General features: G+C 63.5%; 2 protein-coding genes and 1 long non-coding RNA gene across 6 annotated transcripts; 1 reads left to right on the forward strand and 2 right to left on the reverse strand.

Annotated features, from left to right (window-relative positions):
- Positions 1–2,630: 2,630 nt before the first annotated feature.
- Positions 2,631–12,140, reverse strand: LOC118530119 (uncharacterized). Of its 2 annotated transcripts, XR_004914464.2 has the most exons (6): positions 11,794–12,140; positions 10,699–10,772; positions 10,088–10,183; positions 8,255–9,959; positions 4,062–8,012; positions 2,631–3,944 (listed from the first exon to the last, which is right to left on the reverse strand). It is a non-coding gene; the product is annotated as an uncharacterized LOC118530119 (long non-coding RNA). The 2 variants fall into 2 exon arrangements; XR_004914465.2 differs by lacking the exon at positions 10,088–10,183.
- Positions 12,141–17,676: 5,536 nt separating this feature from the next.
- LOC118530117 (tryptase-like) lies at positions 17,677–19,384 on the forward strand. Of its 2 annotated transcripts, none has more exons than XM_036083384.2 (5): positions 17,677–17,953; positions 18,117–18,288; positions 18,399–18,694; positions 18,827–18,990; positions 19,065–19,384. In XM_036083384.2, the coding sequence occupies exons 1-5, from the start codon at positions 17,833–17,835 to the stop codon at positions 19,227–19,229; spliced, it is 918 nt and encodes a 305-aa protein (XP_035939277.1). In that variant the 5' UTR covers positions 17,677–17,832; the 3' UTR covers positions 19,230–19,384. The 2 variants fall into 2 exon arrangements, with proteins under 2 accessions (XP_035939277.1, XP_035939278.1); XM_036083385.2 differs by having other exon boundaries at positions 18,399–18,664.
- A 4,210-nt stretch (positions 19,385–23,594) lies between these two features.
- CACNA1H (calcium voltage-gated channel subunit alpha1 H) lies at positions 23,595–83,646 on the reverse strand. Of its 2 annotated transcripts, XM_078075008.1 has the most exons (34): positions 83,221–83,646; positions 48,294–48,405; positions 48,054–48,187; positions 47,512–47,609; positions 45,353–45,512; positions 44,364–44,682; positions 44,115–44,207; positions 42,270–43,050; positions 40,763–41,205; positions 39,178–39,329; positions 38,302–38,487; positions 37,604–37,721; positions 37,242–37,397; positions 36,933–37,023; positions 36,624–36,832; positions 35,044–35,454; positions 34,468–34,568; positions 34,240–34,363; positions 34,088–34,156; positions 33,801–33,985; positions 33,574–33,700; positions 33,293–33,418; positions 33,017–33,106; positions 32,628–32,820; positions 32,052–32,069; positions 30,530–30,681; positions 29,713–29,822; positions 29,427–29,560; positions 29,131–29,205; positions 27,883–27,957; positions 26,769–26,890; positions 26,248–26,659; positions 25,999–26,162; positions 23,595–25,414 (listed from the first exon to the last, which is right to left on the reverse strand). In XM_078075008.1, exons 1-34 carry the CDS (start codon positions 83,520–83,522, stop codon positions 24,407–24,409), a joined length of 7,050 nt encoding a protein of 2,349 aa, XP_077931134.1. In that variant the 5' UTR covers positions 83,523–83,646; the 3' UTR covers positions 23,595–24,406. The 2 variants fall into 2 exon arrangements, with proteins under 2 accessions (XP_077931134.1, XP_077931135.1); XM_078075009.1 differs by lacking the exon at positions 32,052–32,069.
- Positions 83,647–108,949: the final 25,303 nt, after the last annotated feature.

Raw genomic sequence — 108,949 nt, forward strand, 5'->3', positions numbered from 1 at the left:
GGATGGAGGGATGGGTGGAAGGATGGATAGAGGGATGGATGGATGGATAGATGGATGGAGGGATGGGTAGCTGGCAAGAGGAGGGATGGATGGATGGAGGGATGGATGGGTGGGTGGATGGATGATGGATGGATGGAGAGATGGATGGAGGGATGGATGGATAGATGGATGGAGGGATGGGTAGCTGGCAGGAGGAGGGATGGATGGATGGAGGAATGGATGGGTGGATGGATGGATGGATGATGGATAGATGGAGGGACGGATGGAGGGATGGATGGATGAGGGATGGAGGGAGGGATGGATGGATGATGGATGGATGGATGGAGGGATGGATGGAGGGATGGAGGGAGGGATGGAGGGGTGGATGGAGGGATTGGATGGACAGATCACAATGGCTCAGTGGTCTCAGCTTGAGTATCATTTTGGATTCAGCCACACTTGACTGAGTGTGTTGATAATTAGGTGGGATGAGTAATGTGCAGAATGTTACCCCACTGTTGTTTTCACAGCAAATAACTGGAAACCACCTAAATGTCTGTCCATGGGGAATTGGTTAAATAATTTACTCTAGATCCATACAACTGAGTACAGTGCATCACTAACAATGATGTATTTCTCTACGGAGGGGTGGTGGTGAAGGGAATGTGTGCTCACAGTGGCATCATGGCCTGGCTCCTCGTACAAACTGTGAGTGTGGGAGTGATCGTGGGTGGCCACGGTGGCTACTGCTGGCAGAAGATTAATGAGAATTTCAACTTTCTAATTTTTTTTTGTAGCCTGAGTTACATTATTTTCATAATTAAAAAAAAGTATTTTCATGTTGGAGGAAAAGAGTTTTCTGGTTTTTAAAAGCCACATCGAAGTGGATTTTAAGTTTCTCCCCAAACATCTGCTTATAACTGGTAACATCTCAATGCCTCCATCAAAATGGCCCTGGGAAACCCTCTTCTTATCCAGGAAGTGCAGTAGTCCTCGTCATGAGAGATGCCGGGCATTCGCTGTGTGATGTGGAGATTTGACCCCCCCTGCAAAAGAGAGATTCTTTGTGAGGACTCCCTAAAACACGTGGGAGGACCTTCCAGGTCTTTCCAGAGAGTTCTGCCAAAGCCAGGGCACTCGTGTTCATTGATATTGTGTTTCTGTTTGTGCCCAAAGACTGGGTCACCACTGGGGCCATGGAGGAAATGTGGTGATGGACGCTCCTCCCTCCAGGTTCCCGTGACCCCTCCGAGACACCACTGTCCATGCTAGGATCCCTTGCCCAGTCTTTTGCCCAACCAAGAGCTTTTGCAACCAGCCTGGGGAAGCCACATCCTTTACCTAATGGTATCCCTGAACCAGGCATCCTGGCCACAGTCCTGGACTTGACCTATCATCGGCCAGTTCCTTCTGGCCCCAGTCCTGACGGTTGCAAGCCCCCCACTTCACAGCCCCCAAGCCTTCCTCTGATCCTATCGCTGAGCCTTCTCTTGGTGGTCTGGTCCTGAGCCTATCAAGGCAAGCAGGTATCCTGCCCCCTGGGCCCGGTTGCTTAACAGCTAAAGCCAGGACGACCAGGGACTGATGGTCTGAGGTTGATCTCCTTAGATAAGGGACCCAGTTCTCACGATTGGCACAGAAAGTGGGACCCTGGGTGTTTCATGCAGCTGGTGCTCATTCATGCCCCTGGGGTCACTCCCCACGCTGTGGCGGCTGTCCCAGGTGTGGGCACCAGGCCAGAGGCAGGAGGGTGTGAGGAGCTGCCCTCTGGGGCAGCTGTCCATCCATCCCTCCATCAGAGCCTGGCTCTGAGTTGGGAAGAGGCCAGAGCACCAGTGCCCCCTCCTTCCATGCCTCTCTAGAAGGCCATTTTCCCTCAGTGACCCACATCCTCCCTCTTCTCTCTTCCCGGATGCTGGATGCAAAGCTTTCTCTGATGGGCCGTAGGTCTCAGCCATGCTTGGAACAGCCCAAGCCTCACCTCAAAGGCTGGGGTGCAGTGCTTAGACTCCTGTTCACCAATTCCAGAAGTATCCTTGCCCACTCCGCCTGCCCACATGCTGCCATGTTTAGCATGGGGCTCTCCAAGACTAGGGACCCAGGCTTCTCCACCCAAGCATGCCTCTTGGGGTCCCCTGGGCTCACTCTGTCCACTCCATTGCCCTGTGCCCATGTGCCCTGGACAAACAGGGCTGGGCTGGGCTACCTGGCACGGGGACCCTATCGTGGCCCTCTGTCCTTCTGTCCCCACTGGAGGTGGCTCTAGGTCAAGGTGTGCCGTCTCCCTGGTCACCTTCCCTCGGGTTCCTGAGGCCCAGTGGCTCTGAGCCACTCCGAATCACTGTCACCACTGACCACAGAGGCTGTTCTGAGCTTGGAGCTCAGGGGACAGGAAGCTCTGAATGGGGCTCAGGCATCATCTTCCTGAGTCACCCTTGGAGAAGCTGAGACACAGCTTGCTCCTGACACAGGAGAGAGGGCCCAGCAGGGCAGGGGGTGTGCAGGCCACTCAGGATGGGGGCACAGGGGTGGAGGCTGTCCCCAGGTGGGGACGCCCCTGTAGGACATTGCACCTGCCCCGACGGGCCAGGCCAACATGGGGGAAGAGCATGAGTCTGCACTGGTCGAAAAGTGGGGCAGGTGGGGGGAGAAGCACCCGGGGCTGGGCCTGCCATGGGTTCTGGGGCTTCTGCTGCTCAGATGTGTCATGAGGAAGCATCAGAGTGAGCTGGGGGTGGGCCACAGGCCCTGGGCTGGGTGTGGGGGTGCAGGGCTCCCCGGGCCTCAATCTCCAGGTGTGTGATGAGGAATCGGCCTCAGGTTAATCTGGTCTCCAGCTTTGCTGATTCTCTGTGGCCCTCTCTACGGAAGCAAAGACCCCCCTCCTTTTGGAGACCACATGAACTGGGAACGGTGTATGTGAGGTGCCCTGGGATCTGGGAGTCCGCCGACCGTGGGGTAGAAGCTCTGCCCGATACGTTGCCACCTGCCTGAGGCCTGTGGAACGTGGCAACCTGTGCTCAGAGCTGGGGGTGAGGAAGGGTGCCTCCCTGGCCCCTGGTTCAAGCGTTAGCTCATGGGGGTGCAGGAGGCTGCCTTGGGGCGAGTGGGCACAGCTGTGGGCACCGCCCCCTCTCCCGCCCCAACCCTCCCAGCGGCTCTGCTCTGTTGGAGATATCGGCGGGACGGCCACTCCACATGGCTCAGGATGAGCCTCAGCTTGGGGAAGGGCCGGGGGACGGCGTACCCAGGCGGGCAGCCACCAATGGGTTCAACCTGGCACCCGACTGCCCTTCTTCCCCAACCTCCCCTCCAAGTGGAGGGCTGACCAAGCTGCCTGCCTACTTCCTGTGGCCAAGAGACAAAGGGGCGCAGGAGGCCCCCAGCGCAGAGGCCCATGGAGTCCAGGCAAGGTAGGGGTGCTGGCCCCTCCCAGACACCTGCAGAGGCTCTGGGCCCTCTCTATCCCTGAGCCCGGGGCCTGAGTCCCAGCCGTCCCTCCACACCCTCTCCCCCTGCACATGCCGCCGGTGTTGCTTCTGGCCCTCTTCCTCCTGGGGAGCTCCACTGCTGGGACCCCAGGGGAGTCCTGACCCCACGGGACCCCTCCCTTCTCCAGAGGCTCCTGTAACCTTGTCTCTAGTTCCAGCCGCTGGGAGGCCTTGTGGCAGCTCATCTGCACACAGCTCCTCCGGCCACTCCAGGAGGGCCTAAGTGGGGGCAGCCGGGCTCAGCACCGTCTCCTGTTGCTTCCTCAGCGTCCAGCCCTGATCAGGAGCTGGTGGGCATCATCGGTGGCCACAATGCCCCCCAGGGGAAGTGGAGTGGCAGGTCAGCCTGAGAATCTACGCTTACCACTGGGCCTCCTGGGTGCACATCTGCGGGGGCTCCCTCATCCGCCCCTGGTGGGTGCTGACCGCCGCCCACTGCATTTTCCGGTGAGTCCCACGTGCTGCTGTCCAGCTCTGGGTGGGACGTGGGGGGAATCAGGAGGTGGGAAACCTGGGTTCACGGTAGGATTCTGCCTGGAATTGCCACTCCCCTCCCCGCGGTGCCCAGGGGGCTGCCCTAGGAGGACCCACCTCTGTGGCTTCTTTTTGACCCCAGGAAGGACACCGACCCCTCAGCCTACAGCATCCATGCCGGGGACGTGTATCTCTATGGGGGCAGGAGGCTGCTGAATGTGAGCCGCGTCATCATCCACCCCAACTGCAACTACGCCAATGTGGGCGCGGATGTCGCCCTGCTCCAGCTGTCAGACTGTGGAGGGCACCGCTAACGTCAAGCCGGTCAGGCTCTCGTCAGCCCAGCTTGAGGTCACCCCAGAGGACTGGTGCTGGGTGACTGGCTGGGGCACCATCAGGATGCACCGTGTGTGGGGGGCGGGGGTCGGGCGGGGCCTTTCCCAAGCCTGTCATCCCCGGGAACTCCTGGCGGGCAGGGGGTTGCAGGTTCCAGAAAGGAAAGAGAAGGGGCTGCTCGCACATCAGTGCCCCCACCCCCGCGCCATGCACTCCACTCGGGAGGGAGATCCGGCCCCCCCAGGCGGGATGGTTCTGTGACTGGCTGACAGGCAGACTGAGCTCAGGGCTCAGTCTTGGGATGGGGAAATGCAAATGCTTATTTATTTCCACTTTAAAAGGAGATATTTTGGGGAGAAAACCAGAAAAACTCACCCTTCTGTTTTCTTTCTGGTCGTTCTGTCGGCAGAGTCTTAGGAATTCAGAGGTGGGCAGGGCCTCCTGCGCCCCGGGGGGCCCCACAGCGGCCTGCCAGGGGGAGGCTGCGCCCCGCGGGGCCCCAGGTGGCCGGGCAGGACGTGCTGCCAACCTCTGGTCGCCTCTCCCAGAGTCACAGCCCCCCCCTTAACGCCTGCAGCAGGTGAGGGTGCAGGTGGTGGAGAATGCCGTCCGTGACCAGCTGTACCACAACGCCTCTGGACAGGGCCAGCAGGGGAAGATCATCCAGGACGACATGCTGTGCACGGGGACTGAGGGCCCGGACTCCTGCTACGTGAGTCCCACCCCATCTCCGCCCCCTGTCCCGCCCCGGCTGCTGGCGGCCACTCAGCCCTCCCTCTCCTCCCACAGGGCAACTCTGGAGGCCCTCTGGTCTGCAAGGCGAAGGGCACTTGGTACTTGGTAGGAGTGGTCAGCTGGGGCTACGGCTGTGCCCTGCGCGACATTCCCGGGGTCTACGCGCGCATCCAGACCTACGTGCCCTGGATCACGCGGCAGATCTGGAGGTGCCCCTGACCCAGCTGGGAGCAGCGGCTCCTGCCTTCTCCCAAGGCCTGCTGTTTCAGCCTCAGCCCCACTCGCCCTGGTCTGGGCTCCACCTTCTCAGTGTCCCCGGCCTCCCCGACTGGTGGCGGATAGAGCAGGAGGATGCTGGGGAGCGGGGCTGGAGGCCTCTGGGGCAGAGGGTGCCTCACTGCGCTGTCTTTCAGATTAAAGAGCTTGAGGAATGACCCGGGTGTGGCCAGAGTCTTTGTGGGATGGGCTGACCACGGGCAACGTGGCTTTCCGTGGGAGTGTGTCCCCCAGCCCTGATGTGCAGAGGGCTGCGCGCAGGGGCCGGTGTCCTTCCAGGCCTGGGAAGGGCAAGCGAGGATCTGTGTCGGCTCCACTCTGGGGCCGCAGCCCTGGGGCTGGGGAGGGGACGGCTGAGTGGCCCTTGGTGGGGGCAAAACATCCTGGAGCCCGATGGCGGGTGGGCAGGCAGCAGTGGGAATGGGCTAAATGGCATTGAGCTGTGTACTTCCACTGGTAACGGGGGTGGAATTATGTTTGTGTACGTGAACATGATCAAACACCCAAAGTCCCCAGCACACATTCCTGCATTTACGGGGGGCCCAGCGAGCGACGGAGGGCTGCCCGCCCAGCACGGTCCGGCCGCTCTGTGAAGTAACAGACCTCTCGCCCCGTGGCTGCCCCTCGGCCTCTGTTGGTCCCTCCTTCCACCTCCCACCAGCTCCCTGGAAGGATGGTGTTTGCAGGGAGCCCTTGGGCAGGGGCAGGAAGGGAGTGACTGCCCGAGATAAGACAGGCTTCGGTGTCTCTGGCTTCGCCAGAATCAATAGAGCCGTGGCTCCCGGAACCTCCTGGTCCTTCCTGCTCCGTGTTTGTTCTGCACCTGGACCAGGCAGATGCTGAAGGTCACTCTGCCTGGGCTTCTTACCTCAAATCCCACCCCGTTGCCTGAAGCCTGATCCCTGACCACCTGTGTGGCCTTGCCTCACTGGGGCGGCCGGGTCCCGGAGCTTGGGGCTGGGCCGGGGGGCCAGGGAGGGACCAGGCCCTCTTCCCCGCATGCAGGGCAGAAGGGAACAGAGCTGAGAGCAGGACTGCAGGCGTCAGAACCGCCAGGGACAGGGAAGAGGTGGGAGGCCAAGGGGGAGGGGCTGGGTGTAGCTCCAGGCCATGGTGACATCATGCCAGAGTCAGACGCCACCAAGGCTCACGGAGAACCTGGAGTCTCCGCTGGGCCCTGGTACACGTCTGTCCAGATAAGGAGAGGGTCTTCGGAGAGCAGGAGGGGCAGGCTTTACCTCTCCAGCCCCAGCCCCCGTCTCTTCCTGTGGTCATTCCCGGGACTGGGGTGGTGTGACCCCCACAAGGCCAGGGTCACAGGGATGATGCTGGCAGAGGACACGCTAGGGGCCACCTGGTTCGTCCTCTCTGGAGCCCTTGGTCTTTGCAGTGGGGAGACCTGCGGGGAGGCTGGTCCTGCAGCCCCCAGTGCTGGCCGGGGCTCCAACACTCTCCATCCTGCCTCTGTCTACAGATGTGGCTCCTTCCGGTGCTCCTTGTGCTCCCCTTCCTGGGAGAAAGGGGTGAGTCCCACAGCCAGAGCGCCCATCTGCCTGGAACCCGGACCTCTGACCGTGGGGACCCAGTCCACGCCTCCTCCGAGCCGGGGCCTTCTCCAGCCACATGCACACTCCATGGTCCCTCCTGGGCTCCTTGCTTCCCAGCTCCCTGGGAGATGGGGTGGGGGTGGGGGGCACATATTCGATCCAAACTGTCCTACGGGCTGCACAGCTTGTACCCCGCTGGTCTGTGTGCGAGAATCGTCACGCACACATGCCCTTCGGTAACCTTCAGCTCTCAGAGTCCTTTCCCTTGGAGCAGCTCCTCTGCGTGGGACTCAGGAGGAAGTCGAGGCAGAGAATGGTAAATCGAGGCTTCCTGGTGCCCTGCCCGCCGCCACCGCATGCCAGAACCACATGCAGGGCTTTCCCCTGACTTGTGTCATTTAAGCTTCAAAATCACAGCGGTGGAAATGCCGTCCAGGGGCAGGGAGACTGGAGGTCTGCCTCCTTCTCCAACCTGGTGCCACCAGCCACCCACGGGGGCTGCTGACGTCTAGATTACTTACAATTACGATGAAAAATTCAGCTCCTCAGTCCCAGGGCACACTTCCTTCCCGTGGCCAGGGGCCTGGACCGCACTGGACTGCACTGGACCACGGTACAGAGCATGCCCATCGCTGTAGAAAGTTCCACTGGGCAGTGCCGTTTGCAACTCAGAAAGCTGAGTGTGGGCTATCGAATCTGCGGTGGAGGTGGGAGGAGGGTCCAGCTCTCCGGCCCCCCACCGGGCCCTGTTTCCCCAGAGGAGGCCAGCCGGTGACCCTGTCTCTCCACCAGGGAGGAGCTTCAGCCCGGAGGCCCGTATCGTTGGGGGTATGGCGGCAGCGCCCCGGCAGTGGCCCTGGCAGGTCAGCCTCCGAGACCAGGGGCAGCACATCTGTGGAGGCGGTCTTATCAGCCACCGGTGGGTGCTGACCGCCGCCCACTGCGTCTCCAGGTGAGTCCTGCCTCCCCACACCGGGCAGCCCGGGCCGTGAGATGCCCTGGGGCAGCTGTGCGGGGAAGAGAACTGTGGGTCTGGAGCAGCACCCGGGCCCACGGGGCTCCCCGGCCTTTTCTGCCACTGGCAGGCGGCTCGGAGCCCCGCAGGCAGGCCTGGTGCCTGCACCTGGCTCTCCCCTCCAGGACTGTGCCTCAGACGCTGGCCATTCCCTTCAAACTAGGAAAGAAAACAAACTTTAATTATTTGACAATACTTGGAAGTCAGGAACTTTTTTCCAATTTTTGGAACTCTGGTTAAATGCACAACATAAAATTGATCATCTCGATCCCTTCTCAGCCCACAGTTCACACTGTTGAGTAACCACCTCCTCCCCCTCCCCAGGAACTCCTCCGTCTTCCCAAACTGAAGCTCTGTCCCCACTAAGCACTCACGCCCACCCTCCCCGGCCCGTCACCCACCCTCCACTTCCCATCTCCATGGTTCTGACGATCGCAGGGACCTCATCGAAGCCGAATCCTGCAATGCATATTCTCCGGAATCGGGCCAGTTGCACCGAGCAGGTCTTCAAGGGTCACCCATGTTGTTATAGCAAGTGTCAGAAATTCTCTCTTTTCTATCGCTGGATGTTATCCCGCTGTGCGGATGGGCAGTGTTTTGTACATTCATTCCTCTGTCCGTGGACACCTGCATTGCTCCCCGTTTCAGCGATTGTTATCATGCTGCTCAGCACAGGTGTACGAGAAAGTAGAGAGTATTTCAAGAGCTAGATGCCCTCTGACGATACTTGAAAACGAAAAAAGCAGAATCAAACTATCATAAAACAATCGGGTACTGAATTCTATATAAAGAGAATTCACAATCAAGGTTGGTCCCTCCTGAAGCTGAGCTATGGTGTCAACTTAACCTTAGCAGATGCAATAATTAAAGTATAATCGGCTGGTCCCAGGTGTCATCTTGGGGTAAATAAGCCTTTCACAATTCTGTTGGTGCTGGGGCTGTTCCTGGGATGTCCTCAGTAGACGTCCAGTCCTGGAAATCATGGCCGACGGTTACTGGGGGCTTCCTGCCGCAGGGCACCGTCCCAAGCACACTCAGGACAACCGCCTTAGGTAGATACTTTTACCCCCATGTTCCAGGATGGGAAACTGAGGCACAGAGAGGTGAGTAATTTGCTTAAGACCAAATGATACGCAAGAGGCAGATGCGGGATGTGGACCCTGAGAAAAGGGACACTGGGGTTAGGGGCAGTCCTGCTGGGACAATGTAGCCCTCCATCGGTCATAGGCATCAGGCCCAGAGAGAGCAGCTCCCTGAGGAACTCAAAACACTTTCATCAACAAGTTCCTGCCTCCTTTGTGCTTTCAAATGGCCCCTCCCAGGTCACTGCCCACCTGCTGTCCTCAGATGCCAGGGAGGTGGCCTGCTGACGTGCTCCATGAGTTCCGCAGCCCCCCAAATGCAGCTCCCCCAACTTGTACCCCTGCCCCTGCCGAGAACGTTGTCTCCCTGCCCACCACTCCAGTGCAGCCCAACCTGCCCCCCCAGCCCCCCCCCGGCCATCTCAGCACTGTGCCCGGCTGTCTGGCCCAGGAAGAGCAGGGCTGTGTCCACTCCGTCCCCACCAGTATAGGCCCTGCTGCATGGAGGACTCTCCACAGTCAAAGGCTGAACCACCTGTCACCTGGAGCTGGAGTTTACATGGGAGTCTTTCCCTGCCAGACGGGGTTTCCTGGGGACAAGTGCCCAGAGGATGTGCCCTGTGTTCCTCATGCCTGGATCTGACTCAGAGGGCCAGGGTAGAGCAGATGGTCCTTCAGTGCCATGCCCTCTCCCCAGGAGAGCTAGCTGGGTGAAGCCGGAGCCACTGGACCACCGCCCTCAGAGCCCACCATGTCCTTTCTGCTTCCTGCCCAGCTTCACGAATCTGCAGGACCTGAGCATCCAGCTGGGAGAGGCTGTGCTGTATCCCAGTCCCCGGGACTCCGTCTCTGTGGCTGCCGTCCGCGTCATCCAGCACCCCTCCAATGGGGACGCCCTTCAGGGTGGCGACATGACTCTGCTGAAGCTGGCCCGCCCTGTGCCCTTCTCCAGCGCCATCAGACCCATCCCTCTGGCTCCACCGGGCTCCGACTTTCCCACAGGCACCCTCTGCTGGGTGACCGGCTGGGGGGACATCCGGCAGAATGGTGAGTGAGGGGCAAGGGGCTGGGGGCTGGGGCACAGGGAGCTGCCCTGAGCTGAAGGCATGCAAGGGTGCAGTGAGTCACCCCAGTCTTCTCTCTGCCCCTCACCTCAACGTAGAGGCCGGCCCAGGCCTCATCCTGCACTGCTCAGCCCTGCTGTGGCCTGGCATCTTCCTCCCGGCCCAGATGATAGGAATGTGGGCCCTGGGGAGAGAACCGTGGAGCCGCTACTCTTAGCTCTTCACAGAGAGCGGCACACCACCTCGCGGTCCCTGAGGGCCCCTCAGCCGCTGTCCCCTGTGTCCCACAGTGGCCCTGCCTGAGCCCCATAGGCTGTGGGAGGTAGATGTGCGCATCGTTGGCCTACCACCTGGAGCCCATCACCAAGGAGATGCTCTGTGCTGGCTACGTCCAGGGCCAAAAGGGATTCTGCGAGGTCAGTCCCCTCTGGCCTATGTTCCTGCCCCTGATTCACTGTGGGGTCCTGGAGAGTCACTGGACACCTGTAGGCCTCAGTTTCCCCGTAAATGCAGTGGGAGTGAGGGTGCAGAGCCCCCTTTCACAGGGAAGCAGTGACACACCTCCTCCGTGCTTAGCAAAAGGCTCTCCCAGGTCCCCTCTCTAATCCTAAGTGACCCTGGGAAGCAGGCTGGATCCTGGACTTGGGGCAGGGGTGGCATCTTACGATCTAGCTCCACGAGGTTGGGGACTTTTCTCACCCAAGGTGGAACAGCGTCTGGCTTGGAGCTGGAACTTGACAAAGATTTCTTGTAAGAACGAGTCCAGAGCCATCCTGACAATAAAAAGCAGAAAGTGTGGGCTCCAGCTGTCACAGGGAGGTGAGCAGCTCCTGCAGGGGCTAGAGGGACAGGGGTCCAGACCCAGAGACGCCATGCATCTTGTAAGGGAGGCAGTGTGCATCGGAACAAGCAGGCAGGCTTTGGATAATAACAACAACAATAATAATAATAACAAAGTGACTACATCTCAGCACTGCTTTTACTAGCTGTGCGACCTTCAGCAAATTGCTTGACCTCTCTGAACCTCAGGGTCCTCAGCTGTTACAAACAAAAAAAAGAGGCAGCTAGAGCTGATATGCAGATTGCAAGGAGGAACCTCTTCAAGATGGAAACTCGGGGCTACCACACCTGCTACCTGGAGCCCCAAGGGAGCTTGCCCTGTGTGTCCTCCCCTTGCCTTAGCATCCGGCCCCCTCTGACAAGCTCCCTGATGTTAGCCTCAGTCTGAGAGCTCCCACCCCTGCTGCACAGACCCGAGTCCCACTGGACCTGTTTGTTATTCTTGCTTCTTTCAGGGCGACTCCGGGGGCCCCCTGGTCTGTCAGCTCAGAGACAGGCGCTGGGTGCAGGCGGCAGTGGTGAGCTTCAGCAGGGGATGCGCTGAGCCCAGACTCCCGGGGGTGTATGCCAGGGTGTCTGCCTACCGGGCGTGGATCCAGCGCCACCTGCTCCGAGGGAGGAACTTTCGCAGGGGCTGACCCCTCCCCTCCCCTCTAATCGGTCTGCATTCTTACATCTTTCTCCCATGTTCTTGTGCACCACTTCTCCCTTCTGTCCTGTTGACCCTGCCTCTCGCACTCATCCTCCCTCCCCCCGACCCTGCTCCGTGCTCCCTGTTCCCACCCGCCCCCATGTGGCCAGCTGACCACTGGAGCCCAAGTCCTGGCTTTAGCGGAGAGAACGGGAAAGGGAGGCTGGCAGTTTGCCTTGCACCTGTTTAAGGCAAAGAGCTGGGGCCAGGATGGAAGCACGAGTTGCGGGGGTGGGGGATGCCTGGGGGCCGCCAGCACCCACCTGCAAGGAATAAATGGTTGGTATCTTCTGGCCAGTTTTTCCAAAACGTCGCGGAGAGGGGCAGCACCCGCACTTGTCCCAGGCAGAGGCCCCGAGGGGTGCTCTGCGTGCTGGTAGTCGTCCGGGCGGCAGGTGTGGGCGGGGCCAGCCCTCAAAGGAGAGGCCTAGGGCTCCCCCTAGGCAGCGGCGGCTACAAATTTGGAAGATAACGCCTGGCTCCCCGGGGCACGGGGACACCCGCCGAGTGAGCGCAGACCCCAGCAGCGCGGGGCGCAGCCGGAGAAGGCTGGAAGCGCCTCGCTCCTTGACCCGCCGCCCGCACGCCCTGCGTCGGCCCTCGCAGCTCTCCGCAGCCCCTCCTCCCCGCAGCGCCCCGCCCCTCTGCGCAGCCCCGCCCCTCGTGGCGTCCCGCTCCCGCCCCCGCAGCCCCCCGCAGCCCCCCTCCCCCCACGCCGCCGGCTCTCCGCAGGGGGGGCGGGGGGGGGCGCCGTGGAGGGACCGCGGCCTCGCGGGGGGCACGCAGGCCACTCCTGATTGGTCTGCGGGGCTGCGCGTCCGCGCCCTCCCATTGGTGTCTGGAAGGGAGGGCGGCCTCTATTGGCTGCCACCTTTCTCTCCTTCTCTCCCTCTCTCAAATAAATAAATAAAAAAAATATATATATTTTAAAGATTTTATTTATTTATTAGAAAGAGTGAGCGACAGAGCACAAGCAGGGAGAGCAGCAGAGGGAGAGGGAGAAGCAGACTCCCCGCTGAGCAGGGAGCCCCACTAGATCCCAGAACCCTGAGATCATGACCTGAGCCAAAGGCGGACACCGAGCAGACTGAGCCACCCAGGCGCCCCAAATAAAATCTTTAAAAAAATGCAAATGTCAGGCGCCTGGGTGGCTCAGTTGGTTAAGCGACTGCCTTCGGCTCAGGTCATGATCCTGGAGTCCCTGAATCCAGTCCCGCATCGGACTCCCTGCTTGGCGGGGAGTCTGCTTCTCCCTCTGAGCCTACCCCCTCTCATGTGCTCACTCTCTCTCATTCTCTCTCTCTCAAATAAATAAATAAAATCTTAAAAAAAAATGCAAATGTCCAAATCAATGAGTCGCACAAATGTATACAATCAAGTAGCCGCTATCACAATCAAGTTTAGACAACGTTCCCTCTCTCCCCTCCTGTCCTCGACACCCCCAGCTGGGGAGGAGGCTGGACCGTCCCACAGCGGGGGAGGATGGAGGAGGGGCTGAGGGGGCCCCACCTGCTCCTTCTGCGCACCCCGAAGCCCTGGACCTCCTCTCCCTTTGTCCCCCCCATGCATCCTGTCACCTGGTGATAAGTGGCCGGCTCAGGGACACACAGACCACAGCAGGACCAGGTCAGATCCAAGGTGCCCTGTGGACAAACCCACGTTTTCTCCTCACCCGGGCAGGGGTGGGGATCAGGGCACCCCACTTCCAGGAAGCCATCCCCAGACTCCCTGTCCCCACACCCAGCCTGTGTTCCTGTGGTCTCCACCACAGATCAGATGGGCACAGTGCCCAGCTGTCCGGCTCAGGTCAGGCCCTTCCTAACCGTCCTCTGTGTGGCCGGGGCCTCATGACTGAGCCGATTAGGGGCCCTGGGAGGGGCTGGACTTGCCTGCACCCGCCCCGGCTTCAGAAAGAAACTCCAAAGACCATCTGTGTGGCCCCTCCACATCTCTAACACCGTGCCCCTTGTCTCCTTTGACAGGAGAGCAAACTGAGGCACAGGGAGGGGTGTTCTGTCCCCGCATGCCTCCCTGCTCTGGCCCCCGGATGCCCTCCTGGCTGGATGGGGTCTCCTGTCGCCCAGTGGATGTGGCTTCTGTGGGCCTGTGTGGAGGCCCCTCAGGAGGACCCCTCCTCCTTGCTCCCACCTTCACAGTAGCTGCTCACTTGGCTCAGGCTGCCCTTCGGCCCTGACCCTTCCTGGTCTGAGCTGGGCTTACCTGTATCTGTGAACAGGAGCTGGGCTGTGTGGGTATGGTTTTCAGGGATACGGGGACACCCCAGGTATATGCTCACCCCCTGCCCTGCTCCCCTCCCTGGCCCCAGGCCTGCTCTGGTCTGCAGCTCTGGGCTTGAAGGAGCCTAATCCTGTCTTTCCACCCCCCACCCTGTCCCCACTGAGCCTTTCTTCCTGAAATGCCCCTCCCTCCACACTTCATCCAGCCCAGGGCCTAAACAGGCCTAAGAAAATTCTAGAAGTCATCATCCCCACTATGGACAATGATTACCCCTGGGTGAGATGGGGGAAGGAGGAAGGAAGACGGATTTCTTGTCTTAACACATCTGTATCCATCAAGAGTTTGCAGTGGGCATGTACTACATTTGTAATTAAAAATAACTTCTAGATTAAGAGGGAAAAGGAGCAGCCTGTGTGCCTCCCCTATAAGAGGTTTCCTATCAGTGGGCAGTCGAGAGGAGAGTCTGACTGTGCAGAGCCAGGGCCCTGGGTCTCCCGTGCTTTGGGAGGTGGACTCCCGGCACTCCTCTGTCCCCATCCCTTGGTGGGCTGCAGGGACAGCAGGAGCCGGGACTGAGGAGGGGTTTGGAGTTTGGAGGTGCAAAGATGAAGAAGGCTCCTGCCCTGGTGGTCCTAGAGCCTCACTTGACGTGGAGATCAGTTCTAGAAGGATTAAAGGCAAAGCTTGTGTGTATACGTGAATGAATAATAATTAAATCTGCAGTCTATAAACACAAACACCTTCAACTTCAAAAAGCAAACAAAACCGTTTTCAGCAACTGTGAAAAACTAAGTGTAAATGCATCCATTTAATTGAAAATCTCCAAATGATGAAAAGAAGCCTAGAACTCGAATTGACAAAGGAGGGGCAGAGCTGCCAGAGGAGACAAGCCACTGAGCGACACAGGGAAGCTCCTAGCTCCCCCAGAAATGAGACAGACACAACTCTCAAATGGAAACAGTAGAAGCATGCTATTTGTTACCAAAAAACTTCAAAAATTGAGCATCTAGGGGTGCCTGGCTGGCTCAGTGGGTGGAGCGTGCGACTCTTAATCTCAGTGTTGTTGAGTCCGAGTCCCATGTTGGGCGTGGAGCCTACTTAAAAATTTAAAAAAATAAAAAATACATTAAAAATTGAGTATCTCGGGGCGCCTGGGTGGCTCAGTCGGTTAAGCGGCTGCCTTCGGCTCGGGTCATGATCCTGGGGTCCTGGGATCGAGCCCCACGTCCGGCTCCCTGCTCAGCGGAGAGCCTGCTTCTCCCTCTCCCTCTGCCTGCCACTCTGCCTACTTGTGCTCTCTCTCTATCTCTCTGTCAAATAAATAAATAAAATCTTAAAAAAAAAAAATTGAGTATCTCCTGTGCTTTTTCCCCATAATGTAGCAAGTAATACCTCTATTGTATTCTGTCTTCCCGATCATATGTATTATGTTACCTATCACTTATCATGGTTTACCCTTGGCTCATGATACATTATGTCTCACATTTGTATCCAGTGTTGGATTCAGAGTTACAGTGGAGAGAGCACATTTTCTGTAGGGCCATGGCAACAAGGGTAGGACTGGACTCCATTCTGAGTAAAGCAGAGACAAGTAGGGACCTATAGCCAAGGTGCAGGGGTTTCTGAATGGGAACTTAGTAAGAGGAGACATCTGGGGAATTCTGGCTGAACCAACCGATGGGGGCTCCTGCACGCCATCGAGTACCAGGGTGGGGAGTGAAGAATTGTCATCAGATATGGAGGGTGATCAGGTGCCAAAGGCAGGGGCTCTTGCTAAACTGGATTTTGCAAGGAAGTGCGCAGATGGGCCCAGGAGAAGTTTTGGTCGAGCAAAGATTGCTGGTCGTTGGCCATTGATGGAGGGAGCACTGGGGTCCAGGACTGTGGGGAGGAGAAACTGGAGTGGTCTTTCTAGAAATAATGTGGCATAGCCACCAGGGGTTATCTGGGAATCTGGTCTAGAGAGCCATCTCAGACAGACACAGCCCTAGGAACCCAGAGGGCGGTCTTCTGTGTATGGACACGAGGGAGGACCACAAAGTTCTGCGATTGGCCTGTATGGGATACGGGGGCGTCCCTAAGATGAAATGGGACGGTTGTGGGGAACGCAGCCCTCTGGAGACTGAAGTCTGAGAACAGAAGTGGATGGTTTCCTCGGTCAGGGGGTGTGTTCTCTACAGCAGCAGGGGCTCCGCCCCATTAATAATCACAGAAAACCTAACGTGGCACTACCCACAGGTGAGAATATCAGATGGTGGCCAGGATGAGGCGTGACAGACATTCTCCTGAGTTGCTGGAGGGAGTTCGAGGGGACAACCCCTCTGGAGAAGGGTGTGGCCTCGTCTAGAGAGTGCAGACCGCAGCAGCCCCCCGCCCGCACATGCTGCAGACATTGGGGAGTGGGCACAGGAATGACCACAGCCACCTGGTCCTAAGACCCCGAACACAGACAGCCCGAGCAGGCACGGCAGGAGTGGGCGTGGCCGTGACACATGACCGTGTGCGGGGAAAGCAAGGCTCCAGGGGGCGTCAATGCTCCATGACACTCAGCCAAAGGTGAGCATGAGCCCCAATGCCCCACCTTCCCCGTGGATGCGCGGTGTCAGCGGGGGGATGACGGTGCGCGGGAGGAGGGGGGACGGGGTGTCAGGGTGGTGCCCACTCTCAACCCCATCGCAGTGCCTGGGTGTCCCTAGAAACATCTTTTCAATGGTCAGAGAATCAGAGAACTGAGGTCACAAGACAGACAACTAACCCTAAATCTGGAGAGGACTGGGACTGAGCACTGGCCACCTGGAGAGATGCCGCTGGGGCCACCCAGAGCCAGGCTGCTGTCCAGGCAGGGTGGGGGCAGGGCAAGGCCCCCCTAGGGGAGGGGCCACCCCGATGGCAGCGTGGGGGCTGCAGGGGGCCCGGGGGCCGTGAGGTGGGGAGGTGGGCAGGAGGCCCCGGTGACCAGTAGGCCCAGGGGAGAGGGAGGAGGTGGGCAGGTGGACAGGTGGGGCGGGAGCCGGCCCTGGCTGTGGAGTCTGGTGGGGGCAGCGTCCAGGGGGTGGTTATCTCCTTGTCACTTCCATCTGCCCCCCCACCGCTGATGGCACTGAGATGGCCACCCTACTAAGAGCTGTTCAGTAACAGCCAGGGGCGGGTGTTGTGGGGTCCCCAAGGAATCGGGCCTGCCATCCCGGGTGGGGACAGCAGGGCCCTTTCCTGTGTGGAGGCACTTGGCTTGGTCCTGCCCAAGGCAGTTTCCTCGTGTGATTTGGGGGGTGCATGTCAGCCCCGCCCTGGAAGGGAAGATGCAGAGGACATGCAGAGATGTGGGGAGGGGGACACTGTCCCTGGGTGCCTCCCTGCTCCTCTGAGGGTAGCCCACGGACATGAACTTCCCTGGGGGAAACAGGTCACATAGTGAGGACAGCACCACTGTCCCTGGGTGCAGCCATACCTGAAGGCCTCCTGAGGGCATCCTCGTTCTACATCTGGGCAGAGGAGAGGCGTACCTGGAAGGAGAGCTGCCTCAGGGCCAGGGATCAGCCTGCCGAGAAAGGGAGGGACACTCAAACACCCCGTTCCCAGTCTAGGCAAGACGTGGGAGCCCCGATCCACAGAGGGGAGCCGGCAGCCACTGCATGCAGACTGGTAGGCATCTAATCATCCAGAGCCTAGGAAGCCACGCCCCCCTCGGAGCGGGGGCTGACTCGTCCTCTGCTTGGCTGTATGCCCACCCTTGGGGCCTGTGGACACCCAGATGGGTGTCTGGGTGGTGGGGACACATGTCGTACGACGACCTTCATCTGAATCATCCACTTCCTTCACTCTGGATTGGAGGACGCAAGGCCCCTCCTCTGACCGCCTCCTGGCCAGGAAGGATAAATGGGCAGGGGAGAGTGGGCTGGGTTCATAGCAGCAGTGGTCGGCCAAGATAAGCCCCACACCCCGAGAACCCAACATCTGGGTGTTGCTGTGGAGCAGAGCAGAGGAGCCCCAGATCCAGGGCATCGAAACCCAGACCCCCAGGCCTTGACTGACCCCCTGATCCTGGGGGGCCCCACTCCATCTGCATGCTGTACCCTGCAGACCCCCAGCCTGGCCCTGCTGCCCCCCCACGTTGCTCCTTTCAGATGCTGAGTCTGCCGGTGCTGGTGCTGCCCCTCCTGGGGAGCCTGGTCCTCGCGTCCCCTGGTGAGTCCTGACCGTGGTCCAGCCCTGTCCCTGCCCCCTCACCCTACATGCCCCGTGATGATTGGGTGGACGGGTGCCGAGAAGCCCGGGGTCGTGGGGGCACAGGGAACAGCTGAGCCCGGGGCCAGGCTGTGCCCTGTGCTAAAGGCGCTTCTGACCCCAGCTTCAGGCCAGGCGCTGGAGCGAATGGGCATCGTAGGGGGCCAGGAAGCCCCTGGGAACAGGTGGCCCTGGCAGGTGAGCCTGAGAGTCCACCACGGGTACTGGAAGCACATCTGTGGGGGCTCCCTCATCCACCGACAGTGGGTGCTGACCGCAGCGCACTGCGTGGGACCGTGAGTGGCCCTGGGGCCTGGTGGGGCCGGGTGGGGCTGGGGCTCCACCCACATGTCCGGGGGGCCAGCAGCCTGCTCAGGCCCCCTGAGTGGCCGCCTGCTCTCCCCAGGACCGTCACGTATCCTTCAGAAATCAGGGTGCAGCTGAGGGAGCAGCACCTCTACTACCAGGACAGGTTGCTGCCCGTCAACCGGGTCATCATGCACCCCGACTACTACATAATCGGGAACGGGGCAGATATTGCCCTGCTGGAGCTTGAGGACCCCGTCAACATCTCCCCCCACGTCCAGCTGGTCACCCTGCCCTCTGCGTCGGAGACCTTCCCCACGGGGACGCCATGCTGGGTGACAGGCTGGGGGGATGTGAAGAGTGGAAGTGAGCATCAGGGCCAGCAGGAGGGCTGGGGTGAGCAGGGGTGGGTCACATCCCTGACCCAGCCTCTGGGACCCCCCCCGGGGCGGGTCAGGGTCCCCAGCGGCCCGCTCAGGGCACGAGTGGCTTTCCCTCCTGACGTCGTGTGCTCGCCTCTCTCCCCAGCGCCCCTCCCACCGCCGTTCCCCTTGAAGCAGGTGAAGGTGCCCATTGTGGAAAACAGCATTTGTGACATGCAGTACCATCTTGGCCTCAACACGGGGGACAAGATACAGATCATCCGTGAGGACATGCTGTGCGCTGGGAACAGGAAGAAGGACTCCTGCCAGGTGGGCCTGCACCTACCCCCTCAGCCCCCGCCCACCCCGCCTCCTGTGCCCCCACTGACCTGTCCCCTCTCCAGGGCGACTCCGGAGGGCCCCTGGTCTGCAAGGTGAGGGGCACCTGGCTGCAGGCAGGCGTGGTCAGCTGGGGCGACGGCTGTGCTCAGCCCAACAGGCCCGGCATCTACACCCGGGTCACCTACTACCTGGACTGGATCCGCCAGTATGTTCCCGAAGAGCCCTGAGCCCAGGCCCTGGAGCTGCCACCTGGATTGGCGGGGAAGAAAGCCCACTACTGTCCCACAACACTGGCAGGCGGTGTCCTTCTGCCCACCTTCCCCATGCCCTGTCCGGGGAGCCCCGGTGGCCGCGGATCCTCATTAAAGCGCATGGAAGCAGACATGGTTGTCACTGCGGCTCTGGCTGTGCGGGTCACCGAGGGACAGGGAAGGGGTCCAGGGTACAGCCTGGTGTAGCTGCCGTCACCGTGGGGCCTGAGCACGGGGTGGGGGGTTGCTGTGAGATGCCCCCTGCCCAGCCCCTCAGACAAGAGCCCATTCTCAGCTCATGGCTTCCTTCTCCTGGGGAGTGACATCACGCATTTGGGACGGGGAGAGCAGTGCGGACCATTGAAAAGATGTTTCTAGGGACACCCAGGCACTGCGATGGGGTTTAGAGTGGGCACCGCCCCAACACCCCGTCCCCCCTCCTCCCGCGCACCGTCATCCCCCCGCTGACACCGCGCATCCACGGGGAAGGTGGGGCGTTGGGGCTCATGCTCACCTTTGGCTGAGTGTCATCGAGCGTGATGCCCCCTGGAGCCTCGCTTTCCCCTCACACGGTCATGTGTCACGGTCCCGCCCACTCCTGCCGTGCCCGCTCGGGCTCTGTTCGGGGTCTTAGGACCAGGTGGCTGTGGTCATTCCTGTGCCCACCCCTCAGTGTCTGCGGCGTGTGCGGGTTGGTGGCTGCTGCGGTCTGGGGCCTGCGCGTCCTCCACTCTCTAGACGAGGCCACGGGCTTTCACACACACACCCCCCCGCCCCCCCACAGTGGAGGGGAGAGCGCCCGTTCCACCCCACCCTGCAGACCTCCACGCTGGACTGGGTGGTGGCGTCTCATTCAATGTGTAGTTTGTATTTTCATGAGTTCGGGTGACGGGAGTCCCTTCGACAGATGGAGCCCTTGCCCTCGGCGGGGGAGGGGAAGGCTGTCCACGTGCAGCACAGGGACATCTGAGCCCCTCCCCCTCCCCCGGCACACAATCCCCCATCTATGGATGTTCTAGGGTGACACGCAGGCGTGTTTCCTATGTTGAGCTGCCTCCCACTCAGGATTGCTTCTTAGCACGCAGGACTGCGTGGCGGCAGCTCCTCAGGCTCCTGGCAGCCACGCAGCCTGTTTCCCGGAAGCCAGGTCTGCCCGACGGGGACTGCCACTGGCCGGCCCGCCCCAGGCGGAGTGCTGCCCTCCAGACCCACCGGGAATTGACAGCCGCTTGTGCAAACTGTCCTTCGCCAACTGAGTAATTCTGAGTTGCAGGCTCTTCGTTCATTTTTGGGTCCTCCTATAAAGTAGGGTGCTAACCTTTGTCTTTGGAAGTCCGTGTTCTCCCGGCCCTCAGCTTTTCTGTTTAGACACAATTACGCACATGAATGTACGGAGAACTAAATCAACACCAACTTTTTGGGAGTTTTCTGGGCTCTTCAGGCCAGAACTTTCTAGATCAACATTCGCCTCTCTCCTCCCACTTGTCAGATGCAAAGATACACATTTAATCTACGGAGTCTCTAGAAATGACCCCTGTCCTTAGCAGGGGAGATTCTGAAATGATCCAGCAGCTTCCTTCTCCAGCCCTCACTTCTGTTCCTGCAGCCTGCTCCGGGTGCGGGACACAGAGGTGCAGGGGATGGGGGTGCCGGGGGACAAAGGGGCACCGGGAGCCATCCCAGGACACGGAGAGGCAGTGGGGCCTGGTCTGCGTGGTCTGACACCCACAGAGCCCTCACTCTGATGTAACCACCATGACAGACGACGTGCTCAACCTCTTCGTTTTCCCTTTTTAGCTTTGATTTCTTTAATGACAGCTGTTATACATGCCCATCCTAAGACCATGAAAGGTAAAAACCTGGAAACCTCCCTCCTTCTCCCCCCTCCCTGCCACCTCACCCCCTTGGGGTCACACTCCCTCGATGCCAGCCTCATATACGTACACTCAAGCCTTTTTTTTTTTAAGACTTATTTATTTGAGAGAGAGAGAGAGAGAGAGAGAAAGAGAGAGAGAATGAGTGGGGGAAGGGCAGAGGGAGAGGGAGGCGCTCCAGCAGACTCCCCGCTGAGTGCGGAGCTGTCCTGGAGCTCAATCTCACCACCCTGAGATCACAACTTGAGCCGAAACCAAGGGTCGGGGGCTCACCTCCTGCACCCCCAGGCGCCCCTACACTTAGACTTTAAGAGCATGTCGTGCAGGGGAGAGACCAAGGGACGAGATCTGGAAGCCCCTGGATTCCTTGAGATGTGGGTGAAGGTCCCAACCTGGGGAGTGGGGAGGGGGCCTCAGACCCCCCGGCTTCCCCTATCTGGCCCAGGGAGCTGAGGAACTCAGCCCCACTCAAGCAGGGGAAGGCGAGAGACCTTGTATCAGGTAAGCCAGGCCGCCCTCCGCGGGGGCAGGCTGAGACCGAGCAGACCTGGGGGGTCGACCCTCCCACTACCTTCACTGGGCAATAGGAGACCCCGCCGGAATGGGAGGGTATCTCCAGGGCCAGGGGAGGAGGGCACCTTGGCACAGGACACCCCTCGGGAGCTGAGTGAGGGGGTACAGGTGGGGAGAAGGGTCCCCACTAGGGGAGGCGAACTGAGCCAGGACAGGTGAGGGCCCTGACCTCGAGATGACATTAGGAGTTCAGGAGTCAGGGGCTGGGCTTCTCCAGACCTGCCCTGCTCCCCGACACTGGGTGACATCAGGGCCCCTGGGCTCCAAGAGGGGCGGCTTGGGCCCAACACTGCTGCCACCCCAACCAGGCTGACAGGGGCAGGTCCCCCTTCCCCGAGGCCCACCCTCCAGGTGTGGGGCCGTTGTAGGCTCAGCACAGACCCTGCGCACGGAGACCACGCCACTGTTGTCCTTCATCAGGACAAACGCTCAACACGCCTTTTGAGCCTCAGCTCCCGGCAGGAGGGAGACATCCGAGAAGCCACATCCTGGAAGATCGTCACACAACCACCCCGTGCCCCAGTTTCCCCACCTCTAAGAGGGGATCGCTGACCTGGAGGGTCTCAGAGGGACCTTCCCACCTGGCCTGTGACCTGGAGCTGGGCAGGGAGCTGGGGATGGGTGCAGGCAAGTCCAGCCCCTCCCAGGGCCCCTAATCGGCTCGGTCATGAGGCCCCGGCCACACAGACGACGGTTAGGAAGGGCCTGACCTGAGCCGGACAGCTGGGCGCTGTGCCCATCTGATCTGTGGTGGAGACCACAGGAACACAGGCTGGGTGTGGGGACGGGGAGTCTGGGGATGGCTTCCTGGAAGTGGGGTGCACTGATCCCCACCCCTGCCCGGGTGAGGAGAAAACGTGGGTTTGTCCACAGGGCACCTTGGATCTGACCTGGTCCTGCTGTGGTCTGTGTCCCTGAGCCGGCCACTTATCACCAGATGACAGGATGCATGGGGGGGGACAAAGGGAGGTAAGGCCCATCTTCGGGGTGCGCAGAAGCAGGTGGGGCCTGCCCCTCAGCACCCCCTCCATCCTGCGCCCTCCTGCCCTGTGCAGCAGGTGTACGGCCCTCCCTGACCCACCTCAGACCAAGCACATGCAGGGCTCAGGGCAGCCCCCCAACCCTGCAGGATACACACATCATGGACCTGGGACACTGGTCTGCTCAGCTGGCTGTGCCTGGTGGGGGACCCAGTGAGCGGCTGGGGGGAGGGCAGGGGGCATCTGCAAATTCTGTGGACCTCCAGCTAGGGTCACTTTTCCAATCAATCATGGAGCTGAGCCCCTCAGCTGGACACCCCGGCCCCAGGGAAGCTGTGGGCCGAGAGAGATTGGGGTGAACCTGGGGGCTGAGATGAGAGAGAGACCCTGGAGGCCTTGGTGTTTGCCCTGCCCACCGGGGTCAGAGCAGAGGGGCTCTGGCCTCAGCCAGGTGGGGCTTCCTACAACTCAGACCACCCCTGAGGAGGCTATGGTAGGCCACGGCGGGCTCCTGCTTTGCTACGTGGCTGGAAGGGAAGGGCCTGGACCCCAACCTGGAGCTGGTCTGCATTGGGCTTGACCACCAGCCAGCATGGTCACAGCCATCGCCGGTGGGACTCTCAAGGGATTCCAAGTTCTACCCTGTCCGGGCCCATCTGTACCTGCTCTCATGCCTCGCACGAGCCCTGGGCCCCGAGAGGGCAGCAGGGCGCCCGGCCGGTCAAAGGTCAGGGCTGTGAACTTGGCTCCTCCCTCGGCCACCAGAGGGGACAGGCCGAGCCTCTGCAGGGACCCCGGGGCTAGTGCCGGAGCTGGCCGCAGGCCCGCATCACCCAGCCCTGCTCTTGGCAAGGCAACAGGCTGGCCATGCTCCCATGCGGGGATACGGATCCTGCCGGTGGTAATCCAACACATTTCTTAAATAAGTTAGTATTTATTCCGCTTTCCTTGGCCCCCCACCCCTGCTGCCCCTTCCCTTAAGAAGCCAAATTTCCTGTATCAGATTATTGCAACGTTTAACCTGAATTTATAAAAGAAAGGTCCATGAAACGCAGGGGCATCGGTGGGCACCGCTCTGCCCGGGCGCAGGCGGGGCCGCCGGCAGCGGCGGGGGACTTTATTGCACAGACCCCACGCCCCTGCGACGCGGGCGCGTCTGGAATACCCGAGGGCAGAATGGTGGGGCGTGGGCCCAGAAGGGAGCTGGGGAGACAGTGACAAGGAGTGGGGACGGACAGGTGAGAACTCAGACTGAGGGACAGTGAGCGTGGCTGTGGCGGCCTCCGGGACCAAGCTGCCACCCAGGAGGGCACAGGTGGCCCCAAGCACGTGTTCCCTAGAAAAGTAAGTGGGCGTGAGAACAGGGCTCTGCTGGGTAGCCTCGGACTGCCTCCTTCTGGTCGTTTCCTGATCCCTGTTGTGGGGACACAGCGGCTGTCAGGGGACCCCTGACCGGGCGCTGGCACGGCCTCAGACCACGGTGACGAAACTCAGAAAAACCCAAACCTGAATCCACCAGATAGAGGCTCGTAGGCTGAGGGGCTCCTCCCTGTTCTGCTTTGCCCAGACCCAGTGTCCGCCTCCCTCCCTGGGCGGACAGCCTCGCGGGCCTCTCTGCCGCGGCAGGGCCCGCGCTGGGGTCTACGCACAGCCCTGCCCGGGGCTGCCACCCCGCTGGGTGCACCCCAACCCCACTGCTAAAACCTGTGTGGCACCATGCCCTGAGCTACACGGGCCTGTTTACACTGTTACCCGGGGTGGGGGTGGCTGGGGGAGACCCTGCTTTCTTTGGGGGGCTCTGGAGAACTTTGAGGTGCAGCCCCCGCCCCTTCTCTGGGGGGTCGCTGGAGGGCACAGGAGGCTCTGTTTTGTGGGGTTCAGGAGGCACCGTGGCCCCTGAGAAGGAAGCCCTGGGTTCTGGGGCCACACTATGGCCACCGTCTGAAAACGGGTCTCCACCAGGGCCCCCCGCATCCAGCGGCTCAAAGGCAAAGTTGGGGACGGTCAGGTGTTCTGCACGGCAGGGGGCCTGGGCCCGACGCTCCCCCCTGGCGGCAGGGTCCACCCCTGCCCCCTCCACGGGCTCCAGGGAGTCCCTGTGTGGCATGGCCTCACAGGACGGGGTCCGCCGCCGCAGAGTGGTGCTGCTGCCCTCGGCCACTGGGGCCCGGGCTGTGCCCTCGTCCTCCACGGGGGGGTCTACGGAGATGCAGGGCGGGCTCATCTTCTTCTTCCTGCGTGCCCCCAAGGCTGGCTCGGCCTCCGGGGCCCGAGCCTTTGCCTCCCTGGCCTCCAGGTGGCCATCCCCGCCCCCCTGCTCCCCGGAGGACCGCCTCTGCTCATCTGCCTGGCCGGGCTTGTCCAGGAAGCCCTGGGTGTCCACGCTGTAGAACCTCCGCAGGTCCGGGTCACTGCCTCCCCCTCCTCGGGCAGCGGGCGAGGCTGCGGGGCTCAGGGCCGAGCTGGTGATATGGCTGACCTCCTCGTCGGCAGGATCCGGGGTCTCAGCCTCCTCCCCTCCTGGGGCCGGTGGCCTGCCAGAGACACAGCGCTGCCCGAAAGTGTGCTTGCGGGTGCGGATACTGCTGGGCCGCGGGGACCGGGGTGGGGACCGTATGGAGGCCCCCAGGGACGCTTGCCTCACAGGGGTCTTCCTGCCAGGCTCGCCCCAGCCCGGGCCGCTGTTCCTGGGGCCATCAACATGCCCTTCCTGCGAGTCGGTGCGCATGGCCTCCTGCAAGGAAGGACCCAGGATCCGATGAGGAACGAGGCCAGGCAGAACCCAGTCGGTAGCCAGGGATGCAGGAACGGCGCTCCCCAGAGAAGCCCCAGATTGGACTTATGACCCCCGAGCCTAGGGATCAGGTTGAGATGTGGCTGGGAGCCACTGGGCGGGATGCTCTGTGCCCCAGCCCCGCCTGTGCCGAATACACCGCTCAGGACCAGCCTGCCAGGTGCTCACTACCAGCGCTGGTCGTGCTGTGGGACGGTGAGGACAGAGGGCCTGAACTCCTGTGGGCAGAGCCTCACCCTGCCCACCACCACCCCAAGGACAGGGGTCGGGGGGAGGGAGAGGGTCCGAGGCTGTGGGGCTGGAGGGAGGTCTGTGGGTGCAGGCAAGGCTCAGGGTGCTGCAAGGCACTGAGGCTGCCGCCTGAGGAGGTGTGGTCCCCAGGGCCCTGCACTTTGTCTCAGGCTCCAGGGACATGTTCCTACTCTCCTCTCTGGTGTCCCTGTCCCTCACCCTTCACATGGTCGGGGGGGAACAACAGAAGAACCCCCAGACCTGGGCTGCAGGACTGGGGCAGCTTCTCCTACCTGTCTGCAAAGCAGCCGGCTGAGGCTGGGGGAGCGGGCTGCGCCCCGAGGGGACAGGGCATGGAGGGTGTCACCGTCCCTGGCTGGGGAGAGCATGGCCGCCGAGGGGACCTGGAGAGAGGTGCAGGGCTCCACGGGCGGGGAGTGTGCGGAGGTCGCTGGGCCTGGGGCAGGAAAGCAGGTGCCCTCAGCGGCCACTACCCTACCTGAGGCCTGCCCCAGTCCCCGGGCCACCTGGAGGGGCCGTACCTGTGGCGGCCGCGCCCGAGCACGTCTCCACGTCCACTTCCCGCAGCGGGCGGGGGTGTGGGGCCGAGGCAGGCGCCACAGGCCGGAACATGTAACTGTCATTGGGCAGGGACAGCATCCTGGACACCGACACCTTGCGCACCACCAGCAGGCCGGGGGCGTCTGGGCTGTGCTGGGCCGCGGGCCGGGGGCAGGCGGGCGGCCCCTGCGCCACCTCCAGCTCGGCGTCCAGCTCGGCGTCTTCGCGGGCCTCCTTGTTGCTCTCCTCCAGGTGCTTCATGAGCACGGCCACCACCACGTTGACCAGCACGAACTGGGCCACCAGCACGAAGGTGACGAAGTAGATGGGGGAGATAGCGGGCAGGTAGCTGAGACAGTGCTTGTCCTCGCGGGCACACTCCCGCAGCGTGTCCTGAGGGCAGGGCGGGCGGCTGAAGGGCGGCGCTGGGCGCCCCGCCTCCCTGCCCACCCGTGTGGGGTGCCCGCTGGTGGGGGGGCCGCCGCCGGGCTTGGGCTGGTACCTTCATGATCCCGTTCCAGTTGTCCCCCGTGGACACGCGGAACAGCGTGAGAAACGCCATGCCGAAGTTGGAGAAGGTGGCGTGCCGGCTCAGGCCCTCACAGGGGTTGTCCTCACTGCACTCTGCCGGGGAGACCCTCGCCCAGTCAGCCCGCGGGCGCGGCAGAGGCGGTGCACTCCCCGGGCCCCGGGGACCACGCTGACCCACTGTGGGCCCTGCCCTACCCCGGGGAGAAGGTTCTGCTCTCCTGGGGTAAAGGGCCCTGGCCTCTGTCAGGACCGTGTCCTTTCGAAGTGGGTGTGGGGTGGGGACAGGACTGCTCCTCTCGCAGCCACGGAGGCTGCCTCTGGGCCTGGCCTGGAGCCCTGGCCTCAGACCTGGGGCTTTCCAGATGGACACGGTCTCTGTGGGTACACAGGCCAAGCCCACCGTGGCAGCCGGTTCTGGCTCAGCCCCAGCAGATAGCACCCATGCTCCCCAGGCCTGCCTGTGGGGTCAGCACGCCCTCAGACCTCAACAGCAGGACAGGGCTGCCTTGGAGTAGGAGGCACGGTGAATGACGGGCCAGGCCAGGATTCGTTGGGCCTGGGGTCTGGGGCACCAGCTGCTGAGCTCTGGGCAGACCTGAGCTGGGAGAGCCTCGTCAGCCACCTCATGGGCAGGCCCGCCCTGGGGGCTGCTCAGTTAGACCAGGTGCTCAGGAGATCCCGCAGGGGCCGGGTGGTCACAGAAGCCCCACCGGCTCCCTGCCCAGAGCCTTAGGCCTGAGGGATGAGGGACACCCTTAGTAACAATTAGGACAATTAGGAGGCGGGGGAGCACATGAAGCTTAGGGAGACTCGTGCACGGGTTTGTGGGTGCATATGGCCGGTGCGTACTTCTCGTGCTCAGGTGCGGCTCTGTGCCCCCAGCTGGGGCGTGAGCCCGTGTGTGTGTGCGTGCGTGCACATGTGCAGATGCTCCCGCGTGTGTCTGCCATCCATGCTGCTCTTGGGCAGTGAAGGGCTGATGGGGGCTGGGCCAGGGGAGGATGTGGCAGGAGGCCCACGCCCCGCGTCTGCCTGGCCGGCGCCCCAAGGGCCTCATGCGCGTGGGCGAGGCTGTGCACACTCACCGAGCCTCCCAAACAGCTCCACCCCCAGGGCAGCATAGATAAAAAACAGGAGCATGAAAAGTAGGCCGAGGTTCCCTACCTACACAAGGAAAGAAGCAGAATGAGATCAGGGGCCGCCTCAGCCCCCACCCGCTGGGCACTTGGCGCCTGGCACCCCACCTCGCTGCCCTCACCCACATTCCCCATGGGCTCCCAGACACTGCCTTGGAGCCCTGTTCTGGACACATCCCTCCAGGCGCTGGAGCTGTGACCCCCAGGGGCTCCTGTCCCGTCCGACACCCAAAGCCCCCCTGCACCCCCACCTCTGTCCCTGCTCTCCTCACACCCCCCCTGCACCCTGGGCCGCAGACCCCACTGCCGGCAGCTACTCTGCTCTTCAGAGCCCCAGGGGTGTCCCAGGGGCCCCGGTGGACTCTGCACGGGGCCTGCCTCCAGCCTTGGGGACCCCATGGGTGCAGACGAAGCGGGGACCCTGCCCCCTGCTTGCTCATGGCTCTTCCAGCCTGTCCTCTTGCTGCACTCGGCGGGGCACCCCATCCTCATGTGCCTCCCGTGACCCTGCCTCTCCAGCACCTGTCCCCTGACTCCTCCCCGCCTGCCGCTCCCACAGACCTGGGCTGAGGGGGCTGCTGAGGGGACCGGTGAGGGCCAACTGAAGGGGGGAGGGTGTGAGGTGTGTGGGCGTGAGCGAGTGGCTGGACAGGGAACAGACGACCGGCTAGCAGGGCTGGATGCACGGACAGATGGATACAAGGGTAGATGGATGGACAGATGGCTGGGCGGGTTGGCAGAGGAACTGGGTACAGCATAAATGGGACCATGGGTCTCTTTCAGCTGAAGAGGCCACAGAGGATTAGGATCGGGGCCATAAGTGCAAGAAGTGAGGACGCAGGGCCTGAGTTGGCTCCAAAGAGGAGTGGGACCCGTGGCCAACACGTGGTCCCCTGAACTCCGACAAGCCCATCGAGGCCAAGTCCTCTGCCCACCACATCCAGAACTGGATGGGGGAGGGGGCACTGGTTTCCAGCCTTCCCCACAGAGGCCAAGACCCAGAAAGCGCCCGGCCCTTCTCTGCCCGCGCAACTGAGTTACTCCCCGCACATGCGGGCTGATTACCGCAGTTTTCACAAGACCGAGGACTATGTGAGCGAACGACCCAGTGAGGCCCTCCCGCGCCTTGTGCTCCTAGGGGCATCTGTAATGTGCGCCCTCGGGGCAATGACGCTGGACCGGGGCGGGGCTGCTGACCTACCTGGGGCAGGGCTTGAACCACCGTGTCCAGCAGAGCCCGCATGCCTGTGGCCATCTTGAGCAGCTTCAGCACTAGGGCCAGAAGCCAAGCATCAGTAGGGGGCGTGGGGCCTGGGCCGGTCCAACCCTTCTTTGCTGGGGGAGACCGTGGGCCACCCCCATCCCTTACACTCCCCATCCCCCACACGGTCCCCAGGCAGCGGAAGAAGGATGCCGGGCCTGGGCCGTGAAGCCCAGCAGCAGGGCCCTCCACCAGCCTCGGGGCAGCGGGGAAGGACAGGCGGGCCGCCTACCGCGGGCGATGCGGAGCACGCGCATGATGCGGATGATGGTGGGGTTGATGGGCAGAGCTGCGTTCATCTCGATCTCCTCCAGTGTGATGCCCATGATGGACAGCAGCACGATGGCCAGGTCCAGCTGATTCCACCTGGGGCAGGTGGTGGGTGGGCTGAGCACCTCCATCCTGTGCCCTGGGCGCATCCCTCGCCACGACTCCGGCCGGCCAGGGGGAGGAGGGTTGTGGCTCTCAGGAGGCCCCGCCCCGAGGGTTCTCCAGGCCCTGGCGCCCGCCCCACACACCTGTCCTTGAAGAACCTCCGGAACCCGAAAGCCACGAGCTTCAGCACGGCCTCAAAGACGAAGACGATGGTGAACACGTAGTTGCAGTACTTGAGAGCCTCGTCCAGCGACTGCGAGCAGAGTGTCAGGGCTGCGGACGGAGACTCCTGGCCTGCAGCGCCTGTGTCCTGGTCAGCCCACCCCACCTCCCCTCTGCATGTGGGGCTGGGCCAGGCCTCTGAGGTGCGGCCTAGAGGTACCCTTGTGGTGTTCTGAGCCCTCACGTGGGGGACACCTACTGCTCCCAGCGCAGACCCCCCGCCCCACCTTGACCGGGCCCCCACCCACAACCTGGGGCGGGGCCACGCCAGACCCAGCAGAGACCACTCCCTTCCTCTGCTGGGGGAGAGGGGCGTCCCTTTTTCAAAACACGATGGGGACACAGATACAACGGGGGGAAAATAAAAAGCTGACCACCTTACACCTGACCGCCCCCTGCCCAGCTTGCTCCTGGGCAGCTGGACTCACAGATGTTCCCACAGCCAGTGTTTCCAGACTGAACCACTGTGGGGAGGGTGCTCCAGGGTAGGGGGCCCTCGGAGTTTCAACCGGTTTTAAAAAAAGGACGCTTTGCTCAAACCACAGTTTCACGTACCCTGTAAACCCCAGGGAGGGCTCGGACCAAGCTGCAGACCCAGTACACCCCAGCTCTGATCCAGGCCACCCCACTGAGCGCCAAACCCCACCTAGGCCCACCCCCTCCCTGCCCCAGGGCTTGTGTCCCCGTGGCCCGTCCTGGAGGCAGGCTGGGCGGGCATCTCCAGGGGCCGAGCCCCACCTTGGGCTGGTTGTAGTGTTCCATGGACATGGTGATGACGTTGACCCCGATGATGAAGGTGATAAAGAGGTCAAGATAGTGGCTGGTGCACAGCGAGTGGATGGAGCGGCGGGTGGGCGAGTAGTCGGCGTAGTAGGGCCGGCGCTGGGCCTCTGCAGGGAGAGGGTGTCCGTGAGCTGGGGTGGGGGCTGCCTGCGCCCTGGTGGCACTGGGATGTCCCTGCTTGTCTGCCGGGAGGCTGCAGTGCGGGGACTGCTGGGGGAGGGCCCTGGGCTCAGACACGGGGCGTTCACCTGAGCCTGGAGGAAAAAATTTCTCCCAGGAAGGGGGACCCCTTCTACGAAGGAAGCAGCTCCCAGGGAGTCCAGCTCCTGTTGCTGGCTGGGACCACAGGCTGGGGGGCGGGGCAGGAGTGGGTCTCAGGAGCAGGTCGCCATCTGATCTCCTGGGGGCCCTGGCCCCAGGGCAGGTGCTAGGCACGGGCCAGGCAGCTGAGACCCCACCTGGGCCCTGCTCGGTCCCCACCCTGCCAGGGGCTCCCGAGCTGGCCCTTGTGGTCCACTCTCCTGGGCTCACGGCAGGGCGCAGACACGTTGAGGATGAAGACTGAGCAGATGGGGGCCTTCCTGGAGGCAGGGCCAGTCCTGTCCCCAGCCCCAGTGGTCGCAGGGCAGGGGGCCCGCCCCCGGCTCCATCTCAGTCTGGACATGAGCCACCCCTGGTCACCAGGCCCACAGTGTCTCCCCTCCTTGTCCTCCAAGAGACCAGTGGCCACTGCCTGTTGTCTAGGCTCTGCCGGACCTCTGGTCCATCTGACGACGATGGCCATGACCTGGAGAGGTCCTGCACCCCCCAACAGTTCTGCCTGCACTAAACATTCTGTCTGCAGTAACTCCTTTAGGGCTTGTCAAAGTCCATTGAGCACTGGGTGAGGGCACAGCTGCCACCACTGGACACGGGAACACGCCTGGGCCACAGAACCCCACACAGGCAGTGCCCAGGGTGGCAAGAGCTAGGGCTGCCCTGGCTGGCTGGCCCAGGGCCTGGGAGGACAGGGGCTGATGGGGACCGACCCCTCCCTGGGACCCTCATGCCCCTTGGGCTGGCGTGCATCACTGAAGAACTTGGCTCAGCTCGTAAAGCCGGCGGCTGGCAGCCCGTCAGGTCAGGCCAGTGCCGAGGATGCAGAGCAGCTGCAACTGGGCAGGTGTCCCAGAATGCAGCGGATCAGCCATGCGCGCAGCCAGGCAGAGGGGCAGGCCCGAGCTTGGAGGCAGCAGCACTGACACCGGGCAGGTGAGCCAGCAAATCCTCTCCCCTCCCACTGAAGCCTGGTGCCCACCCCCAGCCATCCCGTGGCCCACCCGGCAAGGGACCCCAGCAGGCCTGGCACCAGCCTGCAAGGTCCACCCCTCCCCACGCAGCCACGGAAGAACCGAGGCCAGGCCAGCCCACAGCCCCATGCGCTGGGTGGCAGAAGCAGGAGGGCTGAGACATGCAAGGCGGGGGTGGGGGCAGATACCTGGGCTGGGGAAAGTGCCTGGAAAGACAAGGAGATGGTCTGAGCTGGCCTCGGGGGGGTGGGGCGAGAACACTCCACGCGGGGCAGGCTGGGTGGGGACACTTAGCAGGCCCCCCCCACCCCCCCCCGTCAGATGCCCTCCTTGCCCCCAAGCCAGCTGGGACTTCTCTAAGACCCTGTCTAACTCTGACGGCTTTACTTGCTCTTCCCGCGGTGTGAGAACCCTCACAGGCGTGAATCTGCCCCATAGCCACAGGCAGTGAAAACTGGGGGTCTCGTTCGCGTCCTGTGCTGTTTGGCAGGAGACCCCTGCGCCTCCTGCCGTGTGGCCCTCCCCTGCCCCGGCCCCCCCTCCGAACACCCCAGTGCAGGCCATCTGGGAGGGGACTCTAGGCCTGCCATGCACACACAGGTGCTGCCTGGGTGCCCACCACACCCGTGGGCGAGGGAGGCCGGGGCCAGGCTTGGGGCCGGGAGCCCGCCTCTCTGCTGGACCCAGGTCCCACAGGCACGGGGCTCGCGCAGGTGGAAGGGACGACTCCCCCCACCCCCACCACCGCCCCGAGAGCGCCTTACTCCTGCGTTTTCGCTCCAGCCGCCGCTGCCGCTTCTCCTCGCGCCGCCGGGCCTCCTCGGCCTCCTGGTGCTGCCGGCACTTGTGGAAATTCTCCACCACGACGCCCACGAACATGTTGAGCACAAAAAAGCTGACGATGAGCAGGAAGGAAATGAAGTACAGCAGCATCCAGGGGTTGTGGTTGGGCACGGGCTGCGACATACAAATGACACGTGGGTGCCCGTCCCCCCGGCCCCTCTTCCCAAGGGTGGCGCATGCACTCTGGGGTTAGAGATGGGGCCCCGAGAGAGACGGCTGGAAATTCTGAGGCTGCAAACAAGCCTCCTGGGGAGAGGCTCCTTGAGACGTCCCAGAAAACAGACCAGTGGGTCCCCACCACCCCCTGTACCTGCTGGTCTATGCCCACGGCGTCCAGCCCGTCGTACATGATGTTCACCCAGCCGTCCTTGGAGGACAGCACAAACAGGGACATCAGCGCCTGTGGGGTCAGAACAAGGCTGGTCACCGCAGCTCTGCCTCCACCCAAAGACATGGAGAGACCACACCACCCCCGCTGATGACCCCCACCGATGCCCGTGGTTCCGGCTCCCCAGAGGAGGGGGGCATGCTGGCCCGCCTGCGCCCCTCCCCCACCCGCCCCTCCCCCACCCCCGGCCCCGCCCACCTGGCCCAGGTTGTCGAAGTTGTACTTGCGCCGCACCCAGCGGTAGCGTGCGGCCTGGCACTCAGCCTTGGTGGAGATGTTCCTGGTGTCAGCGCCTTCGCAGTAGTAAAACTTCCCTTTGAAGAGCTGACCAGGGTACGGAGGTCACCCCGCGGGCCCGGTCCTGTGCCCCCTTCCCACCAGACCCACCCCCGCACGACCGTCTCCGGGTTGCTGGGCTGCTGTGGACCACAGACCACCGGGCCACGGCCAGGCCACCCGTGGGCAAGCGGGGCACGCACCTGCACCCCCAGGATGCCAAAAATGATGAAAAAGGCGCAGCAGATGAGCACGATGTTCCCGATGGGCCTGAGTGACGATATCAGAGTCTCCACCACCAACTTGAGGCCCGGAGCACGGCTGATGACCCTGGACGCAGAGCAGAGGCCCGTCCCTGATCGCAGCCCCCAGCCCCCCCAGCCCCCCCCCCGCCCCCGGCCTCCCGGAACCGCAGCCCCGTCCCGCCTACCTCAGGGGCCGCAGCGTCCGCAGCAGACGCAGCACACGCAGGATGCCCAGGATCTTGGCGCCACCGGCTGAGGCCATGGCTACGACGATGTCGACCAGGGACACCAGGACCAGCAGCCCGTCCAGCACATTCCAGCTGCTCTGCAGGTAGGCGTGCTCCCCGGAGACCAGGCCCAGGGCCACCACCTGGGAGGCGCAGAGGAGGGGGAGCCCAGGTGTGTAGGGGGAATGAGCACAGACGGCGAGGGCTGCTGGGCGGGACGGGGTTCCTCCCGGGCCTGCTGGTACCTTCACCATCATCTCGGCCACGAAAATCGCCGTGAAAATGTAGTTGGAAACGCTGAGGAAGACGCGCTCCTGCAAGCACAGAGCGGTGGGCGGGGCTGCCTCCCCCCGCGGCCCCGCCCCCCCCAGGCCCCTGGGCCGCAAGGGCGCCTCACAGTGCTGCCCGGGTCGATGTCGGGCCTCTCTAGGGCGATGGTGACGCAGTTGAGGAAGATGAAGACCAGGACCACATGATCGAACATCTTGTGAGCGATGATCTTCTGGCAGGAGACCCGGAACCTGGACGGTGGGGCGGGGCGAGTGAGACGCGGGGGGCGGGGACACTGACCCAGGAGGCAGAGTCGGCTCCAGGCAGGCCCGCCCCCACCCGCTGTGCCCCTCACCTGTTCTGCGGAGAGAAGAGGTACAGCGCCCAGGGCTCCCGGCTGCGACACCACGCAGGCTTGTAGGGTTCCAGCACCTTGTGCAGGCGCAGGCAACAACTCTAGAGAAGAGGGGTGTAGGTCCTCAGGGCCCCTCCGGGCCAGGCCAGCCACCATCCAGCTGCCTCTGGGGTCCAAGCTGTCCCAGCCTCATCCTCCCCAGCTGGGCACTGAGAGAGACCCACAGGGGGAATCCACGGAGACCACCCCCCAAGCCGACCCCCATCCTGCAGAGCTGCCCTGGGCAAGGGGAGTGCCTCTCTGAGGGAGCCCTGCCCTGCCCTCCTCTGCATCTGGGGAGCTCCCTTGGGCGAGAGGCTGGGTCCACCCTGGGGTGAATCTGCTCTAGAGCTCCCCGTGGATGAGCTAAGGCCACGTGGCCTGTAACAAGTGCCGCTCAGCCTGTCCTGCTCCCCCGCCCCTGACCTGGGGTGCATGAGACCCCACGCAGGGCATGTCCCCAGTCCCTGCCTCTGGTTCTGCTTTGGGGAACGAGTCCACAACAGGAAGGAGGCATGGGGATGGGCCTCTACTCACATCCTCCATGTCATCGTCAAACTCGGCCGGATCCTCCTTGTGGCTGTCGATGCGCAGGAAGAACTCACTGGGCAGGGCCAGCACCTGCCCGTTGCAGTCGTGGAACTTGGGGGGCAGCAGTGCGGCTGGCCGTGGGGGCCGCAGGTCCAGGGTGCTGCGGTGGTCCAGGGACTCGGCGCGCCGCAGCGGGGTGGGGCATGTCCCCGGAGAGGCCCCTGCCCCGGGCCTGCCATCCTCCGCTTCCTCGTCCGTGCTACCCTTGCCCTCCCCAGACAGCAGAGACTCACGCTCCCCGCACTGGCTCCGCCGCTTGAGGCTGGGTGCGCGGCCCAGGCTGTTCCAGCTTGAGCGCCGGCTGCTCCGGGCACTGTTGGGGCCCCAGTGGGCACAGGGCGAGCTTCGGAGGCTGGACTGTGTGGGGGGTGAGGAGTGAGCAGGGCCAGCCCCCCAAGTCCCCTCACACATCCCGGGCCATGGCCAAAAAGGCCTCTCCTGACCAATGGCATTACTATTAACACCGTGGGTGGCACCTACACGGGGGTCACCTCCTTTACTGCGCAGATGACCCTACCACTGAGCAGCCAGCAAGGCGGCATTTCCACGGCACGCCTGCGGCCCAAAGCCCGTCCCCAGTGAGTTAGAGACGTAGGCAGCGAGTGTCCGAGGGCCGAGCCGGGCTGCGGCTGGACACCTGCAGCCGTCGTGGGCTGGAGGGCCGGCGCAGGTGCTTATCCACGAGCCTGGGACCAGCCTCGGGCCACGCGTCCTCAGACACCGCCCCAGCGGCTGGGGTGCGGGGACCCAAATCTGCTCCTAACAGGCAGCGCCTGGGACTTGTAAAGACAAACTGAGCTGCTGTCTGAGAAGAGACAGGGATTGATCTCTGCTGCCTCATCCTCCCTGCTGTCACTCACTTCCCCTCCCGGGGCCAGCACGGGCTGGGCTTTCCCCTGCTACACTGCCCGTCCCCCACCTCGGTCCCCAGCAGCCGGGCTGGATGCATCTACGCTGCTCAGCCCGGGGGCTTCTCCGTTACAGACACGCAACGTCCTATCTCCGTGTCCACACCCCCCACCCCCAGCTTCCCCTGGGCGGTGAGCTTCTCCCCCACAACCCCCCGGCCCACCCTCCCCGCCTTAGAAGCCGCAGTGGGCCGGGTGCTGGGCGGAATCTCCTGGGTCCTCGCGGAAAGCCCCGTGGTGCCGGCTCTGTGGGACGCCCGCCCAGCTTCTATCACGGGCCGCCTTTCCACCGTCCCTTTCATTGCTCCTTTGATGCACGCTCTGTGCTCTGCCGGCTTTTATCTTTTATTCCCATCTAGAAGAGAAACTCCCTGCCTGGCATTCTGCTGGAAAGGGGTGCCGCGTGTTCCCACATCTGCTCTGCTTACACTCCTTCCGCAAGAGCGGCGGCTCCCGGCTCCATTTATAGAAAAACAGAGCGCCGGCCTCCTCCACTCGGGGACAGGGATTTGTGCGGTGTGACCGGGGGGTGTGTGGGACCCACGCTCATCTGTGGGAGAGGCCATGAGGACCGGGCGAGTGGGGTGCACTGAGGCCGGGGCAGGGTAGGGTCCCTACCAGCGACTTCTGGTCGCCCAGCTGCGGGTCCACAGAGCTGCTGCTGCCACACCGCGAGTCCAGGAGGCTGGGGGCCGGGTCCAGGTGTGGGGAGCTCTTGGGGGTGGGCATGGGCGTGGCCGCTGTGCGCATGATGAGGGGAGGGGGCAGGCTGCCGCGGCCCTCCAGGTGCCCATTGGGGGTCACGGCCAGCGAGTACATCTTCATCTCTGGAGAGAGAAGAGGGAGGCTGGTACCTGCGTGGCTTCCAGGAAGGGACTCTGCCAGCCCAGAGCCTGCCCACGGGAGTCCCAGCACCACCACGCTCACCCGTGGCCCGGAGATCCCGGAACTTGTCAAAATCTTCCTCCAAGTGGGTGGATGTCTTGTCTTCATCCGTGTCGGACCTGTTGGCGTCCCCCTGCGCCCCGCAGAGCGGGAGGCACACCTCCCTCAGGTGGGAGCCATCTGTACCCAGCACCCACGGGCGGACTCCCTGGGGAGGGCTGGGCCAGCCTGGAGGCAGGCGTGGCCGGGAGGGCTGGGCCCTGAAGTGACCGCCAGGGCCAGGTGTGGTGGCTGCAGGATGGAGGAACCCACCCTCCCTGTGGAAGTCTGGGCGGGACTCCCACCCCTCACCTCTGCCTGGAAGCCCTCCACCAGGATGGCCACCAGCAGGTTGAAGAGCACGTAGTTGCCGAAGGTCATCAGCGCCACGAAGTAGAGGGCGGCCCAGGAGGAGGTGGAAGCCATGCCGTTGTAGAGGACGACGTTCCAGTCCTCCTGGGTGAGGATCTGGGGGGAGGGGCCGTGAGGCAGGGAGAGCCCCAGACCAGGGGAGAGGGGGCGCCGGCAAGCCCAGGGGTGGCAGGGGTTCTGCAGGGCATCCCCCCATGCCGGCCTCAGAAAGGCCAAGGCACACACTCGGGGGCTGCTTGGAGCAGGACGGTGGTTCTCCTGGGGACCCCCATTCCCACCGGTGGTGCCCGCCCAGGCTTTACCTGGAACACAGTGACAATGGCCCACAGCAGGGAATCAAAGTTCTTCCTGTCGGGGACCGTGTCTCCGGTGTCTGTCGTCAGGCTGAACTTGCAGCCAAAGAGGTGCATGCCCAGGATGCTGAAGGCAGAGCAGGGGTGTGTGATTTTGGGGACGGGTGCAGGGAGGCGGACAGCAGGTGAAGCACCGCGTGGTCACCTCCACACCCAGGGACTGCTCTGCCATGCCTTCCCCACTGGCCTGGCCCCAGCCTTCCGGTTTACAGGGCCTCCCTCCTGGTGCCCAGGGCCCAGCTGTTTCCAAATGGTTGGTGGGGAGACTGAGGCTGGGGTGGGAGGGACCCGGGGTGCTGGTCTCACTCAGCCTCCTGGGCCGTCCTCTGCCCCAGCCCATCCTTGGGGCTTGACCCCAGGCCAGGCTGGCCAACAGCAGGCGCTCAGCACATACCAGCTGAGAGCTATGGACTTGGGCCTGGCTGCCCCCACCCCTTCTCTGCTCTCTTTGGGGCACAGTCCCTGACCCATTCATCTGGGGGCCTGTCCCGTCCCCCCATTCAGCTATGAGCACATGGAGAGTGCTAGTGAGTGACTCCATGGGGCCATCCACCTGTGACGATACTTGGGGGCTCCTGCCCCCCAGCCCCAGGAGCATGGGGCGGTGCGGCGGGGAGGGGTCTGCCCCTCTCGGTGGGGCAGCCCACCTGAAAATGAATATGAAGAGCATGAGCAGCATGCAGAAGGTGGCCACGTTATCCATGGTCTTCATGAGCACCACCAGTTGACGCCGCAGCGCGGGCATGAAACGCACCAGCTTCAGCACACGCAGCAGCCGGAAGGTCCGCAACACCGACAGACCACCGTCTGCCTGCCCGATGATCTCCCAGACGCTGCGGGCCGGGGCGGGGGTCAGCAGGGTCCTGTCCTCCGGCCACAGGTCCCTGCGCGTCCCCTTCCCAAAGCAGGGATGCCGGCCGGAGCCACGGCGGCCCGCCTTGACCCCGTGGCCGAGAAGAGGTGTGGCTGTGTCCAGGCACCCAGGAGACTGAGGGGCTGTGGCGGTGTCGCTGAAGCCCACTAGTTAACTGTCGTCCCTGGTGGCTGCCGACCCCCCGAAGCTGCCGGAACTCGGGCTCTGGCCTTCCCCATCCTGTGCCTTTCACGGCTAGCTGTGCCTAGCCTCCTCCCTGCTGGGGGAACCCCTGCACTCCGAGGGCCCTGCTTCCTCCTGGGGGACAGTTACCCCAGATTCTCCCACTCCTTTGTGTTGACTTGGCCGCAGCAGACGCCCCATAGGCGAGCTCGCCTGCCTTGCAGGGGCTGAGACCTACGTGACCTCCAGCTGGGTGGCTGAGCGCCTACTCTGTTCCTGCAGGGAACAGCTCCCCTATGTTCTAGAAACATCTATCTGCGATGCAGCGGACTATGTGTAAGTGGCAGTGGGGAAGAACTTGGCCCCAGGGAGAGGACTCTGCTGGTGATAGCCTGTCTCTGACTGGGGCTCAGCCCCCTCGGGGCGTATTCGCCTGACCCTGGAGCTTCCCGGGCCCCTGCGGCCCAGGCGGGAGATGAGGGACCACCTGATGACCACGATGATGCCGTCAAAGATGTTGTAGGGGTTCCGGATGTAGCCCAGCGGGCCGCAAGCCAGCAGCTTCAGCAGCATCTCCAGGGCAAACATGCTGGTGAACACGATGTTGCTGATCTCCAGGGCACTGGTCAGCTCATCGGGCTGTGGGTGGCGGGGAGGCCGTCAGTGCCCCCCCACGGCTCCCACCCCGCCGTGAACGAGGCTCACTGCTCCCAGGAATCCAGGAGCAGGTAAGGCTCCACGGAGGCGGCCGCTCAGAAGCAACCTAACCGGATGCTACCTGGACCGCCGCCCGCCCGGCGCGCCCACCCCGGCTGTCCCGGCTGCCCGGACCCTGCTGGACTTGCCCAGCGGCGCGGCTGAGCACCGGAGCAAGTGCGGGCCATGGGAACTGGGCCAGGAGCACTTGCTCCCGGGTTCCAGGGTGGGCGGGGGGGAGCCCAGGGTACAGACGGCACGGGCGCCGCCTCTGATCTGCTGCCCTGGTCCCTGCTGGCCTCACACGCCCCTTCCTGGTGGTACACACTCCAGGAGCCTTTCTTACTGAGGCATGCTGCCTCACCTGTGTGTCTGTGCGTGTGTGTGCATGTACACACCGTGCTAGTGTAAATATTTCCACGCATGTGTGCACGCCTGAGCATTTACCAACACGTGACCTGCTGTGTGCACCCACGTGTGCCTGTCCATGTGCACGCATACCAGCACACGCGCACCTGCACCGGTAAGACTTGCACGTACACACACGTATATGACAGAATACACACAAATGTGTGCATACGTGCAGAGGCTCTTCCTTACCAGGGACTCCCCTGAAGCCTCCCGATGTCCCTGCCTCGGCTCCCCCCACCCAGAAAGAGCCTCCCCACACACAGCCTGCTGAAGTTTACCACTGCTTGCGTTTTCCCCAGATTGTTCCAGAGTGAAAAAAATCGTTTAAGTGGCCAGAAAAATCCAAGAGTGGGACACTTGGTCACCAAAGTGGTCCCCAGAAAGGACCCCCTCTCTCTGTCAAATCTGGCCACTGCCCTCCCTGCTGGGCCCTGGTCCAGGGCAGGGGTCGAGGAGGGCCAGCATGCATGGTTGACAGCTTCCACAGCTGCGGGGGGGCCACACATGACCCCCCCGCCTCCTCCTAGGGGCCTCTCCACACTCCGGCCTTTTGTGACCGCCAAGGAGCACCATAGTGGGCATGGCCAGTGGCCCTGGCTCTTGTAAGGGGAGCCCCTCTATGAGAGCTAAGCTGGGGGTGTCCCATCCTCAGAAGCACCACTGGGTGCATGTCCTTAGCCCCTGGTGCCTCTAAGTCCGTGTGGCCTCCTTGGACCCCAGGTGGGGCTAGAACCTCCACACGGAAACCATGCCGTGTGTGTCTGTGTTCACTACTTGACAGAGACCCAACCCACGAAGGAGCCGTGAGTATCTGTCGAGCAACAGACAAAAACCTCCTGTGACAGACCACACCCAGCTCCAACCCGTCCCTGGCCCCTGACCCCCGTGAGCCCATCCACGGGGTCCCACAGGAGGACGTGCTCCCCAGGGTCATGAGAACCATCCTGACCCGCCCCCACCCTCACCTGCTCATGGTACTCAACGCCCATGCTCAGCGTGTTGGTGAGGATGGCCACCATGATGCCGCGGTTGAAGTACTTGCTGTCCACGATTCGGCACAGCTTGCCACTGAAGGTGGCCCAGACGTGGCCAAGCCCGCCCTGCTCGCCTGGGGCCACCCGCCGCTGCGCCCGTGGCCGTGCACTGCCCTGGCTTGGCACGTCTGCTGCCGGGGGGAACTGCATGGGGTCGCGGTGGTCACCGTGCCGCACATCCTGTGTGAACTCATACACTGTGTTGCCTTCCGAGCCTCCGCTCTCAGAGTCGCTGAGCTCGAAGTCGGGGTCGTCCAGGGCGCTGGTGCAATACGGACAGTTCTTCAGCTCACAGGTCAGCGTGCCCGCCTGGGGGCTGGGCAGGGGGCAGGGCACACTCAGGCCCGACAGGCGGCTGGGGGTCCGGCCCAGTCCTGCAGGGAGAAGGGCACAGGCAGGGTCAGGCCACAGCCCAGCGAGGCTTCCATGGGGTAAGCGGTACACGCGTGTGCACCCGCAGCAGAGACGCTTAATCTGCCTGCAGACGCACCATCCGCGCCATCCATAGAAACAAGACGCGAGCCCTTTTCTCGTACCAACATTCGACAGGTGTAATTAACTTCAACGTTCTACCCGACCCAACGTATCTGAACCATCGTGGCTGATAGGAGAGAGACGCAAAAACTACCCAGGAACCACCATACACGGTTTTCTTGTGCGGAGTCTCCGGAACCGGAGGTGTGTCTCACGCCAATGGCATGCCGTGGCCTCAACGCGCCACAGCTTCCGAGCCCTACGGAGCAGGCCGGACTGGAAGCACACGTGCCACGGCAGGCCGGCCACACACACCCCTGCCTGCTCCAGATGCACTGTGGCCCGCGCTCCTGCACACACCATCTGGGAAGGCCTCAAAGTCTGATAGGACCCAGCGTCCCTCCGACTGCCTGTCCAAGGGGGGTGCAGCTGAGCCCCAGCTGGGGGGGACCATGAGTATATTGGGGCCCACCCTGGCCCCTTCCCAGCCCCTCGGGAGCTCTGTGACCCCAGTTTTACCTTCTGCTCCCTGTGCCCCAGCATCCCCACCCAGAAAGGGGGCCAGCCACAGACATGGGCGTGTGGTCTCTCCCGGGGCCAGGTGGGCCAACGGGACACAAGCCTGGGGCTCTGATGGGGTGAGTCAGTCTTGGAATTCTCCTACCCTCGTTGGCAAAGGCTGTGTCTTGCTCACATTGGGGCTGCTTGGGGCTGGCTGTAGGGTGGAAGGAGACCCGGTGCCCTCTCTCCGGGCTGGGGGTGTCAGAGTCCAAGATACCCGGGCCCCCCCAGCTCCCTTCTTACAGAGCTCAAAAGGAAAAAGGAAAAAGCTAGGCTCATCGAGGTACTCAGGGCCTCCCTGGAGAGCACGCGAGTGGCAAAGACATCCCAGAAGTCCCGTTTCCTCACGGCTCACCCAGCCCAGGTCCCATCTCCTCTCCACAAGCGGGGGGTGGGTCCTTACCGTGTTCCCCGACCAAATGCTGGATCTTCTCATAGGGGTCGGCGCCCCTCAGGCTCAGGGGGCTGTGCTCTCCGGCACCTGGAGGCCCGCTGACCCGCTTCCCCTTGGGCCCGGGGCCGGTACCACCTTTGCCACCCCCTACGGACGAGGGCAGGATGGTGGGGTAGTTCATGGCACCCAGCCCCGTGGCCACCTTGAGGCTGGCGGCTGCCGTGGCTGTGGTGTGTGCCACCCGGGCCCTCTCTTGTGGCCCCTCCACGTGGCAGTCTGCGTGGTACACACTGTGCACCGACTCGGCGTCAGGGGGCCCACGGCCCGGCGAGGGCGGTGAGGGCAAGGCCCCGGCCCGCACTAGCCTGGTATCCCCGGGGCCGGGCCGGCGTGGGCTGCCATGGCTGAAGTGGTAGTGGTGGTGGTGGTGGTGGTGGTGGTGGTAGACCAGGTGGTGCACGGAGGCCGTGTGCCTCCCCGCCCGCCTTGGCCGGCGCCCGGGGCCCTGGCCATGCGGGGCGCTGCTAGGGTCCACCTTCTTGCACCAGCGGCTCTGCCAGCGAGCGTAGAGGCGCAGCGTGCGTCTCTTGACCTTGCGGCAGATGTGGCCCACGTACTTGAGCAGCTCCTCGTAGCAGCTACCCGGCTCCGAGAAGCTGGCCAGCGTACTGTCATCAGACAGGTACCGTGCACGCTGCTCCCGCATGAGCTGGTTCTCCCGCTGCTTGGTCTCCGAGAACTGCGTGGCGATCACCACCAGGCACAGGTTGATCATGAAGAAGGAGCCCACCTGCAGCAGGCGGGCAGTGGTGAGCCTCCCGTGACCCAGCCGCGACTCACTCGCTGGGCTGCTAACCCAGGGAGCTAGGGAAGAGGGTCACGGGGTGTCAGGGGCGGGAGGAGCGGGCAGTGGGGGCGGGGGCTGCTTCTAACATGGCAGTGACCGAATCCTCGAGGGAACACTGAGCCCTACTACATGCTGCCTGTTCTCAGGGCCAGGGCGGACACCCTAGAATGGTGGGGTCCCTGCTGATGCGAAGCCAAATGTCAGCACCTGCCATGGGCAGCTTTGGAGTAAGTGCCGCTTGCCTATCTAGACAGCCCACGTGTGGACAATGGGGGACACGCAGGCCGGGGGTGGCGGGGAGACCCTCCTTCCCATCATCTGTACGGCTCGCCCCCTCCCCCCAGAGCAGACCTTTCCAAGCCCCTTGACTTCCCCTCCTTCATGCAGGGTCACCCTCCAACACTCTCTGCTCGTGGTCAGAAACAAGGAGGCAGGACGCCTGTCTCTGTTCACAGCGGGGTCCTCGCAGACCCTGCCTGTGACACCTCCGTGTCTGGAGGACCACGTACACTGTGGAGGGCCGTGCCTGGCAGGGAAACCCACACTAGAGAGACCCATGCCTTTGGGGTGACCTGTTCTGTGCAGTGCTGTGTCTGCAGGCCCATAAACAGGGGGAAGGCTGGGACCCCAAGACACGGTCCTGCGTCTTCTGCAGCCTCCAAACAGGACCCAGCCGTGGGAGGGCCTGGGGTGCTGCCTGAGGCCTCCTGGAGGTGGGCTTCACCCCCCAACTACCTCCCGCTGGGGGCCGGGCAGAAGTCCCTTGCCACCCCGTGGGCAGCCCTGGCTCTCTGCTGCCCTGCCCTGCAGCTCAGCCGGTGCGGCAACACTGAGAGTCAGGGGAGGCTGGGAGGGCATGGCGTCGGGGACACGACAACGCCCACCGACAGGGGACTTCTGGGGTCTGCGGCCGGCTGTCCCGCTGTCAGGGCACCTCCACCCACAGACACTGGTGGCCGTGAACACCCCACCCAGCCCCCGGGACTCGCCCCGTCGCCCGCACTCACAATGATGAGCAAAATGAAGTAGATGAAGTTGTAGAAGGAATGGGCATCCATGACGTAGTACATTATGTCCACCCAGCCCTCCAGCGTGATCACCTGGGGGGGCAGGCGGCTGCACACACGGACGGCCCTGGGAGGGTGGCAGGGTCCTCCTCGCCTGCGTCCCCCCGTGGCCCCGCACACGCAGTGCCCTCCCACCCCTACTGATGGGGAAACTGAGGCCCAGGCCCTCAGCCGAGAGCGGGGACCCACCTGGAAGATGGCGATCCAGGCATAGCCGATGTTGTCAAAGTTGATGGCGCCGTTGTGGGGGTTGGCACCGCCGGAGCGGCACACGTTGTAATACTGGTTCCAGTTGATGCACGCGTTGCGGGCGGTGCCTGCTGCCCCCTCGGCCTGCGGCTGCCCGTAAGCCTCCCAGCCCAGCGTGCACTCCACGCGCAGCTCCCGGCGGCTGGGGATGTGCGAGCACTTCTGCATGCCGTTGTCTCGGCGCGAGGAGCAGATGAAGGGGTTCTCCTCGCCCTCCTCCGTCTGGTAGTACGGCCGCAGGAAGCTGAGGTTGTTGTTTCTGCAGGCAGGCGGGAGGCACACACCCGGAGAGAGATGCACAGACGAGAGAGAGAAGCAGAGATACAGAGAGAGATGCAGACACAGAAAAACAAAGAGAAACAGTGTGAGATAGAGTTGGAAGAGATAGAAACAAGAGATAAGCGGACAGAAACGGTGAAATGGACAAATTAGCAGGAAAAGAGACAAAAGCACACATAAAAACAAACATAAAAACAGGAATAGATCCAAAAAACAAAACCCCACTTAAAAATACTCTTGAGAAGAGCGTGTCCCTAGAGGTGGAGCTGAAAGGGAGGAGCCTGGTAGGGACAGAGCCTGCTGAGGGTGGAGCTGGAGGGGAGGAGCCTGCTGAGGGCAGAGCCTGCTGAGGGCGGAGCTGGAGGGGAGAAGCTTGCTGAGGGCGGAGCATCTGGAGCGGACCTGGAGGGGAGGAGCCTGCTGGGGGCGGAGCCTGCTGGGGTGTGGCTGGAAGAGTAGGAGCCTGCTGGGGGCGGAGCACCTGGGGCTGGAGGAGGGGAGCACCAGGGGGTTGGGCTGGAAGAGCCTACTGGGGGCGGGATATCTGGGGTGGACTTGGAGGGGAGGAGCCTGCTGGGGGTGGGGGTGGGGCTGGAGGGGAGGAGCCTGCTGGTGGCACACAAGCCAGAAGAGCCCTTAAGCCCCCGCACCTGGCAAAGGTGCTGTCCAGGAAGCAGCGGTTCCGAAGCAGGCCGGCCCACAGCTGTACGCCGACAATGCCAAAAATGAAGAAGACGAAGAAGCAGAGCAGAAGGACATTCCCGAGCATGGGCAGAGTGTCCAGCAGCAGCGTGACCAAGATCCGCATGCCTGCAGGGTCAGGGAAAGAAGTCAGCACAGCAGAGCCCTCCCGGACTCCTTCTAGCCCCCGGCCCCTCTAGTGGGCCCTGAGCCCTCCCGCTGTTCACAAATGGGTATTAGCAACTCCGGGGGGGACTTGTACTGAGTCCCCACACATTCGGCAGGCCCTGAGGGAGTCCAACAGCCCCAGCCTCAGGGCCCCCCAGGAGCTCAGGCTTTGGGCTGCCTCCAACACTCAGGAGCCTGGGGTCTTACAAGGAGAATTTCTTCCCATGTCCTGTGCAAATCGCACTGGAGGAGAGCCCTGCACTGGAGGGAGGGACCCCCAGGGCAGGTGGCGGGTTTCTGAGAGGCATTTTGAAGCCCTTGTGCCTGGGCGCTGGATGAATGCAAATTAATCTGGGAGTGGGCCAGCCAAGCCCTATGTGCCCCCCACTTACCTGGGCCTATCCCTTCCCAGACCTCAGCAAGGATGACTCCTTTCCCCAAATGAGCAAGGGCAGGGCCAAAGCAGCACACTGCACCCTGGGCCAGGGGGTGGGGAGGGGGCAGGTACAAGGCCTCAGGGAGCAGCGCTCCGGGGAGGGGGGCTGCACAGCACATGGCAGAACAGGCCCCTGGGGTCACGGGGGGCGAGCCACAGCCAGGAGTGGCACTAAAGTGTCAGAAACGGCTGAGAGGAAGATTCACGAGGGACGCACGGGATCAGGAGGCACGTGCCCTGGGCAGACATCAGCTGGCTCAAAGGGTCACAGATACGATCCAGGGGTCAGAGGGAACCCCAGGCACCCAGGGAGATGCAACCCTTAGTGTGACCTTTTGGGGCTCATTATAAGGAGCATCCGATCCTGTCCAGGGCAGGCTCCCTATTTGGGACGGGGGGTGTCCCCAGAGGAGGCCAGACTGCTGGTGTGCAATGCTGGGTGCAGACAGGCTGAAAAGGACACATCTGCGGGGATGGGTCTCGTTGCCACTTTACTGCGCTCACAGGTGGGCCCAGGTGGGCAGACCGTCTGTGTGGTGGGCACCAGGCACAGCTGGGAGCCGCACACATCACCTCACCTCACACAGCCTCTCTGGGTACCACTAACATCTGGCTGTTACAGTGGGAAAACGGAGGCTCAGAGAGGCTAACTTCCCCGGACTCACAAGGCATCTGAGCGCCGTCTGACCCCTGAGCATAGAGCCAGGTGGGCAGGTGGAAAAAAGGCCCAGGGGTCCCACAGCACAGCACACCTCCATGACCCCAGCCCTTTGGTGGAGCGGACAGGCCCGGGGAAGGACGTACCTGTCCCTAAGGGTGTGCAACTTCTTAGGGGAAGCTGTGGGACCTGCCCTGACTGCCCAGGCCTGGGTGCTGAGGACACCAGGACTCGGGCCCAGTGGCTGGAAAAGCTGTGTACATGGTATTGACCGTGGTACGTGCAGACCCGTGCACACATGTGTATGCACCCCTTACACGGTGTACCACGGACACTGCCCTCCTGCCTGGGAGAAGTAACAGCAGTGAATACTCGTAAGATGGAAAAAATCCCAAACCATCCCCTTGTGTGAGAACAGGCCGCTTTCCAAACAAGCAGCCACTTGACTTTCCGGAAGCTTCTCTAGGCTTCCCGGAAGCACCAGATCCCTCTGGCAGAGTTAGGGCCTGAGGTTCGCCCCGCATGTGCCAGACAATGAAACTACCAGGGCCCGTGCAGCCCCCGGTGTTACCCCAAATGTGCAGATGGGGAGTCTGAGGTTCACTCAGCAGCACGGTGGGGAGCCCAGACCCCACGCAGCCTGCCTATCACATCCCAACCTGGTCCAGGTTTGCCGTGTCCTCTCCAGACAAGAAGTGGCCAATCCTCAGGGACCCATGGTGAGCAGCAGACTTGCCTCCCCTCCCCCAGGGCTGGGGAGTCCAGGAGCAGACAATGTAGGCTTCCTGTGCCCCAGGGGACCCTGGAGAGCTCTCAGTAAGGGCCGGCAGGACACGCAGCCCTGTCCCAGGGGAGGGGTCACTCACTGGGCACACGGTTGATGGCGCGCAGGGGCCGTAGCACGCGCACCGTCCGGATGGCCGAGAGGCTCACGTTGTGTCCATCCAGCGAGTATTCCATCATGCTGGGGGAGCGGCAGAGGGACAGGGAAGCTCAAGGGGTGGGCAGGGCCCCGGGGGCAGGGGTGAGCACCACCTTTCTCCAGGGCACCTTGCCAGCCGAGGCCGGTAGGCCTGGTCCTGGAGCTGTGCACCGAGCCTCCCTGGGGCCCCTCACCACTCACAGACCATCTGTGTCCGTCCTGCCACCCCTACTGCTGTGGGGTAGTGTCCTGTTCCCTGGCAGAGGCCGCACTGGCCCCCCAACCCCCAGCCGCCTCCCAACATCGGCCCCACCAGACCCCTGCAGAGTGCACCCCCATCCCTCTTCCTGGTGGGACCCCAGGGCAGCCAGATCCCGGGGCAGCCAGCGGGGCCCGAGGGGGGCAGGGCTCCCAGCCAGGCTTGGTCAGGCACCGATGCCACTGGGTCTCCTGCACCAGCTGGCTCTGTTGGCCAGGGGTTCATACCCCGCCATGACGATGAAAAAATCCAGCCTGTTCCACGTGTCCCCCAGGTAGCACTTCTGCCCAAAGAGGCCCAGGGCGATCATCTTGATGATCATCTCCACCGCGAAGAAGGCAAAGATGAAGTCGTCGAAGGCCTGGAGGGAGGCGGGGCCTGAGAGCCAGTCCTGCCAGCTGGTCACCCCGAGGCTGGCCATGGCCAGTGGGCTGTGCCCCCCGCCCTCCGGATGCCCCTGGGCCCACCTCCAGGATGCTGCAGCGCTCCGACTGGCACTCGACGTCCTCACAGGGCCGGAACATGCCCAGGGTCACGCAGTTGAGCATGATGACCAGCATGCTGACGTGCTCGAACCACGTGGGGCAAGCGGCCGAGTTAAGGATCAATGCCGGAGGCTGCGACACGGCCACAGGGGAGCAGCACGGGGAGCGGGGCCCTGGGACCCACCCCCAGCACCCCGTCAGCTGGGCCTTGAGAGGCAGAGCCGCGACCCTGGCCACTGTGTGCAGCACCAGCACACCCCCACGTGGGCCCCTGGACAGGGGCCGGAGAACAGGCTCCCCACAACACTGGTGCCCCAGCTCAGGCCGGACACTCGGGGAGCCATCTCACAGGCTCTGTCCAGCCTGGGCCCCAACACGTGCTGTGGATGCACACACACCGTGAGGCTGTGCCCGCGCTAACCCCCACGTGACTCCAGCAGACCAAGGGTGCCCCGACCACAGCTACTGGGACGAGGAACGAGAGCTTTCTATCAGCTCGGCAGCTGGGCGTGGGGGACCTGCAGCCCTCCTGAGCACCTGGACCAACGGGGACCCAGCAGGACACCTCCTCGCCGCCCTGCCCCACCCCCGGCCCCCCGGTCCCGGAGCAGAAGCTGCCCAAGTGACCGGCCCCGTCCAGGAGTCTCCGGCTAGCGAGTGGGCGTCCAGGTGGGGTGGGAGCCTCGGGAGCCGGCTCAGCAGGGCGTGCCGCATCCTCACACACTCCGCACCCGGGCCACCCTGCAGGCTCCCCGGTGTGGGGACCACAGCCCACCTGTGACCTCCCGGACATGCTGGGAGCAGCCACCAGGTGGCGCTGGGGCTCCATGCAGGCTGCATGGTGGCCTGGCCCAGGGCGGCGGTCTCTGGGAAGGGGTGCACCCCGCGCCCCCACCCCAGTTAGTTCGCTAGGGACTGGGGAAGCCCTCTGCTGGGCTGGCTGGGTCAGGCATGAAGAAGAGCCGGGCTGCGTGGGGCAGCTAGGCTCCATGCAGACCCTGTGGATGCAGACGGGTACCCCTGGTGGCCGGGAGGGCTTGGGGGCATTCTGTGCACCCCACACGCCATCCCCACGTCAGGGTCTGCAAGCAGCCCCCGCCCCACAACAGGGGCGGGGGCAGGGCCAACAGCGCACAGTACAGCGTGGCACCAGGCCAGCACCATCATTATGTGACCGCCCAGAGCGCCGTAATTACAGTTAATGGGCTCGGTGGTAACAAGGCCTGGGCCGGGTCTGGCTGCAGGGAACAGAAGCCAGCTTCCCACTAAAGCAGCACCCGGCCCCCAGCCCCACCTGGGGGGGCCTGGCATACGTGCTTGCTCAGGTGCTGGGCCGGGACCAGGCCATCCCCGTGGGGTGGGGGTGGGGGGCCACAGTGCCGTGGCTGACAGCTGCACCTATGTGCACCAGCAAGGCTCCATCAGGGCGTCTTGGGGACCCCCTGCACAGACCCGGTCCCAGGCTGTGTCACGGGGGGCTCAGGCTGCACTGCTTTCCTGGCCTCCTGACCCTTTGTCCCTTAACTGCTGCAGTCACACCTCTGAGGAGGGACGTCTGTGCGTGTCACAGCAGGTGGGATGCTCCCAGTTAAACAGAATGGGTCAGCAGACCTGCCTGCAAGGAGACGAACCCCCCCATACCCCCCACATCCCTACGAGGCCCGGCAGGAGAGCAGGAGGCCCCGGGTGGGCAACAGGAGGGCAGGCGACGGTCGGACGGTGTGAGGGAGTGCATCCCAACCCTGACCCAGGTAGACGCAGGTGCACGCTCCCCCCCCGACCCCCCGCCCTGGGAGGCAGCGCACACCAGCCTGGGCCCCCAGGGTGTGCACCCACCCAGTGAGGGTGTGGGGGCTGTCTGCCCCTTTTGAACCTGTCCCAACATGCCGAGCTCTCCCTGTACCCTGAGTGCTCCCCCCTCCCACTCCTGCAGACATCCTGCCCCAGCAGTAGGGTTTCCAGACCAGTCGAGCCCTGGCCCCCCAGCTTCTCCTGTCCGCCAGTACCATTCACCCACACCTGGGACTCTTGTCTCTCTAGCCCATGGCCTGATTTCTCCCCCGCCTGTGCCCAAGCTCATTCACATCGCCCAGACCAGGGAGAGTGACCTCAACTACCAGGTGCCCTCCACCATTAGGTGATGGATACTCATGCCTTCCCTGTACCTAGCCCGGAAGAAGCCTACCAGCTACTCTCAAGCCCCTAACCAACACTGCTACCCCCGCCCCCAACACACACAGTACTTCAAGATATCTAGCCACACCGTGGTGTGGCCCTGGAGCAGAGGGCCAGGTGGGGATGAAAGGGGCAGGTAAAGGCATCTTCTGGTCTGGGGATTCTTGCAGGGGACCTGCCCCGGACCCCAGAGCTGGTGTCAAAGCTGAGGACCTCTGTCCTCAACAGTGATCCTGGGCTGTGAGGCCAGTGAGTCTGGATTCAGGCCAGGATCCATGAGACTATTCAGATCAGGGGCTAGGAGGGGCTAGGAGGGGCCCTCACTCCGAGGACAAGCCATAAACTAGGCCCCAAGCAACTGGAAAAGACAGCCCTGCTTAAGAGTCCCTGAGCTGGGGTCCTACCTCTACATCTTCCCAAACTGCTGACAAGCAAAGCCCACCCACCAACCGTGGCTTCCTCCTGACTCTGCTGGTCCTATGGGCCCTGGCCTGCCTGCCCCACCGATGAGGCATGCCTGGCAGGCTCAGGACCCCAAGGGGCAGAAGGCTGAGTGCCCAGCAGGTTCATCCAAGAAGTGGGGACACTACTGGGGTGGCTGGGACAACCAAACCGGGCACCTAGAAAGTTCTCCATCCATCCCCAAGGACCTCGCCCCTTTCGGGTTACCATCCTAATGGTACAGCCTCTGCCTCTCTCCCTCCACCACCCCAGACACACACCTGGGAGTGAAAAGACCCTAGGGTCCTGCACCCGAGCCCCAAGATCTTGCCTTGGTCTGTGTAAAGATGTCATATGTATACGCGGTTCTCCCGAGACACCCCAAGAACTACCCTGCACCTCCTGTCCTGGGTAGGGGCTCCACTGGCCCTTCAGATGGCCAGGAGGCTCCCCAGAGACAGGGGCAGCCGGCCCAGGGGTCACAGGGCTGGAGCGGCCCCCTGCACGCGCAAGGCCAGCCCCCTCCCCCGTCACACCTTAGTGGGCAGCTGAGGACAAGCAGGGCCAGCCGGTTCCTCATCCAGAGCCCAGTAACTTAATTACACAGATGGATTTTCTGGGTTTTAATTAAAAATCCTTTAGGTTTTGAACCAACTTCTACAAATTAGAGTCAATTTCCACCATGGGTCCAAGGAAGCCAAGGTGATGTGCAGTCTGGAGGCAGTGGCCATACCGGCACAGGGAGGGGGCTGTGGCGCTGCCCAGGGCCCGAGTCCAACGCTGAGTGACGTGGTCTCTGCCACAGGACCACAGAGCCCCGGGAGGCTCTGTCCGGCCACAAGCCCCCTGACCCACATCCTTTGACTACCCTGGCCCCAGCCCATCCAGCTCCAGGAACCTCCCAGGGCCTGGGCTGGGCCTGCACCACCCAGGCTGGTGGGGGGGATGCTCATAAATGAGAGACGGGGTCCCAGAGCCTCTCTCAGCACTGGGAGCAAAGATCCTGTCTGTTGGGGGACCTCTCAAGTACCATGCGCACCCTGCGGGCCCCACCCTTCCAGCATATTGCCCCCAGCCTGGCCTGATGCCAGTCTTTCCCACCACCTCCCTCCCCTTCAGGTCTTTCCGGGACCAGTGGGGTAGCAGGTGCCGAGCCAGCACTGCACCACCTTCCCACTCGTGCAGTGGCGCCCATGGCCAGGCCTCCCCCAGTGGGGTGGAGGAGGGCCCCAGTCCTGTCTTGTCGCTCTCAGTGCCAGATTCACGGCCTCTCAGACCAGGGCTCCAATGCACCCCACACGCAGACACCCCAAGGCCAGGCCCAGCGGGTGAGGAGGTGGATTCGAGGGGCAGTGCCAGGTGACCGCTGTCCGTGGTGCTGAAGACGGCCTGCCCCAGACACCCACAGAGGGCTGGGTAGGAGGCTCTGGACGGGGCCTGCTGAGCAGCCTGGGGGTGCTGCTCACGTTGACCCAGGCTTTACTGGACACCACCCATCGATCCACCCTTTCTCATTCTGACTCCCAGCTGGTTAAGCAGAGCACACCGCCTGAGGCTTCGAAGATGGCGCTGGCCTGAGAGCACCATCTCTCCCCTGTCCCTGGCTGTGGGCAGTGGATGGGGACAGCCTGGAAGTGGGGGTGACCGCAGCAGGCACGGTCATCTCTGCACGAAGATGCCACTGGTTGGGAAGTGTGAGGCTGCTGGGACCGGGCCCGGAAGCCAGAAGGGGCTCATGACCACTCAGCCCACGTTTTGGGGGCTGCTGGTCCCTCACCAGCAGCTGTGCCAACAGGGGACCCTGACACTCTATGAGGGTCCCCACAGAGGCCTGTATGGCACAGGACAGTGTGACCCGAAGGGTGGTCCTAGACCTCTGAGCCAAATCCTCATCGTTGCACGCAGGTCCCCACGGCCACCCAGTCCTGCTGGCTCAGGGCCCCCAGACCTGTGGAGTGAGCCATTTCTCCCCCTGCCCAGCTCGGAGCCAGGGGACGAGCCTGACCCCTGACAGTACCACTACCCACCCCTCACCCTGAGCCTCAGTTTCCCCAGCTGCACGATGGGAGTGATGGCGGTTATCTTTCAGGTGCTGAGGGAAGCATCCAGCAGGCTCCATGTCCCCTGTCCCCTCCCTCATCCTGGCAAGGCCACTTCAGCTCCCCTGGCTGGCCGCGGACACGGAGGGAGGGGACATCGTGTTTTTGCCAGGGGGGCACAGCTGGGCGAGCTGGACACCCCTCGCTGAGAGACGCAGACCGGTGGGGGACACGGAGGCTGGAAGGCTGCGGCGGGGTGGCCACGAGGCAGGCTTCGTGGGGACTGGGCCCTGACCCCCCAGGCTGGGCTCCCTGAGGGGCCATCGTGAGATCACATGGAGAGAGCTGCAAAGCTCTGTCTCTGGAAGATGAGAAAGCCCCAAGCAGGCCAGCCCCGCCTGCCGCCCCCCAGGGCAATCTGCTCCGCCAGCTAAGCTCCATTAGACCAAATCCACAACAGCTTGGCGTGAGTGTCCCTGCGCCCGGGAAGGCGGCGGGGAATGGGCAGTGGGAAGAAGGGGGCGCAGGGTGGGGTGGCCCAAACACTCGGGCTGGCATCGGTCTCCTCTTCCTCATGTCTCGGCCCAGGTCAGGCCAGCAGCCTCCCCCACCTCCCTGCCGTCCGCTCTGTACCACGGCAGCCCCCCACCAGGATCTCCTGACTCGGACATGGCTGGGAGGCAGCCCTGGGCCATCCTGATCCACGGGCCATCCTGATCCACTGCCCATCGGGAATACTGAGCCCAGACCCCCACACTGGGCCCTCGGGGACCAGCCTCTGACTTCGAAGGGGCTTGCAGTCTGTGGTGTGGATGAGGGGCCCCGATAGGCAGGGGAGGTGTAGGGATGAGCTCAGCCAGTCCACGGGCTCCACATGCACGCGCACCTGCCCCCAGACGCACGGTGGCCCACTGATGCCCGGCACTCTGCACCAAGCGCCCCCCTCTGTCCCCACATGGACAGCTGGTGGGCAAACCCTTCCCTGCCCTGGGGGAGGTGGTACAGGGCCCTTCCCTGCTACTGTGCACACAGGCCTGCTGCCCCCGCCCTGGCCCCCCAGCCTTCATCCTCTTGAGCATCCAACCTTGCTTTTGCAGTTTGATCAAGGAGAAAAGCTTATGTTTATTCATGGGGTAAAAAGCCCATCCCGCAGAAGAAAACAATCCCGGGCCACTCATGAGAAAACGTCTACGGTACCCACACAGCTGAGCGGGCGGCTGGAGACAGAACCGCTCTGGGGCCGGAAGAAACACCCCACACGGACCCAGCCGGCCACATGGGGGCCCAGTGGGCAGCATGGGAGACCCCCAGACCCGGCCCACCTCGCAGAGCACAGTGCAGCCTTCCCCAACCCTGGCCCCTCTGGGCCCCTCTGTCCGCACGAGCGCTGGGACAAGGACAGTGCCGGGGAGCTGGGGAGGCCGCCCAGGGGTGCGTGCGGCCAGGCTAGTGAGCCAGGAAGCACTGCCGGCGACCACGGACGACTGAACGCCCCAGTGTCTCTACGGGCGTGACGCTGCGGTGGAGGCGCCGAGATTAGCAGAAACCCATGCTGGGTGGACGGAGGGGAACACAGCAGCGGCGGAGACCGTTCACGAAGAGCGCTCCCGTGCAGAGGCTCACTTCCCTAGGACTCGGCTGGACGTACATGCACCAAGAGGCACATGGAGTTCTGGGAGAAGCCCTTGTCGGGGGAGCCACGGCCCGGGGCGGGGAGTTGGCGAGATGGGGCAAGGCTGTCCCTGCCTCTGCCCTCTGGGCCTCCCGAGACGCGTGTGACGGCAAGTGAGGCATCTCGAAGCCCAGGCCCAAGTAGTCCGCGTGGGCTGTCAGAGCGGGGGAGGCCTGGGGAAGGGTCCCCGTCCACCAGGGCACACACTCGGCCCCTTGCTCATGGTGGCGGGAGTCTAGGGGCCTTCTGCTCCTCGCCCAGCTGGTGAGCCCACCCCCCGAGGTTGCCACAGCAACACGCTTGTGACAGCCTCCTCCCGGCCCAGCATCTGACACGAAGCAGTTTTTATTGGAGATGCACACCATTAATGACACGGCTTCTCCCGGACCAGCCTTGGCGCGGGACCTGCCCCTCTGCACCATCGGGGACCTACCAGGCCCCCGTGAGCACCTCCAGGGAGCCCTCAAGGGCGGCACACAGGACAGACAACGTCTGAGCCAGGCAGCAGGGCCCCCGTGGATGGCTCCCGGCAGCTCCCGCCCGGAGGCAGGTCCCACAACTCCTCCAACTGTCCCCACCCCCAAGCACACCCAGAAGTGCAAACGGGTCCTTGGACACACACACACACACTCGTGTTCCCAGCCGCAGGGCTCGAGACAGCCAAAAGGCGGAAACCACCCCAATGTCCACGAATGCACAAAAACACCGGGTCCAGCCGTGCGATACCGCTCAGTCATATCACGCCCACACCGCTACGACACGGCTAAACCTTGAAAATGGGACGCTCGCTAGGAAGCCAGGCGCACAAGAACAGGGATTGTAAGATTCTGTGTCTGTGAAGCAGAACAAACACGGACAGACCGGGGAGCAGGGGCTGCCAGGGGCTGGGGAGTGACAGCTAATGGGGACAGGTTCCCTTTGGGGTGATGGAATGTTCTGGAACTAGGGAGGGCTGGAGGTTGCGGTGCGCTGTGAATGCACTCAACTCCCCAAGATTGCTACACTTCAAGACGGTGAATTTTAGAGCGTGTGCATGTCACCTCAGTAACAATCTGCGTGTCTGAGGCTTTTCTTTCCAACCGCTCCATCCTGCTGGAGTTCCAAACCCATCACTGCTGTCACTCACTCACAGGGCGGAGACTCAGACCCAGCGCCAGCGTGGGTGTGGTGGGGGCCCCCTCCTGGCTCCCCTGCCTCAAAACACCCCTGCAGGGCACAGCCACCCCCCGACTCGGGGCAGACATGCTCCCCAGCACTCCCGAGTCCTCCTGGTGGCCCTCCACCGTGGGTCTGGCTGCCCACGGGGAGGGCGTCTGAGGACGCCTCCCAGAGCTCCCCGTGGCTGGGGTGACGGGATCAGGGTGTAAGAGGCGGCTGGGGCTGGGGCGGCAGCAGACTCCCACCAGGCAGCGGCTGAGCCTGGCCACCGGGGAGCCTTTGAAGGCAGAGTAGCAGCTGCAGGCCGGGTGCTACGGCAGCGCTGCTCGGCATCCACCCTGCACTGTGAGCCAGCTTAACCCCCGTGACCCGCAAACCGGGCCTGGCCCTGCGGGGGCACCCCTGGTCCTGGCAGGGTCCAGGGCTCCAGCCCCACACCGCAGGCCTCAGGAGGTCCACACCTGAGGACTGCCAACAATGCCCCAAGCCTAAGGACACCTGGGCCCCGGCAGGGGTCCGCTCCCTGGTGTCGGGGACCCTGCTCTCGTGGCAGCCTGGTCTCCTGAGGCTGACTCCATCCCTGGAGCATGGAGGCCCCCTTGGGCAGAAGGCGTGGAGCGGAGACCTTTGTGGATCCTGCCCCATTTCCCGGCCGCCTTAAGGTCCCCTGAGGTCTTCACACTTCGGCCCCAGCCTGGGGGTCGGGCACAGCCCCCAAGGACAGATGTACCTTCCCTTGTTACTGGGGACAATTATAAACATTCCTGCTTACTTAACTAGTGATGTAATTGATTAAGGCTTCCACTGTAGCGACAGGGCCCAGCCCAGGGTGGGACGTTCATGTGCAGATCAGGGGCCTGGGGGCAGTGGGACGGTCATCTGACGCAGGTGTGTATGCACCTGCACACCTGCCCTCACACCTGGTCCCCGGGGAGCAGCTCAACATTGCTGGGGCCCGGATGCTTCTGCTGCAGTCGCTCCAACCCACAGCCCCAGCCAGCTGGTGTCAGGACCACAGACTGATGAGGTGAGCGAGGACACAAGCACGGCCGAGGTGAGTGGTGGAGGGAGTCCCACGGCAGCAGTGCCGGGTCCACGGGGGCCTCTGTGAGGAGTGGGAGCCTGCCACTCCAGATCACGATGGAAGGAAGTTTCTTTCCTTCCTGAGGTTGTTGCCACGATGACCAGCTGCTGAAAAGGTGAGGAGGGGTCTGGGAGGTGGACCGCCCCCCCAGCTCACACCCTCCAACAATCCCACAGCTCAGCCCAGACCCTGGTCTCCAGCCCCCCACCCCTGGGGCCACCACCACAGGGCTTTATCTGGGGGAGGGGGGTGCAGTCCAGAAGATCCTGTCAGTGTCTGGGAAGAAGGGCAGGACGGGAGTGGGGTCCGGAGGGCCAGGGGTCCCCGCCAGGTGCGACTGCAGGCAGACTGTTAGGAATCAAAGGCTTTCTCGGCCTCTCCCCACCACACACGTTGGCTCTGCACAGGGAAGGGCCTTGGTCCCCCGTGGCCAGCTCCCATTCATCCCCACCTGGGGGACACAGGACCGCTGCCCCCAGGGGGCCGCCCACCTGTCAAGAACTCCCTGGACAGGACCTGCCACAGCCCCTGTGGGGTGCAGCAGGACCCCGTCCCCTCCCCACTCTGACACAGGGCCAGCTTCTGTGCCCAGTCTGTGCCCCACGGCCTCTCCAGAACGGTGCCCTCTGCTCCAGCCTGCCCCTGCCTCCCCTCTGGCCAGACTCTTGCTGCAGGGAGCCCTTCTCCCCAACTCTGTCCCCATCCCTGTCCCCCCACCCACAGCCTAGGCCTGCGTGACTCATGCTCACTCGGCTCCGGCCGGGGTGGGGAGCCGGGATTGCTGGCCAAACATGGAGCTGTTTGTTCTCAGCCAGTGGCTCAGGGTCACACGGGGGGGGGGGGGGGGGGGGAGTTCAAGGGGGCTGGGCTGTTCCTGGGAGAGCACCTCCCCTGGGAAGCTGAGAAGCTGCAAGCCCACTCCCCACGTGGGGACACCCCCCGCTGCCAGAATATTCTTCCTCTGTTCTGAGAGCTGCTCCCTGTGCTGGTGGCCCTGGAGACTTCCAGAGCTATGCCTGGGGGCTCCCTAGGCAGCGAGCTCCGACCCCAACCTATGAGGAACCTGCTCCCCAGACCCCCGGGCACCACTGCGTCCCACCAGCAGAGCCCAGCGCCTGGGTATGTTGTTCTCAGTGGCTCGTGGCACAGAGGCCCCTCCTCCCTGCATGATTTCTGAGCTAATCCGGGCATGGCACTGTCCTGGGCCTGGTGGCACCCCCGCCCACCTGCCACAGGAGGGAGGGGGTACAGAGGGTGGACCCCGGCACCAGTGTGAGCCTAGGCATGTCTGGGCGCATGTGTGCCCACTCGTGTGCGGACTCCTCGTCCCTTGTGCCGTGCACGCCGCATACACGCATCTGAGCGGGACCATGTGCACATGCAACCACAGACATGTGCTTACGCTCAGTTTTGAGGTGGCTCGACCTGAGAGGAGCGGGGCCCGTGGCTGGCGTTTCTCCAGAAGGAAGAGCCCCCCCCCCAACCACCCCGGACAAAATTAAACACTCATCCACACATCACGGAGCCCGAGCACAAGCCCACAGCTCCCTCTAATTGCACACCATTTTAAAGACCATGCTAATTAGGAAGAGTGCTAATGTCTCCGCTTAACTCTTAATAAAGAGCTTGATTTGGGATTTTTTTTCAAGGCATAATTGAGTGGAAAAGCACCCCATCTCCACCTCCAATCACCATACCTGCAGGGAGCCCGCCTGTGCCGGCCACGGACCCTCATGGAGACCCTGCCAGCCACTTGGTGGCGGCATGCGCAAGTGCCTTGGGGGCCCCTGACCACCCCCCGCAGGGGGGATTTTCCTGTCTGAACGTGGAGCTAGCCCCCCGCCCAGTTTCTTTCCCATAGCTCAAGCTCTCCTGACAGAGCCCCAGGTCACAGCCCTGGCCGGGTTCCTGCTGGAGCAGCTGATGCCTTACAATGCCCTAAGACCTGGCCTCCCCTTCAGGCTGGCTTTGTCCTGGAGACAGAAGGCGGGAGGGGCCGGCCTTGCCAGGGGAGGCCACCTCCCCAGTGACTCTCCTCTGCAGAGCCCCCAGACCCTGGAAGGGAAAGGCGTGGGCAGAGGGCACAGAGCCAGGAGGGCCCCTGCGGGAGATGACAGACCGCCCGTGGGGACAGGCCTTCGGGGCTGGCTCTGGGCAGGAATTCTCCGGGCCAGAAATAGCCGCCTCAGCGCCACTGCACAGCTGCCCGAGGCCTGAATTAGCGACCCCGGGGGACTGGACGCTCCCTCCATGGGAACTCGGCCCGGAGAACAAGGTCTGCTCCACCCCCCCACCGGCAGGCTGCCCGAGACCATGGCCCCAGAGTCTGCAGGAAGCTGAAGGAGGCTCCCTCCTGCGAGAGAACCAGGCCAGAACACCTGGCACAGCCCCCAGCACCGTCTGGCCCCATGGCTAGGAGCCCATGGCTGGGGCCTGAGCTCCCCAGCTCTGCCCCCGGAGCACGGGACCCATGGTGGCCCACTCCCCCATGGTCCTCACACACCGGGACTCGCAGTGACCGTGGTGGGAACACGCACCACGTGCAGACACACAGCTCTGCATACGTGCGAGCCTGGCTCACCCCACGTGGAGGCAAAGGGGCCCCGCAGCAGGGCTGTCCCCACACCCTCCCCCGCACACCAGCTGGCCCCTCCCTGGAAATCCCAGCCTCCCCACAAGCGTCGCCTGGCAACTGGGTATTAAGAAAGGAGGACGGGCCTTGTGGCCACACCTGCCCACCTGCTCTCGCATGGCACATGGGGGCACCCCAGCCCGAGGGCCAGCCAGAGCCTCCTGCTGGGAGGAGGGTCCCCAAACCTCCCAGCTGAGGTCAGGGACCCACAAGTCCAAGCCCCACCCACACACATGACAGACACCCACAGGGCACCTTCCCAAACTTGCTGGTGGTCAAGAATCCCCAGGGTGTTGGGGGATTGGACAGCCAGCTGGGGGCCCACAGGGCAGGGTGCCCTGACCACCCCGGCAGGCGTAGGAAGTAGCCTGCCAGCAGAGGGCTGAACCCCTGCCAGCCTCGGGGGCAATGCACCCTCCACAGCCTGCTGCCCGCTCTGTAATTCACCCACCACCACCACTGGGCACTGCTATCCCGCCAGGACCCCGATGCAGCGGCGGTCCCACCAGATGGGGCCTGCCCTCCTGCAGGCTGCGAGCTGCTGGTCAGGGGCCCTGGAGCTGCCCCGACGAGCACACTTGAGCAAAGCCCAAGGCTGGGTGGTGGAGGCCCCACCACTGGGGGCAGCATCTAGAACCTTCTGTTCTTTTTTTTTTTTTTTTTTTTTTAAGATTTTATTCATTTATTCATGAGAGACAGAGAGAGAGAGGCAGAGGGAGAAGCAGGCTCCCCGCGGAGCAGGAAGCCCAATGCGGGACTCGATCCCAGGACCCTGGGATCATGACCTGAGCCGAAGGCAGACGCTTAACCGACTGAGCCACCCAGGCATCCCCAACATCTAGAACCTTCTGGATGAGTCCCGGGCACTGGGGGCTCCCCAGAGCAGCTCCAGCCCTCACTGGCTCCCGAGGGATGAACACCAGATAGATGCTGGACATGGGGGCCCCATGGGGCCAACGTCCTGTGACCAGCACCAGGTCTCCCGCGGTGATAATCCCCCCACTCCCCGTAGGAATCCCCCCGGAGCGGGGCAGAAGCTGAGGCTGACCGCAGGAGCAAGAACTCGAGCGGGACGCCCACCGACCAGAGATGCAGGCGGGGCTGTCTTCCGCTCTGAGAAGGGACAGCCGAGGACCCTCGCGGGGGGGTCTTGTGGGGAAGGGAACACAGGACTTTCGGCTGTCCATGCTGGGGCTGGGGGAGGCGACAGCACGTGCCCCCACACAGATGCTCCCCTGCAGGCCGGCAGGTGCCCCACACTGACCCCTAGAAGCTCCAGAGGCCCCAGCTCTGGATTCGGATCCTGCCTCAGCTTTGTTCTTCCTCCCTGCGAGGCTGCCGTCCGTCCGGACCCGCAGGCCATCTGGACCTGCCTGTGAGGCAGCTGGAGGAGCCCCTGGAAAGGCTCTGGAGCCCACGGATTCCGACGCCCCTGTTTTATGGATGGACACAGGAAGCCCCAGGAGAAGCAAGCTCCTGCCTGTACAGTACGTTCAAGCCCCGCTGGGCACCTCTTCCAGCCCCTAGAGAACCCCCTGCACCCGAGCAGACCCCCACCTGTGCCGCTGAGCCCAGGCCCCCTCGGGAAGGCCTGGGGAGCCCCCCTCACGCCCCACAGGGAGCTGCCTCCCCCAGGCCCCCTCCCCCACCACCCACTCAGGACCCCAGAGGCCCTCTGGCCCCACCCACAGGTTATTAATAGCGGTGACATTTTGAAAAGGATGGCCCAGAACCTCAGATCGCCGGCTTCAACTTGAAACCAGCAGGACTGAGCTCAGCACCCCGGTGCTCCTGTCCACAGTGCCTCCAGGGCACCCGGGGCCCCAGCTGGGCCCAGCCCAACACCTGGCCCTGACATTTACACACGGCTGCCACGGCCAGTGTCCTCCGAGCGCCCACCCAAAGCTCAGGGCCAACGTCCTGTGAGCGCAGCACAACGGACAGAACACAGCACAGTTCTGACCGTGGCTCAAGGTCACCCGCGTTCGTCTTCAGTACGAGAGTCATGTTCTGGCCTGGGCTGAGGCGGAGGCAGGACACGCTCATTTGAGGAATCCTGGGTTCAGGATGCAGAGTCCCCAGTGCCCGGCCTGAGGACATTTTGGCCCCTGCGCCCAGGCCATGGGCACCTTCCCTGCTCAGCCACCAGTAATGGGCCATTCCCTCCCAGCCCTCCCTGCCACGGGCTGAACTGTGTCCCCCCAAATTCCCATGTAGGCACCCTAACCCCCAGGACCTCAGACTGTGACTCATTTGGAAATGGGTCTTTAAAGAGGCGATTTGGGTAAACTGAGGTCAGTAGGATGGGTCCCAATCCCATCCAACTGGTGTCCTCACAAGAAGAGGAACTCAGGACACAGACACACGGGGACGACCACATGAGGAGGAGATGGCCGTCCGCACGCCCAGCAGAGGTCTTGAAGGAGCCAGCCCCGGCCATGCCTGGACCTCGGCCTTGCGGCCTCCAGACCTAGGAGGAACACACACGCTCCGGTGTGTTTGTTACAAAAGCCATGGACAGACAATACAGCCCCCAGGGGCCATCACCCCCTGGGGGAGGTGTGGCCCTGACACCCCATCCCCACCGAGCTCCAGATATTGGGGTGAAGAGACGCTGGGGGAGGCAGTGGGGGTCCTGCTGCCCAGACAGACAGATGGCCAGGACGCTTTGGTCCCTGACCCTCTGAATGCTTCCCAGACACAGGCTTGGCCCTGTCTGTCCCGAGGGGAGGCCGCCCCAGTGGCAGCGGGTTTTGCCGTGTTGGGCGTGGTACAAAGAGCCCCCCCCACCCCCCATCGGGGGCCACGGACCCAACGGCTTGGGTTGTGCCCACAGGGGCAGGCTCCCCGTGCTGCCTGACAGCAGGGTGGCTGGCCGCCAACCCTGTGGGGACAGGCCCCCGAGACCCCAGCCCAGCAGGCTGCACGCACGGCCAGGCCCTCAGAGCTTCCAGGAGTCACCGGCGTAGGAGGCAGGGATAGGGGCTGCTTCTTCCCATGGGCCAGGCCGGGGTGGTTCTGAAACGTCGGCGGCCGTGCTTGGCCCCCAGCAAGGGAGGCCCACGTTCCCACGGGGGACACCAGCTCCCAGCCAGACACTAACCAGAGTTCTGTGCACCGGCCTGCATGACGCCCACATTTCACACAACACGGCGCTTCCCAGACTGAAATTCTTTACGTTGAGAACCCTGCTGAGGCATGAAGCCAGCCAGTTTGCAGAGAAGTCCAGAGCGCCACACGCAGAGCCAGGTGCAGCCCCCGTGACTGGAGAGGGGGCTGGCCAGGGGTGCACCAGCCCCTAGATGGCCACCAGGATGTCCCTAAAGCACGGCAGCCCCGGGCCACGTCCAGACAGGACCCGGAGGCAGAGCCCAGGCTGTCAGGGGTGGTGAGGGTGGGAGGACCTGGTGGGAGATGGGGACCCAGCGGCTGCTGACACAGCTGTGGGTCAGTGGAGCACCCCTGCCTGAGACCACCCGGCTCTACTCCGGACGGGCCCACCACCTACAGTGCACCACCTGCCTTCTGCCTAGGAGCACTTCTCTTCATGCCTCAAAACCCACACTGAGGGCTCCTCGACCTCACTCATTTACTGAGCACCGGCTCTGTGCCGGGACTGCTCCGGGTCCCTGGACGAGGGCCAGCCTTCACGGAGCCAGCCCGAAGACGATGAGGAACGGGTGACGCGTCCAGCAGTCAAATGCCAGCAAGGACGGCGTCCAGCAAGGACGGACATCAATGCGGTGAGGACTGCCCCGGGCCTAAGCAAGGGGTAAGGGTGAGCCTCCAGCCTGTGCCCAGGCCCGGCAGGGGGAGCAGGGGGGCAATGGCAGAATAGCAGGGACAGGACGACCTGCGGGTGGGCAGAGCCGGGGCCAGTGACATGGCAGTGTCCCAAGTTCTCAAGACAACCCCTACTCCTCACCCCTGCACAGCACTGGACAGTGAGGAGAGAGCCCTGTAGGACCCCCTGCCCCACCCCTGGGGCCTCCTGGGCCTCCTCAGAGCACACCTTGCTCAACCCTCATGGAAGAACAGAGCCTCAGGAAAGCCCCGCACACAGCAGGCTTCGCTTAGGACGTACACTTGTGCGCACACAGTAGGCTCTCACGTTATGTGGGGCTGGGGCTCAGGCCTGTGCACACAGTGAATCTCCCTCAGTGGAGCCCCACCCCAGCTGGGGCCATGGGCACAGGCTTCTGCACACAGTAGGGCCTCACCTTCCAGGAGTCACGCCCCCAGTAAAGCCTCCCTGGAAGGACAGGCCTGAGTCCCTGGTGCCCTGTGCCCAGCCTCCTGGCACATAGCTGACGGCCCGGGCCGCCTGCCCCCCAGCCCCAACCGCAGGCTGGCCCTGGGGAGTCTTGCAGCCACGCGGCATGCTGGTCGGCCTAGCCTGGCTCCCCTCCAGCCGCCCAAGTCCAAGCTGATCCCCTAATAACTCGATCCATTATGTCGGAGTGGAGTTCCTGGAAACCAGCAGGAAAGGGAAGGCTTCTGTGATTCATCGGAGCCATTTTTAAAACCAACAACGGGGCACCTCTCCCCTCCCCAGGGCAGTGGGCCGGCCATGCTCACTGTTGCCGCCCCGGCCAGGAGGCACCGGGCGCCCCGAGGGGTGGTGGCCACAAGCACGGCTGGACCCCAGCGGCCTGGGCAGAGCCGTGTCCCCCCCGCCCAGAGCCATGGCCCCATCCCTCCCTCCTCCGGCTTGGCAGAAGCCCGCTCCCCCCGCCCCCGCCCCGAGGTCAGCCTGGCTGGGGGTCAGGCTGCCCAGCAGTGGAGGTTTCTGTGTGCTGCCCCCAGCCCCCCCACCGGGGAGGCACACAGCCAAGTGGGACACGGAGCGAAATTCACATCGGGCTGCCCGTGTGTGCTATTCCCGTGTCCTTGGGTCCAGTCCCCACCGAGGGGGGGCTCCAGGAGGAAATGGGGCCAAGAGGAGGGAGGGGGCCGGGTGGGGGCTGCGCGGCCCAGAGTGACCCACCCAGAGTGGGTGGGCAGTCAGGCCCCTGGGAACTCCATGCGCATGTTCTCAGGGACCGCGGACACCTGCCTCCGTACGACGGGGACGCAGGCATCATGTCCACCCCAGGAGGCGCAGACGGGGGTCCTCCTCACTTGCATCACGCCCTGGGGAGCCTCCCCATGGCTTCCTGAACTGACCCCACAGCAGCAGAAGGGGTCCGGATTCCTCCATGGAGGCGGGCAGGTGAGACTCGCAAAACTGTGCGACGCTCCCTTCATGCTCAGCCTCCGTGTTGCCACAGAAGACACGCTAACACGCAACTGGTTCATTATCGTTCTGAATGTATTACCTCCTGAGGACTTCCAGATCCGTCATTTTCCAATTCTAATAAGGTGAACGGCAAGATGAGCTCCCAGGGCCCAGTCCATCTGCAGAGCCCACAGCGTGGGGACTCCCGTCTCAGGGGGCGCCAGACACGGCAGCTCGCGGGTCGTCAGCAAACACGCTCCAGCAAATGGGCGCAAGTCACCTCGAGCCAGGGGCTCCCGTGCTCCGAAGGACGTCCCCCGTTGCCCAGGGACCCCCCCGGACGGTGCATAGCCCCTGCACGGTGTACCCCGAGTCCTGACTGGCCTCCAGAACCACCAGGCCGCGATATGCCTCCAACACCCACAGGGACCCAAGCGCTTCCGGGCCCTTCCAGCCACAGGAAGGGGTCCCCACGCCCCCTACACGGCACGGGTCAGTGGCCCCACCCCAGGCTTCCCCCGCCAGACTCGCCTGAGCAGGCACCGCGGGGCTGGGCCTGAAGGTCCCCGGTGGCAACGAGGCCCACCCTCCCGGGCAGGAGCCCCACAGCCCGCCCCGCCCCACCCCGCCTTGAGGGCTGGCTGCTGGCAGAGGGCCGCGGCGTGTCTCCCTGGCTGTAGGAAGCCGGCACAGAGGAAGCTGGGGCTTTCATAATAAATCCCGTAATTAGGGAATCCCTGAGCTCTTAGGAGCGCGGGCACGTGGTCACGTGCTGTGCCCACGTCTCGGGGTTCCCTCCGCCCGTCGCGTGGCGTGCTGCCCCGGGGGAGGGGGGCTTGGAAGGTCGGGGAGCAGGCAGGACCTGGGGACGCGGAGCTCTGGAGGTAACGCAAGGCCTGTTCACACTCAGACACAGAACGCACGTTTTGGAGGAGCCTCTGACAGTCTCCACCCCTCCTGCACATTTCTGGAAGCTTCCATGAGGTCGAGGCTCAGGAGTGTGAGGGTCTGCAATATGGCTGCCGGCTCCATGTGGGGCAGAGGCCCGGGGCAGGCTGGACCTCGGGACGGCGGCCAGCAGGTGGGCTGAGGGAAAGGGGCCGCTGTGGGGTCTGGGAAGCTTCAGGCAGGCCAGGGCCGGCCCCAAACAGCCTGGCCAGCTTTTCCAGGGACAGTGTGTCACCAACCCCCTTTCCCGGTTTTGGCCTGGCCCTCGTACCCCCCTGGGGCCCCCTGGGAGGCCCCCCACAGCGGCAGGCCCCTGGACCTCCAGGGGCACTAGCCCCAAGGAGTGGGGCTGCCCAGGAGGCATCCGCGAGGAAGGGGCCGCCGGGTAACATGGGGACCCACCCCCCTAGGGCTCTGTGGGAGAATGGGGCGGAGGAACTATGCACCAGTGCAGGTGGGGTACTCACAGTGACACAGGCCTGGGGTGGGTCCAGGACAGGGCAGCCAGAGCTGGGTCAGGATGATGGGGGCTGGGAGGGCTGGGGCAGAGCTAGACTTGGGGACCTGGCCAGCACAGCCTGCCGGCCCCGGGGCTTAGTCTCCAAGAGCTGCAGGACCCTGGGCTAGTCTCCCTAACCCTGAAATGCAGCTTCCCAGCCCAGTGCTGAGGGACCCCCCAATCCCCATGCTCTCTAGCTGTGAGTTACCACAGGGACACCCCAAAGGCAAGGAGCCGAGGGGGAGGCCCACACAGGAAACAGGAGAGCGAGGTGTTCACCCCGCCCCCACCGAGCACCCCTGCAGAGCAGGTGCCAGGAGGGGGCACCAGAAGGGGTGCAAGCCCGGTTGGCATAGCAACCAGGAAGCCAGCCGGGGCCTCAAGCAGATCGTTGAGAAACGCGTATTTCCTGATTAAAGTCGGAAAGATGACACTGATCCTAGGGCAGCCATGGGGGACGGGGGGAGCTCTGCTCGGGGGAGCAGTTTAGACGCTTTTAACGACCGGGTCCGCACCCCCGCCCTCCCCGTGTCTCTCTTTTACGGTAAAACTCCCAGCCTGACTGGAGACCACAGCCCGGCTGCCAGAGTCCTCAGAACGCCCAGGTCTCACGAGCCCGCCTGCCCGCCCTCCCCTGTTCCTGGACCGCCGGCCATGGGCCCTGGAAAGGCCGGAGGGCGTGGGGAGGGGTTTCCCCTCTTGGGGGGCAGGTGGTGCCTGGCTGACCACACAAAGACACATGGAGTGCGGGGGGCTGGACAGAGGCGGGCCCCCCTCCCGGTGCCCACCAGGCGGCTGGAGCGTGCTGGAGGCGGGCGGCGCCCTCCGGGGGGGGGGGGGGCACCGTCTCGTCCCGCCGGCCTCCAGAGCTCTGCAGATAAACAGTCTAAATTAGGAATTAAAACATGCCTTGTTCCCACCAGCCGGCAGGCCGTATTTCAAACGTGCAGGAAACACTCCTACTGCAGCCATGAGCCCCAAACGTCCCAATGTGATTCTGCAAGATCGCCCAAGCGGGGGGGGGCCTGGAGGGGGTCCCGCGCCCCTGCTACCACGGCAGTTGGGCTGCCCTGCCTGGACCTCCCGTCAGCCCCCAAGAAGACAGGAGGGAGTATCCCACAGCAGGGCTCCTCCCGCTGCCCCCTGGAACGTTCCTGGGGGCCACACAGCAGGCATGGGGAGCCCCGTGGCCATCTGTGGAGGGTACAGGCCTGGAACAAGACCCCACTCCCTGCCCAGAGGGAGGCCTGGGTGGGCACGGAGTGCAGACTCCCATCCTCAGGCACTGCCTGGGACTCAGGGAGGGGGGCAGGTTGTGGGGAGCCCCTTCCTCCCTGAGCTCCGGTCCAGGGCTCCCCCCGCCTGAGGCTTCCTGCCCAGCCTGCTCCCCATGGGACCTGCAGGGGTCCTGCCTGGAACAGGGTGCTGCTCTGGGACAGAGGGAGCTCCGTGGTGGAATTCCAGGCATCAGTGAGCAGAACGGAGGGGCCCACTCCAGAATTCCAGATGCCTGCCCAGGCTGGGGGCTGTCTGCTCTGCCAGGGGTCAGCGGGTGGGCCTGGGGGCAGGGGAGGGCCGCTGGGGCTAGTCCAGGGGACGCCACCTTCCCCGGGGGTGGGCCTGGGAGAGGACTTGGGGCCAAGGCCAAGGTGGGAAAAGGTGGCATGTCAGGAATGGGGAGCACGGAGGCAGGGGGTGAGGCTGCACCAGAGGGCGGGTCCCTCCCAGAGGCCCCTGCCCAACACAGCCACCGCCTGAGTCTCCCCAGAGCAGGGAGGAGAAGCTGCTTTCTGGTGTGTCTGCTCCAATCTCTTCCCCAGCCCCCCACGCAGGGGACTGGCCAGGCACGGGCCCTGGGGCCCGTCCCTCTCGGGCTGTCCCCACCCCACACCCCTGTCAATCCCAGCCACAGCAAGCGTGGCAACTGTGAGAGGGACGTGGTCTGACCCACAGAACCCCGCCGGGGGAGTGGACACCAGGGCTCGCTCCAAACACCACCCAGCTGCCTCAGGCTGGGAGGGTCACCGAGCCCTGGGAAACACCCCACTCACACGGCCACTCACCAAATGTCCACTTAGACACCCCGGTCACAGAGGAATCACGGCTGCCCAGCCCTTCTGCCTGGGATCAATGTCTCCATGAGCAAGTTGAGACTGACATTCCTTCAGGAAACAAACCAGTCAGCGCTAAGAAGCCAGACTGGGACCACGGTGGCCGCTGACGCGCCGTGCAGATGCCCGTGGGGGCCGCAGGCATGAAGCCATCAGGCTCGGCTCTGGCAGAGAGCGGGGCAGGAAGGGCCCCTGGCTGACGTGTGCAGGGGGGCCACGGGCCCCCAGCGGGGGCCACCCTCTGATGTAACAGCTGTCCTCAGCCCATGGTGGCAGCCCAGGGAGGGGACACCCGAGGCTGAGACATGCTACAGGAGGGGACAGGGTCCAGGAGGCTTTCAGGTCTCCTCGCCCCACCTGCACCCATCCCTCTGCCCACCGGCCGCTCAGCTGAGAAAGTGGAGCAGTTCCCAGACCCCATTACCACCCTCGGGACAAAACCCCAGCCTCTCGTCTAACAGACGTCCCATGATTCCTGGTCGGCCCAGCCTGAGAAAGGTCCAGGCCGGGCCTGGTGGGACCTGGAGACCCAGACGCAACCACAGGTCAAGGCTGAGGAGCTCCAATGGCGACGTGGGGAGCGGAGACCTCGGCTGGGGTCACCGCCCAGCAGCCCACCTCCCTCCCTTCTCTGGCCCCCACTCCCCAGCAAAACCCCAGGACTGTGGCCCCTTGACATCAGATCAGTCTGCCATCTAAAATTGCCTAGAACCTTCTGCACATCCTTCCCTGCTGCCCTGAGCACCCCTGAGCCATCAGCCTCGGGCCCCGGGCAGTGGCATCCCCAGAGGCAGGAGGGCCCTCCAGGACCTGAGACCCCTGCCTGGGCTCTGCTCCACATGCTGCCTGGTGGGCGGGGGCACCATGGGGCTGCAGGGCCGCCTCCCCCCTCACCCAAGGTCAGCAGGACCCTGCGAGGGCGCTGTCAATGGAAGGAAGCCCTGGGCAAAGCCACATGGAGGCTGTGTGTCTACGCCCAGGGGCTGTGAGAACAAGTGTTGCCCCAGTGAGCCCCACGTCAGGCCCACCGTTTGACACTCACTGACCAGGGTATCTTGGAGCGGGGTGTTCCCAGGGGGCCCCAGGGCGGGCAGAAGCTGGACTGAGGGGCTGTGGCCAGAGGAGCCCACGTAGGCCGGGAACCCTGCTCAGTGCTCCGGGGGGCTCGGGGAGACCAGAGAGCCCCAGAGCGGATGACAGGACCCCGCCAGGACCACGGGGGCGCTGGGGAGCGGCCTTCCCCAGAACCTCCCATGCGGAAACCCTCCGAACGGAACTATGCTTGGAGATGAGCGTTTCAACAGGACGTTTAGGTAAAATAAGACCTAATCCAGCATCCCCGATGTCCTTGTAACGGGGAGAACAAGACACAGACACGCACAGAGGAAGGACACCGGAAGGAGCTAGCCCCATCCACGCCTGGGTCTCGGACGCCCAGCATACAGCACCAGGACACGATAAACGTCTGTGCTGTGTGTCGGCTGGAGTCCCTTGTCATGGCAGCCCAAGCCCACGGGCAGAGACAAGCCAGCCCCACACCGAGGGAGTCGGGAGAGGGTGCCCCCAGCCGCTCCCTGAGCTGCACTCAGAGCTCACCTGCAGTGGGGGAGGGGGCTCGCAGGGGAATCGGGGCCCACAAAACACACTGGGCACCGCCCTCACGGAGACCCCCATTCCTACCAGAGCTGTGTGGAGACTGCCTCCTCCAGGAAGCCCTCCCTGCACCACCCCATCTCCTATGGGGACAACTGTGCAGAGCCGCCTGCCTCCCACCTGGCACCCACTCAGGCAACCGGAGGGTGTCCCAGAGTGGCCGCTGAAAGAGCCCAAATAACCAAGTCAGCAGCCTCCCCGCCCGGCTGGCTCTGTCGGAGAGCTGGGCCCAGGGCCGACGGCCAGACTACTGACAGCAGGGTCCGTCCGCTCCAGGTGACTGAGCTGGGGGTCCTGCACAGACACTCGGGGGCAGGAAGCAAGGAGGGGCTCAAGGACACGCAGCACCGTCGCCCACCGCACGGGCTCCCGGGGCTGAGCCGACAGCGTGGATGGTCACCGTGGGCATTCCACACGTACCTCCTGCCTGTCAAGATGGGCTGGGGGCTGCCGGAATGCACCCTGGCCTCGGAGGACTCACATCCACCTTGCAGGCTGCAGGCGTCCACGCTCCTTCTACAACGTTCTCCCACCGCCAGGCCTAGGCCACACGGAGGCCTGGGTGCCGGCCCAGGGGCCCAGGCCACCTCCCACGGCCCTGAGTGGCGCACGGCTCCCCCACTCAGCATTTACGGAGCGCCCACTACGGGCCAGCCCTCCACCTGCAGCACGTGTGGTGAGCCCAGCGAAGAACTGACCCTCCACCGCTTCTCTTCCCAGCAAACACCACGGGATCCAGGTGCCCGTTTCCCGTGGCTGTGGGACCACACGTGGGGCCCGTGGGGTGGGGAGGGCAGGTTGCTCGTGGAGATGAGTGTCTGGGGAGGCTGGGGGCCCAGGGTCTGCATTCCGGGAGCAGCCCTGCGCTCGCTAAATTGCTTTATGTAAGTCGGGCCAGGCCAGGAAACCAGGAGCCCCGGCTGGGGATTAGTGACAGGCGTTGCCACGGCAACCTGATTAGTGGGAAACATGTCGTCTCTGAGAGTGCAGGGCTGCTAGGCAAAGGTAAAAGGAACCCCAGAGATTCATTAGCAACAGGTTCCCATGGCAACCGCTCCAAGCTCATTAATAATTTTTTTTCTTATTCCAAGTGTGGGTGTTGAAATTCTCCAGAGGGCTGAAGAAGGAACGGATGCCGGACGGACACGCACACACACACGCACACGCCAGTTCCTCCCACCTGCTGCCCGGCACCACCCCGCCCGGCACACGCCTCGCCCCACCTGTGTGTCCATGTGGAGTCAGGACACGAGGCCTAGCAGGCCCCTTGGTTTCGATGGCCCCGCCCTGCCTGGGCGGTCCCTCACAGGGAGATCCAGATCGGGGGGCTGCCAAGACCACCTCCCAGGGGATGCCCCAAAGTGTCCACAGGAAGGGAGGCGGGGAGCGTCCTGCTCACACAGCGTCAGGCTGGGCATGGCGCCTGACGCTCGCCGGCTGCGTCCTTGGGGACGGCCGCCAAAGCTACTACTGAGCTACTCAGAGACCCCATGTTTGGCGGAGCCTAACAAGCAGACACCGCCTTGGAAAACACGTCAGCAGGTCCACGCACGATTCCACACAGCAATTCCGCTCTCGGGTACGTACCCAAGAACACCGAAAACGGGTCCAAACAGAACTCACATACGTCTGCACGGCTGGTCTGCTCACAGCACCCTGAAGGTGGAAAGAGCCCAAGAGCCCACCAACGCTGGCACGGACATGCCGTGGTCCATCCACACAGCGGGACACAGGTCAGCCACCAAGGAGAATGAAGCCCTGACATGTGCTACGGCGTGGCCCCAGCTGGAGAACATGACGCTTAGAGATGGAAGCCACGTGCAAAGAACCACGCGGTGTGGGATTCCATTTCTATGAAACGCCCAGAAGAGTCAGATCCAGGGACACAATGCAGATCAGGGGCCGCCAGGGGCTGGGGTCTCTCTGGGAGGACGAGAAAGTTCCAAAATTGACAGTGAGGGCCGCACAGCTCTGTGGGGACAGTAAAAACCAGTGAATCATGTGCTTTCTGTGTGAGTTGGGAGAGGACACATCTGTGACAGCACGAGTGGGCGTCTGCTCAGAATTCCAGAGGCCGTGCAGGGACCTGCCCTGAGCTGCACCTCCCCAGCGGGACACAGACCTCAGGTGCTGTGTGCCCCCCAGGGCTGACACCGAGGCAGGGCCCCCCAGCTCCACCCTGGCCAGGCGCCCCACCCCCCCCCCCGAGAAAACGTGACAATGCAGGGAATCCCCGCTGCTGAGGGGCGGTTGCTGGGTCTGAGTCGGCGGACGGGACGCTTCTCCCTGTGCTGCCCGTCCGGGAGCCGGCTCCGGAGCGGAGGAACACGGAGACACACTGTCAGCGGGCACACGGGCCCGTTCCACACTCCACCCGCGTGCTGCCATTCACGGCCCAGGACAGCCCCTGACCCGATTCGGAGCCGCAAAGCCGGGGGGCTGCTGGGTCACGCTGAACAGGGGGGTGACAGGTCTGGCCCCAGAGGCAGAGAAAGGAACGTGGCGGGGCAGGAGGCCTGTCTGCACGTCAGGACGGGGCAGTGTGCAGGGACGGCAGCCCCCCTGCGAGTGCTCAGGGGTCAGCCTGGGCCCTCCAAACCCCCAAAGCCCAGACACGCCTCCTCTCTGTCCCAGTGCCCCCTCCCCCGGGCCTACCCTGCCTCTGCCCACAGGCTCCTGTGGTCTGCATCCCCCTCCTTAACCAAGTGACCCCTGTTTCACGGCAGATTAAAAACAAACAGACAAAAGCTCTGGAACATTAGAAACTGTCAGGAACGCCCGGTTCTAAAACGTGACGCCGTGGTCTGTGGTTTTGGGTCTGTAAGCCTGCGCCCCAGGCCTGCCCGGTGCCCACATCCCTGGTGCTGATTCTGACTTCTGAAACGTTCCGGGGACGGTGGCATGGGCCTCCAGGCCCCAAGCAGTCACGGCTGAGAGGGACCAGGTGCAGAGTTCCCAGGTGGCGGCCCCATCCCCCCACACTCGGCCAGTGTCCCCCCCACCCTACTCTCCCCATATCCCGTCTGCCTGCACCTTCCCATGTCCCTGCCCCCGCTGGCAGCCAGCAGCCCCCTCTTGGCCTCCTGACGGCGGGGCCGTGCGCCCCGAGTGATGTGTCCTTCAGGTCCCGGGTGCCCCTGAACCAGATCTCCGCGAGAGGCGCCTGCAGGGCACTCTGGCTAGCTCAGAACTTCAGGAGCTGGGCCTGCCACGCCCGAGGGCACATCACACGCGTGCCAGATACAGCTGGCCAGCCTGTGGCCAGAGCCGCATGGTTGCCCTCCCAGCAGCCCAGGCCCCAGGCCGTGTCCCAGTCCGCATCCACAAGGCGCTAATGCAGGCTGACTCATCAGACTGCGGCCGGCTGGCGACCGGTGCAAAGACAAAGGGACGCAGCAGGCGGACGATGCCGCGTGGCCCCCACCTGGTCCAGGGGACGCCCTCTGTGCCTCCAGACACAAGCTCCGTCTCTGCGGGGGGCTGGGCCTGCCAACAGCACTGGACACTCCCAGGGCACACAGAAGCCCGGTGCCCCTTCCAGGCCCACCACCCGATGCCCTCCATGCCAGGTCCCTGAGCCCACTGCCCTTCACAGGGCACGCCGGGGCCCACCCACCACCCGCCCACCCCTCTGCCCACGGTCACCCCTGCAGCCTGGGAGCAACCATCTCCCCGGCCTTCATGCCCTGGCCCCAGGAGGGCCTGGCTCTCATCCAGCCCCCCCCCCCCCACCACACAGCCAGGCCGTGCCACGGCACCCTGAACGAGGCCCCGGGAAGCTAGGGGTCACCAGGAAGGCAGCACACCCTCCTCACCCAAGAATGGAGAGATGGACTCTGGGGTTGGGGGAGGGTCCTCAGGGAGCCCACCCCAGACTGGGGACAATCTCTTCTCTGGCCCCCCCCTGCCCCTCCGTGGCTTCTCAGAGGGGAACAGGGCCAGCCCCCCAGAGTCTCTGCCGCTACAGGGTGGGTCCCCAGCTGGGAATCCAGCCCCGGCAGCCGCCCTCACTGCCCCTGCAGAAAGCCATCTGCCTGACCGCAGGTCACAGAACGGAGTCAGGCTGGGCTCGACCTGGGGCTCCGTCTATGGCCCTGACACCCTACCTGTATGTCCCTGGGGCTGCAGGGAAGCACGGGGGGAAGGGGGGGACACTGGCGGAGTGAGGGCCTCAGACTCCAGAGGGATCTCCGTGGACCCTGTCCTGGGGGGGATAGGCCAGCCCGGCGGAAAGAGACCTGCAGAACTGACATCACGGATGAATACTTCCCTGGGGAAGCGCCCCCAAGCCGACGGCCCCCCAGGAACCCCGGAGGACATGGGCACAGAGACTGGAGCAGTCCCTGTCCCTCCTCACTGTGGAGCCCGGCATCTGACACCCTTACGGGGCCCAGAGCAGAGGGACCCCCTAGGCTCACAGCCTACCCCTGCCTCGCTGCCTGTGACTTCAGGGGCACACACTCCGTCTACCCCAAATTGCTCAGATGACTGACTGATTTCACAGTCGGTTTTCCTTCTCCCCGGGTGGCTCCTTGTCAGACAGCCTGACACGGCACAGCTGAGTGTGATTCATCTTAAAAAGGACTCCCTCCCGTCAAGACACCCAGCACCTCCTCTTTCTCCCTCTGGGGGGACAGCGGAGGGCACGCTCAGGGTGTGCGAGGTGGGGCAGGGGAATTCAGCCCGGAGGTGTCGGCATGCTGCCTCCTTCCGGGGACCCCCAGGTTCTGGCGGCTGCAGGAAAGCCTGGGCATCTGCGGACCCATCACCCCAACATCTACCTCCACCTTCACATGACCCTATGCTTAGTCTGCATCTGTCTTTCCTCCTCTCCTGAGCACACGGCCACCGTGCCCAGGGCCCCCCAACTCCAGACTGACCTTGTCTCATGTCGGCTATATACACAAAGACCCAACTTCCACAGAAATCCACGTTCTGAGGTTCCTGGTGGACGTGAACTCGGGGGATACTATTCCTGCCAGCACATTGGCTCACATGTGCCCGCTGGTGTGGACAACGTGCACACCCCCAGAGCCACCCCAGGCCTGGGTGAGGAGGAACAGGGAGGAGGAACAGGGACTGCTCCAGTCTCTATGCCCGTGTCCTCCGGGGTTCCTGGGGGGCCATCGGCTTGGGGGAGCCTGCCCCTGACCCAGCCTGGTGGCTCTGCCCAGGCCGCCCCAAAATGCCCTGGTGTAAGGAGGGGCACCACCTCTGCCGAGCCCCCAACACCGCCACCTTCGCACTTCTGTTTCCCTTTGCCCCCTCCATCGGCTCCCTGGGGCCAGCGAGGACCCCTCCCCGGGCCAGCGCCAAGGGCAGAGCCCCAGATGATGCACCATAACCAAATCCACAAAGGTCACAAAAGGCCGTGCAGCTGGGAAGCTGGAGGTCACCCAGGAGGCAGAAGGGGTTCAAAGATCGCCCCTGGGGCTCCAAGTGGGCAGTGTGGGTCGTGGCCTCAAGCCTGGTGCCAGTAACACCTCCCTGAGAACCTGGGGGGCTTGCTCCCAAGGCGCCACCCAAAGGCCATCAGGGAAGACCCTGACCCTAACCGTCCCCGACAAGCCCGGTCCCTCCAGCCCAGGGGGTACGCGGCACTCCGACCACGGTCCAGCTGGCGGCCCCCAGCTCCCCGGCCTCCCCCGCCAGCCGAGACCTCACGCTGCTGCTCCAGTGGGTGGGGGTCGAATGGGGATGGGAGGTGCGGGAACCCAGCGGCCCACAGACAGCCAGGACGCAGGCCCCTCCCTCAGACCACGAAACACAACCCCAGGACGTGTCCTTGTCCACCACGGCCCTCAGCTTCGGGGTGGTGGCCCAAGTGGCCCCAGCCTCTGACACAGGGATGGGGTCTGGAGTAGGAGGCCCCCCCAAGCTCAGAAACTACCTCTGCCTCGCCGCCTTGGACCTCAGGGTCACATATCGTGTCCACCCCAACAGCTCTGCTCTCTTCCTAATAGAACATGCCCCTCAGCCTCTCCCTGCCTCGTTCACGTGTCCAAGACTGCTCACCCCACATGCAGGCCGGGGCTAGGGGACCCCAGGGAGGCCCGCGTGCTCTCAGAGCTGGGGACGGGATGGAACGAAGCCCAGGGGTCTTCAGGGCCCTCTCCCTGGCCAGCCGTGGACTGGACTGGGCCCTTCACCTACTGATCAGGGCCCCTGTGAACCCCACACTATCTGACCAAAGAGACAATCGGGACCATGTGAGGGAAAACCGAAACAGGTATGGGGCCACCACTGGGCTGCAGGAAGGGGTGCTAGGAACACTCAAGGAATCCCGGAAGGCTCTGGGGCCCTCCTGGGGTGAGGGGGCTCTGACTTCGGGCTACCCTCCCTGCAGAAATGTTGTTGTCCCCCACCCTCTGCCCCACGGCCAGCAAGGAGCTGAGACACCGGGTCCCGCTGGGCCACACCCTCCACACCAACGTCCCCACTGTCCAGTGCTCTGACCTTCCCTAGACTGGGGAGAGGGGAGGAACTGGCAGAGCCCAGAACAGAGAGGACAGCGTGACAAAGCAGGCTGGCCGCCGCCGGCCAAGCACGTCTCTGCACCGTGCCAGAGGCCGGCTTCGCTCAGCTCCAGCAAGACGGGGGACGGCACCCACCCAGGGGGACGCACCTGTCCCGGGCTCTGAGCAGGCCAGGAGAGCTGCTGGCCCCTGAGCAGCCCCGAGCATGACCACCCGGCCCACCCACGCCTGCCCCTCGCGGGTCAAGTGCTCTCGTAACATCAGCTCCCTCTTCTGCGTAAGCAGTCTGGATGGCCGATGCGGGGGCCTGGCCTGGGGCTGCCTGTGAGCGAGAGGGCAGGCAGGACTGGGGACACACCTGTACTGGTCTGGACCTGGGGGCAGTCAGGGGGTCACCAGGCTCACCCTGGGCAGTACCCAGACTTCAGGAGCCTGGGGAGGGGCGTTCTGAGGTCCCCCTTCTGCCCTCAAATTTGGCTGAGAAAGGCCATGGTTGAGACTGGGGAACGGGTTGGGGGGGGGCTGCTCTGGGAAACGGACTTGGTCCTCTCATGCATCACACGGAAGAACACGGGGTGCTCGCGGAGCCCCCGAAATCCTCCCACACCCAGGAGCTGCTCGGGGCCGGAGACACAGACAGCTCACATCACAAGGCTCCCCGCTGCCTGCCGGTGAGCACAGAGGTGGCAGCGTCCCCACCCCGCTCACTCTGATTTCGCGCACTCATCAGCGGTCCTGCTAATCACCAGTCCAGGCTCTGACAGCTCCCCCTGCAGCACAGGGACCAGGGAGACTCAGCCTTGCCTCCCCTGCCCGGCGTGCGTCTGTTCCGGGGGGGCCCTGTGAGCAGGGTGAGGAGCTGCTACTCGCTCGGTGGAGACAGCACGGCAGAGGGCCCCCATCTGTCATCCGCGGCAGGCACGGTGCTCTGGGGACGGTGCCCGAACCTGCTGCCAACTCTCAAGGGCTGGGCTGTTTTCCTCTGCACCCCATCCTGTCTGGGAATCCGGGCCCTAAATCGCCTGACTCCACTCCCCGTGTCTACTTGCTGGAGAGTCAACCTGGGCCCACGTGACTCAGGGTTGTTCCTGGTCGTGTCAAATCAGCCCCTGAGAAGAGAGTAACCGGGTCCTCTGCGACCCTCACTTAAACACCTGCTTGCCAAGAGAAAGAGAAAGCCCGTTCCTGACCAGGCCTCCAGCGCGGGGGGACAGGGGACGGGGGCGGGACATGAGGACAACGCAGATGCAGAGTTAACATCTCCCGCCTGACCTTGACGGCTTGGGGCTGAGGTCTGGCCCCCGCTGGCCGGGCTGAGCGGGGCTGAGCGGGGCTGAGCGGGGACGAGCAGGGGCAGCGCGGCTGTCTGACAGGCCGGCCCATCCCCCGCATTCCTCCGCATCCTGACCCTGGACCAGGAGTCCTGCCAGGCGCTCCGGGAGGCAGCTGTCTGGCCCGCTGCACCACAGGAAGGCACAGGGAGCTCCCTGGACCCCTCTGAGTGCTCCGCCATGCCAGGGGGATGGGACAGGCACAGGGTCTGAGAGCCTCCCCTGACAGGCTGGCACCAGCCGTGTCCTCGCCCTGGGCGTCGTGGGCATGGTAGGGGAGCCCCAGCACCTTCCCATCTCCCGGCCTCGGCCCCTGCGGCGCCCTCCACGGGGTCTTCTCTCCCTGCCTCTCCTCGATTTTTCCCTGAGCCTGGTCCCCACACCGCCCCTCCCTTGAGGAGTGAGCCCAACTCCAGCTGGAGGCAGAAGCGTTCCCTGAGACCCCAGCTAGCCCATCACCCTGCCCACCATGCTCATAGGCCTCTCCTGGCCTCCCCGCCTCCCCTCGCCTTAACCTCACAGCAAAAGCCGAACAGCTCCAGGCTCACAGATCCATTCCACCTGCCTCAGGACCTTTGCTTGTGCCGTTCCCCTCCGGGGGATGTTCCTGCTCCCTATCCTCCCACACTGCTTTCTATGTCCGCTCAGCTGCTGCAACCTCCCTGGCCCCCAGCCCCGAACAGCCTCCATCTGGTCCACCCAGCCCAGCGCCTCCACCGAGATCAGGCCAGCCAAGCTCTACTGCAGAATGGCCGAGGGCAGGACACGCTGAGCATGCAGCGGGAGCTCCTCGAGTCCTATGGGGAACCACAGTGGGCCCAGAGCGAGGACCAGCACAGAGCTCAGGCCAGGAGGTTTGTTGAGTGAGGACACCTTCCGGCGGGTGTTCACAGGAGCCCCAGCCTGGCTCTGCACCGCGCCCCCGAGTCCCCCTGCAACCCCCCAGGCCCTCCCCAGGGTCCAGCTGGGCTGCAGATGTGGGGGCGGGGGCCATGCACAGAGCATTTAATCAGCGCTTCCTGGCCTCTGCCAACGAATCAGGCTGCCAGTGAGCTCAACGAACACCAACTGTTTGCCCAGCTCAGGGCCCCACAGGTGCCTGCGTGGGGGCACAGGGCAAGCCCGAAAGTCTAGGCCGCCGCAGAGAGAACAAGGCCTTGGCCACGACCCTTCCTGGGCAGTCCCGAGGAAGCAGCAGAGATGCGGAAAGCCAGGTCCCTCCCAGCAGACAAACCTCAACGCACGCTAATTCTCCTTCCACTGCCCGCCCCCCTGGCAGACTGACGCTGCCACAGATCTGGACCTTTCGTCAGAGTAGGATCCCCAATGATCAAAGCTTTCCACCTCCTCGTGGGAAGCAGAAACCCTTACAAAACCCATAAAAGCCTTCCTGTTCCTTCTCTACTACCAGTGCCTATCCATCCACACAGCCCAGCCCAACCTCACTTCCTCCAGGAAGCCCTCCTTAACAGCCCAGAAGAGCACACCTCGCAGACCAGCTCTCACTCAGGGGCCGACAGGAGGTCAGGCCCACATCCAGGGCCCCCCCACCAAGCCCTCCAGCCACACTAAGAACAGGGCTCCCCCAACCCTGCCTCTGGCAGGTACTCTGCGACCTGCCTCGCTCCGCTGCCCTCCCCAGCTCTCCAGGGCAATGGCCCATCCCCGTGGAGCCCCCACGACCATATCCCTGTCTCTGCTCATGCCAGCCTGGAGCAGGAACAGGCCCATCCCAGCCAGGCACACGGTCAGGACTCAGTGTGAACGTGAGAGAACAGCAGTGGAGTCCAGACACACAGACCACTCACGGTCCCTCCTTCCTTCTTCAATCAGAGAAAGTCAAGGAGCCACCGGGAGGCTGGCCTGCAGGGTGGGGAGCCCGGGGCCCGTGCAGACATGCCATGCCCTGGCCAGCCCACAGAGGTGAGGCCCCCCCGCTCTGGGCACACCACTTCTGCCTTCACATCCTCTAACTCTACTAGGGACGGGATGGCCTTCCCATCAGCCCACCCCAGGCCCGCCCAGCGCCTCCTGAGAACCCCTCAAGGACTCCCCCGAGGGGCCGGCCTGGGGACTCCAAGTCCAGGCAAACAGACATGTGGGTGCCAGGAGGACAGGGGCCCGGGTCCAGGAACAAGGTGCTGGGATGAGGAGGAGCTTGGAAGGGGAGCACCCCCAGGCCTGGGTCCCCTGAGCACGTGAAGCCAGCCCTGTGCGTCAGACAAAGTACGCAGAGGATCATGACCACGAGGTCAGGAAGGTGAGGACAACCTGTAACTATCCTGTTCAATTCCGGTCTGCAGGAGCAGAGTGGGCTGCAGGATGGAGGAAGGGTCCAGCCCTGTTCTAAGTCAATGCCCCCAGTGTCCTCGCCAGGACACCCACACCCACTGTGAGCCCCACGTGCCGGTGGTGGCTGGATGGCTTGAAGCATCGGCTTTCATGAGACGCCTTTAAAAGCTTGGACTCGTCCAGCCTCACGCCCCTGCCCAACGCAGGGGCCTGAGAGTCCGACTGGGCTCACCCAGCTCTGCCCTCCGGCAGCTGCGTGACCTTGGTGTGTCCTCTGGCTTCTCCAAGCCCTACGTTGAGGCGCACCGGGCACCTGGTCCCTGGGAGGCAACTCCTAGAGGTGCATGCCACCCCTGAGCCCCCAAGTGCCTCCTTGGCCACCTCCTGGTCCCTTAACACCCTTGCTGGGCTGCAGCCGGCCTCCCTGGGGCCCCCCTTCCCAAGCAGTGAGCATCCCTGGAGGCCCCGCCCGGCCTGGGTGCTAGGACGCAGCAGCTGCGTGGCAGGCAGGCGCGGAGTCAGGAACCCTGGGGGAGCCTGGGCAGAACATAACCCAGCCACGCAGGCTACAACACACAGATCCCACCCACCTTCCTCTATAAATAAACCTGTGTAGGAGAAACAGTGCTTGCCCCAAAAGTTCCACCACGATTGTATTTTCAAAAAAGCAAGTCAATCGATAAGGACGCGATTTGCCCTTGTAGGCTCCTCCGCCGGGCGTCGGGGGTCCCCCTTAAAGACAAAGCAGATCATGCGTGATTGTCCGTGCCAGGGTCATGCGCTCGGGGGTTCCCGAGAGCTCGGGGGCTTAGGGAAGGCCCCTTCCTGCATTCCAGTCCCTGAATGAATCCCAGCGTGGGGCCGGGCTCCAGGACTTCAGCTGGGATTCTGCCAGCCTCCAGGGACTGTGGGTTCCCAGAGCAAACCCAATTATCCCACTTCGTTCTCTGACTTTGTCCCCTGCAACAGGGGAGGCTTCATGGAAAGACAGGGCAGCCAGGGAGCTGGAGGGCACAGGAGCACCCTCTGTGTGCCCGAGGTCAATCTGCTGACCCCCAGGAATCTGGAGTGCTCTGGAAAGCTGTGCTGAGGCCCACAGGATCCCCGGGGGGAACCAGTCCCCACCTGTCCAGGCGTGCCAGCTTATTTTAGGTTTGCCCCAGAGCCAACACACACCCCCATAGCCCTGGCCTGGCGTCTGCCGGAGGTCAGCAGCCGTCCCCACGAGGCCGAAGGCCGTGATGTGCCCACCCCTCCTTGACAGATGCAGGATTTCCACAGAACACGAGTCAGCTGATCCTGGTATCTGAGCCCCTCAAACCCCTGCCAGTGCCCTCCGCCTACAGCCTGATGGCCCTCCTGCTCCCAGAGCCACAGGGCATCCTCCTCCTTGGGTCAGGAGGACACGCAGAGACAAGGACGCCAGCACACAGTCCTGCCGGCCCCATCCCCCAAGCCCCTTTGGGCTTCACCCTACCTGCGTGAGGCACCCCTGCCCCACTCCCCTACACTGAGTAACACACACACACACACACACACACACGCCTGTCGGGCGTCCTCAGGGACACAACCCGCCTGAAGTGCCCGGAGCACCCAGCACCCCTGCAAGACTCTCTCAGCCTCCAGGGCCCAGAGCAGACAGACACGGGGGCTGTCAAAAGAGACAAAGTGCAGGCCTCACTGGGCTCTTTCCCTATCTGGTCTCTGCACACGCTTGGAAATGCCGAACGCACAAAGTCGGCCGCCAGTCCCGTCTCAGCCCAGGGTCCTCAGACACATATAGCCCCGTCACCCACCACACCACCCAGCCACGCCACCCTCCTGCCAACACGAGGTGGCCGGGCCATCTGCAGGCTGGAGTTCCAGAAACAGGACAAACCAAGCCTCAACACCTGGGGATGCCCCCTGAGGGTGTAGGACGGAGGCAGCCAGTATACTGCCAGGCCCCCAGCTGGCCCTTGGGCTGAGACTATGACCCCCTTCTTCACAACCGGGAGGTAAACCGGACTCAGCCGATGTTTGGATTTGGGGATAAAAGCAGCATGGATTTTATTACTTTTTTGGGGTACAAATTCCTGTTTTACGTTTCATATTTATATAGTTAAACACACAAAGTAGGAAATATATACACACACGTTGCTGGTTTAGCCTCTGCCTTGATTTTGACAAATAAAGTTTACTTGCAGGTCCCCACCTCGGTCAACTCCCACCACGCGGCCACACCCCCCACCCCGCTGCCCCCATCTGTCCAGAATGTCCAATCCCCCCACAACAAAGAGCTGGAAGGCTCAGCACCCACAGCCCGGCCGCCTGAAAACCGGTTCCCATCACCAGAGAAAAACCAGCAGGGCAGGACCCAGTACCAACCGGAGCCCACCTGGACAGCCCCCAAACACCATCTGCTGGGGGGCCACCAAACCTGCCACCTGCATCCCAGAAGTGCCCCCTGGCCGACCCAACACCACTCTGGAACCTTCTCTGAAAGTCTGTGCCACTGTGGCCAGAAGCAGAGAGGGGGCCCCATCCTCCAAGGCCAGGAAAAGCCCTAGGGGAAGGGACTCAAGAGCGCAGAGCCAGCTGCGTCCCTGCCCCCCATCCCCAGCTGCGCATGACTTAAATCAGCCCCAGCACCGAGTTCAGCCTGGAGAAGTGAGTTCACAACCAACGTCACGGCACGTCTCCGTGGAAAAGGGCCGGCAAACTCGCACCGCCTCCCGGCCCCACGGGTCTCCCGCGACGCTATGAACCGCAAAGCACAAGCTGAAAACTTTGCTCCCCTTACTCTACTTCCTTCCGGCCTCCCCCTCCCCAACGAGGGTCCCGTCTGTGGCGGACATTCCGTTAGCCCAGGGGACAGCACTCCGGTCCTGACCGCCACCCAAGGAGCACAGGGAGTTCCGACTTCCCGCCCTGCCGACCCGTCTTCCCCTCCAAGCTCGTGGTAGCCTCGCCGCTTCTCTCCCACCCTCTCCCATCCCGCGCTAGCTCGGGACCGGGGACGCTCCGATCGGGTATGGAGCGATGCCCCCGTTGCCGTCACTCCCCTGCCCTGCGCTCCACGCGCGCCCAGCCCGCTCCGGGTCCAACGAGTCCGATCTCGCGGGGGCCACGCGGAGAAGATCCCGCGCGCTGGACCCTCATGTCCCGCATGGCCGTAGCCCGGCGGCCCTGGAAGGATATGGGTTACAGACCAGCCGGAGACACCAGCTGCGCGGCCGCGTGGTCTGCCCGAGGCAGAAGAAGACCGTGGCCGCCAGCGCCGGGTACGGGACGGGCTGCTCCTCGTCGGCGCCCAGCTCCGCGCTGCGCTCGGCCGCCGGGCTCTCGGGGGGCGATGCGCCGGGCCCGCACCCCGGCTCCGCCTCCCGCCCCGGCACCCCGGGGCTCCCCGGGGCCGGCCCTACCGCCGCCGCCTCCGGGCCCGGGGCCGGAGCACCCAGGGGCACTCGGACCTCGTCGGCCGCCTGCGCGCCCTCGGTCATGGTGGCAGCGGGCAGCACCTGCGGGGTGACAGGCGGTGACCGGGACCCGGGAACGACACCCCTCGCCCGCCTCGGGCACAGCGGAGCTGCGGGAACAGCCGCGGTCGCCGGGATGTCTTTGTCTTCCCTTATTAGAGACAAATGCGCCCCCCGCCCCGCCCCCCCCCTCCGGCGAGGGCTGGGCCGCCCCTCCCCCACCGCCGGGGCGGGGGCCCCAGGAGCCCCCTCTCCGGTCCCTCTAAGTTGAAGAGGGTCCCGCCGCGCAGTGGGGCGCGCGTCCCCGCCGTGTCTCACCTCGCTCCGGCGGCCGGCGGCGTCCCCGCGGGCATCGCCCGGGCGGCGCGGTCACCGCGGACCCGGCACGGCGCTCAGCCCCGGCTGGAGCGCGCCGCCCCCGGCCCCGAGCCCCCGGCCCCGGCCCGCCGGGTCGGCTCCCGCTCCGGCTGGCCCGGCGGCGACGGCGGCGGCCCCGCCGCGGAAGGGTACCGCTGGGCGGACAAGCCGGGGGCGCGGGGCGCGGGGCCGGGGGGCGCGGGGCGGGGGCGCGGGGCGGCGAGCAAGCCCAAAGCGTGTCCGCGCGCGGCGCAGGAAACTTCGGAGTGAGCCGCGGAGGGCGGGGGCGGGGCCGGCGCGGGGGCGGGGCCGCAGGGGCGCCGAGAGGGAGGGGCCGCCCCCGCCCCGAGGCACGCGCGCCGGTGACCCTCCCCCATCGCGGGGGGCGCCCGCCGGTTCCCAGGGTCGGGGGTGGGGCGGACCTGGACCCCCACCGCGCCCCCATCCCCCTCTCCGGGCGCGCGGGGCACCAGGGGGCGCGCGCGGAGAGGCTCGGCGGGGGGGCGGGGAGCGGCGCCAACGTGCTCCCCGCCCCCAGCTGTGGGGCGGCCCGAGCCGCGGAGGCGGGCTCTCCCCTCCCCCTCCCCGCCGCCGCCGTCGCCGCCGCCGCCGCGCACCGCCCCTACACCCCGGGCGACTCGGGCCGGGGTCGCCGGGGGGGCGGGGCCGGGCGGGCGTGGGCGGCCGCGGCCGTGACTGCGAGGCTGCGTGCCCCTCCCCCTCCGCGTGTGTGTTTTGGGTGTGACCGTGCCCGTGTGATGTGCCGCTGTGTCCGTGGGTGGGATTCTGGGTGCGCCTGCATCCGCATCTCCCCCAGCACAAGCGCGCGCGCGCACACGCATACATGAGGCAGTTTCTGCGAACTTGTCCCGTGCCCGGCCCTCCCGGGTGTAGACCTGTGAGGGCCTGGGGAAGGGGCCAGGCCCTCCGGCAAGCCCCCCGCTGACACTGAGCTCATGCAGAATGGATCACTGGAGCTTCTGTGTTCCAGGTGTCCACCACTCCGCCCGCAGGGGCCGTCGGTACCTCAGAGCCCGGACCGGATCAGGCCGCCCCCACCATGCCCACAGAGGGACCTGCCCTCCAGGTGTCAGCAGGGAGGGGGCGGGTCGGCTCCTGACTCCTCCCCACCCCAGTGCCCCGCCTCGGTCCCTGTGGAGGCTCCTAGTTTCTCCAGGACCACCGGTCAACGTGGGACTTGCTCTATGAGCACTTTCCCCACACCCCAGGCAGCCCTGGAGGGGCGGCTCCCTCCCTCCTTCCAAGCCCACCCTCAGCGGGGAGAGAGCCACCTCCTCTGGACAAAGAGCAGGCAGCTGGTCCTCACAGGCAGGTCCAGGAGCCTTGGTTGGGCCTCACCAGCGGCTGGGGTGGCATGGAGTGAGGGCCCACCTGGCAAGGCTCCGGTTAGGCTCCTGCCAGCCTGAGCTTCACCTGCAGGGTGGCAGAGTGTAGCTGGGCAGGGAGGGTGCTGTTCCGGGAGAAGGGGAGCCCCCAGGAGGCAGCTGTGCCCTGGCAAAGGGGTGGACCAAGGGACAGGAAGGCGTGTCCACAGCAGCTCTGGGGCGGGTCTCAGGCGGTGCCCTGCACAGGCTGCTCCCCGCTGAGCAGCACCTTCTCTTGTATATGTGAACTTTTCAAGAAAAGGAAAACATTTACTCTATTTTAATGCTACTACTTAGCATTGGAGGGCCCCAGCCAGTAATTAAGGTCCTCAAACAGCAATTAGGGCCCTACCTACGGAGGAGGAGGCTCTGGGACCCTGCAGGGGAGCTTGCAAGGAGGGGACAGACACCGAAGCTGAAGCAGGTCCCTGATCTTCTACACGCTCATTAAATTTAGGGTGAAGCTCAAGATTGGTTTTAGCTGGAGGCTGTTAGTGATTTGCTGGACAAAAACTGATGGGAGGTCAGCAGTGTGCCAGGTCCTGGGTGGAACTGGGGATGCAGCGACAAGGACCAGTGCAGGCCCTGTCCTTGTTCCCTGGAGCTTCAATCCAGGAAGGAGGCAGCCAGTAACGCATCCTTGGATGCAGGATGAAAACATTTACAAACTGTGGTAAGTGCCATGGAGAGTCGAGAAAGACGGGGAGCCGCAGACATATTGAGAACGAGAAAGCAGCCAGAAGAGCAGAGGGCTATTCCCAGCAGTGAGAGCAGCTTGTGCAAAGGCCCCGTGGCACACAGGAGAGAGCTGAGGAGTGGGGAGACCCGGAGAGGGCCTGGGGTGCCTGTGTGGTGCGCCAGCCATGAGGTGTGGTGCCAGGGGGACAGAAGGGCAGGATCCCGTGGCACAGGGAGGAAGCTGCCTGTCATTCTAAATGAGACCGACTGTCACACTCTTCTGTCACACTCCATCCTCCAGATGTCTGCAGAAGGGACAGGGCCTTGGATTTTTAAAATAGACATTATTTTTTAAAGACAACATCTATATCCTGACAGAGTCTATAGCCTTTAGAAATCCCATGACCCATTTACCACCAGTGGGGCTGCACAGACACCTGGAGGGGCATTTTCCGTCTCTGACTATCTTCTGCTCCACCTGATCAAGCTGAGGACCTGCCAGAATTGTCCTCCCAGGCTCTGTGTCCCTGGGCTGGTGCTCACCGACTCTGCACCCGCGGTGTCCAGTGGGGCTGACCCGACCGGCCGTGGGCTTGCACTGGGCCCCTATCGGGCTCACGGTAACGCAGTGGAGACCCGAGTTCCTTCAGCTGGAGGGGGTCTGCTCCACGTGGGGACAGCCTCGCCCCAGAGGGAAAATGAAAAGCAGATCTTATGTTGATAGGAGAAAATGATATTAAAAACCATGAAACAGTAATACATTCACATTGCTAGAAAGGAATGTTCAAGCGAGATGAAGCATAGGACAATTTGGAAATTGGCATTAAAATTGTTTAATTAAACTGTACAGAGTGTTCAGATGTATTGTCTTTTAAATTCTCCAGGCCTCTGGAAAATTTGGTTCTGCTTTTTGCTATTTACTTTTTTTTTTTTTTTAAGGGCAAAGCTTTTCCTTGACAAAGATCTGGTGTGTGCGGGGGGGGGGGGGGGGGAATGGCGCATTCATTCAGGCAGCAGAAAGTAGGGACAAGACCCCGCCCCCAGGAAAGGGACTCAGACCCTGGAGGTGTGCAGCTGTGGAACGTTCAGGCTACCTTGGGAACACCTCTGTCTTGGCAGGCCAGGCTGTCAGGACCTGGGGGTCCCCTCCTCAGCTCAGGGACCTGGAGGGCACCTCCATCACCCATCCCCACCCAGTCACAGTGTGGTCTGTCCTGGGCACACCTGCTCCGTGCAGGGCATTCTTGTCCACCCGTGGGCTGGCTAGAGCCCCTGAGGCCACTCCCCCTGCGCCCATCTCTTCAGCCGCCCTCCCTGATCATCCCCTTCCCTCCACATGCCCTCTTCCCTCCTGAAGCCCCCACTGGTCCCGGGCTCTGGATCAAGCCTCCTCAAACCAGTAGGACCCACTTCTGGGTACTGTCCTCCACTGTCTCTTCAGACCACAGACTCACCAGCCTTGGCCCTGCAGCGCCCACCACTGGGACGCCCCTGCTTGACCTGTGTCTAGCTAGCTGTCTCGTGCCCGCCAGGCCCCTCTCGGGCTCTCAGAAGCCAGCCCGGCAGCCCTCACCTCGCTGTGTGCTGGTCCCTGTCTGCTTTCCGCCAGACCGTGGCTTCCGGTGATGCTTGGCACGTGCCTGCCCCAGGAGGGGTGGACAGGGAAGGCCTAGCCCACATGAAATCGTTAAGTGCAGTGACCTGAGCCAAGGCTGGGACAGGTGGGACCGGGGTCACCCAGCAGGTGAGTGTGCGGGGCTGTGGCCCTCACGGTGTGGACGCGCAGGGCAGTCGGCAGCAATGGAGGCTGAGCCACGCTGGGCCCTCCAGGGCGCTGCAAGGGAGCTCAGGCCTCCAAACCAGGGCCTGGCTAGCAGGGGGTCCACCCATCGTGGCTTCCTGCAGCCCCTTCAAGCCCACCTCACCTCCTGAACAGGCCACTGCCATCAAGAAGCAAGGCCCAGCCCCATGCTGCCTGGAAGTCAGGCCCAGGGGGGGTCCCCTCAGTGTGAGGGGAGCTGGGCCAGGCTCCCCAGAGAGTGGCCTTTGGGGCAGGCGGCCCCAGACCCCTGGCCAGTTGCCTTCCAGTCCCACACCTGCCTGGTGTCACCCCAGCTCAGGGGCCACCCTAGATTTCCATGTGCCCATTCTGGACGGCAGCGCTGGACACAGGTGTCCGTTCTGTCCTGTCCCCAGTCCCCAGGACAAAGCAGCAGCTGAAGGAGGGTCTTCTCTAAATTCACACTCTAAACTGGCTGCACCCATCAGGAGGGGTGTCTGTGCCCGGGTGCTCCCTCAGCAAGTCCCTGTCCCTGGTCAGCTCCGTGCTGGCCCTGCCCTCTCCCAGACAAGCGGCTCTGCATCCGCTGCCCCTGCCTCAGCCTGGGCCCGACTCCTCTGCCCGCTGGGTCCCCAGAGGCAGGATTGGGTCAGAGACAAGCAGGGGACGTGCCCGGGCCTCAGGCCCCCCTCCAGTGCCCTGGCTGCAGAATGCGCACATCTACTCTGCTTGCAGAAGCCTCAGGGTGGGGCCGTCAGACGTAGCGGATAAAAATACGGGTTGCCCAGTTGACTTTTGTTTTGAGAGAGAAAGGGTGGGGGGGAGGGGCAGTGGGAGGGAGAGAATCCTAAGTAGGCTCTACGCCCAGCACGGAGGCGGACGCGGGGCTCCATCCCACGACCCTGAGATCATGACCTGAGCCGGAATCCAGAGTCATACGCTTAACAGACTGAGCCGCCCAGGCGCCCCTCCCAGTTAACTTTGAATTGCAGACAAACAATGATTAATTTTTAGTACAAATATATCCCATGTAATGTTTGGGAGCTACTTACACTAAAAAATGTGTTTATATCTGAAATTCTGATTTAACTGGGTGTTGTATATTTTATCCGGTGACCTTCCTCCCAGCAGCAGGAGGTGAGGCGCAGCGGGGAGCCCGGGGGCGGGGGAGGGCGGCCAGGCCCCACCTGAGCCAGGCGCCTTCTGCAGGGCTCTGGGGGGCCCACCCCCGCGTGCCCACCCCCAGCGTCAGAGCAATCTGAAAAAGCAGGCACCCAGGGAGGGGGGCGGGGAGGCACCCGGAGTGCATGTCCTGAGGAGCCAGCTGGTCCCTGCCCATCTGCTCACCCACTGCAGGCTCGGACGGTTCCATCCCAGGCCTGCCAGCTCAGGTACCCTCGGGTCACGGTCCCAGGACGGTGGAGGGCCCCTCTGAGCCCCCATACTCCAAAAGCAGGCCCCCCTGAAGGGTAGCAGCGTCTAGACCTCCATTTTGCAGCTGCACAACTCCGTGGGGGCTGTAGTCGCCGGGGCAGGGGGTGGGAGCAGGTGGGGCTCTGTTGTTAGGCACCTGGCCTGCAGCAGGTGCTAAGTGATGTGTGCGGCGGGAGGGGCCCGGGCGTGCCCTGTGCTGGGAGGGCGGTCCCGCCACCCTGGCTGACTGCCGGGCACCGCTGCCCTCGGCTCGTGGAGGGGCTCGGGGGCTCTCGGCATTTCAGATGTGGTCTAGAGTCTTAACTCTGCAGCAGCGATTTGTTAGAGTTTGGACATTAGATGATCCACTCGGCAGCAGTGCTGAGGGCAGAATCGTCCTGTTTGATTGCTGCTGGGTTGGAAATAGCGTTTTCTGGTGGCGCCTGGACCTCCCGCCATCACTGCAGTGGGCTCCTCCTGTCCCGTGCTCCTCCCGGTCGCTGCCATCACTGGAACAGACCGAGCTCGGGGAGGGTGGAGAGAGGGCGGGGAGCGCGGTGCCCCAGTGCCCCGAGTGTGGCCCTCACCTGCGGGACTCCCGCCCTGCCCAGGACATGCTGTGCAAGGGGTCACAGACCAGCACGGGGCCCCAGCCCACTGAAGCGTTCAGAATGTTCTGGAGCCCCGACCAGGTCCCTAGGGCCACCCGTGCGGGGGGTGGGGAGGCAGGGGCGGGCAGGCTCAGGCTTTGCCCCCTCCCCTGGGGAAATCACAAGGTAGGGAGAAGGGCTGCTGGGAGGAGGACCCTGCCGTGGTCTCCAGTTCCCCAAGCTGAAAACTACCCGACTGTCCACGGACAAGCAGAGAGACGGAATGTAGGCCATCCACACAATGGAACACTACTCAGCCGTGAACGGGAGCGGGGCCGCCAGGCGGCCCGGAGCATGGTGCTCGAGGACACGATGTCCAGGGAGAGAAGCAGACACAAAGGCCACAGAAAGCATCAGGAACAGGCGCAGCCACAGAGACGGAAACTGGATAGATTGCCACGGGCCGGGGGGTGGGGGTGGAGGTGAGCGTCCTTTCGGGGTGACGGAAATGTTCTAAAAATGGGCTGAGGTGATGGTCGCACATCCCCGTGAATATGCTGGGAACCACCCGCACACTCTAAAGTCTAAATGGTGCCGCGTGTGGTGTGTGAATCATAGCGCCACGAGGCCATGAAAGGGGCCACGAAGGAGAAGGCTGTGCCGCCACGGGGCTGCCCGCACAGAGCCCAGAGCGAGGGCTCCTGACCCCCGTGGGGGCCGGAGCTGGCCGGGGTGGGGGTGGAGGGTGGGAGCCGGGCAGGCCTCCAGGGCGCTGTGCCCAGGACGGGGGTGGGCCCCAGGCGGGCAGAGCCGTGGCCTCCCTGCACTTGCTTGTCCCTTGTGATCCTCAGCGGCTCTTGGGCCCTGGGGCAGCTGCTGTGCGGCAACATCTGGCCTGGGGTGAGACAGGGAGGGAGGCAGACTCTTGGGAAGTTACCATCGGTCCTGAATGAGTCAGGGCAGCCTCTTGGGTGGTTCGGGTGGGACCTCCTCTGAGGGGAGGGCTCAGCCTTGAATCCGGGGGTACCCCCCCTCAGGGTGCAGTGGGGCTGGGTGGGGTGCCCCCCAACAGGATCACACCCAGGGTAGAAGGGCGACGGCTGACCTGGGGTGAGGAAGTTGGGGGGGGTGAGCCCTGGCTAGGGTGCTTCCAGAAGGACTTTGATGGGGCCGTGGGAAAGCAAGAGGCCGGAGGCAGATGTCAGGCTTTCCTCCCCCGCCCTGTTTCCTCCACTGCCCCCCAGCCCCACCAGCCCCTCTGCCTGCAGGAAGGCCTGGGCCTGGTAGACTCCCTCACAGTGTCCCCTCCAAAATTCAGGCTTTGGAAAGTAGCCCTCAAAGGTCAGCCCTGCCGGCCCCATGGGCCCCATCTTCTCAGCCTGGCAGGGGCTCCCCTGTGGGTCCAAAGCTCCCCGAGAGCCCAGGAAAGGCAACTCACACCCGCTAGGGATTGAGAACCCCGAAATGCGGTCTGCACGCTCGCCTCTTCCCCAGACTCTGCGTCCCTCCCACCCGCAGGGGCCAAGGGCTGGAGCTCACAGCCCAGGCAGGATGAGACCCTCAGGCCACCGTGCTATCCGGTGACTTCCGAAGGACGAGCCAGCCAGCCCCCTGTAGGCCGCTGATGCACGGGGTGGCCCCTACCTGACACCTGCTCTCCAGAGCCCAGGTGGGCCAGGCACCTGCATTCAGCTGTGGGGAGGTGGGGAGCCCACACACCCCAGCCGCCACACCGCGGGGCCTGGCAGAGGCCTGGGCTCTGAAGGCATTTCCATAATTTACTATAAAACAGTCCTGCTTTTGTTTACTGTTCCGTTGATTCCACTTAATCCTAGCGTCCCCGGCACGGCGCCCGCCCGCTCACCCGGCCCACCAGCCCGCCCAGCTCCGGGGACGCCTGCCTCCCCTGGAAAGAATTTCGGGTTGCCTCGGATCTGCCTCGGAGTGCTACCTTCTGACAAGGGGCAGTCTGGCCCTGGGGTCCTTGAAGGAGAGGATGCAGGACACGGCCAACCTGGTCCTGAAGAAAACTGGGTCCTTGAAGCCAAAGCCAGTCCGTGGGCAGCCAGGGCCTTCCAGCCTGAAGTGGCGACTTCCAGAACCCTCCTGCTAAGCCCCAGATTGTGTCTATGGGCTCTGCTCCTTGCCACGCACCTGGGGACGCCCCCGAGCACTAGCAGAAGGGGGTGGTGTGGAGACCCAAGGTGGACATGGAGACCAGCCTGGGGGTGGGGAGGGCTGCTCACAGCAGGTGTGGTGGGGAGCAGAGGAATGTTGGCCTTCCGCCCTGGTGATCCCGGTTCCTGGACGGACCCTGCATTCTCTAAGGCACCTCACCAGCCCCCACGGTGGCCCTCAGAATCTGTGATGTCATCCACACGGCATGAGGGGCAGCCCTGCTTCTGAGGGCTCAGAAAGTGCCAGGTGGTGCCAACCTTCCACGGGAGTCCGGGGGCGGGGGCGTTACCGCCCATGACAGCACAGCAAATACTGAGGTGCAGGTGTCTTGAGAATGCAGGTGGCCCAGAGATAAGGCCCCAGGAAGTGACCATCCTCCAGCACCCTCCTGAGCACCTGCTTCTCAGCCCGTCGGGGAGATTGGTGCCCAGGGAGCAGGGGCTTGTCCATGGAGCACAGCCCGGGCACATGGGGCGGGGGTGCGGCCCTCCTGCCAGTCAGAGGCCCTGAGCTGGCCCCACGGGTCACGGCTGTAACTCCCCCTCTCACTCGCCCCAGGCTACAGAAGGCAAGGCAACAACGGAGGCCTTTTCCATTCCCATCTTTTATTAAAGATGTTCTCATTGTTGTCGAGAAGGTGTTCCCGGCAGCGGCCCGCTGGGGCTCCTGGTTAGGCCAGCCCACAGCCGCCAGGCTGGCTGCGGGGTGCGCGGGATGGTCCCTGACCACCACAGAGCTGCCCGCCTGCCGCCCCTGGGAGAGTGAGGGGTGTCTCGTCCTCCCCCGGAGGGTAGAGCTCAGGGCACGTGTGTGCGGAGCCTCCCCGAGGAGGCTTCCCTCCGAGGTCCCGCCCCTAGCCGGCGGCCTTGGATTAAGTCCTGCCTTCCTCGAACTCTCCTTCCAGGGGGGGCTGTGTATCCCACCACAGCAACCACGGACGTTTTAGTATGAATTAAGTTCTCAAGTGCTTTCCGCATTGCTAATACGGACGGGAGAGAGTTTAGGTGGCGATGGTGGGAGAGGCATCCCGCCAGGTGCCCCAGGGTGAGCAGAGGCAGAGGGCAGTGACGCAGACCTGGGCCTATGTCTGCGGGTCCGAGCTGCCGCCAGCCCCAGGGAAGACCAGCCTTAGCTCGGAGGCAGAGCCTGCTGTAGGGGCACAGACCCAGAGCCAGGCTGGATCGGCCTCCCAGGGACCCTTCTGGGGAACGAGGACAGCAAGAATGGGCCAGGCCACACGCAGCGTCCAGCTAGAGTCCTGAACAACGTGCTCCAGAGATGGGGGTCCTGGGAGACCTTGCGAAGTAAAGCGGGGGTTCCCTGGCACCGAGAGCCTGGGTCTCGGGAGGGAGAAGCACCTGCACCTGGGCTTGTAACTGGGGGCTCAATCCGGGCTGAGTTTGGGCCTGGTGCCAGGAGCTCAGCCCCCTAGAGTCCCTCTTTGGTCCTAAGTTGTCCCCTTGTACAAGCTAGACCCTCGGGGAGCAGGCCATGCCTTTGGGACAGGGCCCCTGGACACAGGAGGGCCCCAGGACAGTCCAGGAGGGCCAGTGTGGGGGCTGGGGGGCATATCCCCTCCAGGAGCCTTGTCTAGCTCCTGCCCCCTCCCCTGGCCAGAGAGCAGCTGCAGGAGACACTGATTTCTGTTCAGCAGATGCCGATGCTTTTATTTTCCTGGATTTATGGCCTCTTCTGTGGTTTCATTACTGAGATAAGGATGGAGCCCGTCACTGTCAGGCTCCACTGGGGATGTGCAGCCAGCCCTCCAGATAAACACCGATACGGTTGATTCCTGCGCAGCACGGCAAGGCCTCCGGTCAGCAGGGCCAGGGCGGGCGGCCTCCCCCCAGGGCCAGACATCCCACTGCGTCCCGAACAGCAGGGAACCTCCTCAACCTGATCAGGGCGTCTGGGAAAACCCCGTGGCGAGCGTCCCACTCGATGGTGAGAGATTGGGAACAAGACAAGGGCACCTGCTCCAGCCCTGCCCACTCCACACGGTCCAGCTAGAACGAAGACAGAGGTTCCTTAGGGCTCCGGACAACGCACGAAAGTATAGGCCAGTAGCAAGCAATTGCAAAATAAAATTTGGAAAACTTCCATTTAAAATGTCATCCAAGGGCGCCTGGGTGGCTCAGTTGGTTAAGTGACTGCCTTCGGCTCAGGTCATGATCCTGGAGTCCCTGGATCGAGTCCCGCATCGGGCTCCCTGCTCGGCGGGGAGTCTGCTTCTCCCTCTGACCCTCCCCCCTCTCATGTGCTCTCTCTCATTCTCTCTCTCTCAAATAAATAATAAAAAAAAAAAAAACAAAAAACTATTAAAATGTCATCCAAAAATAACATACGTGGGGACCCCGGGGGCCTCAGTCGGTTAAGTGTCCAACTCTTGGTTGCAGCTCAGGTCACGATCTCAGGGTCGTGAGATCAAGCCCCATATCAGCTCCGCACGCAGTGGGGAGTCTGCTGGAGATTCTCCCTCTCCATCTGCTCCCCCTGCTCTGCTGTCTCTCTCTCTCAAATAAATAAATAAAGTCTTAAAGTAAAACACGTAAAAATCAATTTAACAAAAGATGTGCCAGACCTCCGTAATGAACCAAAAGGAAGTCGGACCTCCGGAAGCGAAGACAGACACATACACCATGTGTGCGGGTCATCACTTCTCCCCACGTTGCTCTGTGAGATTCAGGGAAATCCCAAACCAAGCCCCAAAAGGCTACTTGTAGAAATTAACCAGCTGAATTAAAGATATATATGGAAATGCAAAGAGCACAGAAGAGCTAACATCATCTTGAAAAGAAAGCTGGAGGACACACTAACTCTTACGAAAAGTTACTACGTGGCTTCTGGGATCAAGAGCGGGGGAGGGGGTAAGCCCAGGGTGGTAGGTCAGCCACAGGATTTGAGGGCAGACATGGCCCTAGAGGCTCAATTGAGTTTTGACGAAGGAGCTAGGATACCTCAGTGGGAGAAAGAGAAGTGTCTTTGACACGCGGTTTGGGAAAAGTGGACAAACGCTAGAGGAAAATGACCCTCGATCCCTGACTCACGCCACACACAAATTAATTTGCAATGAATCATAGAGCCGGCATTAAATCTAAAACTGTGAGGCTTCCATAAGAAATTATGAGAGGCTATCGTTGTGACTTCACTTTGATACAGACAAGTATTTCCTAAAGAAAACGCAGAAAGCGGGCGCCTGGGTGGCTCAGTTGGTTAAGCGACTGCCTTCGGCTCAGGTCATGATCCTGGAGTCCCTGGATCGAGTCCCGCATCGGGCTCCCTGCTCGGCAGGGAGTCTGCTTCTCCCTCTGACCCTCCCCCCTGTCATGTACTCGCTCTCTCTCATTCTCTCTCTCTCAAATAAATAAATAAATAAATAAAATCTTTAAAAAAAAAAGAAAAGAAAACGCAGAAAGCATAAAAGAAAAAGATTGATAAATTGGGCTGGGGGCTGGAGAACAGCCTGGCCGTTTTCCCAATTCTTGTGACAAGAATTTGTGCACGTGCACGGCGAGACCCCGTCTTTCTTCAGCTGAGTGTCTGTCCCGGACGAACGGAAGCATGTGTTCCTCGGGATAGCTCTCTGTCTGTCGGCTCGGGCTGCTGTGACAAAACACCATCAACTGGGCGGTTTACACACAACAGAGATTAACTCCTCCGCTCCGGAGCCTGGAAGTCGGAGACAAAGTGCCGGGAGAGCCCGGAACTGCGCTTGGGACAAAGCAAGAGCAGTCAGAGGGTTCCTGCGGGGCGGCCCTCCCAGCCGGGTGCTTCCGTGGCCAGGGGTGGAGGTGTGCGGCCCTCCCAGAGGCCTCCCACCCCCGACTGGACGTGGGTGGTGGGCAAGGGTCCCCAGGGAGGCTCACACAGTTGGGGAAAATCAAGAGTATTTCCTCCACAAGGATGGGGCCCTGCCCAGCCCTTCCCTGCCCAGAGGCCCCTTTGCCCCCCAGCGATGCAGCAGAGCCTTGCATGTCCAGCCCAGCAGACTGACCTGGCCTCTAGCGGCTGGACACTCCTCCAACCTGAAATTAGAGGAACAGGATCCCCCCACCATGGGACCTGGGCCTCGCAGGCTGGGGCCTCGCAGCTGGGGGTCCGATCCCTGTGCGTGGGGAGGGAGCAAAGAGAGCAGGCCCGTGTTTGTGCTCCAATCTGTCCCTGGGGCCGCACGACCAGGGGCCAGGTGCTGACCTCTGGGAGCCTTGGTTTTCCCTCTGCAGGCTGGGGTACCAGCCACTCCCCACTGACCCCCGCAGGGCCGCTCGGACATTGAAGGATCTCCAGCCTATGCTGCCCAAGGCACTGGGCGAGTGACCAAAAATAGCATTAGGTCCTAATGCCCCCAAGGTGGTGTCCATGTGAGAAGCATCGTGTAAGCGTGTCTGGGGCCACCAACAAACCATCACAAACTGGGGTGGGGGGTGGGAGCTGCTTAAAACAACAGAAATACATTCTCCCAGTTCTGGAGGCTGGAAATCCGGAATCAAGGTGCGGGTAAGGCTGCGATCCCTCGGACGTCTCTAGGGAGGACGCTTTCTGTTCCCGCGGGTTCTGGTGTGCGACCCCTGTGTCCCCGGCCCCGTGGCCTCATCACTGCACACGGCCTCCTTCCGGCGCGTCTGTGTGTCCCTCTTCTCTTATAAGGACACTGTCGTTGGATTTAGGGCTCACCTGGCGAATCCAGGATGATCGCATCTCATGATCGTTAACTTAATTACATCTGCAACCCTTTTCCCAAATGAGGTCCCAAGCATGGGTCACGGGGATCGGGATGGGGACCTGTTTTTGGGGGGCTACCGTCTGGCCCATGTCACAGCTGCAGGAATCTGCCGGGGCCCCTGCCCGGGGGTGGTCCGTTGCCTGGCTGTCAAGTCACTGCAGGCGTCCAGCCTCCTCTGCCCATGCACTCACCTGTGGTCACTGGCCCCTCACAGAGCTGGGTCTGCGGCCTGGGGAAGGGCAGGCTGCCTGGGTGCCCCCGGGGAATGCCTGCCGCCGACGCTGATGGGCAGAACTTCATTGCAACTTCCTTGTGGCTTTATCGAGCGGCTGCCTGGCCAGGGACCTGCGCGCCTTGCCAGGCCTGGCGCCTTCTGTCTCTTATTTTGGAACGTAGACGGTTTATATTTAACATCCCTGTGGGGTGGAAAAAACGTGCTCTGAGTCCCCAGGGTCCTGGTCTCTGGGAGCGTCTAGATGTGGCCGAGGGCCCCAGACCAGGTCTGCGGGGATACTCGGGGAGCACGCGGGTGTCCCAGGGCAGCGGCACCTGAAAATCCCAACCAGTGACACCTGGAAATGCTGGTGGAAGAGTAAGGGAAGCAGAGGGCGAGGGGCCACCACGCTGCCAACCCAGGGCCATGAAGCCTTGTGCTCGGGGTCTTACTGGGCACAGCTGCACCCCGTGTGTGGGGCAGGCCTGCTTTCCCGCTAACACAGGAGGCGAGGAGGTGGCCCCCAAGCCGAGAATATTTCTGATCCCTGCTCCATGAGGAGTTCTGGAAGGAGGAGGTGATATGGTTGGAGACAGGACAGGTAGCTTCTGAACAGTCCGTGAAGAGTGTGGACCCCCGAACTCAGAAACACAGCAAATCCCAAACACACATTTGAGTCAGTCCCCCTGGGTCCGGCCTCGGGACTCCAAGCGAAGAGAAGCCACGGGGACAGGTAGAGAGAGAGTCTGCTGGTTTTGAGGGATGGCAGGTGACAGATCGCAGACTCCTCACCAGCTGAGAGAGGCCGGAGACCAGGGTAGTGTCCCGGGCGGGCGCAGGACAGACAGGAAGCCGCTCAGACAAGCCCGGGCTGGGAGGGGGACACGCGGGACGGATCAGAAGAATAAAAACGTTATTCAGGACACAAAAGAAGATCTAAGCACACAGAGAGCTCTGATCCTCGCGCCTGGGAAGACTCAATGCAGTGGCGAGGGAAACCCCGCTAAATTAACTCTATAAATTCAACGCTGTTTCCATCAGGAGCCCCATGGACGTCCCGGGAGTCTTCACGAGGGGAACCTACAGAGTGTCTGGTGGGATGGGGGTCAGGAGGGGCCAAGCCGATTTCCAGAAAGGACGATAGGGAGGACTCCTCACCCCGATGTCAGGATTTCCTGTCACGCCCCAGGTTAGAGCACCTGGGTAGACAAGCCGGAGAAGGAAGCTGGACGGACGGCGAGCCGGGGGTCCCCCCACGGCCGGCCCCACGTGGGGAGGTACCGGGTCAGCAGGTGTGTGGCTGGAGCTGCCACATGCTGGCCCGTGGGGACCAGGGTGACACGTCCCAGATTTGGTGAGTTGATTGTCCAACCCAGCGGCTCCGGAGAGTGAAGCGCTCGAGGGCAAGTAGCTGCTGGTTAATGAGCATCGTTTGTGCGAGGGGGAGAAACAGGGCCACGTGACAAACTGAATGACAACACACCTGGGGGGGTTGGGGGTCCAGCTCTGCAATCTCAGGTCGGCTCTGGGTGCAGGAGCGGGGCAAGCCCGCATGGGCGCCCCTGGGAACCGTCAGCCACGCGGGGCTTACAACCAAGAGGGCCCCGGATTTTATTACTCTTTGCGAATCGTGTGCTACACACTGTTGGTCTCAGTAACGTTTGTGGTAAGCGGCTGCACGTACGTCAGCGCAGACGGTTGTGAGTTGCCCAGTGACCCTCCCTGGGAGACAGCAACTTGCAGAGGGTCCCTGAAGGAGGCCACCATCTGCGAGCGCAGACGGACACCGCGAGCTGCCCGGCGCACCGGGCGTTTCAACTCCGAGGAGGGTCCAGGGCGCCCGTGGCTAATCTCCGTGCTTCTCAGCGTGCTTGAAATGTCGCATCATTTCAAACTGGCTTCAGACAGAGGTGCCCCCTCCTGATGGGATGGGAATGTGTCCACCCGCTTCCGGCTGTGGCCAGGGACACGGGAAGGCTGTGAGGCGATCCCGCACGCCCAAGGGAGGGCAGAGGCTCGTAGAGAAGCGTTCTCCGTGGCCCTGGCTGTCAGACTCCCGGGGACTCAGGCCCGGCGGCCTCCTGCCCAGCCTCCGATGGGGGCTCTGAGGGCACCCGGGCCAGCCCGGCACCCCGGGTGAGGGCAGCCCCCGCCTCCGGGCCCTCTCCCCAACACCCCCGGGCTAGTCGAGGAGGCAGAGCGCCAGCTCGGCAGCTTAGCCACAGCCCGGAATCGATCCGATTGTAACTGGGACTTGGAAGAGGTTTAATATTTAACTGGATTAAATATTTAAACAGGACAAGATGACAGGGCGCCCAGCAGCCCGGGGAGACGCAGTCGACAGGTTCTGCAGCAGGGGGGCAGGCCCCACCCCCACCCGCCCCGCGGAGGGAGAGCCTCAGACACCCAGGCCTGCCGCCCAGGTATCAGGGCGGACCAAGGGGTTCCTGCACTCTGCTGGTTGGGCGCACAGAGGACTCTCCAGCCCCTCCACCAGGCCCTATTTATTGAGTGCCAACTGTATGCCAAGCAGGGCTAGGGGGACAAGACTGCCTTGCAAGGGCCCCTGGGAGGCTATGAGTGGCTACCTCCTTCAGGAAGCCCACCTGGACTGGGCCAGCTCCCCATGACACACACTGTTGCCCTCCTGCATGTCCCCCTGCACACTTGTCATCTGTAAGTGGGCACACTAGGCTGAGTTTGGCTCCAGCCGACAGAATGCTATGGGGACAGCCGCATGGCTGTGTTTATGGGGCCAGCACCCTGCATGCGGTCAGTGCCCCAGGCCTCAGTGGGGGTCCCAGCAGGCAGCACAGGTGGCCCGACTGGAGGGTGCGAGGCCCGGCCCCCAGCACCTCCCTGCTCCCAGCTCCCCCTGGGCCGTGCTGGAGTTAGAGCTGCAGGGCTCCGCTGCTCAGGCTGGTGGGGAGGGCACAGCGGGGCCAGACCCGGCTCAGGGAGGCTGCCTGGGGGTGGGCGCTCGAGGGACAGCCACAGGGCATGAGGTGAGGACATGGGTGAGGGTTTCCCGGGGCGGCCAGGTCACCCTCGAGGTCTGAGATGACAGTGCCCCAGGACTGCACTCCCTCCGGAGGCCCCGGGGGAGGGTTCCTCCTGCCTTGTCCAGCTTCTCTGTGGCCATTCCTTGGCTTGTGGCCTCCTCACCCAACCTCCGCCTCCACGGTCACGTGGCTGCCTCACGGTGGATGTGTGTCCAAATCCCCTCTTCTTATAAGGACACAGGCCCTTGGGTTAGAGCCCACCCCAATGACCTCATCTTAACTCGATTGTCTGCAGAGGAGACCCTACTTCCAAATAAGGTCCCATTCGCAGGCACTGGGGGTTAAGACGTGGACTTATCTGTTGGGCGGACACATTCGCCCCATTCCCGGCGGTCACCTCCACGAGGGCGGGGGGCTCGGAAAGGTGGGCAGCAGGCTCCCCAGCCCTTCGAGAGCCCATGGCGGCCCCTCCTTCCATGTGGCTGGACAGGCCGTGCTGAGCCGGTGGTCACTGGCCCTTGACTCCGAGTGGACGGATGACGCGGGGGCGGGGGGATAGGCAGGACGTGGGCACCGTGCTAGGGAGCAGAGATCTCCGTGGGTGGTCAAAGACGTCAGCCTGTGGCCCCCACCTGTCCCCAGACGATAAGAACGGCAGCCCTCCTTGCTGAGCCTCATCGTTCTTCCTTCCAAACTTTGGAACATTTGGTCCTGGCCCCCCCCACCCCCCCGGAAAGCAGGCAAAGCGGGAGGGGCTGTTCCAGGTGCCCAGGTGGTGGCGGCGTCCCAGCCTCCTGCTCCCGTGATGGTGTCCTGAGCTGAGCTCCATGGCCAGCAGGTGGTTGTCCATTTCCAGGGCCCACGGCCCCTGAGAGCTCACGGGCCCTCTTCCGTGGCTGGAAGGCAGTGGGCAGCTGGGCGGCCACCCCATGCCAGGCAGGGCCGAGGAGGCAGGAGCACCTGGTGTCCTGCGTCCCTGTTCCCCAACTGCCCAGTGGCCGGGCCCCCAGTTTCTCACACACGCAGTACCCCACGTGGCCGGGTGGAGCCGGGTCTGTGGAATGTCAGCTCAGTGCAGGAGGAAGTAAGCAGGACGGCCGGGCCCTCGTGATATCTTGCAGACCCCAGAGGCCCGGCGAGACAGAGCCCAAACCCCAGCCCAGAATGACGGCGGTGTTCCAGGTGGACCCAGGGCTTCCTGAGTCCATCCAGGTCTGGGGCTGGACTGGAGGGCATGGCCAGGGCTGAAGGACAAGACAGAGCAGGCAGGGAGAGGCTGAGACGGAGCCTGAATCTTCACGGGGGGTGCTCTGGAGCAGGCACATGTTACCCACCCGAGCCTCAGTTTCCTGGACTGCAAGGCAAGCCTGAGGTTGACCCTGCTGTGGGGTGGGGGGAGGGGGTCGTGGGCCATAAACACACGAGCCGAGAGCGGAGGCCAGTGCTCTGACAAGCCTCTCTGCTAGAGGGGTGGATGCACAGACAGAGGGGGACAGCAGGAGGGAGGCCTGGTTGCTGGGGGTCTGCTGCAGCCCCCACCCCCACCCTGGATGCCTGGGGAAAGCCGTGACCCAGATTCCTCGATGCTGCTGGTCTCAGAGCAGGAGACTGTTTGCTCACTTCCCCGAAGCCCCGGCTCCTCTGCACCTGGGGGTCCAGGCCTTTCATGGAGTCTCTGCCCTCATTCCGGGCTCTGACCTGCTCTGCAGGCCCCCAGCCCTGGGGTCTTGCCCGGGGCTCCTCGGAGGCTACGGGGAGGGGCACAGGCAGGGGGAGGCTGGGGTCGGATCCTGTGTCCCCCAGGCTGGGCATGTGGGTGGAAGGAGGCCAGAACGAGGCTGCCCCAGGGGGTGGGCCTGGTGGGCTAGTCCCCCTCCGCTACTGAGGCCTCCCCCACCTGTCCTGGAGTGAGCAGGTGGGCCAGTCTGGCCAGGCCTAGGAATGGTCCCAGGAGGACCCCACTCAGCCAGTGACCAGGAAGGGGCAAGGCCAAGGAAGCCTTGGGATTCCACGGTCAGCCAGGAGACCCGCTGAGGGAAACTGAGGCATGGCCCCTTAGAGCCAACATGGTGGGCAGGGCGGGCAGGATTGTGACCCAAATGGCAAGCAGGTGTTCATGGGGCTGAACCACGACACCCCCCTGGAGGAAATGGCCTGGCTATTTGCTCTGTCTGGTCTGCTGGGCATGTGGGGGCCACCCAGCCAGTACTGGATAGATGGATGGATGGATGGATGGATGGATGGATGTGAGGATGGATGAGTAGATGAGTGGATGGTTGGATGGATGGATGGATGGGTGGATGTTGGCTCTCCTGGGAAACCCTAGCAGTGGTGTGTTCAGGTAAGGTCTGGTGGGACCAACCCAAACCCAAGGGCTCGCCCTGGGGACCCTGGTGCCTCTAGTGTCCCCCCCAGTGGGGCAGCTGCCTATAGGGCTGGGGAATCAGATGGGAGAGGCATGGGGGGGGCTCGGGATCTGGGAGGTGTTGTATGGGGGGCCCTCTGCTCTTGTGGGTGGGGCTGGCCTCCATGGTTCTACCTGGCAGATGGACATGGGTCTGAGGGCAGAGGACACCAAGACCACATCCGGAGTGTGTTGTTGGGGCATTCTTGCTCCTCCGAGCCATCAGCCCTCAGGGCATGGGGGGCAGGAGTGGGGGGTCTGCATGGGTCCTCGCCCCGCAGAGAGGCACTCTGTCTGGAACAGCCAGCACGAGAGTTTCTCAAGCACAGGGCGCGGGATGGGCCCCTCCTGCCTGGGCTCAGGCAAGGGCTGCGGGTCCCTCGGAGGAAGACTCCTGCTTGGACCAATACAAACCGTGGCAATGGCCCCAGTCCAGGGACTTGGCCCTGGATGGATGCTGAGGTCCCCAGAGCCGGGGGGGTGGAGGGGTGTTGTCAGGTGTGGCAGAGGGAGGGGGTGGGGATGGCTGGCCGGTGGCCCCTCCCCTCGCCCGCACCATGGTCCAGCCCCACCCCTGGGGTTGTTTCGGGTGCTGACCTGGCAGGGGCAGAGGTGTTGGAGGGGAGGGCCCCTCCAGAGAGGACTTGATCCGCTGTGCCCTCCTCAACTCCAGGCCTGTCCCGAGTCCCCGCTGCCCCCAGCCCCCGCTGCCTGTCTTCCCCAAGGTCCTGCCCAGTATGGGCTGGGGCTGTAGGCTAGCGGGGACTGGTGGTCAGCCCTGTGGGTGCCTAGGATGAGGCAGGGGTGTTGGCGGGGCCTTGGTCCCTGTGGTCCCTGTGGTGAGAGGAGGAAGACTCTTGGCAGGCCAGTTGGGGGACGAAGGTCATTGGGAGTGACCTGGTAAAGGAGCCACCCCCCAACACAGACCTCAAGGGGAGAGGGCAGGGGGCACCAGGGCTGTGGGAGGGCCCGAGAAGGGGCCCCAGCCAGGAACCCTTCCTGCCCACACAGCCACACCCTTCCCTGTGCCCCCTGGGACGACCTCAGGTCACCTGCCTGCCCCCCACCCTCTGGGTCTGTCCCCCACCCTCCTCGCCCCGGTACCCCAGTGCTGGGCGCCATTTTTCTTCCACAGCCCCCAGAACAACCTCAGCCCTGCACATCTCCGGGACCCCGGCCTGCCCCCCTGCTCACCCTGGGGGGAGCCCCAGATCCCAGCAGAAGCCCAGGCCCGGGCATGAAGGGAACGTGCCAGAGGTGCTGACCGGGGGTGCGCCTACCTTGCTCATGAGTTTTCCAGCTCCAGAAGCTGCAGATGGCCCCAGGGCCGGCCCTGGCACAAGGGACCCATGGGGATGGCGGGCCCAGACTCGGTCCCCCTGGGGTCCTCACTGAGCAGGAAGGAGGAGGGGCTGACTCCCGATTTCCCGGATGCCGCCTCTCTGTGGACAGGATGGGGGAACCCCTAGGCCAGTGGCTGTGGCTGGTGAAACTCTGCTCCTCGGTCCACCACGTGTGAGCCAGAGCTGAGCGTGGGGCTCCTGTGGTTTCTGGAACAATTTCTACACGCTGGGGCTCAGAGCAAGAGAAATCCACTCTCCCCAGGTTTGGAGCCAGAAGTTGGTGATGCCGGCAGGGCACGGCCACACTCCCTCTGGAGGCTCCGGGAGGGTCCTTCCTGCTTTTCCAGCTCCTGGGGGATCCAGGTGACCCTGGGCATGTGGCCAGGTCCCTCCGACCCCCCCATCATTACGGGGCTCCTGTCTGCCTTCACCCCTCTTCTAAGGACACCTGTCATTGACTTAGAGTCTGCTCTCATCCAGGATGATCTCATCCTAAGATTCTTCATTTAATGCCATCTGCAAAGACCCTTTTTCCAAATAAGATCCCCTTTGTAGCTCCTGGGGTCAGGATGTGGACGTGCCTTCTTGGGGCCACCACTGGACCCATCACAGTGCTGTTCATCAGCCGGCTCAGAAATAAATGGCAGGACTTGGGATCAGGAGCAGGACCAAGGAAGGGCCCCAGCCCAGCCCCTCTCTGGCCGGCCTTCTGCCTCTGGACAGCGTCCCACCTGGCCACTTGCGGGTCTGTCCCCAGAACGGCTAGGGATGTGGGCATGGACACAGGGAGGCCTGGAGGGGTGGGGGCCAGAGCCGGCACTGAGGCAGAGTCAAGACTCAGCCCAGGACCCCAGGAGCAGCCAGCCAGCAGGAAAGCAGGACCCCTCCCAGCTCCCTTTCATGGGGACTGAAGGACAACACCAGCAACCCCTACCCCCAGCTGTCTCTCTCAGGTGGGCGACCCAGGGAGTCCCCTGTTCTGGGACCCACGCCGCCCACACCATCCCACTCAGCTGCAACCACCCAAGGCACAGGGCGCTTCTGCCTTGGTATTTTTTCCAAGCACGGACTGGAGCCTGGGGAGGGGGTGTCTGCAAACAGCAGCTTCTCAGAGGCCAGCGCGGAGCTAGGGAGGCGTGGTGGTGGGGGACCTGGGGCACGGGGAGGCTGAGGCTGGTGTCAGGCTGGTTTCCCGGAAGAGACTCGGACAAGAGGGCTCTGGTGAAGGCTTTCCAGGAAAATCTGTGGGGGCTGGGGTGGGGTGGGGCGGGGTGGGCGCAGACAGTAAGCGAAGCAGGCCAGGCCAAGTGCAAAGGCCACGGCAGGGACCCAGGAGCACTAGGTCCCGGCCAGGGGACAACCATCCGGTGGCTGGTCAAGGCTACCCCCCCATGCATAGGCAGTCCCCCCTCGATGCTCAGAGGGCAGCCGTGAGGGTCAGGGTGGGCACACCAAGGCAGCAAAGGACCCCTGGCTCAGTCCTCACTTACCTCCTTCCCCCAATGGGTTCTGGGCGCCTGCTTGTCGTGGCACACGTGGCCTGATCCCAAAATAAAATATTTGGTTTCCAGGGCTGATGGCCTTGAAATGCAAATACTGCTTTTCTGTTTCCAACAAACAGTCACATTTGGGCCTCCCAGAGCCCTGTGCCGGCTCCCGGCCGAGACGCCCAGTGCCCACTGCTCCTGAGGGGAGCCGGGCGGGGGCCACTTTTCCGACCCCTATGTCAATCCAGGAAGTGGGTGTGGGGCCCCCAGCTGTGTAACCGGTTAGGAAATGGGGGCTGGCTCTGGGTTAGGAAGTCCATCTCAGGACCCCTAGGCTCTCAGGAGGTCCACCCCCAGCCTGGCCCACTGGATATACTGGCCCATCTCTGCGAGACTGTTGGCCAGATGGTCCCACCCCCAGAGGCCCCTCCCCACCGCTGCCTTGGGGTGTTGGGTGGAGTGCCTGTTCACATGTGGGCAGGCTGTGGGGACCTCAGGGCCACAGGGACGGAGGGGCTGCTGGGGGTGGGGGTGCTGTGGCTCAGATCTGGGACACCACATGACTGGGCAGGTAGCAGCCCTGAGTGAGACCTCACGCCCCTCCTCCGGGGACCCAGAGGTTGGCCCATTGCCCAAACCTAGCCAGAAGCCCTTGGAGGGCAGAGGTCAGCCTTAGGCAGCTGGGTGGGGAGGGGACCTGGGGGACGCGGAGGGGCACAGGGGACCTCTGGAGCCTGCCAAGCGGCCTCTGGGTCCCCCGCATTGTCACGTGGCCCATTCTCTGAAGCCCATGCTGGGGCGGTGTGTGCTCTGTTGTCCGCCCCCCTCTCCCCACCCCCCTGTGGGCAGCAGAGGGAGGGCAGGTGTGTGGGCTCTGTCGGTGAGGACTGAAGCATGACAATGCGGGGCCCCACAGCCCCCCACCAGACCTGAGGTGTGGCCTGGACAGCCCCTCGACCACTGTCTGCAGGGCACGAGCATCAGGAACGATCAGCCTCCTGCCCCGCGGCCTGAGGGCACCAGGGGGGCACATGTTCCCGACAAGGTGGGGTCAGGACATGTGTGGCCAGCCTGCTTCCAGACAGGACCTCAGCAAAGAGCCCCCAGCCCCCAGTCAGAGTGGGGCTGCAGGGAGGGAGGGCTCAGGCCCCGGGCCAGAGGGGGCCGGAGGGGGCCGGAGGGGCTAGGCGTCCCAGGCTGGAGGGTGGGTGCAGAGGTGAAACGGGGCAAAGGGGTGAGCTCCACCCGGGGTGGGGAGGGCGCTCCTCTGTCTCGGGGCCCAGTACCAGCTCCAGCGGCAGGGTCACCTCCGGGTTTGATGGTGGAGGGAGCCTTGCCCCGGCTCTGACGAGATCTCTAACTGGGAGCATCACACCCGAGCGGGTGAGCCTCTGATCACACTTGGCGTGTCTGGGGGCATGCCACCGCTGGCCGAAAATCAGGTTTCCACCTCTCAGAGCAGCTGTCTCAGCCTCTGATCCAGGCCAGGCAGCCCCTGACCTTGTCGGGACCGGCCGCTCTGCTCTGGTTTCCTGGTCTGAGGACGGCCCAGAGGCCTGAGCACCAGGGGTCATTCCAGGCTCAGGCGGGCCGGACGCCCTCTTCCTCTTTCTGGGGTTGGGCGTCGGATGTTGAACATGGGAGGTCAATGTGCTCAGGCCCCCCACCAGCCCAGTAGCCCACCCCACCCTGCAGCCCGGCCCAGGGGTGCTCGGGGGCACATCCGAGAGGCTGCGGTGGCCTCCACCCCCGTCCCCCCCAGACGGGCTGAGCCGGAGGTGCTGCACAGAGCAGGCCGGCCTGCGTGGGCGTGGGGGCTGGGGCGCAGGCAGCCGGGTTGCCAGGCAACCGCGGTGACTCGGTGGCGTCTGGGCTCTTGGGGACCAGGAGCTCGGGATTCCAACACTCACACTTTGCCGCTGGCGAAGGCGCTGTCAGTGGACGGAGCAGGGGACGGTGTCCTTCGGTGCAGGTGGCAGGGCCCCCGCAGCAGGAGATGCGCGTCCCGGGCCCCCCGTTGTGCTCTCAGACACGGGCTGATGAAGCCCCATGATGACAGAGCGCCAGGCGCAGGGCCCTCCCCAGCACCTGGCCAGGTGAACCAGATAGCCCAGCCCCGCTCACTCGGGACCCTGCGGGCAGCCGGGTTCTCCAGCACCTTCTGTGGTCCCCCGTCCTCCCCGGGCCTCCCACCAATCCGGTGCTCCCTGTGACCCGCTGGGCAGTGAGGGGCCTGGGAGGAGGGTGAAGGCTGCTCGTGTGGGAGGGAGCTGACTGGTTGTGACCATGTCCTTGACCACCCCACAACTGCCTCGGTCTCCCCACCTGTCATGTGGGCCCAGCCCCTCTGAGCAGGTTGGCCGTGCCTGATCTGCCCCCACTAGGAGTCTCCCCCGGGCCCTGGGCTCGCTGTGCCCCACACACATCGGGACCCCCATCCCTTTCATTTCCACATCCTTGTGTAGACCAGGACGTCTCTGGTCTGAAGGTGCCCCTGAGGCAGAGGCTGAGCACCTGGGCACCCCCGCCGAGGAGCAAGGCCAGCAGAGTGGCCTGGGGTCCTGGCACACAGTGTCTGGCCGAGCCGCACCCAGACATCCAGGCCTTGGTCCCCCCAGAGGCTGGCAGGCTCAGCGGAGGCCCCCCTCGTCGAGCCCGGGGGTTCCCAACACCCCCCACCTGTGAAGTCACAGCCCCACATGAGCAGATGGACCTAGCGCTCCGCGGCTCTTAGGAGGTGGGGCTGCTGATTTGCACATGTGAGTCAGATAGATTAGGGATTTTCCCTTTATTGAGCATAAAAGGCTTGCGTAAGATTTCAAATAGGACACCTTCGCTCTGTCTGGTCCCGGGTGCCGGCGGCTGACGATACCCTTCCGAACTGGGGGGTGTCCGTGCAGAGGAGGCCCCCACCAGCCCCTGCCCCGTCCAGGGCCAGGAGTCCCCGCTCGCCTGGCCCGCTGCCACCAGCCTCCCCAGCCCCTGCTGGCCTGCGTCTAGGCCGGGGGTGGGCTCTGCTGCCCGTGTGCTGATGGGGAGCCCTCCCCACCACCGGCCTCTGACTGACTGGCTCGCAGCGCCCGGCACCAGCCTTCTGGGTAAACCTCGGGTTCTGTGGCTTTTATTCCCTCAGGACATTTAGTGAGCATGTCCGGGCTCTTTCTACAGCCCCAGGGCTCAGTCTGGGCACCCGGAGACCGCGCACCACGGGGCCCTGGCCTTGTCAGGGCCCGGAAAGAGCTAGTCAGGGGGCTGGTTGGGGGGGGTGGGCAGGAGCTGAGACCCAGGGAGCCCAGACTCTTGATCCTCAGCCCCTTCAGCCAGCAGCAGCCTGGTCTGGCTCCCAAGGGTGAGCGCGGGGCTCGGCAAACCCTTTTCCCCGGCCCTGGAGCCTCTCTGGGAAGCCCCCTGGAGAAGCCCCCTGCAGACCCTCCTATGCACCCCTCCGGCAGGGGCTGGCGGCTGGGACGAGGCCTTTGTGGCCTAGGGCAGAAGATTCAGGATTTTCCCTTTGGGCTGACACTGGCCCTACTCACCCTGGAAATTGTGGCAAAGCACTGCCCTGGGGACAAGCCTGTGCTTCTAGACCTGAATGGAGAAACAGAGGAAGGTCTCACTTGGCAGGCCCAATATGGGGGCCATGTCCCCCCCCTCCCCAGCGGCTGGCCCAGCAGCAGATGCCCTGCGGAAGCCCCAGGGCCGTGAGACACGCTTGGCTCGATCGGTGCCTGCCCACCGTGCCCACCACCCTCTGTGGCTGTCATTGTTGACCCGGCAGTGAGGCCATGCGACCCCTCCTCTCCTGGGCTCCCCGCTTGCCACAGGCACCTTGTGGGGGTCCTGAGGCCTCCGATGCCTCCAGGAGAGAGAGCAGGTGCAGAGACCGTTGGGTGGGGG

The sequence above is a fragment of the Halichoerus grypus genome, chromosome 6 (assembly GCF_964656455.1).
Source record: "Halichoerus grypus chromosome 6, mHalGry1.hap1.1, whole genome shotgun sequence".
NCBI classification, from domain to species: Eukaryota; Metazoa; Chordata; class Mammalia; order Carnivora; family Phocidae; genus Halichoerus; species Halichoerus grypus.

Coding starts and splice junctions, on each gene's coding strand:
- LOC118530117 (XM_036083384.2), top strand. CDS start 17,833: ATGCTGTACCCTGCAGACCCCCAGCCTGGCCCTGCTGCCCCCCCACGT. Junction 18,289..18,398: donor GCAGCGCACTGCGTGGGACC/GTGAGTGGCCCT, acceptor TGCTCTCCCCAG/GACCGTCACGTATCCTTCAG. Junction 18,695..18,826: donor GGGCCAGCAGGAGGGCTGGG/GTGAGCAGGGGT, acceptor CTCTCTCCCCAG/CGCCCCTCCCACCGCCGTTC.
- CACNA1H (XM_078075008.1), bottom strand. CDS start 83,522: ATGACCGAGGGCGCGCAGGCGGCCGACGAGGTCCGAGTGCCCCTGGGT. Junction 37,398..37,603: donor CCATTGTCACTGTGTTCCAG/GTAAAGCCTGGG, acceptor CCCTCCCCCCAG/ATCCTCACCCAGGAGGACTG. Junction 29,206..29,426: donor CGTGCTCCGCATCGCCCGCG/GTAGGCGGCCCG, acceptor TTCTGGCCCTAG/TGCTGAAGCTGCTCAAGATG.